The 136,364-nt window shown below is 38.6% G+C and overlaps 4 protein-coding genes across 5 annotated transcripts; 2 read left to right on the top strand and 2 right to left on the bottom strand.

The window, feature by feature from the left end:
- The first annotated feature begins 16,480 nt into the window (after nt 1–16,480).
- pex7 (peroxisomal biogenesis factor 7) lies at nt 16,481–66,276 on the top strand. 2 transcript variants are annotated; one of them, XM_062436658.1, is made up of 11 exons: nt 16,481–16,610; nt 17,096–17,240; nt 17,354–17,411; nt 17,637–17,787; nt 17,993–18,070; nt 18,476–18,584; nt 37,087–37,193; nt 37,861–37,974; nt 40,465–40,520; nt 52,514–52,613; nt 64,513–66,276. In XM_062436658.1, exons 2-11 carry the CDS (start codon nt 17,129–17,131, stop codon nt 64,579–64,581), a joined length of 954 nt encoding a protein of 317 aa, XP_062292642.1. In that variant the 5' UTR covers nt 16,481–16,610; nt 17,096–17,128; the 3' UTR covers nt 64,582–66,276. The 2 variants fall into 2 exon arrangements, with proteins under 2 accessions (XP_062292642.1, XP_062292643.1); XM_062436659.1 differs by having other exon boundaries at nt 16,507–16,610; nt 17,099–17,240.
- Nucleotides 66,277–81,151: 14,875 nt separating this feature from the next.
- On the bottom strand, nt 81,152–83,827 carry LOC133997958 (uncharacterized). The gene is made up of 5 exons (XM_062437697.1): nt 83,818–83,827; nt 82,663–82,777; nt 82,309–82,568; nt 82,097–82,186; nt 81,152–81,366 (listed from the first exon to the last, which is right to left on the bottom strand). Exons 1-5 carry the CDS (start codon nt 83,825–83,827, stop codon nt 81,152–81,154), a joined length of 690 nt encoding a protein of 229 aa, XP_062293681.1.
- A 5,188-nt stretch (nt 83,828–89,015) lies between these two features.
- Nucleotides 89,016–100,302, top strand: slc35d3 (solute carrier family 35 member D3). Its single transcript, XM_062437639.1, has 4 exons — nt 89,016–89,240; nt 93,797–94,007; nt 99,058–99,215; nt 99,556–100,302. The coding sequence occupies exons 1-4, from the start codon at nt 89,016–89,018 to the stop codon at nt 100,300–100,302; spliced, it is 1,341 nt and encodes a 446-aa protein (XP_062293623.1).
- A 23,512-nt stretch (nt 100,303–123,814) lies between these two features.
- txlnba (taxilin beta a) lies at nt 123,815–131,387 on the bottom strand. Its single transcript, XM_062436653.1, has 10 exons — nt 131,197–131,387; nt 130,989–131,061; nt 130,098–130,183; nt 129,729–129,899; nt 129,003–129,197; nt 128,142–128,261; nt 126,849–126,923; nt 125,835–125,927; nt 125,475–125,570; nt 123,815–125,194 (listed from the first exon to the last, which is right to left on the bottom strand). Exons 1-10 carry the CDS (start codon nt 131,377–131,379, stop codon nt 124,199–124,201), a joined length of 2,088 nt encoding a protein of 695 aa, XP_062292637.1. The 5' UTR covers nt 131,380–131,387; the 3' UTR covers nt 123,815–124,198.
- Nucleotides 131,388–136,364: the final 4,977 nt, after the last annotated feature.

Genomic DNA, 136,364 nt, shown 5'->3' with positions numbered 1-136,364 from the left:
GTTAAAAACAGAGATAAACTTCTTTTTCTAAATATGACTTTTGATATTACACAGAGACGTTGACATAAACTATTGAAGAGAGTGTTTAAAGGTTAGGGTTAGGTTGTCATTATCAGTCGTGACTGTTGAGAGACATTTCAATGCTCACTTGACCTCTGACCTTTCTTCCACCTCTGCCCTAAATAAAGTTAAACTGCAGCCGTCAGATACTGAAGGAGAGCAGCTGGAGACAGAAACACTGTTTGGAAAAATGATTTAAGAAAGGATCAGGAAAACGCTTTGTTAAGAAATGGTGAATTTGGGATGTAGAGCACAACAAGCTAGTGAAGAACTAACATTCCTGCACATGCTCAGTGTCGTCTGTCTTATACAGAACTACTGACGACTAATGACTGAAAACATGAAACACACACAATCAGAGTTGGTAAGGTTACTTTGGAAATGTAATAGGTTACAGTTTACTAGTTACCCTATTTAAAATGTAATAAGTAATGTAACTATATGTAACTACAAACTAATGTATCTTATTACATTTGATTACTTTTTGAATACTTTTCTAATTTTCAGGATACTGACATGATTTATAAGGGAGATCATTTCTTATAAAGCAAGATTTATTTCTCATTTGAAAATGTATTCATTAGTTCATGTAGGTTTTGGAATATAAAATAAAGATATTTGATGAAAAAAAGTCAAAAGTCTGGCATGGGCTTAATTGGTACTGTGACACCATTAAGCCCATGTCATGATTTATTTATAAAATATAAAAAAAATATTGATTTCAAAGAATTAAAAACAGCAATATGTGTATTCAATAGCATGTTAAATATTAAAAAATGAGGAAAAAACCCTCCTGAGTAAAATCTTAAAGGTCTGACTTCAGATGTAACCCCCTTTGTAATCATCAACATTTTCATAAGTAACTGTAATTTAATGATATATTTATTTTGTGATTAAATGACATAAAGCCGTTTCATGTAACTAGTTACTCCCCAACACTGCTCACAATATGTGTTAGTAGATAATTTAATTGTTGGTTTGGTTTTGCACATGAGAGTCTTGGTTTTTATCCTATTTGAGTAGTTTGGGTACTACACAGAACCACTCACCTTTATTTTATCAGAGGAGAAAGAGAACAGAGAGCAGAAGAAGATGAAGAAGAAGGAGAAGAAGAGGAGTTCCCATCAATGAAGAAGTGTTTGAGCCTGTAATCTCCGAACACGTCAACACACACTTTACAACGTATGGGAACCCTTGTGTGTGTGTGAGACGGGAAAGTCCAGATCTGTGAACATACCTGTCATCAACAACACTGCGTCCCATCACACCTTGAATCTAGAGTCTGTTCATTAACACACACACACACACACACACACAGACACACACACACACACACACACACACACACACACACACACACACACACACACACACACACACACACACACACACACACACATAGACATAGAGGTAGATCTGACTGTTTACATTAATTCATATATTTCGGTAAAGTTGTTGCTGTTTGTTGTTTGTTTGATGCATTTCAGAGAGAGTGAGAGGTGTTGCAGATTACTTCCAGTCGTTTCTTATCTCGTCCTCCTGCGCTGATACGTTCAGTCTGGTTTGAACTTATCAGCGGCAACACCCAGTCTGGAAATTCACACAGAAGTCTTTATTTATCTGCTGGAGAGGTGCTGAGCGTGCAGCAGGTTTCACACCACTTAGACTGCAAGTGTCTACGAGAATTAAAGCTTTTTAAAGAAAATTAGAATCAGTGAGTCTTTGCATCAGATTTTAGGAGCTGTAACAAGATTAAAAAGGTGTGCTAAGTGTACTGTCTACAGTCTTCTTTTTCAATATGTCAACTGTATGTTGAATTTGTTAGAAAACAGTTGCTTATTTCCACATCTAGCAGTTACAGAGCAACAATATTCACTCTCTTTTAGCTCTGTTTTTGCTCTTTACCAACTCCCGAGATAAATATCTGGCTCTTTAGCTGCTAAATGCTCCACTATATTCACCAGCTAGGCTACAGCTAACTGTGTCTGTTTGCTGTTTGGTGAGCAGGTAGTGTACGGTGGCTTTTTGCAGCTTTTTATCTGGAAACTACGCTATGAGAGTGCCAAGAGTAAAATTACAGGCAGACAGCTAAACAATGAGCTGAAACTCACTATAAAGCCCCATAGAGCCGAGCGGAGCTGCAGAGTCGCTGATAATTCTCTATAGCTTCATCGCTACGAGCCATGACCGACACATTTCACACTGAGAGATCAGACTGTGGAGTTATACAAAGCATAAATTATAACAGCTTTAAAAAAAAAATGAAGCACAGGCCGGTTCCTCAAAGTCACTGTTTATTTAAAGAATGTGTTTTTCTTTTTCTACATTTTCTTTTTTATGTCTCTTGATCTCCACTCTTATGAGAGCTTGTATGAAATACAGAGCTAAACAAATTAATTTATGCGTTGACCACAGCTGCATGCAGCACTAAAGCCGAGTCAGTACGATATCCATGCGTGAAAAAAGACTTCTGCTGCTGCTTTTTAACGGTTATTTATTGCGTGTCTTTCTTGTTTGTATCTGATCTCTATCTTATACCCAAGGGATAAAAAAAAAATATGGATTATAACAGAAGAAAAAAATGATCTCATCATGTTCTTCATCATCTTCACCACCTGTCATTGTAAAAAAAAAAACGTCCACCTATCTTCATGTCAGTATGTGTGACAGTCTGTGTTGGTAGTGAGAGCTGCTCTGTTCTGTCAGACGTCTTGTTCAGCATTAGTCTCACCTCAGGAGGCTTCAACAGTCGTATCATACATCACACACACATTCCTGGTATCGCTTATATGAAAACACACACGCGCACACACACACACACACACACACAGACATTACATCCCTTGAATGATTGTGTCCAAACTTTAGACTGGTGCAGGAGTTTCAATTTGTAAGATAACCCTGCATTTTCCCCCCCGCTGCCATCACTGTGATCTCAATGTAATGAGAATAAATGAGGATGAAGCTTTCTTTTTTTTTTTTTTTTAAATTGCAGTTGTCAGTTTGAATGTGATCTTTAATTTGCTCACAGCATCACGTTCAACGGCAGAGAAAACACTGAAACTTTGATTCAGCATCGCTCAGGTCAGCTCTGCTGCCTGCAGACATTCTCCTCTTCAGGAACGTGACCCGGCTCATTGTGGCCTCCCGACCCCACACGTTCCACTGATGGGGGGCCGCAGTCCGAGTGTGTGTGTGTTTGTGTGTGTGTGTGTGTGTGTGTGTTTGTGTGTGTTTTGACATTCGTGGCACATTCTAAAGAGAGAAAGTGGGTGTGGGAAAGACCTGCTCGCCCATCTCAGACTCTCCTTTACACATACTCTCACACACAGTCAGCTGATATCCAACTCCCCCAACTCTCCCAGCACTTTATCTTTATGTATGTGTTTGTGTGTGTGTGTGTGTTTGTGTGTGTGTGTGTGTGTGTGTGTGTGTGTGTGTGTGTGGCTTCAGACCACAGAGCTGCTGGGAAAGTCCCTTCAGCTTGAATAATATTTCAATGTGACGTCAGATTCTTAGGAACATCGTGACTGGCACAAGTTTATTTTGTGATATTTGCTGTAACTTAAATTAATATTGTTTATATAATTTTTAAAAGATTCTTTCACAGGTGGAGTCAATGAACTCGTGTTGACTTGCTGTCCTCTACACTTCCTGTACATGCTGAACTTTTTTTGCCTGTATGCCGAAGAACACTGCTGAGACCGCTCGGAGGCTGCCGGTCTCATGGGAATCATTACTAGAGTCAGGCAGCAGACTCGGTGGCCTGTGGATACTGAGACTCCCTGCTGCAGTTTGATTTAACTTTAGTGCCTGTAAATGTTAGTTATTGCTTTGATTTTGATTTCAATTTTAAACACTTACATTATCTCCAGTCTTTGCTTTAATTATTTCTGCTCCTGTCGTGATACGGACAGAAATAATCCTGCCATGATACAAACAAGTTGGTGGATTTTTCTTTATTGAAAGTAAAAATAAAACACATGTAGCATCAACATCATTATCACAGTAAATAAAGGATTAAGTCTTATTGATTTCACATCAGCTTCATGTAGCATACAGCCTCATATTTTGGGAGGTTAATGTAGTATAATTGCTTTGCTACCAATCCAATACCTGCACATCCTAGCAGCGTGTCCTGCACAATACTCAATACATTTGGAAGTCCAGATCAAGATATACTGAGACACTGGGACATCACAGTGTTGATTTCAATGGCAATGATGCTTTTACTGTTTTCTATTCCAGTTAATTATGTTTGGTTGGGTTCTCAGACTCACAGTTACATTTAAGATGTTTTATTAGTAAAAATCTGTGAATGAGTCTTTGGTTGTGGGAACACAGACGGGTGCAGTTCAACATAGAAATGTCTTCACTTTGCCACTTTTGAAGAGTTCAACTAATTAATGATTAATAAACCTTTCTGAATCTTCAACAACTTACAAACAGAAGAGTCTAATTTGTTCCTGTCGATCTGAAAAACGCGAGAACACTCATCATCTTTTCAGGTGTTTATGTTGCCAGTTGGGTCTGTTGGTTAAGATATCTGAAACATGTATTTTTTAGTTTGAATATTTCAAAAAGTTTTTCTGAAATTTGGTGGATATTTATGTTTTGTGCTGAGAAACAAGTGATTTGTATTTGATCTGGAAACAGGCGACTCTTCATGCCTTCCATCAAACGTGCCTTTGAAGAAGCAGCAGAAAGACACACAAACAGGAAAACTGACTTTTACACACGGACTCACTCATTTTCCCATCAATATCTATAAATACAGAGCACGAGAAGCGCTGTGATGCTGTTTGACACTCGCAGGAAGAATGAAGGGGATTTCTTTGTGTGTAAATTCGTTCTTTAAGTGAATTAACATCTTGACCGATGAAGGAAAAGGATAGAGGAAAGAGGGAGGGCAATGCACGGAGAGAGAAAAGGATAATTGTGTGTTTCTGCAGTGAAAGAGTGTTATTCTTTGGTGCTGCTGAGAGGCGGTCATTGTTGAGTGGAGTTTACCAGTGGGACCGGTCATCTGAGATCACACATCCTGATAGTCGCCCTCGGACCTGAACTCCACGAGCTGCCGGAGGAGGCTTACTCAAGATTATCTCATTGATTCAACACAAAACTGACACATCATCAGCCATATCTGACTTTGAAGAAATTGATGCATGAGTGACACATCTCACCACTGTCTGCTTTTGAGCACTGAATGTCCATCAAGGAGACACTAAAAGTACACGTCAATAAGCAGAGAATCCCAAAAATAAAAATAAGATGTTATAAAGTGGTCACAAGTCTTTCTGTGGATTTCTAATGAAATACTGAAACACAGAGTGACAGAAAGAGCTCTTAGTGGCAAAGATGGAGGCAAAAAAAGCAACAAAACCCAACGATTATGTCTTTAAAAAGCAATATCAGCATATTATCTATAATTATGACATGACAATTATTTACCTGGGACCAGATTTCACTGTTGAACCCTCTGAAGGTGTCATGGGCCCATTAACGAATCACCCCTGAAGGAGGGTGCCCACCTGATGACCCGATGAAGTGATTAACCTTATCCCCACTCAAGACATCAAGAGAGTGCCGATTAAACTCGGGATTGTAATATTAAGTCCTACGAGCTCAACCGAAGTTTATCCAACTGATTGATTTTTTAATGAAATCCTGTCAGCAGCAGCAGCCTGAGCAGCATGGAGGCACACAGACAGGTGAGCTGCAGCCTCTCAGGAGCTGAATGGAAAATAATACAAGCAGATGTTTTTGAGAGTATTTAAGGGACCAGTCTGCAGGATTTAATAGCATCTAGCCTCCTGCCTGTCTAAGCATATAAGACAGGAATGCCTAAACTACTCCATTAAGGGCCCTAATGTGGCTGCAGGTTTTCATTCCAACCAAGCAGCAGCACACCAGGCTGGACTCATTTAATCAGCTGATCTCAGTCTTCAGACAGTTGATTGTTTGAATCATCTGTGCTCTTGATTGGCTGGAGCAAAAATCTGCAGGCACATGGTCCATCTCAGTCAGTGTTTGGTTTGTCTGTTCTGGGCTACTGTAGAAACATGGCGGTGCAACATGGCGCGCTTTGTGGAAGAGGACCAGCTCCCTTGAAATGAAAACATACTTATCAATATTATATTCCTTTTCCACCAAGTGTTGTTCTGCACTCCTTCTGTAGACAAGAGGGGCTCATTCTAAGCTAACAAAAACAAGTTTCTGGTGATAATACACCGAAACTTATCAGTATTGTATTCTATTTTTGCTAAATCTGACACACTGGTCCTTTAGAGATACATTTAAGCATTGTTGTGGCTGTGAGATGATTTTTGAAAGTGTTTTACATCTAATTGTTGGTTTAAACAACTCAAACTCAACTCATACTCAATAAAGTAGCAGGACTAGTAGGCCTATAAAGAAGGTTATGTGTGAAAGATTTAAATTAATATCTCCATACTTTTGGAGATATCGCTGATGACCATGTGTTGCCACAAGTTTGTCATGCCTTTCTCTTCAAAAAAAGTGTCACACAAAAGGTATTTAGCGTCATCCAGGAGACGATGAACCTTCCTGACAGGCAGCCGTTAGCTTCACAGAGAATAGAAACCTGTCCATGTCTTGCTAGTTTGAGATGTGGCAGGCCTCCTCTCCTCCTCTTCATCACCCCTTCCCTTTCTGTTCCCATGGATTTCCCAGGCCTTCTCTCCCAGGGTGTTTGACCTGACTTCATGCCCCTCTCTGCCCTCTTTCTGCCCCTTTTGGTGCTTCCTGCCCCCTGCTGCAGCTACACAGGCTCTTATTGTGGCAGAGCCTACGCCTGTCACCAGCCATCACATACACACACACACACATACACACACACACGCACAAATATGCACATTAAAACATGAAAACACACACACACACACACACAATACCCCTGTGAATGCACATATACAGACAAACGCATTAAGCACCAGAGTCTAGAGCAGGGACAGAAAGCAGAGCAGTTGAGGAGGGTCATAAATGATGGGAAGAGGGGTGTAAAGGGTGTAAAGATGCATGAGGCCTATGAGGTATGTGTGGGGCAGATTATGGAGGGCTTTGAAGGTGAGCTGTAGAGTCTTGTAATGAACCCGCTAATGAGTAGAGAGCCAGTTAAGCTGGATGAGGAAAGGTGGGTCTGAGTAAGAACTGGAGTACTGTGTTGAGAGACACAAGGGTGGGGTACTAAAGTATACTGTTGAATATGACACCAAGACTTTGAAATAACGACTAACGTAAGTACTGACTACCTAAATCACTGACTTTCTAAGTAACTAATTGAATAACTTACTAACAAACTAGAATCTGAAACTCTGATGAAAATGGATAGAAACAGGATGAGAAGACTAAAAAGAAGAGATTTGATTGAGGAGCGTGAGGATGGATCAGAGACGCTGATGTCTTATCACACACACACACACACACACACACACACACACACACACACACACACACGCACATACACACAGCAGCAGAGGGCAGAGATATGCTTCAGCCCCTCCACCCTTGTTAAGCCTTATCAAGATCAGGAAGCACTGCAGTGTTTCCCACCACAGCACATTCACACACACACACACACACACACACACACACACACACACACACACACACACACACACACACACACACACACACACACACACACACACACACACACTCGACAGGCGGCAGGCACTGTTACACCCTCCGGTACACACACACGCAGTCTATAAGATGCACACAAACACACTTCCTTTCGTGCCTCCACGTTGACTGAGGAGGAAAACGAGCCGAATGGAGTCACACACACACACACACACACACACACACACACACACACACACACACACACACACACACACACACACACACACACACACACACACACACACACACACACTGAACTGACTCAACACACCCATGTTAATACACTTCAACATATTTGCTGTGTTAAGTAACCTGGTGTATCTGGAACCGTGTTTACATGTATTATATTTCCTTTGTTCCCACCCTATTTTCTCCCTGTTTAAAATGTCCACTACTGTCCTGTAGTCACTACTGCACATGAATCAAACCACTATATTTAAAGTCAAAAGTGTTTCTTCCTGTTCAGGATGTGCACACTCGAAGGTGAAGTGAAATTGCCCAACGTTATGGTCTGCTCCCAAATGCATCCTGCTGCCTCTCTGGTCTCTCTCCAGCGACTTCTGTGCATCTTTGTAGCTTTATTGGCCAAATATGTTTGAACACACAAGGAATTTGACTCCAGTTTCCAGTGGCTCTCTGTGTACTCACATACACAGAGACATACAACTAAACAAGTACAACAGCCTAACCTAGATAGTTAGATAAGCAGACATAAACATATAGTTATTATGTGAATAAATAAAATAAAAAGTATATACAGACAGGAAAAAAACCTACATGCATTGTCTGTATACAAGTTAAACTATTACTGTATACTATACAGTTTTGCAAATAGTATAAAATAAAGGGTTAATTTTAAGGTAATAAGATTAATTAAATTAAAACATACTTATGAATATTATAGTCATTTCCTGCAAAGTCCGTTCCACTAGATGCCACTAAACTCTACACACTGTACCTGTAACTAGTTGTGTGAAGAATTTAAAAAGAGAGTTAGAGATAAAGGTATAAAATCCTACCTACCTTTACTAACTACCTCCACACATCTGGTCTATCGCTGGGTATTAAGAGTATGATTTTCCTTTTTCTTCTCCAAAAAATACAAAAATGATCAGGTATTGGTGAGAAAAACAGTTACTGTAACCTTTTGAAACCAACAATCCAACATTTATGCCAACTTCATGCAGTGATTGGTTAGGTGTGAAAGATGGCAAGATTTCCCCCCCATTCTTTACACAACTGTATCTGGCAAACACTGAGAACAAGACTATCACTGCCTTTCAAATAAAGATTGTGTGAAAGTGTTTATAAGTTGGCAGGTTTTTCACACCACGAACATTGTCAGATGTCAGATGTCCAAAATAACTATTAATGCAGATATTTAAAGCTATTTGAAATAAGATGTGTATTAAATGTAAAATTGTGTGTGTGTGTGTGTGTGTGTGTGTGTGTGTGTTTGTCCTAACTTATCTTTGATGTTCATTTTAAAGTCATTCTGAAGCCTACATTACATAACAATTGTATTCCATTACCTTTATTTAATATAAAAAGTTAGAACGTAAGATCATAAACTAGTTGATATGGTGTTTTATTGAGAATTTAACATTTTTAAGAAAGTTTAATGATTTGGTACAAAGTTTTTATTTTTACACCACTTAGGCATTTTTGCCATAATCCTCTAATATATTCTCTCAAAATGGATTAAAAGCAGTAATTTGATGCTGGGTCCACAAAAAAAGAATATGTGCAAGTTATTCATACGTTTATTTTCCAATTTTAACCCTTTTAAATCTGACTAAATCACATGGACACAAACATATGTCATTGAGAGGTAGGGTCATCATAACTATGGCTGCTAGATAGCATCTGTCTCTCAAATGTAACTACATGTAGCTTTTTTTGGCAACTGACATTAGGACTTATTGAGACATTTTTTTATTGGAAGACATTTGACCTGCGACAGAGACGTGGTGGAGGCACATCCAAGAAAATAATTTCAGACTTTGTGTTGCAGTTTTGCAATAACTGGACAAATAAACAGCACAGGGAAACAACACAGCCTGCAGCCTAAAAATATAAATAAAAAAACCAACAGTTGTATATTTGTTGTTTAAAGTAGTTATTATTCTAAGTTTCTTATTTACATTGTTGAGTGTTCAGGGTTCAAGCTGCCAAACTCTAAATATGTTACGTTTATTATTCTATATTTGTTCATGTTTTAACAGTAGATGGAACATTTTCTTTGAGTTTTAGTTGTACATTTAGTACTTTAGTTGTCATGTCTTGGTTTTAGTTGATCAAAATGGAGACTGTTTGTCCTGGAACGCTCCCAGGTGTGAATGTGTGAAACAGTATGAATGTGAAGAGAGGCGTTTCTGCCCTGGATAAATAAAAAATGGAGAAAAACAAGTTCAGCGCCAGTAAATGAGCAATCCTCCAGTTTATTCAAGAACAATGAGTGAGGAGGAGAACCATCTGAAATACCACAGAAGAAGGAGGGAAGTCAGAGAAAAGGAGGAAGAGAGTGAAGGACTTGAAGAAAGGAAAGCTGCCTGTCGTGTCGTGACTGCGGGTGATTTAGTGGTAATTAATCAAAGACAAAGAGAGAGGGAGAAAGAAGAAGAAAGAGAGCTGCAAGTGAGAGCAGCGCTAGGATGTTGGAGAGGCAGAAAGCAAGGAAGTAGTGCACAGTGGTTGGAGTGTGTGTGTGTTGCTGTTGGTGTGTTTGTTGACTCAGGCGGCGAGCTGCACGACAGTAATTGTTTGGTTTTAGTCCCAGAAGTCGAATTCTCAGGCCCAGAGTCCCGAACTGCTTTAAATATACTCTGACCGACTGAATCTTGACTGAAAAGGTCAGTAACTTGTTTGCTGTCTACATTAAAGGCTGATTCTCTGTCTAAGTAAATGTAGTCCTTATTTCCATACAATAAATCAAGTCTTACATGAAGCCATGACATTACGTTGTGTCATCGACAGACTAGATGGTCACACTGAGCCTGACAGCATCCTGCTACACAACACAAGCACCACATACTCTTTACTGCTAAAGTCTCCTTCTTATCTAACTTACAAACATGAACACAGTCTGGTCCTGCATCTTAATTTGTTAAACAAGCCACCAAACAAACATTCACTGAAGGATAAATGGCTAGATAGCTTATTATCTGCTCAGCTGCAGCACATTAAACAGCATGTTAACAGACCTGGAGATGTCACTTCAGACCTGTTATGGCGCTTTTCCACTATACAGTTCTAGCACTACTTGGCTCGCCTCGGTACGGTTCCAGAACAGACCTTTTCCATTACAAAAAAGTACCTACTCAACGTGGGCGGGGTCGTCATAGCACGGCTCCGCGAAACTGCTGTGACTTCGTTTTATACGCGACACAAAACACATAAACAATGGAGGACATTGAGGCAGTGGTGTACTTGCTGCTGTATGAGGCAAGAAAATTGAGCCGTATGGCTGTAACTATGGTAACGCTGCTGCCGGTATTTAAAAATGCCGGGTTTGATTCTTGTGTGGGACGGCTCATGACTCTTCCAGCGAAAACTCTTCTGACCAATCAGTGGCCGGCAGTGTGTTGACGTCACATTTAGTATCAGCTCGGCTCGCTTGGAACCTCACCAGAGCAGGTACTCAAAAAGGACCAGGTACCAGGTACTATCCCTAGTGGAAACGCAAAAAAAAACCGAGTCGAGTCAAGCTGGAACTGTGTAGTGGAAAAGCGCCATTAGATGCTGGTTTGGTTGTTGCTCTTTAAAATCCCTGTTTGTAACACTATGTATGTCCATGATGTGTCTCTTTTGGGTACACTGTAACACAGGTAGCCCACCAGCTGCTGTCAATCAAACACAGACACCGACACAACCAGCCAGCTGCTGTCAATCAAACACAGACACCGACACGCCCTTACAGTTGATGTAAATCAAACACAGACACCGACACACCCGCACCCGCCAGCTGGGACAAAAAGGAGCATTTTCTGATATTTTCTATAATTCTTTTTGACGATAAAAAATCTATTAATAATATATATAAAAACACACTGACTTCTTTTTTGACTGCAAAAAGTAAATGTGACTTCAGTTGGACTTTAACACATGTATAACAAAGCAGCACTATAGCACAGTCTTTTCTCAAAGACATTCATGGTGTCAATTTATACTTTTGTGAAGAATGAATAAAAGTGAGCTTTAAAGAAAAGTTAAAATCCTGCTTTTAAACCTCCACAATCCTATCACTGTGTAAAGTAATTGTAAATTCCGAAAATTGAGGAAATATATTAATTGAATTACTTTAAGAATATAATTATTTAAAATAATATCTCTTCCAATGTCTCAGTGTTTATCTCTGTATTGTGTAGGTTGACACGGCAACTGTAAACTGTCACCTGCCACATTCCCAGTGTTCCTGTGTCAAGCGTGTCCTATGTATCATGGGTGTATCATGTGCTTCTGTGTGCATGAATGTGGATTACTGTGTGTGTGTGTGTGTGTGTGTGTGTGTGTGTGTGTGTGTGTGTGTGTGTGTGTGTGTTTAAGTATGCGTGCAAGTGTAAAACTGTGTGTGTGTGTTTGTTCTAACTTGTCTTTGATGTTCATTTTAAAGTCTTTAAGTCATTCTGAAGCCTACATTACATAACAAGATCTAAACACACACACGCATGTAACACACACACACACACGCACACACACACAAACACACACACACACACACACACACACACACACACACACACACACACACACACACACACACACACACACACACACACACACACACACACACACACACACAGTACATCCACCCACTGCTTGTCCAGCTGCTACGAAGTCAACTTTAGTTTTAGCCTGAAGCTAATTTAGTAGAAAATCAAAGGGAGTCCTGTCCACTCTGCCCTTCTGATCTTTATCTTAAAAAAGTTTCCTGCACTTTCTTCCAACTGCAGCAAACGTGGCTACTTCTTGGCATTGTGTCAGTCTTCACACAGTTCAAAGCTCAATGCTGCATTCAAGTTGTGACCTCAAAAATAATATACAAGCCACAGTTTCAATTCACATTTTGGATGTTTTGTGTAAGGTTCTATGCATTGTATTGTAAAGTGATCGTGATAAGAATCTCAGACTGAAAGATGAAAGGTACATTATTTAATTTGTAGTCATTTTCTGGTTGTTTTGTGTCTCTTTCTGTGACATTTTTGCAGGTGAATCAGAAATCCCAGGTGCTGCTGTTGGTTCTGGAGTTGTCTGACTCTTCCATAAACCTTTAAAGATGCTCCAACTAACTCATTTTTTCTGTCAAGTCATTATGGTATCAATCTCTACATTCAAGTCCTCTAAAAGGTGTGGTGGTGGTTTTTTGCGAAACTAATACACTGTTAATAAGATTTGAGTAGTTGTAGTAGCTTTGATGTCTGCCTTGTCGGTATTCATTGACAGCTGTGATTGACAGTTGGCTCCCTTGCTGCTCTCCCTGGCTCCAGGACTATTCAAAGTTTAACATTACTTGATTATCATACCTGCCTTGTAAGGACAATTTTCAAGACTTTAAAAGGCAACATCGCCAACCACAAGCTTCAAACCGGCTCCAATGAAACCTGATCGTTTTTATCCTGGATGCAAATGCTTAGAGGGATTAGAGAAGCATTTCAAAGGGATGTAAAAAAAGAAATAATGATGAGGAGTTTGTGTGTTCAAAAAGCAGAGACGGGCGTTAGTAATAATATCTCTCCTGCCCAGCAGTGACCCATTTCTCAGCCTCGTCTGGGACTCTGCATGTGTGTGTGTGTGTGTGTGTGTGTGTGTGTGTGTGTGTGTGTGCATACGTATGTCTGATCCCACGTCCAGATCGCCCCATTCCCAAGACACTGCCAACACCCCGGGGCGCTCCCACACACAAACACACACACACACACACACACACACACACACACACACACACACACACACACACACACACACACACACACACACACACACACACACACACACACCACACACACACACACACACACACACACACACACACACACACACACACACACACACACACACACACACACACACACACACACACACATAGATGGAGCTGCCTCTGCCACACTGTTGCATAACAAGAGAAAGGAGAAAGAGAGACAGAGACAGACAGAAGAGGAGGGATGGAGGGATAAAGAGAAAGAAAGTTGAACCTGAGAAACAAGGTGGGATACAAAGAGGAACCAGAAAATGAAAGAAACAAAGAGCATTTTCTGTTGATATCATCTCTCTGATCTCAAACTCTGATCTTGAAGCTGAATTTATGTGCAAATGTAATGCAAAAATTAACCACATTTCCACAATATCAGCAAAATAAATGTTCTGAATGCTTGTTTCCATCCACTGATTTGTATTAAAATATTTTTTTTATATCAATTTGGGGCAACGAAACAAATCTAGCAGCTACAGATCAACATTATCATTCATTTGGAATCATGTTTCTGTCCACCTGCTGAATTTTACCTCTGTCTTTTGCTCTCTATCAGCTCCTGAGGGAAATATCTGACTCTTTAGCTGCTAAATGCTCCACAATGTTCACCAGCTAGTCTGCAGCTAACTGTGTCTGTTTAATATTTGGTGCTGAGCAGGTAGTGTACAGTGGCTTTTTAAGGAATTTTCTCTGAAAACGATGCTGTGACAGCACTGAGAGTGAACCAAAACAGTAAATTTGCAGCCAGACAGCTAAACACTGAGGTGAAATTCGTTATAAAGGTGAAATTCGTTATAAAGCTCCTTAAAACCGAGTGGAGCTGCAGGTGCTTCTCTGAATCCCTTCTGTGACGCCATAAACACTTCGTCCATGTTTCCCTCCAGCCGATGGTTTGTATGTTTTAGGGATTTCCTGCTGCTGCCCACTTCACCTCTCTGACCTCTTGTGGTTCTATTTTAAGACATAATGAACTCTGACCCCTGCTGCTTTATTTAGAGCAGTAAACAGTCTGGGAAACAAGCAGGGGTTTCCCCAACTTGCTGCGTGTATTTTGCACTGCTTTGTGCCTGAAATAAGATGTACATTGTGCTTTTTTCTGTCAGTATAAAGTGTGAGATTCTCATGAGATACACACACACACACACACACACACACACACACACACACACACACACACACACACACACACACACACACACACACACACACACACACACACACACACACACACACACACACACACACACAAAGGAACAATAAATCAGTTTCTGATTGCTGTAATATGTGTATTGCAATATTTTCAAAGCTACGCCAACATTTTGCTGGTAAACATTAAAAACAGTCGGCTGGAATTTTGTTTTTTCTGTTAAATCACCGTAGCAACTTATTTGACAACTATTCAATAATCATTTGGAAGTATTTGCAATAAAAGTAATGACAAGCAATACATTTTTTTTAAAAGAAGAAGAAGTGACTATAAAGCAATACAACCAATCACTCATCACTTGTTAGTTACTTTGTATTTTAATCCTTAAAGTTTGCTGTTAAATTAGTAAATATGGATGTAGATTAGGGAAACCATAAATCAAACTGTCATGGGATAGATTTTGACCTTTTATAGGATGTGAAGGGTCTCTAAGGGTCTTTCCAAATGTGTTTTCATTTAATATAGAGCTGCTAATGATTAATTTGATAAGAAATTCTCTAATTCCAGCTTCTGAAATGTGACTTGTGAAGGAGCAGATGTGAATATTTTTGAACGTGAATATTTGGATACTTCATTTTCAGTTAAAAAAAACAAAACAAAAAACACTGATTACGATTTTTCACCATTTTTTAAAAACTAAACAGCTTATCAATTATTCCAGAAAATAATTCACAGATGAGGAAAATAATCGTTAGTTGCAGCTCCAATCCATTAAAGACCACCAGCAGTTCAACATTATGATGGTATTTCATATATGATCATTTATGAGTTATAGTTTCAAGGAAATTATATTTACTATATTTAGAGATACATTTTCTTTAGCAAAGTATATTAAAAGTATGATTGATTGTATGGAAATCTAAATTTTACAAGTGCACATTTTCTGAGTATTGAGTTCAGGACTTTGTGTTGGTGTGATGTCGCCTCCTACAGGCAGCTTGTGACACTCACAGCAATCTGCCATTAACCTGCATGAAAGGTGCTATATAAACAAAGTTTGATTGAATGATTGATTGATTGATTGATTTATTGATTGATTGATGAAAGTACCAATACAGCAACATAAAATACTTCATTAGTCCTGCATGAAAAATCTTAGTACAGTAAAAGTACTGCAGTATTATGAGTGATGTAGTATGCAGTATTACAGTTAAAGTACTGCAGTATTATGAGCGATGTAGTATGCAGTATTACAGTAAAAGTACTGCAGTATTATGAGTGATGTAGTATGTAGTATTGCAGTAAAAGTACTGCAGTATTATGAGCGATGTAGTATGCAGTATTACAGTAAAAGTACTGCAGTATTCTGAGTGATGTAGTATGCAGTATTACAGTAAAAGTACTGCAGTATTATGAGCGATGTAGTATGCAGTATTACAGTAAAAGTACTGCAGTATTATGAGTGATGTAGTATGCAGTATTACAGTAAAAGTAGTGTTTTGGTCCCTCTGACTGATATATTATTAAATATCTCATCATTAGTTTATTAATATTGAAGCATCAGTGTCAGAGCAGAGTCTTTATTTAGGAGAAACAGCTCCCCCTACTGACAGAGTCTACATCCTGGTTATTAGGTCAGCTGATACAAACACGGAAGTAGCTGCAGTAGTGAAGCTGTCACTGAGCAATGTGAGGAGGAAAAGACTCATTATTGATTTCTGAACTGTTTTTCGGGTGTTTTAACGTTTCGACGTGACATTAAACTCTGAAACTGGTTCAACTTTATCTGTAAGTAACGCGATAAGTCATTAACGAGCAGTAAACTAACAATATGCTGTGTTTTTTACTCTTAAGATACTATAAATATACTTTAAAGACGCTGTTAAAACACAGAGTTCATTGTTAAAGTGACATGTGATGACATGTGTCCTATATGCACGTGAAGGTGTTTAATTTAATGTGTATTAGTGACACATAATATATAATATAACTTCAAATGTATTCATCATGGTGTGACTAACCTGTGAAAAAGATCCAGTGTGAAATCTACTGGTAAATTAAATGTTTCTACATTTACAAAAGGGCAAAACAAAAACTGTTGCAAAACACCCCTAAAGTGTGTGATAAGAAGTAAAGATGTTTCTTCTAGAGCTGCAACAATTAGTTGATAAATCAATTAGTTGTCAACCTTAATTAATCAATATTGAACATAGTCACAGCCTTTCTTTCTTCTACACTACTCTCATTTCCAGCAGTGTTTGTTTTTTTCCCAGCAGGGGGCCCAGTGAGGCTGCAGGTAGCCGCTGATGATGGTGAAGGTGTTTCGCAGTCCGGCTCGCCATGGTTACGCTGTGGAGGCGTCTCCGTTCATCCCCAACAGAGTGGCCTGCACTGCCTCTCAGTACTATGGAATAGCAGGTCGGTATATATATATATATATATATATATATATAGTACAGTGATTATACAGTACTTCATACTTACACTGTAGTCATATTGGTGATATAATACATTTGATATAATATTTGCAGGTTGTGGCACACTTCTGATCCTGGATGAGACGGAAACAGGGATTTCTCTCGTGAGGAGGTAGAGTTTCTGTCCTTTATTCTGTCTTTTATTTCTTTTTGTCTTCAGTTTTTCGGTTTCTTTGTCTCTTTCCGACCCTTCAAGTTGTTATTTTAAGGTTAACTCTATTATGATAAACTGCAGTATACCTGATTTAGATTTAAAATTTAGTTTACATATTTGTGAGTAGATATAATAAGATTAAGTGTGTGTGTGTGTGTGTGTTTGTGTGTGTGTTTGTGTCAGTTGGGAGTGGGGTGACGGTTTGTTCGACGTGACGTGGAGCGAAGCCAACGAGCATGTCTTGGTCGCCGGGGGCGGAGATGGCAGCCTGCAGCTGTGGGACACAGCCAATCACAGCGCTCCGCTGAGGGTGGCCAAGGAACACACACAAGAGGTAGGACACGCACACACACACACACACACACACACACACACACACACACAAACGAACACACACACCAAACACTTATACCTAAAGGAGGATAAAACTTTGTTATCCTTTATAAAGATGCTGTGTTTTGGCAGATTTATGAACATTTGTGTGTGTGTGTGTGTGTGTGTGTGTGCGTGTGTGTGTGTGTGTGTGTGTGTGTGTGTAGGTGTACGCTGTAGACTGGAGTCAAACCAGAGGAGAGAACCTCATCGTCTCTGGATCGTGGGATCAGACGGCTAAAGTGGTCAGTCTTGTATTTTTTTTCTTTTTTCTTTTCTCTCTATAAAAGAACCAACTTAACTTCTGCATTTAAAGTAAAAGTTGAAATTGTGCCAACAAATCAAAAAGACCTGATAACTTTGAATCTAAATCTGTGATTCAATACAAAGTGAGAAGTTTCAGTGAACTTGTGTTTTTAATTTGAGGAATGTTTCAACTTTATCTTTTGCACTGTAAAATTACATTATGAGTTATATTTAAAAATAAATGAATTCAGACAGAATCCTCTAAAGTAGAATAAGTTGATAGAAGTCAAGTCAAGTCATAACTTGTGTAAACTTTAAAAATGAAACTAAATCACCTAAATTAAAGATTAACTGAAGTTTGTTGTTGAGATTTGTAATTTTGAGCTGTGTTTGTTTTTCTGTAGTGGGATCCTGCTCTCAGCCAATCATTGATCACGCTCCGAGGTCATGAAGGGGTCATCTACAGCACCATTTGGTCGCCTCACATCCCAGGATGCTTTGCTTCAGCCTCAGGTGAGCCCTCACACACATACACACACACACACACACACACACACACACACACACACACACACACACACACACACACACACACACACACACACACACACACACACACACACACACACACACACACACACACAGTCTGTAGGGATCAGAGGTACAGAGAACATACACAGTAAACATTTTGCAGCTTCATGGATTTTAAAGTGTGGAAAATTACACAAATCTGTTCTGCTCAGTTCGGCCAAATCATGTAATTAACCTGTGATATTATTCTGGTAATTTTATAGTTTGTATTTACATCATTATCTTCTGTAGCTGTATGAAGAGTCATGTCAAAGCTTTGATGTCATCTATGAGAGGGAAAACCCTAGCTTTCATTTCGGGGGCCAATTTCGGTGGAGTTGTTTTCCACTGCTTTAAACCATGAGGCCTGATGAGCAGGATTCATTATTGAAGAGGAATATTTGTTTCAGAGTATTCTTGAAGACACTAAACCTTCAAAGTGCTCCTGATGTGTTTGATGATTGGTGATTTTAGTTGTACTTACTGGGCCAGTTTGATGAATCTGAGCCGTAAAAGTGGAATGCGTAATCTCACCACAAGGTGGCGGTGTTGCAGTGTTATTATAGCAGTGCTTATCTGCATCTATGTGTGTAAGTGTTGGTTTCATTCATAATAAGATCAAGGTTGTAGGCAATGTAATTTAAGATAAACAAAAGCAGCAAATTATCACATTTCAGAAGCTGTTACCATCAAAAGTTCGCAATTTTGCTTTAACTTGACTTTTCAGTAACTCATTATCCAACATTCATGCTCACTAAAGGCAGTGATTGGCCAGATGTGCACAAGTTTGAACGAAAGCAGGGTTTGAACTTTTCTCTAGCTCTCTTTTTTCATTCTTCACAGAACTAATTTTATTACTTTTTATGCACAACACAATGAATTTCTTTGAAGATAGACTGTCTGAAAGTGTGCGCTGTCTGTCTCATTTGTACGATTCATGGTATCTCGCCCCTCTTTATGATGGCCACGAACCTGAATTTATCATTATAGTCATTATATATTAATCTTTGGATTATTTCCTCGCTTAATGGATTAGTCTTTTGGTTCAGAAAATGGTGAAAAATGTAAATCACTGTTTCTCAAAGCCCAAGATGACATCTTCAAATATCTCTTCTCGCTGCAACTCTTCTGATGTGCACTTCATTTGTCTTTCTAGACACCGAACAGAAACCGAAATCCACACAAACTTGTCACAAGATGAAATTAATCGGATCTGCTTCTTTAGATAAAAGCAGCAGCAGAGTGAGAAGAAGCCTGCTGGTGGCTGTGATGCAACTCCTCCTCTCGCGCTTGCTCTCGCTCTGTTGAGGAAGTGAGTTCTTTTAGAAAGCAGCTTCATCATTCAGAAGACAATTAAGTCAGTCAGTTTGTGCCTAGAGGGAGAGCTCGGATTATCTTATCCGTTTGTGCGGGAGCGCTCACGCTAACTTTATCAGAGGGGTGGAGCCGAGCTGGTGATGGACGTACGTTTTTGTCAGCTCTGTGATCAGATTGTGAAGCAGCTGGAGTCAAATCTGCAGCAGCTGTCTTCAGTGTACGATCAGTTTGTGAAGCGCTCTCAAACAAGTTGGTTAATGAGTTTTCGGTTAATTGGTTTGCGAGAGCGAGCGGAAATCTTATTTCATAACTACAGAGATGTTTAAGCTCTTGTTGGTCAGAGAGGGGGAGGGGGGTTTAATTTTGGTTCAGCAACGTGACCTATAGGTTTGATTCATATTCACACAGAAACATACACATACACATACACACACACATACACACACACACACACACACACACACACACACAAAAAGTGTAACTCTAGTGGTTATGTAGCATTAAAAAGCAATGTAAATCTGACGTTTGAATATTAGAGGTGATTCCTCCAACCTAATACACATCCAGTCAGTTTGAAAGTAAAGATTAAGGTTCTTCTTGCCACAACATTTTTATATGATTTGTTATCTATATTCAAGTATCAAATTTTGATGTTTAAATTCATCATAGGTAAAAATATCACAGTGACCAAAGAGTCAAAAGAAGCTTCATCTTAATACCATGTCAAAACCTAAGAAACAATTTACTATGAGCCCTCTGGGATCATGATAAAGCTCAACTAATTGCTCCATTTCGGTTCTCAATGAAGAGTTTTAGTCTCTCAAATTGTAAATTATGGAGCAGAGACTTTTAATACACCATGGAGATAAAGGTATGTGTAGAGCTTCAGCGATAAGTAAATCAGTTAATCATTTATAGTCATTTTTTTAAAGAAAAAAAGTCCAAAATGTTTTTCCAGCTTCTAAAATGTGATTTTTTTCTTGGTCTCTTTAGTCCTGTGTGACTGTAAGCTGAAAATATTTGGGTTGTTGACTGGAAATTGGGAAAAAATGAGACATTTGAGGATGTCATCTTGGGTTTAGGGAAACAGTAGTTAACATTTTTCACCATTTGTGGACCAAACAACTAACTGATTAATCGAGAAAGTAATCAACAGATTAATCAACAATGAAAATAATACTTCTTCAGTTGTTTTGAAAATGTAAAAATTTTAAAACACTGAATATTGGTCTTGAGAACTACAAGTCTAAACCAAATATACAATAAAGTACAAAACCAACGCAACAAAAAGCCAGTATACCACGACTCTAAAGATGCAAATAAACACTCACTTGAAATAAAAGACTCATTTAACTGCAGAGGTCAGAGGTTAAGTTTCATTAGGTGAGTTTTAGACCGGTGCCACAGAGCTCATTAGATCTGTGAGCACATTGAGTCCAGATCAGATCAGATAAATCCTCCAGTGCAGAGCTAAATGATTTACTGAGAACTGACCTCCATAAAAAACCATTACGGTGAACTGATTGTCCACGTGAAGCAGTTACAGCCACTTACCTCCATGTTCATATCTGATCTGATACGTCAACCTGCTAACAGCTCGTCCAGACGCAGCAGTACATCCCAAAAAAAAAGCCCCAATCCTGTCACCCCGCGCTAGATTTAACGAAAGCTCAGATTTTATTAGTTATAATGTGAATAAAAGAGAAAAAACGCCCAAACTCTGTCCTGCTTACTGCTGGTTTCCTATTTATATGGTTATTTATTCAGTTTTGGTTTAAAAGGACTTTATTATACATACATTACATTTTGTCTAATTTAAAAAAAAACAACCCAAAAAATGTTTGGACTTTTTCAGTTTTTATTTAACTTGTAAAAAGATACGTCCAAAAGAAGAGACGTTAAATTGATATTTAACACAAAAACGCACAAAAAATCCATCTTGATTTGTATCAAGATGGATCAACATTAGAGAAACATGTGGTGTCGGTTAAAGTTACAACTTCATTTAAAGTTAAGCCACATCTGTCGTCATGGCTACAATAATAACCATGGGGTTAAAGGTTAGACCTGAATTTTGTTGTATGTTTTGTACAATGACAATAAAGAATCTAATCTATTCTAGACGACAATCTTAATGACTGTTTTTAGAAAAATCTGTTGCAAAAGTTAGATTAATAACTCCATAATTAAATAAGATATACCCCAAAAAAAGATGGATTGACTAACATTAAAAAAAAGTTTCAAAGGTTCTAATCAGATTAATTTTAATATAAATAACAACAAATGATAAAGCCCAAGACTTATTTCTGTCATTGTGTCTGGTGTTTTAAGTGTCCACACTTAGAGAGACAGAAACTTAATGTCTGATATAAAGAAATGTTAGAGAATGGGTGTCAGTCCATGGTTCAGTAATTTGAAGTAATGACTACGCCTCCAAGGAAGCAGACCTGAATTATTTGGTCCAAGTCTGAAAATAATTAGAAAGTGCGAGGAGAGGCTGTTTTGTTAAAGCTTTATTTAAGCGGCCCAAGCTCACGGATGGTTTACTGCTGCAGCCTGAGGTGAAGGTCTGGATCTGTACTCTACTATCTGACCTGCAGCAGCTCTGATACAAGACAAGAACAAATCACCCTCTGTGTTTATCGCTCTCTTCGTCTCTCTGCCGCCTGCTTCGACTCACTGCAGTTAAAGGACCAGTGTCTAAAGTTTAGTGGCATCTAGTGGTGAAGTGGCAGATTGCAACCAACTAAACACCCCTCCCCTCGACCCCGTCCTTCCAATAAGAAAACCTATGGTGGCCTCGAAATTGAGGTTAAGCGATTAGCCGATCGACAGAAAATGAATCCAACCCATTTGCCTCAAGCCTCGAGTTACTACCTGGAGTTGATGTTTGAAGTTAATGAAGTACTGAAGTCGAGAAGCTTTCTGTTGTGTTTTAAAATGAGTAAAAAATATAAGTTGTGCTTTCTGTATTTGCACTACTTTCTGTTTTTGATATATATGAATCAATACTTTTGATTTCCAAATAGTTCTTAAATCATCAATGTTTCAATCGTTTATCTGCAGCAGAATTACTGTATCTAATAAGATCGTGACATGTATGCCAGTGAGATTTAATAAATGTTAATGAGTTATTGCTCAGCTTTAGATGTGACTAAGCTAAAACTCCATCTGTCCACCCCCAAGCAAAAATGTATGCGTTTGTATTTTGTGTTTTGCCAGAGACGAAAGTGCTCATCAGCCAAATGATGTTTTTGCAGGACGCTGACACACACACACACACACACACACACACACACACACACACACACACACACACACACACACACACACACACACACACACACACACACACACACACACACACACACACACACGCATTTATATGTGTGTTTGTGTTTGTTCCATGATGCCAGGTAGTGTCTGGTTAAATAATTGATAGCAGGTATCCATCAGAAACAAAGGTTTACTACCACACACACACACACACACACACACACACACCCACACACACACACACACACACACACACACACACACACACACACACACAGTGTCAGATGTGTGTTGTTGTTCGATTCATTGAGCTCCAGTGGTGTGTGTGTGCATGTGTGTGTTATGTTTTGGCCTCGGGAAAACTTTGGCACGACGTGAATTGTGACTCCGCTCTCTCTCTCTCTGCTTTCAAGAATTGACCGTCAAACTCCAGGATTCAGCTTGTTGAGGGTTTTTTGGCCTCAGGGTTGAAAACTCCAAACAATAATTAACCAAAAGAATAATTAGTCACCTAAACTTGTGACTAACACAGCTAGAAATAATAAATAATAATCTGGGCTGCTGATCGATTTTTAACAAATATTCGACTGTGCATATAAAGAACAGTAATTGCTACCAGGTGCATTATTTTTTAAAGTAGGTTACTGTACCATTTTTATAGTAAATTATAGATTGAAGAAGTGGAATGACAGTACAGTGCTGTAGAATTAAAATACTGAACTGTGATTTTATAGTAAAATATACATTAAATTACGGTAATGTTTCAATATTCTGTTGTAGAGTTACTGTACCAAAAATGTGTTTTTACATAAAACATGTACATCGGATTACTGTGAAATAGCAGTATGTCGTTGTTTAATTACATTATATACTGTAAAAGTGATGCAACTCTGCCACAAATTACTGCAAATTTATAGATAGATAGATAGTTACTCTCTGCAGAATGAAAATCAGCCACAAACTGAGCACATCAGGTCACCTTATGTGGACATTTTATTTGTCTCGATGATGCTAATGATTAAATCTCAGGAGTGTTCTCCTCCTCATGAACAGAAGACATTCATCGGGCTGAAACCAAAAGTTACCACAACTACAAGTTAAGTTTTTTGAATCCTAAGAGGAGAAAAAAAAGTTTTAGTTTTTGGGTAAAACTCTGAAAACATTCTTGCAGACTGAAAAATTATGTGAAATAAAACAGCAATTAAGGCTCGAGCTGAGTAATGTAATTTGTTGTGTCGGTGTCATTTTGAAAGATAGACAGACGTGTTTCTGACAGCTAAATTATTGGTTGTACCGCTGCAGCGCTCCGTCCCACATGGCAGGGGACCAAAGAGGGTCCTGGTGGTGTTGCTTAGTGACCAGCGACTGCGTGATCCGGAAAGAAAAATCGACCTTTCAGTACTCCGTGTTGAAATTGCTTGTTCTCTGTAATGTGTGCTATCTCAGAGGAGCAGCCCTGTAAACCCACAGAGGAGAGCAGTTTCACCCAAATGATAAAAGTGAAGCCAGGCGGAGCTGAAGTGAATTTGGTGCTCAGTCAGAACATTCCCAGATAAAGGTCGGAAATTAAAAATGTTTGTTGGTTTGACTTCTCGACCTCTCTAGTTCATGAACTTAAGTTCCTGCGGTTTCATTTTAGACGTGTTTGACCAGAAATGTTGAAGGTCCACGGAGTTTTGTATTGATACATACGAACATGTATTACTCAAAAACAAACACTGATAGATAGATAGATAAACGTTAAGGGGAATATTTTGTCAGTTTCAAATTACCGTCAAGAGCTCCGTAGTTCATTCATTTAGTAGGTTTTACTAGTCAAAGCCAGGCAAGGCAAGGTACATTTAATTGTATAGCACATTTCAGCAACAAGAAAATTCAAAGTGCTTTAAATAAAACGTAAAATGCATCAAGACAGCAACATATAGCAAAATAAAGACATTTAAATACATTTAAAAGTGTTAAATTGGAAATAGAATTAAGCTAAAATAGAGTAAGACAGATACAAACAGTCTAGTGAAATGTATTTAGAGCACATTTAAAAGCAACAGGAGTTAACCCGTGTTAAATAATTAAAATAAAACAAAAGCAATACATACTTAACTATTACAAAGTTAAAACATTTGTATTATGATATTAAAAATGAAGGAGAATCAAAGAAGAATTTTATAATTGAATTGAATTGACTTTATTATCCACTTTAGAGGAAATTTATCTTTGGCTTCCTCCAATACATTAAAAATACAAACATTACACACCTTATCATGAAGACATTAAAAACAAACACCAACACTACCTCACATAAAAAAAACTGACAATTGTGCAAAGAGGCAGGAAAACATCAGCAACAGTTGTGATAAGTTAGAAGGTTTTTACTGTAGCTGTGATGTTAAAGTGATGATAGATGGGAGGGTTTGACAGTGAAGGGAAACTGCTCCACAATCTTGAGTACAGCAGCGGAGAAAGTTTGATCGGAACAGATACTACAAATATATATTATCTGAAGTTTCTACAAGCGTTCTGCATGTCTGGAGCACAAATAAAAGACTTTTCTGCTGTTGAACTTTAAATATTAGTTGAGATAAAGAGATTTTTGGGCCGGTGAGTGTTCACTCTTCCTGTAAGAGGAACATTATATGTGAGAAAACCGGAGATCAGTGATTTCAATGAGATGTAAAACATCAGCAGGAGATTTTTGGCAAAACTTTCACAAGATTACTTTTGTAAACACATAATGTAACAGTCTGCTGAATAGCTATAACTGGCTGTTTCAATCATATCACAACGGACTGGAGCTGCTGAGCTTTTAAAAGGCAGGAAAAATATGCAGGAGAGATGAGAGGAAGAGAAGAATAACAGACTGTTGCATTCCTGCTTTTATCTCGTGTTGTGTTGCTGAGCAGAGAGCTCTGCCAATTTCACTTTGTAATGCTTCTTTTAAACTGAGTTTCTCTCTGCTATAGTGTGTGTGTGTGTGTGTGTGTGTGTGTGTGTGTGTGCGTGTGTGTGTGCATCTAATAAAACAGAACTGCAGATATTAAACCTGTTTTTCTCAGATGTTAAATTTCAGACTCCGTTTCCTCCTGCAGTGGTCGGGCTTCCGCTCTGTATCAGGTGCAGCAGATGTTGGTATGAATTTCCGTTTTTTCCTCCCATATTTTGCGCTTTTAAACAGACAGACAGATAAAACACACAATTTACAGCGGGGTCTTTTGGCTTTTCCTCAATTTGAATGCTTCAGTAAAAAAGGGGAAATGCAATTTAGCTTTTAAGTACCTCAAAAGTGGTGCCAAAAACTTCCAATTCTTTATTCTGATCGGCTGGCAAGTTTTTTCAATCACCTGATGAGATTAGAAAAAAAAGAGTTGTATCAGTAAATTAATGATCAGAGTGAGCTACCCAGATTTCTGAGTAGCCAGAAAGCTGAGAAAAGAAGCCAGCTAAAGGGTTTTTAAGGTGGAAAGACAGAGATGGGTGAGGCAATTTATATCTAATTAATAAATGAAAGTCTGCTTTTCAATAAACAAACTGAGACTGCATTTCGAATCACATACTTCTACTTTTTACTTGTAGTATGTACTAAAGCAGCTTCCCTTACAAAGTACATACTGATGCATGCAGTATGCATATAATGGAGACATACTAATTTATCTGTCACTGCAGCTTCTGTTGAGTTGTCATTGGCCTGTGCTCTCTTGGCAGCTTAGTTGATGTGATGCATCATGTGCTGCACGGCGGATTGTGGGTCAGAATATGCAGAAAAGCATGCTGGTGTGCATACTGACAAAATGCAACTGGATGTAGTTGAACATCCTCGTACATTTGACACACTAAATATTATTTCTGGCCTACTAAATATGCCAGAAACATAACTGGAAAAGCTTACAGGTAGTATGGATAAACCAGGTGCAGTAAAGGCCACATCTGTTACAAGCATTAATGCATCTAATATTCATATTTATTAAAAAAAAACGTACTAATAATGTAATGTCCCAACGCCAGTAAGTGCTCAATTTATATTACATTAATTTGAAATGGAAAATATGAAAAATATCAATATCACCCTCCTGCTGCTTCAAAAACACTTTCTTGACAATCAATAAAATAAATTAGTTGTTTTATCCTGTTTTCATTAACATACTGCATGTTGCACGAGCATTTAAAACAACACAAATGAGATAATTTATTTATTCAATTATCAGCTTTCATTCCTCATCTCATCCCTGCAACTTTGATGATTTAATACATATAAACTCACTGAATCGTCCCTGCCTGCTGCTATAGTCTACATTTGGGTTTCCCCCCTGTTGCCTCATACACACCACCTGTGACATAAGAGGTAAATCTTACACAGAAAGATTATATCACATAAAAATCAGGTTAGAACATTTTTAAGGCTATAAAATATCACAACGTCTTAAAATACAACCTGTACTTGATTTATACTGCGATGTGTTATTTTATTGGTGGTATTACGGATGAATGGATGGATGATAATGAGATGTCAAACGCTGCTATCATATGGTGGAGAAATACTGCCTTATCCTCCACGGGGGTGAATTCCCCTCTGGTGGCATTTAGCAGTTAGCATGAGAGGCTAATGCTGCTGCTGCTGCTGGCTTTGAAGAGAGAGAGAAAGAGAGAGAGAGAAAAGATGGCGTCTCATTCAGATAAGCTTATCGGGGTTCCCCATGCACCCTGCTGCCTCACATCTTCTAATGTTCCTCCTCCTCTTGTTCTCCGCCTCTCTCCTCTCTCTCTCTCAAACCCCCCCAGTGTGTGTATAATTTAGTTTGTGAGTGTGTTAAGCTTTCATCTGCCCTCCACATCTCCTCCAGTGTAATTTGCGCTGCCACAGTCAGTGTCGCTCTCAGCTCTGGAACAAATCGAGCTTCAGTAAACAAAAACTCAACTGTAAATGACAAGAAAATATCATGACATCAGTTTAAATCTATTTAAATTCACATATTATCAAATTGATATTATGTGTTTGCACAAACTTCAGTAACTTTTATGTTTGGAAAAAATAAGTTGTAGTTTATTTCTGCATCACAATGTTACACTAAAGCAATTCAAAGTGCTTTATAGAGTGATAGAATATCAAAAAATACATTATTATACAAAAACAGACAGCATGCATACACACAAAAAACTAATTGAAAGTTACAATAAATAGAAAATGTCTTTGTACTGAAATTGTTTGAGCAATGCATAATGTAGCACAACCTGTGATATGTAGCATAATTAGCTAGTGAAGCTGTAGGCTTCCGTACAAGGAACCTCACTCCGGAGAGTTACTATCGTATCGCTATTTTTTAAATTTTTTGCTCTATATATATATATATTGCTCTTTCTGTTGGTTATTGAGTGACCATGCGGCTGGTTGAGAGTTCTCTCTTTATTAGGGCCTCTTCAGGTCAACTGGATTTGGGGCCATTTGGATCTATCTGTGCTCAGGTCTTCGGTTGGATTGGTTCTTTCTTTTTTAACAGCGTATTAATACACATCAGGTTTGGTTATGTTTTCCGTGGCTCCATTTCCAATCGGGTCAAGCATTTTGAACGTGAAAGGTTTCTACTTGGTCAACAGCATATATTCTCATGTCAAAGTTGAATTAAACATTGAATTTAAACATGGCAAAAGTCCTCTCCTGATTCATCATCACACTCCTATAACACTGTTGGACTCATGATCAACACCTTGATAAAAAAAGGATAAAAATTGATACAGCAGTCCAAAAGATATGAGGTGATACAAGTGAGTTTTTAAACATGCTGTAGTACTCCCCATCACCTGGAAACATACATTGATGTGTAAAATTGGTTGAATTTCCCTTTAAAATGATTCAGCTATTTATTGGAACCCAACCTTTCATGAGTAGTTCTGGATTTATATTACCTGGTTGTATTTTGGATCTGTTTCCAAACTCCAAAGAATTTGAATTTGTGAAGCTCACAGTCCGACAAACGTGCTCTTGTGTCTCTTTCGTTTCTCTCTGAATGTCTTCTTTCATTTCTTTGCCTGTTTTCTGTCATCGTGCACAAAATGTAATGCAATCAAGCTCAACTGCAATGAAAAGTAATCTCAGGATAAAAAGAAGCACAGTGTCTTAACTCTGCGTGTAATTCCTCTGGTTGTTTGCTGTGCCAGCTCGCCTCTGTAGAAGACCTGAAGAGTGTGTGTGTGTGTGTGTGTGTGTGTGTGTGTGTGTGTGTGTGTGTGTGTGTGTGTGTGTGTGTGTGTGTGTGTGTGTGTGTGTGTGTGTGTGTGTGTGTGTGTGTGTGTGTGTGTTTTCAGGCCTGTGCTACCACTGGTCATGCCGTTGTAGATAAGCTCTGGAGGTGGCAGATCGTGTGAATGCAGCTCTCTCTTGGCTTTCCCATTTGAACCCTTTTTGCTATGGTCACCCACACGCCTGCTGCGATCACTTTCAGCCTCCTCTCTGTAAATGAACGTTTTTAAATGCAAATATCTGAACATGAAGAGCGATACCCCCCCTCCCCACATCAGTGAGGGATTAGCTGGAAGAGCTGCATCAACAGTAGGATCGGATAGTTATACATTCAAATAGAAATGAAGTGGCTCTCTCCCTAATGTTTGCTACTTGTTATAAAAGGTGTAAATGCATCCATCTCTGCAGGGTTCACTTGTCATCATCAGCTATGTCAGTGTTTGAGCTGCTGTCATAATTAGCGATGTTGTTTTCCTCAAAGTACACGATTCAATTTGACTTTTACTTTTCGATGTAAACATTTTTATCCAGCGCTAACGGCTATGCTGTTGTTAGGCTTTTGAGTCTTGATTTGTACAGATCAACAGATGATTGATTTTATGCTCTGATAACTGTCATTTACATATTCATTTTCTTCTTTAATGAAAAGATAGGCTACATGGCATCAAATGTGTGATATAATTGCCCTTCTTTTGGGTATGTACCACACTAAGGCCTTGTGTGGTCATATTTAAATGTAATGACAATGACTTATGCAGTTTGTTCCTTAATTTACTGGTGAAATAACACAAGCAATTTGATTCTTGCCTGGTGGCTTTCTGCAGGTGAGGAAACTCAAGGTGTTGTCGTAAAGTACCCTTCTGCCATCTAGTGGCTCTTCTTTTAACAGTGTGCTTCTTGCAGTGTGCTCTCTTATTATTAAACAACAGCAGGTGCCATTCAAGCTCTTACTAGCAAGAGGCATAATGATCAAACAGCCTGATTGTAATATCCAAATGGACTTTAAGAGATGATGATGTATTTAAGAGTTAAAAACTGCTATATTTTTCACCTTCCTCGAGCCACTGTGGTTCAGAAATGTAGAGCAGGTTGTTCACTCATCCGAAGATTGGCGGTTCAATTCCCGACTCCTCCAGTCCACATGTTAGAGTGTCCTTGGGCAAGAAACCGAACCTTAAATTGGTCCTGTGGACTGTGTGTGTGAATAATTAGAAACTCCTCCTGATGAGCGGGGCGGCACCTGCCATCAGTGAATGGATGTGTGCATGAATGGGTGGATGTGACTTTGGCAAAGGCGCTTAACATGTACTACGCTATTAATCACTTCGATTATTTATGCCCTGTCATTAACAGCTTAGTCAACAACACGTTTATTGTGTTTATAACTCACAGGGAACAAAAAATGTTGCCATACTGGTGATTTGAGGGAAGCAGGAGGATTTTCCAGTTCTGTTTCTCATCTCCGATTCCTGGAAAAGTAACGCAGTCTATCAGTAAGCTTGTTAACTAGCAGCTACACTTGTCTTCTTTGAGATGTTGAAGTTCTTTTTCTTCTTTTCTTTGGAAGTGCACGAGTAGGCGGGGGTGGAGAGAGAAGAAAAATACTGCGAGAATTGTGAACCAGCTTGAGATTTCAAAGGATGAACTCAATTTAGGATAGAAATCGTGACACAGTGGTAGTCATAAGAGATGTAGTTTTTACAGTTTTGATTGGAGATGCAGCTCAGTGAGAGAAGTTGTAGACTCACCTTAGATTGTCAGATTTCAACAGCTTTTGAATCTGTATCGAATCTGATTTTGAGCAGGTTTAACTTTTAAAAACTGCACGTCACAAACAAGCAAAACTCAAATCTCTCAAATCACTTTTTGCTGCCAGAGGAGGCAGAAAATAATAAATGTTTGCAGCCCATAAATACAACCTGTAAATGTTAAATATGTATCTGACACATTGAAATAACAGTAGTAGTCAAACTGACTTTTAAGCCTTATTTTTCACAAGATGTTTTCTCTTAAATTAATCAGCTTAAAATATTAAAAAATATTAAAATATGAACTGGGAGATTTTCATGAAATTGAAGACTCGCTTTCCTGTCTTGTTAAACTGATCGCAGTCATAGTGCATAAATGATCTTTGGCAAGTACAGACAGCTGCCTGCAATTCTCTGGTTCCAACTTCTTAAATGTGAATATTTTCTGGTTTCTTTAATCCTATATGACAGAAAACTGAATATCTTTGGGTTGTGGACTGTTGATCAGTATAAAACGAAGACTTTTGAGGGCGTTATTTTGAGCTTTTAAAAACTATTTTCATCATTTTCAGCCTCTTCATAGACCAACAACTGATGGGTTCATTTAAAAAAATATTCTTTAGTTGCAGCCTTAATGAAAAAATTAAAGATTTTAACTTAAAGCCTGTCAAAGTAATTCAAAAATAGAGCAATTTATATTTTTTTAATCTGATTTCCAACATTTTTTCAATAAAATGAACAGATAAAAATAAAAATCTTCCTCTTTTTAAATAAAAAAAGGATCATAATGAGCCCTGTAATGTTTTCCTCTTCACATCTGTCAGTTCACTGGCATCGACTGTGTGTTTATGTTGTAAATTGGCAGAATTTAAAGTTGGCTTTGACACATATGAGGGGGAAGCTTAAAAGCTGTGTGTGGGGGGAAAAACTGTGTGTGTGTGTGTGTGTCTGTGTGTGTGTGCGTGCGTGTGTATATGTGTGTGTGTCTTTGCTGAATCTGCTGATACAGCAGAGATACCAGGTGTAATAGAGCGAGACCCTTTTACAGAAGTCAGCCTCTAATGCACTGCAGAGCAAGCACACACACCCACGCACACACCCACATATACACATGCACACACACACACGCACACACTCACACACACACACATCCTCATACATTTACATGCAGAGCCAGATCCTGCTGCTGTTGCAAAAGAAACACAATGTTAAACAGTTTTGCTGTTGTAAACGGTGACACACACACACACACACACACACACTCACACACCCACATATACCCATACAAACACACACACACACACACACACACGCACACACCCACATATACCCATACAAACACACACACACACACACACACACACACACAGAGTCTAGCTGGCATGTTTTCCACTCGGTAAAGCCAGACGAGTTTCCACGCATGGCTGAGAAGTCAAGTGTGTGAGTGATGGAAAGTAAAAGAGGAAAAGAAGGAAGAAGAGGATGAAATAAAAAAAAAAAGCAATGACACGAAGGGTTAAGATAGTTATGAAAGAATCGATAAGGAACCAGGAGGATGTGGTTTGAAAGAGACTGACGCTGTGGAAGGTGTGTTGAGAGTTTCATCCATCGTTGGGATTAAAGAGGAAGTGGAGGAAATGGCGAGCAGGAGGAACGGAAGCACACTGACAGGAGAAGGAGGAGGAGGAGGAGGAGGATTAATCTGCTGGTCAGTAAACATGAGGTGAAGCTTCCTCTTTAATCTGCAACAAACAGTTCGGATTTGTTCTGAGCTGTTTATTGTGGGCTCTCCTCTTTGAATCCAAAAACACTCCGGCCGGTTTACCCCAACGCTCATCCTCAAAAGGACTTTAGGTGGCATTGTTTCTGAAGAGCAACCCCACAGTCCCAGTCACATAATCCTATTAAGCAAATGTACTTAGTTTTCTTCTTGGAGACGGCGACACCAAGGAGGCCCTAACTTTCATCCCCTCCTTCTTGTTCTTTGGATCACACAAATAGTATTAAACATTTATGAAAAGCGCTTAAAATGCCAAAAACAAAATATTACAAGTATAAATTCTGTTCCCTGAAGACGAGGAACAATGTACGCCACAGTTGACACTTGATATGAATATAAATCTAGAGATAAAGTCAACATTTCTCCTGATCTTAAAGATTCAGTTAAGCTTAAGTAGAGCATGACAACAGCAGATATATTTAATCAAATGAATTATTCAACAATTGTACACAAGTCTTCAATCTTGTCAGTATAAATCCTAATAAAACCCCCTGCAGTGCGAAATGTTTACAGCCAGTGAGCTTCTATCATATAAGCACCATGACTTCTGCCATTAATAAAAGGAACAGCATGTGAAATGTGTCTTGGAACTGCAGAAAAAGCAGATATTAAAGGGAAACTCCTTCTGAATTTCCAAAATAAAGTTAGTTTACAAGTCTTGAGGAGCAACCTCGCCTCTTAGAATACGATACGATACGGTACAATACGGTACGATACGGTACGATACGGTATGATACGGTATGATACGGTACGATACGATATACCTCCAACTCAAAAAACAAAACAAAAACAACACATAGAACATCCACATAATTGCACACACCACACATTGCATGTACCACACAGTATATTGCACATATGACATATTGCACAGCCCACAGATTGCATATCCCCCATAGTGCACATATCTCAGTGGAAAGATAAACAGATAAAAACACCATTGCATGAACCTCCAGCCTCACTGAAGCGATTAAGTTTCCAATAGGATGCTTTATACCTTCTGCCCCGAAGGGAAGCAGCTCAAACTCTGCATGGAGAACATGAGTTGTGTGTCTGAAAGTCTGCCTGAAAAACACTCATTTATGGGCTGAAGTGACTGTGGTTCCTTCATCCCATTGACTTTCATTGCACACTGAACCAAGAGAGCAAGCCTGGATTTTGACCTGGCAGTAAGGTTTCCATACCAAACAGACATCCCGTAGCTGATGATGCTCTTTATTACAGCCTGGTAGAACAGAAACATCACCTTCCCATCGTTCCCCGTAACACCCTAAGCATGCGCAGAAAATATAATCTCTGCTGTATCCGTGAACACAGGCTGTCAACATGCGTGTTCCAACTTAACGAATCATCCAAGTGGATGCCCAAGAAATGACGTCTCTGCTAAATTGTAGCAACAAATATGTTTTAAAGGAAACCTAATGTTGTCTGAATTACTTTTTCTGTCAACATAATTAGGAAATATTGGTTTGATTCCACAAAGAGAGGATGAACAGTGATTGGTTATATGATTTTGGCTTTGGTCCCTCCATTACTGTGAAATGAAGATACTGTAATTTACTGTGAAATCTTACAGCAGCCTACTTCTAATTCTTGGTTTTGATTCCAAAAAGCATCAAAATGTCCAGTATTTTAACATATTGTAAGAATGATAACTTGAAACGGATAAAACGGATAATATCTCCACTTCTGCTGCATATATTTTCATCCAGTTTAAAAAAAAAATCAATCGTAAATCTTAAATTATCACAGGCCTGTAAAGATAAATCAGCGTTGGACTCTTTGCAGTGTGTTGCTGAGGAGTTTCAGCTCTTAAAGGTCTCAGCATCCTTCAAACAAAGTGCTTTTTGAATCGTTGAACAGTGTCTGATGACAGAAATTGGCTGAACTGCTGTTTCAAACACTTATTTCACTCTTCAGTTACTTCTGTCATTTTTTGTGTGAACAACCTGCATGCAACACCGTCTCATCTCAAACAAAGCTGATCCAAAATACCTTTACGAGCAGCAGGTAATGCAAATTTAACAACCAAATATGTGGTTTGACCGTGTGACTCCACAACGACACATAAGAGCGTTTTCTAATCCGACGCCTCTATCAGCACCAACATCATAAAACCATTACACACTACTGTTAAACTAATGATATTTTTATGATGTAATGACACTGTGGTTAAGGTGTGGTTTGGTTTAGACACGAAAACTACTCGGTTAAGTTTAGAGAAAGATGATTTGGGTTAAAATCATCACTTTAAGGTTAGAGAAATATTTGGTGTGGGTTAAAGTTAATCATTTCTTAAAGTTAGGTTCTCATCCACAGGGTTAAAGTTAGGGAACAATGCCCACTTCACTTAAGGTGGGCTAACTTAAGGTGGATCAAATATTCTCATTGTAGCACTAACCCACCCAACCCTCCCTACCCTGATTGTTGGACTGATGGTAGCTGTTGGGAACCTTTTTACATATCAATATCACTTTTGTGTATGTCACACAGCTGTTATAGTAAAATGCGTCGCCACATGTAAACACCAGACCGCATGTAATGCAAACAGTTGGGAATGATTTGCATGTAACCACCACAGCTGCTATGTATAACACTCATTCATTGGAAGCACACACTGACTCTGTGTTTGGCTTAACGGAGGAGAGAGACTGCAGAGTTGATTAAACCTCTGTGAACCTGCTGCCTGTAAAATGAAAGAAAGAGGAAGAGGAGGAGGAGGAGGAGAGAAGAAGAAGAGGACGACGAGGAGAGCAGAATGTAGAGGTTCTGCTTGATGATTGTCGCAGTGTTGGCAGACCCTCAACCTCCAACCAGGAACACACACACACACACACACACACACACACACACACACACACACACACACACACACACACACACACACACACACACACACACACACACACACACACACACACACACACACACACACACACACACACACACACACAGAGCTGGGTTGATGCCATAATGAAGTGGCCCCTGAAATGAGCCCCACGCCTCACAAGAGAATAACTTATGTCGGGACACACATAAAAACCTGACGTCTGAAGGAACTGAACACTCTGTCAGCCGCGTTCCCCTCAATTAACCTCTTTTTCATTCTGTCTCTCTCCATCTGTCTTAACTTATATTTCTCTCCTGTGCTGTTCCTGTCCTATAAAGATGCTGAAAAACTTATTCATTCACTTTTTAAATTTTCAAATAGATTAGATAATTATAAATCCCCTTTTTTTTCTTTTCTTATTCTGACTTTTAACCAGAACAAGGCAGAGGGAGCACATTACCTCGGCTTTAGCTGCCCTCCATTGGCTCCCAGTATCTTTTAAGGTTCCTTTTACTTGTTTTTAAAGCTCTTAATGGTTTTGGCACTGACTTACATTTGTAGACTCTCTGTTGTTTTATAATCCCTCACAAGCTCTCAGATCTTCTACTGCTGGATTTTTAAATACACACAATTATACGCACAAGAAAATAGGCAGTGCAGCTTTTTTATTTTTTTTTAATAACTATGCTTCACAATTATGGAGCATATACCAAGAGCTATAAGAGATACGGCTTCTGTGAACCTTTTTAAATGACAGCTGAAAACCTATTATTTTTTAATGGCTTTGAATTAATGTAATTTTTAATAATTTAGTACAAATTATCCCATTTTATTACTCATACGGGTCTCTGTTTTTACTTTCACTTATATACTTTATCATCTACTTTTTATTGGCTAATTTCTAATAACCTCTTATATAAGTACTCTATAAATAAAGTTTATTATTATTATTAGTATTCACACAACAACAGTAAGTCTCTCCGCTACATCTGACTCTATTTCTCCTCTTTCTGCCTCTTTACCTCCATTTCTTTTTTGTTTTGCAGTCAAAGTGCCCATGAGCAGGGCATTGCAGCAGCAGCTCAGAAGTCTCCAGTATAGAGCTGTGGTTGCACTGGGCATGCTGGGTAAATCTCTACTCACTCTCTCTCTCTCTCTCTCTCTCTCTCTCTCTCTCTCTCTCTCTCTCTCTCTCTCTCTCTCTCTCTCTCTCTCTCTCTCTCTCTCTCTCTCTCTCTCTCTCTCTCTCTCTCTCTCTCACACAGGTGACGGGACGCTCAGAGTTTGGGACGTAAAGAGCGCCATGTGTCGATTGGCCATCCCAGCACACAAGACTGAGATCCTCAGCTGTGATTGGTGCAAATATGACCAGGTAACCGCCCACCGTCTGCAGCCTCAGACAAGTTCACACTGTTAAAAACACAATGGAAGTAAATTTCACTGTGCTGGACTGGAGCTTTTTTATGCATATTGTAGTTTTAAATACAACTATTCAGCTTTTATTTTAGCTTAAAATATTTAATTATTTCCTGTAAAATCTTATCCTGCTGTATTCTATCTTAAGTGAATTTCAAATTGTTCTTTTTAGTTTAAAATACATAGTTTAAAAATGTATTTTAAATTGATTTATTCTTGTTTAAAAATGACATATTAAGCTGTAGTTAGTAATGAGGTAAAATGCAGTAAACATGCTTCATTTTAATGTATTATGTATTATTTTAGTATAGAATACAAATAACCAAGAGAATAATAATTTAAAATGCATTTATCAACTGTAGTTTGGTTTTATCCCTTTAGTTCTGTGTTAAAATGCAGTTAAGAGGTATTAAAATACAATAAATCCAGCATTCAATAAGCTTTAGTCTTTTGTCAAGCTATAGTTTAATTAAAGTGCAGTTTGGCAGCTTTATTACCTCATCTTAAATTCTGCTTTGAAACTCTTTGATTCATCTTTATTCTTTCTTAAAGTGCATTTAACCAACAGATGTTTCTCATAATTGTGAGTTTTTTAAACCAGTGATTTGATGTTTTTTGTGCAGAACATTGTGGCCACAGGCTCGGTAGACTGCAGTGTGTGTGTGTGGGACCTGAGGAACGTCCGACAGCCTGTCAATCAACTGCTAGGCCACACCTACGCCATCCGCAGAGTCAAGGTACACACACACACACACACACACAATTGTTTGTGTGTGTGTTCGCAGGTCTCCTATCACACACTCCGCTAAATGTCATGTAGCACTTTGTTCTCTGAATTTAGAGCAAAGTGTGTCTTGCAGTAGAGATGTAGTGCAGCGCCTGACAGCATCAAAACACCCACTTAAATGGACCTAATAAGACCACACACACACACACACACACACACACACACACACACACACACACACACACACACACACACTTTAGACGATGTGTGAGAAAACATACAGCTGCAGACAAGTAAACAAACACATCCCAGTTACTCAGATTAGGCACACGCCACTTCACCCTCGCATACTGTACGATATACACACACACACACACACACACACACACACACACACACACACACACACACACACACACACACACACACACACACACACACACACACACACACACTTATGACTGCAAACAGAAACTCTTGCACACAAAAACACAAACCTGAGTTCATCCAATCAAGGAGCTTTGTTGCTCAAGTTGTGTTTTTCAGGACAGGTGTCACCTATCGATCGAGGAAAAACTGCCTCTAAAACTCTGTGTGTGTGTGTGTGTGTGTTTGTGTGTGTGTGTTTTGTTAGTGTTTGCAATTCTGTCGGCTGGTATTAGTTTACTGGAGGGAGCAGAAAGGAGGTGAAGCGACTTCATGGTCAGCAGAAGATAAGAAAAGAGAGACAGACGGAGACACATTTTAAGACTGTTTTAAAGGAAAATTCAGATTTTTAAATCACTCAAACTTTACTGCTGAGATGTTGTGATGCAGAGTCAAACAGGGAAGGAACACAATCAGTCAATTGACTAAACAAGCAACTGCTTCAAATTGCTCAGCTCCAGTGCAAAATTCAGCAAATAGTGTACAATACTATTAAACACAACACAAAAAACTCCAAATAGCTTCAAATCTCACGCTGTACAGACCTGCAACAAAGGTAGTTTCATTGTAGTTTCCTACAAAAATGATATATTTACTTATGTATAACAATAAAATTAAATGTTTTGCCCAGAATCTTTAATATCTGATATAAAGCTGACAGAAATGATGAACCAAAATAGAAAAACTCCCAAGAATAAATTCACTATTCATCTATTAACAAGAAAGCTTATCAACAAATGAGTGTATTTGCCCTTTCTGTACAAATAAAACACGCCAGCCTGTAAAAAGCATTAAAATAATTTGGCAGAACAATTTTATTTTAACATTTAAATTGTTGAAATTAAATCAGAGATGCAATTAAAAAGACAAACTGTGTGTTTTACAGTAGAAATACTGACAATAAAAGCTGTGTTGGACTGTCTCAGTGTCAGACAGAGGACATTAACGGAGAATTGATTGTGTGCTTCATCATCACAGCTGCTCAGTGTGTCTTTATATTTGTTGTATTTGCCTCAGTAATTAACATTTTTCTGCTGATAACACACATTAAGTAGCTGTAAACTGATTTGAGAGTCAAATAGGGAAAGAGAAATGTGTTAAACAAGGCTGTTGAGTCCTCTCGATTAAAAAAAGGTGAAACTGTCAGAAGCGCGGAGGGGGAACAAATGAACGAATAAATTAATTTAAGAGTGCTTAGCTGACAGTCGGTGAAACGACTCTCTGCGGACTCTTTTCAGTCTCTCTGTGTCGGCACAATCCTGTAACTGCTGAGCAGAAAATAGGCTGCTCGACCTGCCTGAAGCTGTGTTTCACTTTGATGGAGTAAAAAAAAATGTCACGTTTTTTTTTTAGAATCTGCTAGTCCAACATAAAAAAAACCTCCAACTCAGAACAGATGAAATATATGCAACTCAGCTGTCCCTGAAGATGAAGATGCACATTTCATTTTTTCCACCACAACACTTTTATTTACATATTTATTCAGAAAAGGATGATTTCTTTTGCATAGACTGAAGAATGAGACCCCATCGAATAGAGTACTTTATTAATCCCAAAGATATATTGATAAATTATAGATGTAAAAAGCTAAATAATATGACTAAATACACTAAAAATGGAATAGAGACTAAAGATAAAACAATAACTAGACTTTACTCTATGCTGAATATGCACTGTACAATAATATTAATATACTATAATACACATTACATTAGTGCAAAGTCATTTCCACACATGAATGGAGTTGCCCTTTCACACATATAGCACACAGCAGGAGGTTGTCGGTGTTAGATGTGTTCTCCGCTACTGGAAATACTCTGTTTGGTTTAGGTGAAGGGGTGCAGGAGGCAGGAGGCAGGAGGCAGGAGGCTGCGGTTGTAATTCAGTGTTTTTTAAGCTTTTCACCAGAAATAAAAACGGCTTTTATCTTATGAGATATCAGAGGAAGTTCTCTCTCTCTCCCATTAACCCTCATATTGCTTTTAGAAATTCAGAAATATAGTTTAACAAACAGATAGATTACATCACATTTTAACATTTTCTTGATTTACATATTTTATTTTTCTTCCTGCAGTTTTCTCCGTTCAGTAACACGGTGTTGGCGTCCTGCTCGTACGACTTCACTGTCAGGTAAGATCCACTCAGCCTCTTTTATTACTCTCTTCTTTCTTCTTTTTATTTGCTTGTGTGATGTTGCCCTTTTTTAATATGTTTAGTCTTAGATCATGAAGTGCTGTTAGACTCTGTTAACCTTTTACCAGGCACCCAAATATAAAGGTGACTCTTCTTCAAAGGCAACTCTTTTTAAATTTGACAACCAAAAAGTCAGAATGAGTATAAAGGATCCTGAACCAATGTTACAGTGGCTCAAGTGTCCCATGAGTGTGACAGTGTCATTAAACAGGAAGTTGTCATGGATCACTGTAAAACACCAGAAACAGAAGTAAATCAAAAGTAAAGGTCCAAAATATCAATTCAAATATCAAATATCTTCTGTTAAGACTTTCAGGTATGTGTGTAAGTATGTGTGTATTTAAGTTTAACTTTAATGTGTTGGCCCAAACAAAAAAAAGTTAACAGAGTGAAAGTGAGCTGCGGAGATAGAAACCCCCGGTGGGGCTCATAAAGATAAAAGACAAAGACTAATCAAGATGACACATTTGAACAAATATTCCTGATATTAATTCAACTCTACAGCTCTTCACTGTTCTGGATAAGCTGATTATGTTAAGATTACCTTCAGAAAATGTTTAAAATGTTTAAAAGAAATCTTAAAAACTATGACATTAAAATCATGTATTAAACTGGGATTTAAGATGAGCACAGAGACACTTTCATCAAAGAAGAGAACAACATCCAACTAAAGAAACAAGAAGAAAAACATGTTATCTATAGCTTGCCTTTGAAAACTGGCATCAAAAATGTCAAATACACTATATGGCCAAAAGTCATACATTTTCATAATACAGAGTACGCCGGGTTCAGACGTGCATACTTGGTAATTTGAACTTGGCAAGTTCAACTCATACGCATTATGACAATTTGCAGTTGGAGCAGCTGCGATCTTGCTGACATCACCGATTCAGCTCAGCTCTGGTGATTAATCTTCATCACAGCTGCACCTGACTGTAAAATAATCTCTACTCAAAGCTCCACTTACAGTTTATGTAAGTTATGTTATCCAAACTGTGATGTAGTAATAATACAAATCCAGATTAAATAACAAATTAAATTGCTTCCCTCCTTCCCTCCTTTTCTTCCTTTTTCCTTCCTTCCTTCCATCCTTCCATCTTTCCTTCCTTCCTTCCTTCCATCCTTCCATCTTTCCTTCCCTCCTTCCATCCTTTCTCCCTTCCTTCTTTCCTTTCCTCCCTCCTTTTCTTCCTTCTTCCTTCCTTCCTTCCTTCCTTCCTTCCTTCCTTCCTTCCTTCCTTCCTTCCTTCCTTCCTTCTTTCCTCCCTTCCCTCCTTCCTTCCTTCCTTCCTTCCTTCCTTCCTTCCTTCCCTCCTTCCTTCCTTTCCTTTCTTCCTTCCTTCCATCTTTCATTCCTTCCTTCCATCCTTTCTCCCTTCCTTCTTTCCTTTCCTCCCTTCCTTCCCTCCTTTTCTTCCTTCTTCCTTCCTTCCTTCCTTCCTTCCTTCCATCTTTCCTTCCTTCCTTCCTTCCTTCCCTCCTTCCTTCCTTCCTTCCTTCCTTCCTTCCCTCCTTCCTTCCTTTCCTTCCTTTCTTCCTTCCTTCCTTCCTTCCATATTTCATTCCTTCCTTCCATCCTTTCTCCCTTCCTTCTTTCCTTTCCTCCCTTCCTTCCCTCCTTTTCTTCCTCCTTCCTTCCTTCCTCCCTTCCTTCCTTCCTTCTTTCCATCCTTCCATCTTTCCTTCCTTCCTTCCTTCTTTCCTTCCTTCCCTCATTCCTTCCTTCCTTTCTTCCTTCCTTCCTTTCTTCCTTCCTTCCTTCCTTCCTTCCTTCCTTCTTTCCTTCCTTCCCTCATTCCTTCCTTCCTTTCTTCCTTCCATCATCCCTTCCTTCCTTGACTAAAGGACAACAGGAGGGTTAAAGAAATGTCTTACCAGTTTGATGTGGAAGTGAAGTTTAGCAGTTAAAACTTGCAGAAACACTGATGTGGTTATTTCAGCTTGAATTAATTAATTTAATTGAACAGAGTATTGTAATGGCATTTATCTTTGACTATAATACACAACTTTGACTTTTTAAAAAAACAACTTTTCTCCGAGGTTGAAAGAAAGAAGCGGTGGATGTGATCGTATATCTGCTTACGTTCCTTTTCTTTCAATTACTGACCACAGTGGATGTATGGTGTCACCTTAGAGGTAGTAATGAGTAAGGACACGGTGTGATAATTTGTGATAAAATTAACTGGTGTGAGAGAGAGAGAGAGAGAGAGAGAGAGAGAGGGGAGACAAAAGGCATGATGAGCTGGTCCTTTATTGAGCTGCAGAGACCGACTTCATAAAATCTGTAATTTCAAGCAAGACCGCCTCTCTGTTCCTTATGAGAATATGCTGCTTCTTTAATCTTTCCCCTTTTTCTGTCTCTACATCTTAGAGATAGTTTTCATGAATTTCTGCCGTCCTACATTCAACACCGGGCCTCATTAAATCTGCTGACACATCTATTTTATCTTTATGCATGTCTACCGGATGGATAGATATGACAGAAAGAGGGACGGTAGTTTGGCCTACTGCCTTTAAACATGACATATGTCGACACATCACCCAATGAGTAACGGATTCCCCAACTTTCTGCCTCAGAAATCATCTTTTCCCATCATGTCGGTTTCGAAACCTCTGCTATTGTTGTTGTGTCCCTAAACAAGATGGAAGGATGATTGGTATCAAGCTGGAAGACGGATGATGCTGAAGTAAATACGAAAGAGAGAGAGTGAGAGAGAGAGCCTAAGGGAGAGAAAGAAGTCTGAAAGATAAATGTGTTGAGAGCTGGCTCTTTGCCAAAGCCTGTGTTTTATTGATCCGAGCTTTCATTGGTTCAAATACTCCATGCTGAGTACTGATTTCATTAACACACAAACACACACACACACAGGTTTTAGCAGCTATCCTTGTTAGGATATTGCATTGACTTCCATTCATTATGCACAGCCTGACCGAAACCTTAACCCTAACATTAACCAGGACTACCTCATTAGGACTGGGCTTTAGTCCGTACAAGGGCGTTGGTCCCATTAAGGTTGGTGTTTATATCGGTCCTGAAGAGGTAACAAACACGTGCATGTACACACACACACACACACACACACACACACACACACACACACACACACACACACACACACACACACACACACACACACACAGTCATGTTTCCATTGCTTCAGAGGAGATCCTTATGGTCCTAATGATGGACTGGGCTTTGGTCCCCATGACAACACTGGTCCCAGTAAGGTTGGTGTTTATACTGGTCCCCAAGAGTTTTGTTGAAGAGGTAACAAAAACAAACACACACACACACACACACACACACACACACACACACACACACACACACACACACACACACACACACACACACGAACGATCATTTCAGAGGACATTACATTGACTTACATTAATTTCCTGAAGACTTATCCCAACCTTAACCATAACCACCTAACATGCTTAACCCTAACAGAAACCTACCTTACTTAACTTTAAACCAAGTCTTCACCCTAACATTACTGATTTACTGGGGACTTGCTTTTTGTCCTGATAAGGGAGATTCCCCAAAACGTGACTGTAAACAGAGTTTTGACCCTGCAATGTGAAGAATACCTTGACCATTCACACACACACACACACACACACACACACACACACACACACACACACACACACACACACACACACACACACACACACACACACACACACACACAGACAGTGGGAAATCACCACCTGCCAGACTCTGGTAGAGTTTGGCCCAACAGCATCTGTTGTAATAATCCTCAGACACACAAAAAAAGTTTATTCTAGTTTTCCATGAAGACGCCTGAAGGCAGAAAAATGTTCTTTGTAGAAAATATTCATAACAATACATTTTTAAAATCCTTTTTTCATGCAGTGTAGTTTTGTTGAATACAAATTCTGTTTTTCGGTCTCACATTCACACTTTGTCCATTAACTTTATTTTGAATATTTAACCTCAAGCCTTAGGCCTTTGCATTAATTAGGCAACAACCTCACTAGTAATTTTAATTCTAAAAGTGTTATAACAGTTATCAAACTTAAAAAAAAGGTAATAAATGCTTTATCATAACAGGTTTTGCAGTGAACATAACGTTTGGCCTTTGCACCATGGTGAAAACACAAGTTAAAAACATCTAGGAAAAAACAAAAAAGAAGTACAGAGAAGAAGGTGAAGTAATATAGATAATTTAAGCTAGAGTCTTACTTGATCTTGGACATAACGATCTGCCCAACGTGTTCAAAGGACGTTATCATTTATTCAGCAAAAGGTCTGTTTAATAAAAGAGTTATCTAATACTTATGTACATATCATACTCAGGACCATTTTCTTTTCTTTCTCTTTGTTTTACATGATTTTCCATATTTCTGTTAACTTTTTTTTTAAAAGTTCATGTGACTCCATAAGAGCTGATCCTGACAGAAGATGATGTCTGAGAGTCACTGAGCAACCTTTCCCCCTGATGATAATCAATGCAGAGGAACTTTTATAAAGCATCTGTAACATCGCTGTATCTTTAATTTAATCTTTACTGTCCGTTCTCTGAGATAATCCTGAAGCCATTCATTACAGTGATGACACTGTTTCAATGAGTTCACTTCATCTGATGTTATCTTAATAGGATTGGACTGAGCCAGGGCCACAAATTACACGCTTGTCTTGTGTGTCTGTGTGTGTGTGTGTGTGTGTGTGTGTGTGTGTGTGTGTGTGTGTGTGTGTATTTGTGTACTTTCCGTGGCAACATCACGTACTGCAGATTTGTTTTTTGTTAAACAACCCAAATCACAGAGGGGTATCAAGCTAATTATCACCTATTCTCAATTTGTGTCCGGGCTGGAGAGTGTGTGTGTGTGTGTGTGTGTGTGTGTGTGTGTGTGTGTGTGTGTGTGTGTGTGTGTGTGTGTGTGTGTGTGTGTGTGTGTGTGTGTGTGTGTGTGTGTGTGTGTGTGTGTGTGTAAACTCTCTAACCATTGATCAGGACTGAGTGCAGGCTCTAATCACCTCATTAACTCATTAACAGGAGTATTGTCTCTTTACACAGAGTCACAGTAGGAATAAAAAGCCCTGGGGACTAAACTGTCCTCCAAGTAAAAAAAATAAAAAAAAAACTTCATCTCAAAGAGTGTAAGAGTGTAACTTAAAGTTACGGCTCCTTCCAGCCGCCGTAGTAATTATAATGGTAGCAAATTGAGGAAATTAAGTGACTTTATAGAGATGAAGTGAAACCAGAATTTCTGGATTCTGCTCCAGAAGTTAAAAAAACCTCATTAAAAATTCCATTAACATGTGAAACACTGCTAATAAGTAAAAGTCCAGCCTTGGAGCAGAACCTTTCTCCACAGTATGTCGTGTGGCTCGATCCATGTGTTCAGATACAGGACAGGAGTTTTCTGTAAAAACATGTATCAGTATCATTGTTATTGAATATCTATGTTCTTAACGTCCTTTAACTTTATCATTTCCAATATGTCGTAGAGGTTTGAACGCTAAATGTCACAGCTTAACCTACAACAACTAGAAAAATGAACAATGACTTTAGAAGAAAGCGTTAGGGAGTTTTATGGATACGCTCACAAACTTGTAATTTTTTTTTCAATGGGAGCTCTAGTTTTTATTATTAGGTTCATTATTATTATTATTTTTATTGATATCATTATATTATAAATGCTTTAAATATTAAATCTGAGTGTCCCCACATCCCACACCCTGTTGGTGTACTCAGCTTAGTGAACATTACACCTTCCTTTGTGTAAACTCACACACACACACCTGCCTCTACAGGCCTCCAGACACTGATCTAATCCACCTGCACACACAAAGATCAACACATTGAATGCACATACAGTACACTCATACGCAAATACATCTGAACACACACTCCTCTATGGTCACATATGCATGTACATATACACACACGGTTGGTTGCATGAATCATTTTTCATCCCTCGTTCCTGCTCTTCACCTCCCTTCTCTTTTTCTTTACTGTGTATTCGTTTAGTTGTAGTCAGTGGAGCACTCAGTGAGTTTTGACCATCTATAACCTCCGACTTCATCATATTCTGGGATTAAAGAAAATATTCAAACTTTTATTATCTTATTATTTTTTAATGAACCATTTGATTTATTAATGCTATTAAATCCCTTTTCCAGTGAAAGTAACATTTAACGAGCTGGTAAATATCACGACTCATGAAACACAAGACCATTAAATATCAACCAAACAAAAAAATACAAAACAACAAGAAAACACCTCCACTAAAACTCCATAATCTACTTTAAGTTATTGGTTGGTTCACCACTTTGTTTCAGACTCAAATATCTCAACAACTATTGGATGGATTGCCATCGGATTGAAGTTTAGGATGAATTATAATAACTTTGATGATTATTTAACTGTTGCTAAGCGCTATCATCTGATTATAATTTAATTTTGTCCAATACTTTTGTTTATGACCCGATTTCTGCAACAGTAATGACATTCCCATTAACCTCTGCTGTACTTTTTGTAAAGCACATGTTGGTCACACAAGACTAAGATGGTTTAACATTGGTATTTTAGCATTTGAGTATTTTTGGGCATACAGACATTTAAGGCAGCCCTCTGTGTCAATGCATCAGCTGATAACTCCCTGAGTGACCCATTGTGTATGACTTTAGTACATTTTGTACTGCTTTGTTTTTTTTTAGCACAACATAATACACAGAGTATCACATGGTGACGGCATAACAGGCTGTAAGCTTTCTCAGTCTTGTCTCTAAATGACCTTAATACATAACTGTGATGGAAACATGATGCTACATGCTGCATTAACAACGATAGCTGGTGAAAGCTAATGATTATAGTGTCAAAATAAATGGATTTTACAGTCTGCAGCGTGAGTCGGTTCACTTCTGAACTTGAACATGAACTTCAACGACAAATCCTTTTGAATTCATCGATGCTCCGAGTTGCATCCATTGCTTCTTCTCCAGTTTCAGAGTTGAACTTCGGCTCTTTATCACACTGTCTGGTGTATGTAGTAAACCAGCTTTTCTGCTCTGTGAAGGAGAACTACGCTCCATCATTGGTACCCTTTTTCCACATGTAAAAACGTATGAAATAGTGACTAAATATGTTTTTCTTAAGTTTATTATTTCAGTTTTATTCAATTTGTTCCTAATATTCGCTTTATTTCCTTAGTTTAAAGCTTTTTATATGCTGTCATTATCTGTGTGGATGTACCACTCTCTCAAAAAACAGTCAGAATTAGTGTGTTAGTATGAAATTGACTCTCTGAGGTCATTTATTTCCTTTTTCAACAGCAGGTTAAACGCCTCATGTTTGCTTTAGATAAAAGCCCCCCCCCCCCCCCCCTTCGTAGCAGCAGCTCTGTGCATTTGTGTGACCCTTAACATTAATTTCCTGTTAAAATTAAAAGCATCGATGACATCAGCTCATCACTCTCTTTACCTTTCTGTCTTTATTGTTTTGTCTTCTGTCACTTCTCTTATCTTACATGTTTTGTGTACACTTCCTCTTATTTTCTCCGCTTGGCTTTCATTTTTGTTCTCGTGTCTGTTTCCGCTATGACTTAGTGAGGGTGGTAGTAATAGTGAGACACACACACACGCACACACACACACACACACACACACACACACACACACACACACACACACACACACACACACACACACGCACACACACACACAAAGCTGACAGGTGAATGGACTGTTGCACAGACTGAAACACAATAGAAGCTAAATAATTACCTACCATGGAAACTGCAGACAAAAGACACCGCAAGCCTCATTTATACAAACAACATGGTGTATTTGTATAAATGGGACAGTCATCTGGTGTCACACACACACACACACACACACACACACACACACACACACACACACACACACACACGCACACACACACACACACACACACACACTTCACGTCATCCCAACTTATAATTAGAATCTCACATGGATCCGATGCCCGCTTTCTAACAGTTATAGAAATGCTGAAGCCTTTTTAATACAGAAGAATATAAAGATTGCTATTTTTTTTATTTTACAATGCGTAATTTCGTCTATAAAATGTCTGTTTCAATTTCACAAAGCATATTTATGGAAGCAGAAGATGTAATGATTGATTTAACCACCTGTAAGTCCTATAATCTTGCTTTAGTATTAAATTCCTTACTATTTTTAACTTAACGTCTTAGTTTTTATACTAATATTTACACTTATCTTCTTTATACATTTATTATAGGATGTCGCTGTTTAAGTTATGATGATAGTATTAAAGTCATATTGTCAACTTTTATGTAACTGTACTTGTGTATGCATGCGTAACATCATGAGTTTGGGAATGGAAACAAGCGTGACCGCAGCACAGTAATTATAAGCTCAAACATTTTCAACAATCATGACAGAGAAGAAAACACTAATTATACTTTCAGCAGTGTCTCCGCCTGTCCGCTGCACCTTTTTATACTAAAGTTTAAGGACTTGATTACACAACAAATGAGTCACATCTCCCATTAGTACAGAAATGCTGTTCATGTACAGAGTCGTGGAGTTTTTGTACTAAAATATCATCATATAATGCAGCCTGACTCAACCTTTAATGCAGTGGAAATGTATTAAGTGGACCATTAAGAGTTAAATATGAGTATTCCTGACTTTTAGACTAAATACAGGGGGAAAAATGACAAGGGTAGTTCAGTTTACTGGCTAGGTAACTGCCCAACTAATGGCAACTGAAAGGTTTCCACAAAAAAAAAAAAATCATTTTGGACATCCTCATAGGTTCATGAACTCAATTCTACTCTCAATGGAACCAAATATCATTGTTATAATTAATAGCTGCAATGTTTTGTGGCAGTTTATCTCAAATTAATGCAAACATGACCACGAATTTGGCAACTCTGCAAGATCCTGAAGGGAACCAAATAGTACGCATTTACAGCCAGTGTGATCTTTAGGATTTACTACAGCGGATGTTAACTTCATTGCTTCCAGTTATAATCAGATACAGTTCACTAAAATACTCTGTCTCATGTGTCATATTGAGCTTCTCACTTTGCTCATGAATAGATTTTTTTCCTTACAGCACTGAAATCTTAAAAAATCTGTCTCACTGCCACTGACAGTAAATCATTGCTGTTGCTCATTTTTATGAAGCCAATCAAGACTCCAGTGGCTCTTAGCTGCAGGATTATTACTCCGGCGTCTTAATGCACTGAATGGGAGAGCTGTGACAGAAATGCATTCATTTCAGTTAAGTTTTTTTTTTTATTGCCACTGCACTTCATTACGCTGCAGACATATTGCTCTGCGCTGTGGGTGATGAATGACTCAGACTTTTTTTTAAACTTATGCATACATTTGTGCATAATTGAGCTGGATACATGCATTTAAACATATAGTCATGTGCTCAAAAAATAATATAGATATAAATAAATGTGTATTTTAAAGGTCACATTCTGGTGTTTTTGACTTATTGCTTCAAGCAGCAACTTAGTCACATTTTCAATAGATAACCTCAGTTTTAAGACTAAAAACAGCCACACCAGCTGCCCTATGAGACTGTAATGCTCGGGTGTTGGAGGAGTGATGGAGAGACATTTTCACTCTTTTCAGATCCTTACCAGAAACGCATTAAGGTCATGTTGAACCTTAAAAGTTGTAGTGGCAATTTTTGTACATTATACTCATCTCATCAGACTCTGCATTAGACTCAACTTTCATCACTCTAAACGCCTCCGTCTGCTGCCAGTAAAAATGATCGTCGAACATTTTCTGACCCAGACAATCGGACAATCATGGATACTTTATACAGAATTTGTCAAGGTGTTTTTTTTTCACTCTTCAGAAGTCATTTCAATTTTCGTGTAACCAACAGAGTGCAACGCCATGAATATCTTCAAGGAGAGGCTGCCGGATAGGGAACGCTGATAGTTGCCATATTGTCAACATTAATGTAAATGTACATGTGTATGCATGTTCATAGTCATGAGTTAGGGAATAGATATAAGGTCAAATTATGCATTTAAAGACCTTGAGTTGACCGAAGTGCTATCATAATTATAATAAAATGGTACAATAGTGGAGATGAGGCACTAATAAAAGAGAGCAATGAAAGACACTGATGAGGTAATATCATTATAAAATCAATTAGTTAATTATTAGGATGGATAAATGAAATAAATAAGAGCATTTCCGTACACCTGTTTTTCATTTTGAGCAAACACAGTCTGAGTGTTTACACTTGACTGAGGGACAATTGTTGGAGTTTCAATAAAAAGCAAATGTTGACGGACTCAGTGAATGAATGATGACGTACATGAACGTCACCCAAGCTTCCACTGAAGAAACAAAATCATCAGATCTGTGTGAAGCAATGAGGAGACATTATTGTTATGAATGTAATGACGTCATCTTGTTATGTAATGGTTTAATGGCACCAAGTGTAGATTTATCTCCTGATATTCTCATAGCAACAGTAACTAAGTACTAAGTTTCATTTTCTTTTACTGATTTTCTGGAAGTTCGGTTTAAATTTGAGGCTACATGTGTGGATTAAAAATCTGGCACTGCATCACTTCTTCATGGTTTACAAGATATAAACAGGAAACAATCAAGAGAATGAGATGAGGACAAAGAAGTAAAAGGGAAAGGAAAGCAATAGAGTGAGGGAGATGAGAAGTGGAAAGAAAGAGAGGACCAATAAAATACTGCTCACCGACCTCGGCCAGCAGTGGCCAATCAGACTAATTGGAAGACTGTTTCTCTTCTTGGTCTTGACAGAATGTGTGTGTGTGTGTGTGTGTGTGTGTGTGTGTGTGTGTGTGTGTGTGTATGTGTGTGTGGGTGGGTGTGTGCGTGTGCACCAAAGCCCTGACGCAGCAAATACTCCCTCCAGACTCATCCACTTTGCAAATGTAATTAAATCATTTTCAGAGGGAACACTGCAGCTCCCATTGGGCTCCATTAGGCCTATATTAGTACTGGAGCAGTCACACACACACACACACACACACACACACACACACACACACACACACACACACACACACACACACACACTAACACACAAACACGCACGCATACACAATAAATGATGGGTGTCTGGGGAGAGTCCAGCATCGAGAGATATTATATATTGAGTGAGTTGTTAGTGTAAATCACTGCGTACACTCACTTTCCTGCTGTGTACGTGTGTGTGTGTGTGTGTGTGTGTGTGTGTGTGTGTGTGTGTGTGTGTGTGTGTGTGTGTGTGTGTGTGTGTGCGTGTGTGTGTGTGTGTTTATGTGTTTTACAATACTGCAGTACAGACTGATTAACATCTTTTCCTAATGTGCAGAGGCAGATTGTTTCTGGTCTTCAGCTCTAATTGATGACTTTGGAGACTTTGAAGAAAACAAACAAAAAAAATAGATACATTTGTGTTTCAATGCAGCAGCACTCAGATGTGACTGAAGTTGATCTATTATGTGAACAGAAAATTATGTTTATATACTACTATATTGCAACCGTTAATACATTTGGAAAATGAAGGAAACATAATGCTGCCAACATTGCGTTAAGTATGGTTGAATTTAGACAAAAAACAGATCATAAAACATCTCAAATACAATTTGATCAATATCGTTACCTTCCATTTTGCCTACAATTAAATGTAAAGCAATTTCAATGCATGGTTTGTTGTGTGGAACATTTTCACCAGTGACAACATCTTCTGCTGAGTGAGATGCTGCATTTTACTGGTGTGCAACATGGTTCTTTGGTTTTTCTCATGTTTGATATGAAAGAGCAGTTAGTTAAATATCTGTGTGTGTGTGTGTGTGTGTGTGTGTATGTGTGTGTGTGTGTGTATGTGTGTGTGTGTGTGTGTGTGTGTGTGTGTGTGTGTGTGTGTGTGTGTGTGTGTGTGTTTTAGGTTCTGGGATTACAGCAGGAACCAACCTCTTCTAGACACTGTGGAGCATCACTCAGAGTTCGTCTGTGGGTTAGACTTCAGCCTGCATATCCCCAACCAGGTAAGACATTCTCACACTTGTGCTTTTAGTGTTGAGCAAACACCCTGCTTGTATCTTATTTTACTCCACTAATTCATTTAGCAGTGTCCTTATAAATTAATAATCTTTAAATTTAGCCAAACACTTCCAATTTAACCATGTGATCCTTGGAGTTGTGTTGTTGGAAGCTCTCCAAAGGTAAAGTGGTCTAAAGTAAGAGGTCACGTTACATTTCCAATGTACAAATATTTGCTCCTTTTCCGATTCGCTTCCCTTAAAGCCTTTCTGAGGGAGAAATGCAACCGTGTGTTTCCTGTTTCGGTGCAATGCCCGGCTCGTTCGGCCAATAAAAAAACAGTTGCACCGAGTCTGGAAATGGAGAAGTTGCTATTCTAGTGTGTTTAATCCACATTTTTTGGGACGTTATCACAATCGTAGCCTCACTCACACTCACATACACTGGTTATAGATGGTGATCGCTCTTCTCACTATTTATTTATTACCTTCATCACAGATGTGGCATGATGTTCTTTTTTGGAGGGGCCGAGTACAGAAAAATGTACAGAAAGGAAACGTGATAAGACTTGTAACTGAAGAGGAATTCACAAAGATTTATGGATGGGTATCTTCTTGAATATGTGATGTTGACTGGAGTGAGGATACTGGGTCTTTGTTGTTCTGAGGTTTTGTGGAGAAGAGGAAGTTAAAAATAAAGGAGAAAGTGTTGATGTAAGCTGCGTTCGGATGGATTTTAGCATATTTATAGAAATAAAAATGGAATCTGCACTTTCAAGATTGGGAGAATAACCTCAAGACTTTATTTACATCAAAATACAGCAAGAAAAAGCAGAGAGAATTGTATTTCTTTGGATTTTCCCAATGTATTTTTCAGCATCGCTTCCTCCCTGCCTTCACCCCTATGTCTTTCTATCCAGCGTGTGACCAACTGTGTCCACATCCGGTTTCTGTCTGTCTTACTGAGTTCTTAAAATGGGGGCCATCCATCAGTCTGTCTGCACATGAGCAGGCCACAGTTAACCCACACACACACTAACGCAGGGCTGTCAGAGTTTTAATGTGTTCGGGGTAAAGAAGCAGTGAACTGAAAAGGCCACTCATGTCTAATTCAGTTTAACTGCTAATTTAAACAGGCGGTGTCTTTCTCTAACTCCCCCTCCAGATGTGTAAATCCAGCAAAGAGGTGAAAATGACAAGACAGCAGAGTTCAGCTTGAAGTCAGGAGAATATATGCGTGGGAAATAGTGACAAAAACCATCCTGGGGTTAACGTCTCGATTGGGAAATGAGAGCTGAAATCAGCTGCAGTTGTTTGCACACTCAGCTGTGACGCAAACAGAAACACAGAAGAGTGAAGTGAGGTTATCACGCCTACGTCATTGCTTCATTTGAAAGTCTTGCACTCAAATTGGTTAAAAGGAAAGTTTGCCTTTGTTGCTAAACTTTACAACAGCTCCTAAAATGCCTCGAGCTGCTTATTTTTTATCTGAGCATGAACCTTAAAAGAAGAAAAGCGACTTTTCAGGTTTTAGCCCATTAACTGCAAACGGTTCATACATCACTGCTGACCATTTTTCGAAGCATACCATTAGTTGTGAGATGAATTTCCTATCTTCCAGGCAGCTGTTGGCTGGCTGTTCACTTCATTACAGTCATCCTTTAAAAAAAACTAACTTGAAGAAATGTGGAAAAGGTTTGAGAACTCGTCTTTATTAGTGCAGAAACAAGTAGTGAAGACAATGTTGACATATTGTCAGATTTTAAATTGATATGTTGAACTTGTTAGCAAACAGTTGCTTATTACCACATCCAGCAGTTATGGAGCAGCAACCTGGAATGTGAGTCCAATATTTACTCTCTTTTAGCTCAGTTTTTGCTCTCTACCAGCTCCTGAGGGAAATATCTGGCTCTTTAGCTGCTAAATCCTCCACTATGTTCACCAGCTAGTCTACAGATAACTGTGTCTGTTTATTTGGTGCTGAGCAACTAATGTGCAACTAATGTTCTTAGAGGTTTTTGTCTGAAAACAGCTGCCTGCTGTGGCCGAAAATGATGCTATGAAAGTGCTGAGAGAGAACTAAAACAGTAAAGTTGCAGCTGGACAGCGATGTAGTGAAAGTTAATAGAAGTTCCTTTCACTGGATATTTTATTGTCATTTTTAATTGACTGGTTACAAAGGGTTTTTTCGACTTAATATGGGTCAACACCTAAAAGCAGTCATTAACTAAAGCAATAATAACACTACAATAAGCTACCATTTATAACTGAAAGAAATCGAGACACAACTAAACTTGTGTACATGTTGCTTGTAAAGGAATATGACTATTGATGTTTTGATTAAAGATCCACTCCAGACGTTTTACGACATTAAAAACTTTGAATAACAATTCAAAGTAACAGGTGGCTTTATTCTTCCAGTCAGTACCAACGAAGTGATGTCATGAAAAGAGCGCCATTAAAAGCTCAAATGATGCAAAACATTGTGGAAAACATGATGGAAATATGACATTTCTGCTTGTTTCATGTATTAATTTACAGTCTCCTCATTGCTTCACACAGATCTGCTGGTTTTATCTCTTCAGTGACATTTTAACTCACATGCTTCATGTACATCATCATTTATTCACTAAGTCTGTTTACCTTTCGCTTTTATCGATACTTTTTCCCCCTCAGCCGAGCGGTTTTTCTGAATTTTTATGTGCTTACTGAAAATGCAAACCACACTTTGAAAAGGGCTTACAGGCGAGAACAAGAACAGGCTGTAAAGATAATGTAGGAACTCTAGAGGTGAGAGACAAAAAAAAAAAAGAGACCGAAAATACTAGTGCAAGAAGAGGAGAGGAGTCTGATATAACACAGTGGGACAGATAACGTAGCGTCGGCGTGTTTCCAGCAGATTAATCTGATGTCAGGATTACTAGCCAAGCAGCCATGTTTATGGAAATGATATTCAAGTTCACTCTGAGTTCTTCCAACAAAATGCTAATGCAGCACAACATTTCCCCTCAAATCTCTTTCTTTGGGCAACTTGACGCTCAGCACACCTGCTTTACAATAACAACACCGATGTTATACAGCTAAATATTCAACTGTAAATCAGCCTGAAAAATATTATCTCAGGTAAAAGGTTTTCATGTCAGTGAGCGGGTGAAAAATGTCTCTTACAAATCTGTTTACAAGCTACACAAAGCATGCAGAAGCTTTTACAGTGACAATGTGTCTTCATGAGGATATAAACAGACGCTCCTGGTCAATGGTATCCACGGAGAACAAAGAGCTGACTCAGCCAATCACAGTGATGAGGAGCCAGTACATCCCAGCTGTCATTGTCACACACACAAACACGCACACACACACATAGTCACAACATGAGCTACACTGTGACTCTACGCTCATAAAAGGACCAGATGTGTTCATTAATATTTTAAACTTATATTCATGTGTTTGCTTTAATGTTGATTACTGATGACTGTCAAACAACAAGGTGTACAACAACAGCGACAGAAATCATTAAATAGGTACATAATTTCATTTTAATAAGAGATATGTTCCCTAAGTTCCCGCTTGTACTGCATAAACAGAATTGTACATTTGCACATGCATTATTTGCATTTGCATATTTATAATATTTTAAATGCAGCTGTATTTGTAATATTATATGTCAATGATATTATATTCTGTATGCAGTTCAACAATGGCAAACTACTTTTTCCCTTTAAATAAATAAATACATACATATAAATATATAGTTGTATTTTATTTATCTTAGTGGTAACATATAACAACCAGGCTAAAAAATAGAATAGATAAGGTGGATGTGAATCACCTGATACTGTAGATTTATTTGTTTTTTAAGTCTTACTCTCCACTCCAAAATACTCCCAAAAGACACATTTTATATGGAGAAATACACTCAATTTCGTTGTTGCATTTCTTTATACCCAAAATTCTCCAGACCCCAAATTTCATGCAAACTGTGTTGAATTTTAAAACACCAAGTGACTCATACTAATGATCAAATGGAACCACTAGCCACTGTTAAATTTAGATTAAAGAGCACAGTCTGAACCTGTTCTGTGTGAAAAGTGCCTTAAGATAACTTTAGTGGTGATTTGGTGCTACTGTACATAAATAAAATTGAATTGTTAAAACTAGCAACAAAACATGTAGTAATAGTTTGTGTGCAACCATTTCATGTTAAAAATCACATATTCCATGTGTGTAAGCATATTATATATTTTAATATTATATTTTATTATTCAAGTATCACTGTGAATTTCCTGTGAATTAATCATGTTATCAGAGTTTATTACATTAAATATAAATAGCTGTGGAAAAAATCAACCAGGAAGAAAGAGACAAACAGAAAAGATGGAAAGGCCGAGCGAGAGAAACAGTGAAATAGAGTGGAGATCTGGTCCGTGACGTCAGTGTAAGTGTCGTTAAAAACTGTCAGAGCTGAGTGTGTATTCCTGTAATGACATGTCTGATAACACAGCTAACAATACAGCTCATTACTGCTGCTGCCACACACACACACACACACACACACACACACACACACACACACACACACACACACACACATTCTCAAACAGCAGCAACACAGACAATACAGCTCATTACTGCATGCACAAAACACAAACACGCATGCAGCTCACACGGCCTGTCAAAAGATTTAAAAAGGGAAACTCAGAGTGGCCAGGACAAGCCTTTCCCCTGTGATTGGTTGCCGTGGGAAACTGACTGTTTACTGTGACGTTACGGGATCAACCTATCTCGTCATTGTGTGTGTCCTGGAAAAGTCCTTGCTCTGATTTTCCAGCGAGCTATTTCTGCTCACAAGGGAAAACGCTTGATGAAAGTTCACGTTCAGAAAATGATGTCATGCAGTCAAAATGTAAAAGTAGAGGCAGAGAGGTTGAAGGACAGGTTCACCATTTTTCAAGTCCGTCTTAAAGCAAAAGTCAGGGGCCCAAATTAATATTAAAACAGGTTTTTTTCTTGCTGTAATCATTCCTCCTGTTCATACTGGCCATTAGAAGATCCTTTCATGGTACACCTACAATGTAAGTGATGGAGGACAAAATCCACAGTTTTCAAAAATGTATTTAAAAGTTGATCTGAAGCTAATATGAAGCTTCAGACGTCCAAAATCAGAGGCAAATTAAGTAGATATGTTTCAACATTACAGCGTTTTTAGTGCCAAAGTCCCTCTTTTTGTTACTATACGTCCACCACAGCTCAACAGGGAACCACTAAGAGGGAAATTGAAGCTATAAAGAAGTAAAGTAAATGTGTCAGATATCCACTTCAGATGACTAACTCAGACTGCTGAAGCCTCATAAAAGCTTCAAATCTACTTTTAAATGGGGTTTTGTACACAATGATTGTGGATTTTGTCCCCAATCACTTCCATTGAAAGCACATTTGAAGGAGATCTTTTACTAATCAGTATGACCAGGAGGAATGATTACAGCGAGGAAAACCTCTGACTATTGTTTTAAGACATACTTAAAACATTATAGAACCTATACCTATGTGAAGTTAATTGTGCAGCAAAAGCAATCCCATTGGTTTTGTACTGCAGATGTAAATCGTTAAAAAAACACCTCACAAATATATAATATACCAGAACGGTTGTGTGTGGGATTGAGGCAAAATAAACTACAGTGTGTGTGTTAATTGTGATGAAATGTCACCCAGAGGAGCGGTGTAGCTCATTAATATGTTATTAATAGTGTTAAAATCAATCACAATACTTGTTAATAGATCAGTTAACTGTTGGTTTTGGTGTTTTTATGGCATTTTTTGATGATAAGAAAAATATAGAATGTCACCGGTTGTATCTGCTGCTAGAAGAGCAGCTTCAGCACCATAGACAGCTCCAGTTCTCCTGACATTGAGGAAATTACAGTATAATCAAATGTAATTTTCTCAACAGTTTTTGTCTGAGGTTAAACTGTCCTGAATAAGATATTCTGGCACTGCACAGAAGCTCTGGACTAAAATTTAAAGTGTTGTACCAGGTGGTTTTACAAGCTCATAGACTATAAAGTTAGATTTTAAATTGAACTACGATGTTCTGCTCTGCTCTGTTAAAGTAAAGCTTACACATGAACCAGTGTATCTCGTTGTTAAAGTCCCCACTCCCCTTCAAACATGTGTTTTTCTTCACTCCTTCCCCGGTGTGGTCTCCAGTCTTATCCAGGTTTAGCCACATGTGTCTGATGGATCACCCTCTTTAATGTTTTGCAGACCAAACCACACACACACACACACTTACACACAAGAAGGATATTTGCTTTGTGTGTGTATGTGTGTGTGTGAGGAAGAGATAGAATGAGGCGATAGATCATACAGAAATGTAGGATGACAGCCTTTCTCAGGTCTGTAGGTTGGTTATTTAAGATGAAATCCTTCTTGTAAATGCCACTGTTAAAATCATACTGCTACTGTGTTGGTGCAGTACTAGTGCAATGGTAGTACAGTATATTGTGGTATTTCTCTGTGCTAATACAGTACCATAAAGTATCAACACAAAAAAGTACAGTAACATTAACAGCTCCAATTACAAACCTGTCCAAACCATCGCTCCGACCCCCCACTTAACCCTTTGAGCTCCTAATCCTTAGTCAAAGAACTGTGCTGACGGTAATGACAATACTAGCAAAAACATACAACACTTAAAAAAAATAACAATAATGAATGAAGTGCCTGCTGTAAAAAAAGAAAAAAAAGGTAATTGCAGTGCATAAGAAGCTTTTGGGAGAAGAAACACTTTTCCCATATTGAACTATGGATGATTTTCAGTCTGATATGTGAAGTAATCAGTCATCTGCATACAGGGACACTTTATGACCCCTTCCCTCATGACAAGGGTTTGATATCTATGTGTAAGAGGAGGTGGGATAACAGACAACCTTGGTATGTCCCCCTGCATTAAAGAAGAGCATGGACCTGATAGTATTAGTACACATACATGCTCATGTTGTTTCTGCAGCTAACCTGAGCAGCTGATGTGTCCCGGAGCTGTCACTCAAAACACAGTTTCCATGACAACTCAACACTTTACTGTACTGTTTGACCGTTGTGTGCCTAAGCTACGAGCTTATTAGTGTTTTAATTGTTTCCTCATTAATCTTTCTCTTATTATTTGAAATTAAAAAAGCCTTTTAAAGGAGGCATTGAACATTCCTCAGACTTTGAACTGCCTGTCCTGCTTTTATATTCCTTTTAGTCTTTAGTGCTCCTCCTCCCCTCCTCGTTACACATCGCGTCATTTCTCTCGCTCTCTCTTGCTCTCTCTCTCTTTGTGCTTTGCTGCAGTCTTGGCTGGTGTGTGTGCCTTTTCCATTACAGATGGCTGTAAAAGTTAATTAAAGAAAGGCATTCTTCTTCTCAATGGCTGACTCACTGCTTCACTTACTTTGCTTACTCATACCCTGAAAGGCCTTTTTCGGCTTGTTGACTCCCATCAGGAGCACTAACGGAGCAGAAGGGAAGCCCAGAATCAGGAGAGAGGGGGGGTGATGATGCTGCAAAACAAACCCAATTCAAGAAATATTTTAACATCTAACTACATGGACTGGCGCATGACTTACTCAAAGCTTTGGGGCTTTCTACATGGTTGAGATGGCTTTTTGTATCGTTTACCGCTGGAGTGTCACCTTTTTCCTGAATTTATTTATCTGGAAACAAACTCCTGTTTCCTTAAGAACAAACAAATATGGTGATAAAGACATATTGGGTGCTAATTTGTAGTATACAAGCATAATATGCAGGAAAAAGCTTTGAGGAAGTTGCAGGTTGTTCAGCAGCTTCAGTCTTGTTCATTTTAGCTCACAGTAAGATTTTAGGATTTCTCCCAGTTTGGATTCAAACAATTGGATAATGTATTTATAATCCAACTTCCCCGACCAGCAGGCTGCAGCTGACCGTACTGTTTCACTGTGTGACAACATGAATCAAAAGGTGTCTTTATATTCCTGATGGAGAAAATGAAGTGGAACCATTGTTTAACTTTGAGAGCTGCGAGCAGAGTTCAGAGTCATCAGTCGGTTTGTGTTGTGCAGCCAGAGGAGACGACACAGACGACAGTGTGTCTTTCAGATGATAGCCACGTCCGCACAGAGGCATGTCATTCAGCTGATAGCCACCTCCAGCCAAATTACAAAGAGAGGGAGGAGGAGACACAGCTGCAGTGTCTCCTCCACTGCTTTGTCTGATATGTACCTGCCAATGAAACCTCTACTTAAAATGTACCTTTTATCAGTTAGCTCATCTTGGTTTTACTTGGTTTATTGTTAATTTTACTGGAATTTCTCCAACTGAAAGATATTTTTTTTAAACTTAGTTGTGAACATTTGTTTTGTTTTCTATTTACCTTCATAATGCCAGAATGAACTCAATCAGAGTCAGTCACAAATCTGAAAAGGAGAGTGTTTGATTTTATACTCATGCAAAAAAAAGGGAAAAGTGATAATTACATTAATTTGATATAGCATTCAGCCCTAAACAAACCTGCATCAGTTGCAAAAAACAAAATGACATGACTATTTATTTAATTAATGATACGTTTGTAGTATTGTTCTTTACCAATATTTGCAACTACTGCTGTTAAAAAACAACTTAATAAGTCATTAAATAGAAAATAAATGGCCAATAAGTTTGATAATCCACTCATCATTTAAGGCATTCTTAAATAAAATATAAAAGAAGTAAATATCATACATTCTTTTGACAGCAGCAGGTGAAGAACAGGTTTGCTTTTGGAAGGGAAAAAAATCAGACGGTTAAAAGACAGACTTTAGTTTCAAGAGTGGGCACCAGCTGCCAGTCAACTATCTCACTAAATGCCTCTCTCCTGTACTCGATAATGGAAGCAATTTAGCTGAAACACTCCGATGTACATGTGCGTCAGAAGGAGACAGAGAGCTGAACGTCTCGTCTCTCTGCTGTTTGTCCTTCCTGAGTGTCCACACTTCACCTGCAGCACAGAGATGGAGAATAGATGAGTTCAGGCTATTTCAGCTGAAAGCTTGAGTGTTACTGCACATAGAAAACAAGATGGCACTCTGGTCTTTGTGTGTGTTTTCACGCAGCTCTCTCCTCTACAGTCACATATTGTTCTAATGCAGTAGAGAACATTTTGTTGTTGTAAAACATCTGGATTCTGCTGTGGTTTTATGCCTGTGTGTGTCCACTAGGAAGCAAGTAATCACTTTTTTCAATGGATTAATACTTATTAATTGATGAAATAACTGATTAATTGATTAATTAAAATAATGAAAAACATTCCGTCCATATGTATAAATCTCAAAGAGCCTCAAATGATTATTACACATAGTTTTTGATTATATGTCAAATTAATCAAGTAATCATTAACACTATGAAATATTAAAAAATACTAGAAAAGTGTCCAGAGTTCAAGGTGACGTCTTCATGCTTGTTTTTTTCAATCAACTGTCAAAACCCAAATAGTCAATTTTTCTATCATAGAATATACTTTTAAGATATAACACATACCTGACCGTCCAACGACAAAGAGCAGAATCATCCCAAGACTGACACAAGTATAAAAGTAACAGAAGAAGAGTATCAACGAAATGATGAACCCAAAAAGTTAAGTTGAGGTAAGCTAAACATGTAATTTGGGTTTTCTTTGGGAGCATGACATTGACGTCAATCTTTCCCTAGGTTAAAATAGCATTCAGCAATTAATGCTAGTTGGTTTTAGCTAGCAAACTCTTTAGCCCTTAATCTTAATGTATTTAAACAGCAGGTATAGGAGTTTACCTGTAGTTTAAGTCTAGCTAGTTTACAAGGCAACCAGGTTAGTTGAAGTTTAACCAAAGTTACCTGCAGACATCACCTTAACGTCTGCCACCAGCTCAGTGAATAAAAAAGCAGCAGTAGCTTAAATTTTGGCTGTTACCTTTAAATCTGTCTGTTGTGCTCAACACTTTGGCAGCAGATTGCCAGCCTGTGCTCAATCTGTTTATTTATTAAGTTCTTTGGCTGATTAAGTCCTTTGGCACATCATTTCTTATTTAAGCCAGGTTCAATTTTTAAAAACAAGGATTACAGAAAGACTTTTGTATTTTAAAGGGAACTGTTTTTTAAATCATGAACTATAGTGTGAGCTTTATAAAAGTCATATATAAAAGGCCTATTTTATACTCTGTGATACAGTTATCTGCTTTCAAACACTCAGTACAATAACCACAGTACCTGCATTATAAAAGGCAGCTTTTTGGGGTTTTGATCTTTGTTGAGTTATACACTTCACCTCTGCTTGTCCACTTACTGCCACCAGCCCCCGCATCTCACACGCTCCAGAAAGCCTGCACAGGTGCCTCCTTCTTCTTCACCTTCAACACCTCCCTCCCCTTCAACTTCCTCATCTGATTTCATCTCCTCAGCATCCTCAGAAGAAGAGGAGAAGAAGGAAAAAAGCAGACCAAAAAGTCAAAGAAACTCACAGATACACACAGCTGTTCAAGAAGTGAGCAAAGGCATTGGTCCTCTTTAGAATCAGATGATTTCTTACCCTAAAGTTGCCCATAAACTGTTGTCTATGGTTCATATTTGTATGAAATGGGCTTAGGTAATAATAACCAGAGAGGGCCGAAGAGTTGCTACGCTATGTCCATGTTTCACACTGATTGTTATATGTTAGCGTTAACTCTAAAAAATCTGTGAATCAGATCTCTGCAGCCCTGCGTAATAGCCACCTCACTCTCCTCAGGTTATGTTAGATATATTTAGCCTCTGAAGCAAATAAGAGAAGAATCTATTTACCGTGCTGGTTCACTGTGCATGCTCCACCAGGCTGGTGTTTGTTAGATATAGCCTTTAAGGCAGGTAAGAAAGGACGGTACTTACTGTGCTGGTTCACTGTGCATCCTCATTCCAAGCTAGTAATGGCAGATATTCGTAGCCTCCAAGGCAGATAGAAAAGGAGCTAAATCTAATATAACCAGCCTGGAAGAAGGATGCACAGTGAACCAGCACCTTAAGTAAAATACTTTTGTGCCAAATCAACAATGCACTCCTGAAAATAGATACTTGCAAAGATTTTTTGGGTTGTTTTTTGTAAATGTTTTGTTCGGTGACCACAACAGATGGAGTCGTCCGCCACTAGGATGCCCTGAGGAGATTCATCAAGTTTGGATCCACGGAAAAAAGTCCTTTGCCAAGATAATCAGTGACTGCGACAGTTACAAGAACAGCTGTAACTGCTGAGCTTGCGATCACATTTCTGGTCACCTTCATGGAGCTGCTCCCCAGAGATGAAGATAACGAGATTTCCCGGTGTGCAGAGCACTGCAGGAGGGCTGAAACAAAGGAGATGGTTGAAACGATCATAGCGAAAAAGAAAAGTGGAAAAAAACTCCTCCTAATGATGTTCTGAGAATATGTCTGAACGTTTGTGGAAGTAGTCAACACGTTTTACCTTCTCCAGAAAAATGAAATTGTTTTGTATTGTGCAAATAAAAAAACATCTCTTGACTTGTCTATTGCTTTTGTTAAGGTTTATAACAGTATAATAACATTTAATGATATCTTAATGAAAAGTATAAATTGTACCACTGTGGTTGAGGTCAATGAAAATATTCATGACACAATTACAATGGTTTCATGACAGCCGATGTCAAAACCAACCACGTTATTTTCCATTACTATGAATGGCTTTTTTTTTTTACTATAATCTAGTAGGTAACTCACTTTCCAAAAACATATCAAACTGGCTCCATATTTCCTTTCCTTGAAAACCCATGCTGTCCTTTATCTATGCTGCTGTTGGTAAGGTGCTTTTGAACAAATCACTTACTCTCTTAACACCTCAGCACCTCCTCATCTCTAACAGTACTTGTTCTTTGTTTGTTGTCGTCCGCAGGTGGTCGACTGTTCCTGGGACGAGATGGTGAAGATCTACACACCTGCCTGTTTATCAGCTGGATCATAACACACAGACACACACACAGAGTAACTACCATAGTCTTTTGGACCTTGATTGATTTCCATTTATTGTCCTGGAGACTTATTTTACCCCAGTGAGTTTTTTCCTGTCCTGTCAGGCCTTTCTTTTGTGAATAAAGATATTTTAACTCCCCCAAGTTGTTACAGAGGTTTACAGATTTTAAAGCTAGGACAATAAGAGCGCACTCACACTAGGGCCAGTTGTTCCGTACCGTGCTGAAGCATGAATGTCCCCCGCTGGCCCGCACTCACATTACCTCCAACCCAAGTGTACTCAAGCACGGTTGCCTCCGACACATACGTTATGCAAAAACATTTAGACAGTTTACTCTCATAAAACATGCACAAGTGTGTGTTCGCGTGCTGTACGCAGGTAAAACACAACACAGCCAATCAATTAACACAACGCACTATGATTAAAAAGTGCAAGCTTGTTCTTCTGAGTCATGCCTGTGTAGTATGCAGAGGTGGCTAAAGTACTACAGATACTTGTGTAAAAAAGACTCAGACGTACTGATTCAACTCTTTACTCCAGTAAAAGTAAGAAAGTAGCCAAATAATCCGGACTTTAGGGGGCAAACATGCTTGGGCATGGTACGATTGCCTAGTGTGAGTGCACCCTAAGAGAGTTTGGTTATCAGAGTCAGTATAAAAAATGGTGGCTCGGTGCATCTAAACATAAAATAAAGTCCCAACAAAGTCCAAACGAAGTCCCCACAAAGTGAATATGTGAGCAGATATTCGTCCTCATAATCTAATAAAATACAAAAATGCAAGAACACACAGTGCCATCATTATAGGCAGCAATGTGAAACACATACGTTTTAAAAAAAAAAAATACCCTATATAAATACTGCTTGTTTGTGTTTTATTATGACCCTGATGAAGGCCAAAAGCAGAAACGCATTAGACTTTTTTCCGTCCTCCATGCACCTTGGAAGTAGATGAAGTTGTGCTAGAAACCTCCTCCTCTGTTTCTAAAACATTTCCTATTGTGACTTTTAATTCTGATGAATAACACAAGGGAATAAAAAATAGCTGAAATGTAAATACTGACAAGCAAGTGCCCTAATTAAGTAGTACATTTCAACGTTGTGCTGTGATTATGATACAGCAGTGTTGCAGCTGTACAGTGAATCAGTAAAGTCTCATCTCATCAGTTAGTTTTAATAAAGCAGAAAATGAGATTTGTAAACATCCATAATGTATTTAGCTATTATTGATTATGTTGAACTACTGTGAGTGTATCAGGTAAATCAGGATGTTTAACAATGAGTGTGTGATCCAAGATATCCATGTGCTTCTATTTCAGCTCAGTGATATTCAGCTAGAGTACAAATGTCAGCTGTGACCAATGTAATGGCTTAAATGTCACCAGTGTGGTTCATGGTGAAGATGATGATCTGTATGCAGTGCCTTCAACAAAGCAGCAAATGAAGTGATTTAAAAATAAATATTTTCAGTTAAGTATGTAATTTAATTTCCTTAATCAATAACTGTATATTGTATATTTCTTTTTCTCAACAAATTCCATTAAAATTTGCTTATTTTCTAAAGCCCCTACTCTGTGACTCTAAGCTCCGAGCCTACTGGTTCCTACTAAAGACATACATTTTAAAAATAGAAAACAAATAAACATTTTCATTTTTTAAAAAGGCTCAGTAATTTATTATTTAACAACCCAACCTCTGTAGTTCTTAATAAATGTTACTTGAACATTAATAAATGGTGTATTTGTTGTGGACTATTTTTCAGAAGTGGATGAATCCACGTTGGGTTCTCCAGTGAGTATTTCTTTTATCTCCACCAGCCGTAGCCTGAAGGGGATCATGTGTTTGGTCATGTGTCTGTATGTGTATCTATCTGCAGCTAATCTCATATACTACTGAAAAAATCACCCAAATCATTTTGTGCACATTGGATTTGGTGATTCACAATTTTCAAAAACCTTATTTTATAACATCACAATGATTGATCTTTTATTTTAATCCCATACATTTCTACATACACATAGGGACAACAGTAACCAATACAAATCTGGGATATAATTAAGTTGATTGCTAAATTTTGTCAGGATACTACTAAATATGCATCAGAAAAAGCTGTCTTACCTTCTGTATTGTTTAACACATAAATTTACTTAACTTCACGTTCAGTGTTCATGTTCAATGATGGATTTAAAAATATTTTGAAGAATAGGACTGAGATCTATTTTATTGTGGCACTATAGATATATAATGTGTCACTTGCCACGTTAATTACAACAATCATATAAGAAGTCAAAGAATGTGAAAACGTTTTTTTTAAGAGTCAGTACAGCTGTCTGTGTGTTTTGGGTCATTAGAGCTTCTCCAGTAATGTCGCCTGCTTCCAGCCACAACAGCCGCCACTGGATGCTGAGACACAAACAGCCAGAACGTAACAGCTGGCCATCAGTAGTCTATTAAGCATTTTATTTGCAGTTAAAAAAATAGCAATAAATACATTTTGAAAGTGGGTGGGGGGGCATGTCACCCTCGGCCCTTAGTGGAAATCAAGCATATTATCCATATGCAACTTAGAGGGGGGGTTGAGTGGAGGGCCAGCGATTGTAATAGGGTGGACGTGGTCCCCCCTGGCCGCCCCCTTGGTGGCGTCATTGACACAGACACTAATACGCCCCTTCAGATGCGATCAAACACAGACACTGAGCCCTCCCTCCCAGCTGCTGTCAATCCAATGCAGACACCAACGCCCCCCCCCCCCCCCCCCCCCCCCCCCCCAAGCTGGCTGAGACAAATCGGTAATTTTTTCTTATCTTTAATGATTTAAAAAACTATAAAAACATGTTCAAATAATTTTTTGACTGCATAGATTGATGATTAAATGTGATTTCAGTTGGACTTCAATATAATAATCTCTGCTTGTTTATTAGGTGTTCCTGTTATTTTGTCCAACCCGTTGGACTTTAATAATGATAAGTGAAGCTTAACCAGTGTCATCAGTAAACCAAACATTCTCTGCTGGGTTATAAGGTGTTTCTATTATTTTGTCCACCCCGTCAAACAGTGTCTACAGTGATAATCCTCTGGAATGCGGAAGGCCTTAAACATGATACCAAATGACGATGATGATAATGATGATGAATATGTGTCATATGGAGCTCCCCCACTCGTCCTCGCCGCAGCCAATCACAGCTGTCCTGCGATGATGCGTGAAGGCTTTCTCTGCCCTCCAGCCAATCTCTCTGCGGGGAAAACCTTGCCTCGCTTTCACTCTGGATAAAAAACCATGAAGACAGATTCTCTACGCCGCTCATCCTCCACTCGTTTCTTTCCTCACTTCTCCTTTTATCTCCTCATGCTCTCCTTTCTGTCATGATCTTCCTGCACTTGTTTTACTTCTTTTCTACACTCATTTTGGGGGTGGGGTTGTGTATTCCCTACCTTCCCAGCAGGGAGAAAAGGCCATCATCTGGGTTGTTGGGATCTTTAATGATTCTAAACATGTAAATAAATGTATAATGATGTAAATATCCTTTAGATAAACCATTCTTTGCAGGGCCTTGCAGTCCTGTTTGGTGCTGTTTCCGTACCAGTGGCAGTAATGTTCCCGGTCAGGATGCCCTAAATGGTGCAGGAGTAGAAATCCTTCAGTATTTGGAGGGATGCCCAGAATTTCCTCAAGCGTCTAGGTGACAAGGACACCAAAGTACCTGAAGCTGTCCAATCTCTTTACTAAGGACCTGTTGATATTAAGGGGGGTTGTAGTCCCTGCGTCTTTCAAAAGTTTCTTAGGGCGCACTCACACTAGGGCCAGTTGTTCCTTAAGCCGTGTTCACACCAAGCGCGATGAACGCGATAAAAAACGCGCGACAAATGATAATCTGTCGCGCCATCGCTCGAGTTTCGACGCGTGACCCTTTTGTGACCATAATGTAAAATTCGCGTCATCGCGCCGTCGCGTGTACGCCCACTTTCGAGCGGGAACGCCGTTGCTTCTTCTCTCATCAACAATGGCTGAGATCACAACTATCGCTGCGCTGTACCTCCTCTGGACGTCTGAGACACGCCTGAAGGCCAAACGCCGCCGTCGTTTCTGGGTCCATGATATCCTCCGGAGGCGCACAGAGCTCGGCGAGTTCCACCGTCTCCTACAGGAGCTCCGTCTGGACGATGGCCGTTTCCAGCGGTACTTCAGGCTGACTGTTGCACAGTTTGAGGACTTGCTAGCTAGGGTTGGCGCCAGGATCACCAGGCGGGACACCAACTACAGGCGCCCCATTCCAGCTGCGGAGCGCCTGTCCATCTGTCTCCGGTGAGTAGCAGTGTATTGTTGTGTCAAAATCAAGAGATATTCACTATGTCACTGACGGGGGAGATTTAGCTGCTGCTTTGCTGAGAAATGTTGCTTCACAGCCGGTGTTTCGGTTTAACTGGTGACCGTGTTAATAGGTGACTTTCTCATAAAAAAAGCATTGATTGTAGTTTAATCCTTTCACACAGCAAGCAGGGGTGGTCCTCCTTCTTTATTACTAGTTTTGTAGAGATGTGACACTCAATGAGCAGAGATCTGAGAGAGTAAATATAACTTTTATGCGTATATATGATACACACAGGCTCAGAAGAAAAAGCTTCTTCCCTGAGGCTGTGACGCTGCTGGACTCCACACCACCATGTTAATAGCGTCATTGCACTCATTACTGCACTGTTTACAGTACTTTAATGAACATTTAATTTGCATTTTTCACATTTTGCACAATGTGAATCCCTACACTATTCAAATAATGTCACTGTACATGAAACCATGTACATATATTGTTAATAGCCAAATTTACATATGCTGTTCATACTGTATACACAACCTATATTCTGCATGCATTCACTGCTTGAGCACTTTCACATCTGCAGCCATAACCATAACATAGTACAGCTATCATATGTGATTATTTGTTGTCTTTGTGGTTGTTTTGTATTTTGAGTCTTGAGTATGAATTTGATGCATAACGTAGGCCTATGTATTTGTGTATTTGTGTATTTCTGTATTGTTAAATGACTTATGTACAATAGCCAATGGGGATCTAAATAAACTATAAACTGCCACCTAAAGTATCACTGCATGCGCTACAACTCAGCTAAATTAAATGTTTTCTTTGATGCAGATACGTGGCCACTGGTGACTCCTACAGGACCATCGCCAACAGCTACCGTGTCGGGGTCTCCACTGTGTCCATGATCGTGGCTGACGTGGTCACTGCTATTTGGGACTGCCTTGTGGGGGAGTTTATGGCTGTGCCCACCACAGAGGAGTGGAGGACCATCGCAGAGGGGTTTGAGGAGCGGTGGAATTTTCCTCTCTGCTGTGGAGCTGTGGATGGGAAACATGTCGCCATTCAAGCCCCTGGCAAGTCAGGATCCCAATTTTTCAATTATAAAGGGCATTTCTCAATAGTCCTCTTGGCTGTTGTGGATGCCCAATATTGTTTTAGGGTGATTGATGTCGGGGGCTACGGAAGGACGAGCGATGGTGGCATCCTGGCCAACTCAGCCTTTGGTCGAGCACTCCGCTCTGGCACTCTCCATCTGCCTGCTGACTGGCCATTACCAGGAGCTGACCACAGAGGACCCCAGCCACATGTCTTCGTTGCTGATGAGGCCTTTCCACTGCGGAGAAACCTCATGAGGCCATTCCCCGGGCGCACCCTTCCCAGAGACCGTCGGATATTCAACTACCGTCTGTCCCGGGCACGGCTGGTGGTGGAGAATGCCTTTGGGATCCTGGCAGCCCAGTGGAGGATCTACCGGCGTTCCATTGAGGTCCGCACACATGTTGCAGAGAGTTGTGTGAAGGCAACATGTGTGCTACACAACTTCATAAGGAAGACGCCGCCGCCTGCGATGAGGGGCAGCAACCCAGGTGGTGACGTGGAGCCGCTGCCAGGTCTGGGAAGACTTGTAGCGAACAACTCTGCAAGAGAGGCCGTCAGGGTTCGGGAGACCTTCACCACCTTCTTCTCCGCAGAGGGAACGGTCCTGTGGCAAGCCAACGTTTAATGCACAAGCATTCCCCCAACGGCTCTTTTAAGAGCCACCCACACATTGCAATTGAGCAAACATCCTGCAGTAATACTATATTGACACAGAAATAAAAATGTATATAGGCACCAAAATGAAATATGCCTGTGTAACAGGGTAAAGCTGTATCGGCTAGTAATCTTTGTATTTTGTGTGACACTGTGGTGGATTTTGCTGTGGGTGTGGTTTTAACAGTCTCCCTCTGATCTTCTCTGTGACAGGAGGCTGGAGTCACTTTGGACGCTGGGTCAGGTTGGAACCTCAAGGGCTGAAAAGAAGCGCTTTACAGCCACAAAGTGGAGTGCAGCAGCCTGCAGCAGTCGTAACAAGTAACAAGTCGAACAATACAACAAAAACAAACAAAAAAATATATATATACAAAAATAAAAAGAAATGGAAGAGCCTCAGGGACACATGAACAAAATTCCTCCAAAGTCTGACACGTTCCCTGCAGTGATTATTGCCCCTATAGCTAATAAGCTACTCGACGGGTTCCAAATTTAGCACAACAGTGCCAGCTTCGTACACTAACTTGTACATTTGAAATTTTATGTCTGCCTTTCTTTGGGGGGGCGATATTCTCTCCAGGGCAGGAGCCAGGCTTTGGAGGAATAATAAATCCTCTGAGGGGGGAGGTGGCCGGTTTCGGAGGTTTTCCAGGAGGAGAGCCTCAATTTGAGTGCGGCTGCCGTCTTCCTCCACGGCTCTCTTCCTGGCCCTCTTCCTCCCTGTATGGCATGGAAAAAACATTTTATGAAACTACTACCATCCAAAAAGTGCAATAGTTGTAAGTAAATCAATAAAAATTGTACTCATACCATAAAAAAAGCACTCAATTTTGTTATCTTGTACATACCTTGTGCAGCAGCAGCAGGGACAGCAGAGGGAGAGACAGCTGGAGCATCATCAGGGGGAGCAGCAGCAGACTCTGGCTCACTGTCAGAATCTGCTTGTGCTGTAGTAATGACAAACATGTCTTAGTTTTTTTTTGGTACATACAGTATATTAATTGTCCAGGTTATTCTAACTTTAACTATCAATTATAGCACATAAAGCATTTTACAGATGCAGTCATTTAATACATGACACAGTTCTAGTCATAGCAATATATATCCTCCACTGGTTTCCATACTGTATATGTGTGCGTGGAAACTAGTCAACAAACCTCCGTTGGCAATCCCTGATGGGCCTGCTGTCTCTCCCTCATCTTCGACCGACTCCGCGGTCCCATCTCCCCCGACCCCATGTTCCCGCTCGTTTCCCTGGGGGTAACAAAGGGGTCGAGGAAAGAAAGGACCGCGAAGAAACGCCACTTCTTTCCTGTCCCTGCTGCTGCTCCACTCCTGCTCTCTCCCCCCTTTCTCTTTTCCCTCATGTAGGTGTCCCTGAGGCTCTTCCATTTCCTGCGACATACATCCACTGACAAAACACACGTAAATTAACTGTTGAATCTAGTAAACCACTAACTTTATCCCGGGAAAGCCAGCTACGTTAACTGGGGCTACGCTAATGCTAACGTTCATAGATGCTAACCAATAGCTGCAAACAAGCAACAAATACATATTTACAGAACTTACCAGGTAATCCAGCCACCTCGCTCACTTTAAGCCACGCCTGTTCCTTTTTATATTTGTCCCTGTAAAAGGGACAGGACGTGTCATAAAGCGCTGGGTGCGCAGTCACAGCGACGATCAGCGTTTCCTCCATTTTGTCTACAGTACTGTGCCCACCACAGAAGTCATCCAGGATGCGGACGTCATGACGTCAGTGACGTCGGGAGAATCTCAACGCTGATTGGCTATCGCGGCACGGCGTCACGCGATGTCGCCGCAAAAGTTCAAATTTTTCAACTCGAGCGTTGAAGCGATTTTTGTAAACTTTTGCGTCGCGTTTATTGCTTTATCGCGCCGCCCGGCGTGAATTCGCGTCTAATCGCGTGTTTGCATTGACTTAACATGTAAACTTGTGGCGCGTCATCGCGCTTGGTGTGAACACGGCTTTACCGTGCTGAGGCACGGATGTCCCCCCTCCCCTGTCCCCCGCTAGCCTGCACTCACATTATCCCAACCGTACCGAACTCAAGCACGGTTACCTCCCATACATTGCGCAAAAACATATAGACAGTTTACTCTCATAAAACATGCACAGGTGTGTGTTCGCGTGCTGTGCGCCGGTAAAACACAACACAGCCGATCAGTTAACACAATGCGCTATGATTAAAAAGTGCAAGCTTGTTCACATGCCTGTGTAGTATGCAGTACTAGATACTTGTGTAAAAAAGACTCTAGTAAAAGCAGACGTACTGATTCAACTCTTTACGCCAGTAAAAGTAAGACTTAGTTTAATGACTTAGAAGTCGCCAAATGACTTATTTTAACGAATTTCGTTAGTTTATATAATGCAGATTAGTAAAATATTACTTTTATGAAGGTCACAGTCACAGACAATAAACTTAGCATTTCATAATTGTGGTAGCAGCCGTTCAGCAGATGTAATGAAGTCCAAGCAGCACGCTGGATTCAAACTAATATTAAGCATATAGCTTATTCATTATAATGTCGATGGACATAAATTGAGTTTATAATGATAAAATAATACACAAAAAATGGTCGGATTGGGAACCCATTTATGCATAATGTCTCCTCGTTGCACTGAGCGTTGCTTGAAATGAACAGGGCTCAGCTAGTGTTGCCTTTTAAAAATCGTCGATTTCCCAGGATTCCCTGGAAAATTGGCTTCTTTTCCCGGGATTTAAAATGTTTTTATTTTCGGGAAAAATATTAACCGTTGGCACAACATTCAGGAGCAATCTGGGGTTAAATATCTTGCCCAAGAACATTGAACTACTGATCTTCTGATTGGTGGACGACTGCTCAACCTCCTGAGCCACAGCCGCCCCAATCACTGAAAGTATAGCAGGGGGCTCAAAACGTGCTCAAATGAGCTGTCTGTGTTCAATTAATATTAGTCCACATACTTCACTTTCTTGTCCAGGTAAGGCAGGGTGGTGTGGAGGAGGATACCCTTTTATTTTATCCTCCTCTTTTTGTTGGTTTGTGTTGTCTCTACATTGGTCTTTCATTTTATTCTCTCCACTTTTATTTTCAGTGTCCCTCCTTAACTGTTTTCACATATTTTCAGCTCCATTTATTTCTTTTAATTCACCACATTTTCCTTCTCTTACCTTGATTTCATTTCCCTTTTGTTCACTTCATTTTTTTCTTATTTCTTTTCTTTTTGATTAATTTACTTTCCTTTTCTTCCTCTTTACTTTAATTTTCTTCTCCTATTATCATCTTTATCCTTCCCATCCTCTCTCCCTTCTTCAGTCCTCATTTCCTCCTCCTCCATCTCCTCCTATTAACTCTCATCTCTATCCTCCTGCGTCACTCTCAGATTCCTCAGAGACTTTAAATGACTGCACCAAACAGGTTGCACCAGGAGATAAAAACTCTTTAACATCCTGTAGGGGACATGATTGAAGTTCATTTATATTGTATTAGTATCTAGATGACTTGGTTGGTATTTGTGGGATAGTGTATTATTTCCTGACATACACTGGAAAGAGCACAATTGGCACAGCACAGAGTCCTATCAAAGAACTAAGACTTGGAGCCAATGTTGTTTTCCAGCTCTGTAAGACTATCAGGAACCCATCATAGTGTGTTGTCTGATAACTTTTTTACATCTCTACCACTTATTATGCATCTGAGTGAGTCTCTTGGCTTGCAAAGTCTGGGAACCATCCACAAGAACAGGCTAACGTGATGCACCCTTGGCGGTGGTGAGAAGGCCATCTATGGATGATTACTGGGTAGAAGGCGCACGTTATCCTAAAATAGCATGTGATGCAGATAAAAAAAAAGGTTTACATACCTCACAAGATTCATCTAATTTGAAGATAATGAGACATCAGACCATGCCCACGATCGGCTCTGCAGAGTCACACCAGTGCTGGAGCACATGAGGAAGAAGTACAAGAAATTGATATCGAGAACCAGTTCTCAGAAGATGAGATAATGGTCCCTTTCAAGGGAACAACGGCTGGGTTTCTCCAGCAGTATCTTCCAAGCAAACCTCACACTTGGGTTGTCAAAATCTTTGTTCAAGCATTTATTGGATAGTGTTTGATTTCCTGACATACATTGGACAGAACACTTTTGGCACAGCACAAAGTCCTGTCAAAGAACTAAGACTTGGAGCCAATGTTGTTTTTTCAAATCTGCAAGACTATCAGGAACCCATCATAGTGTGTTGTCTACTTTGACAACTTTTTACATCTCTACCACTTATTGTGCATCTGAGTCCGTCCTTTGGCTTGCAACGTCTGGGAACCATCCACAAGAACAGGCTAAAAGGATGCTCTGTTTAGGATGACTGTGCTCTGCTAAGACAAAGAAAGGGCTGCTATGATTACAGGGTGGGTAGTGCTGTAAAAAGTTGGTGTTCACTGTCCAAACATTGTGTCACAAGAAAATCTCTACATGGGAGAAGGTGACCATGCTGAAATGATGGACTTGTACCACAGCCCTGCAAAATCCCACCGATGGTACATGTGCCTCTTTTGGCAAATGGATGATGTAGCAATCAACAATAGATGGCTGCTGTATTGCTGAGATGCCAAAAGCTTTGGTGTGCAAAATCACAAAAAGCACAAGACGTTCAGGCTGCATTTATCCACAGTGCCATCGTAAGCAGTTCTACTTACGAAATAAATGGATGCCATGCCACCTCAAAATGTTCACCATTTTGACCCTGTTTACAACCTTTAAAGGTGCAGTGTGTAATTTTTGTTGTTTTTAGCTGTATCTAGCTGTTCTGCTCTCAGAATAATTTTTATGAGTTAAGGTACTTGAAATGATTTAATAAATGTATTAGAAGATGGTAACGTGGCAACCAGCAGTAAGAAAGATGGCCGGTCACTCAATGAATCTTGTTTTCTCATGCTCACGAAAGCAATGGCTGTAAGTTTGATCATTTGATACGAATGAAGATGAATATGTAATGTTAAGTTTAGTACTGTAACGTGTGATGTTTATTGACTGGGAAGTCATACAAGAAGTTGTATGCATTACTGTTTAGTTATATTGTTTATAAGCGACACACCGTAAAAGAAACTAAGGTTTTGTATTGTCTTTTATTTGCAGTTTCACTTGTGGTATTTCACTTAAAAGAAAGGAATAAAGGGAGCAAGACGCTCTGATCCTGGCTCAAGTGTTATATCTGAGTTTGGCCGACCGTTTAACTGTGATAACGTACACGAAGTACATAACGCGCAGGGAGAACAGTACACTAGTGGTGAAATTCTAGATTTCAACACTCTGCCGCTCACCCCTCCCTTTCCCAAAATCTTTGACGCTACGGTGGCCTTCGGGGACAAGAAGCTAGTTGCTGAAGTCAGAAGCTCATGAACGAGCATGTAGAGACACTCGGGCTTCGAGCATCTCTAAGTGATGAGGTGAAGATGTATTTAGTTATGTAACGTATATTACTAAAAGTTATATCTCATGTATGATAGCAACTATGAGTGTTTGATTGTGCTAGTAAATACATGCTAACATTAGCGACATAATGCTAAACAAAGCTAACGGTTATTTTATTGTAAGGTTTTGTGTTGTTGATAGCGTTGGCAGGATACACGTTTTATTATCCGTCTACAGAGTGAAGTATCGGAGGTTAGAGGGAGAGGAAGAGGGACAGCTAGAGGTGCGGCTGCAGGCAGGGCCAAGCAGAGGCGGGACAGGGAGGAGAGCAAACACCCGCAGCGAGGGAAGAAGTGGAGGCATCACCTCTCTGAAGATGGAGGAACCTGTGGAGCAGCAACAGTACAAATGTAAGTAAATTGTGAAATTTTTCAGCAACTTTACAGCTTCTATGTGGTTGAGTAATATTCCCGAAGCTATATCAGTTCTTTATCAGTTGTTTTGAGAGTTACTGGAATGTCACGTTATGTTATCACTAAACTGGTTTGTTAGCTGTTAACGTTAGCCACGGTTAGCCGGTTTATTAACACGTGACGTCAGTAGTAGTAACTGCGTCGTATGGTGTTATCAGCTAATGTAACAATAGTTTGCTAAGAATGAGGACTTGTGTTCGATAAATACCTATTAACCTGGTTGACGCTATAAATGTTAGGTTGCATATCTCCGCGTTATTGGTTTGTTTGTTTCTTAAAAGGGACTGATGAAGATACCGGGCGCCTCATTAAATGGAGGCCCCTCTTCACATGGAGGAGAAATGCAGCTGTGAAAGGCTTTGAGTAAGAGATTTATTTTCTTTCAATATTGTATTTTACTCATTGTAATTTTGCATATGTTGTTTTAATACACAGGCTTATCCTCAGTTATTTATGTGTCACCAATATTATGCTTGTGTAGAAAGTTCCTCAAGGACCATGGCCTGGAGGAAGTGGTGGAGGCTGAGTGGGTGAAAAAATGGGAAAACCTAAAACAAAAATACAAAGTGAGTTGAATAATCAAAGTACTACAGTCTCAATGTTAACCATTAAAAGAAACGTGATGGTGATGAGTATTTGACTAGTGCTGAAAAGTTAAGCTTTTGTGCATGTTGTATGTGTTTTGTAGGAACTGAAGGCACCTCGCACAGGTGTGAGCACAGAGGGGGGAGAGACCACTGGATGAGGTTATTGGGCAAAGGCCCTCAATAACTCCCTCTGTCCTCATCACCTCAAGTGTGGCTCCAACGCCTGCAGCAGTGGCATCTCCTCCCTCCCCTCCCAACCAAGCCTCATCCAGTGGCTCCTGTGGGAAACGGGACGTGTGGGTCTCTTTCCTCCTCTGGATGAGCGAGAGATGCGGGCAGAAGAGAGGGCAGAAAGGAGAGAGAGACACACAGGAGAGAGAAGAAAGGATTGAGAGAGAAAGAAGAGAGGAGGAGAGACAGCACAATGAGAGGAGAAAAAGAGAGTGGAGAGAATGGATAGACAGCAGAATGAGGGAGGAGAAACTAATGTCCATTTTGGAAAAATTCTTAGGAAAAAAAAGTTTTGTTTGTTAAAATGTCCCTTTTTTATTTGATACACTACTAGGTACAAGATTTGAGTGATTGTTAAAAGAAAAGACCTAGTGCAGACAGAAATAGTAGGGTGGTCACCCCTCAAACCAAGCTTTGCTCTATGTACATTTTCCTTTGGATGAAATAAAATAGAGCAGAATAAAATAGATTTTTTCATTGCACAGGAAGCACAAAATCTTTTACAGTGCCGGTTACAGTATTACAGTCACACCTTCCAGAAACTTAAGCACAGTATGGGGATGAGGGAGTTAGGGCAGAGCAAGCAGTGACAGAATATCCAAAGCTGTTAAATCAACTGGACATAGAAAGTTTCTTGACAGTCTCAAGAAACTTTCTATGTTCAGTTGATTTAACAGCTTTGGATAACCATGGATAAATGAGAACCTTCACAGACATTGACAGATAATGGCAAAACATTAAATCAGGTGTCTCTGGTATTAAATAATAATTTGTTGTTCTTAGCGACTTTTTTTCTCAAAAGCGACTAGCAGCAAATCTAGTAACTTTCTGGTGTTATTGGAGAATTTTCGGATGTTTTGGAGACTCTGACATGAAAGCACGTATCACACTGCAGTAACTGTCCTCAACGAGCAGAGATTGCTGCCGTGAGCCCCTCCCCCATATCAAAGCACTCACAGGCGGTCAGGTTCACAGTAGCCTCGCACAGCAGTCCCAGCTGCAGTCAGAGCAGAGAGGAGACCCACACCACTCCGCGTCCAGACTGCATATGAATTGCGCATGTGCAAAGCTGCCACTGTCCGCCCTGGTTTAAAAACCCAAACAGTCTTTTTAAAGACAGGGTGGACCCCATGATATGCCTACTAGTACTCGACATCAATCTTTAGCAAATTGCCTGTAGTAAATATCTTATTTTTCCGTCCATGTGTTGTCTAACTGCCACAGAAAATAAACTGATCTTTGGTTTATTAGCACGACTTCACCTCTCTGTTGTCTTTTGTCAGACTTGCTAACGTTAACAATACTAGCAGCTCTGAGAGACTCAAACTGAGGCTACAGTGATAAAACTAACGTTATCCATAATGTAACGTTAGCGAGAATAAACATTGAACACTATCAGGTTTTGAAGCAGAGACAGAGAGGCGAGGGGGTTATTACAGTAGTAATCTTTAACGTTACTCTTACCTGTAACGTAAGAGTAAACAGACAACTTCACCGTCAGTCAGCAGCTCCGCTGTTTATCCTCTTTTCCGTGCCGACAGTGATCCAAGCTCCTGTGCTTTTTCTTGTTGATAGATTTGTGTTTCAAAAACTTTTCACAGTATATTAAAAGTTTGGTGTGCAACAGCAACACCTCCCTCTGCTTCTTCATCATCTTCTAACCTGTTTGCAGAAATGGCTCAAATACGACACACTAGTAATCTTGAATCTCTAATGTACTTGAAGCAAAGTATTCACTTAAAGAGATGGTTCGATACACTGGTGGTTCCGTTAGCGCCTGTACTAAGCCATTCGGCTGATGGCTCTAACTCCACTATTTTGCGACCAAATGGGGAAAAAAATGGCTGAGGCGGTGATTAGATAGACCTCATGGTGCATATGAAGCGTTGCAGGTCTGTGTGCATACTTCTCAGGAAACTAATCAGGAAATCCTGGCATCCACACATCCACTTCATTTGGCTTCATGGTCATCAGTTTGCTCATTGGGAGACTCATTTTCATACCATCCTTATCAGTCTGTATGAAAATGACTGAATGCAAGCACTTTTTAAGTGGCAGGCTGCACACTCGCGCCACAGATTCCTGAGCACTGACCTCCCTGTGCTTAGCATATGCACAATCCTCAATCACTGGTGCATCTTTAATCCAAACCAGCATATGAATATGTGGACTTCCTCTAGCTTGAAACTAGAGGTGCAGCATCTGGGCTGTGCCTGCATGATCTTCTTCATTTCGTCCCGTTCGTTGACGTAGGAACTGTGTCATGTCATGCTCCGGCTTAGACACATAGGACATCATGTACATAATGCAACTGTGGTCGTCAAGTACATACTGTATGTCCATATTAGCATTCCAAGCTCGCAGCAGATCAGGGTTGTATCCATTTACCCAGCTGTCCTTAGGGTCACGCTTCATCATGACGACCATTCCATAGGTGAGGGCATCGACATATCCCTGGTATTCTTGATGGGTCAAGTTACATTTCGCCAGCAACTCTGACAAATCCTTGAACGATTCTTTAGGGTCCATGAGAAAGTCTCTCAACGGTTTCAATTTTTCCATGGCCTCCTTTTGTTGCTTTCCAAACTAATTTCTTCTTGGACTTCCTTTTTGAATCCTTGCCTTTGGCTTTTTCCCCACATTTCTTTTTCTTTATCATCATCTTCATCCGTGGAGGCGTCCCAGGGAGGGGAGGTGATTCTTGTTTTCTCCATGGGGAGCTTCAGGAAACCAAATCTGCAGGCTACATTCCCTTTCCTGCACGTTTTTGAGTGGTTTCGGCTGTGAACTTGAACTTCTGACACAATTTTGTGGAGCTCAGGGTCTGCTTCCTCATCAGGCATCTGGCAGCTTATGTAACAGTCAATGAAGGTGACGAGTTTTTCCATTTGAACAGTGTCCTCTGGATCCTCAATCTCTGGTGCATCTTTAATCCAAACCAGTATATGAATATGTGGACTTCCTCTAGCTTGAAACTCCACCCAATAAAAGTAATCCTCCACCGGACCAATGGGCTGTGCAGGTGACAGAATCAGATCTGTCATGAGCGCATCCACTCTCTTATCGAACATGCGCATGACAGTGACGGGGTTGCTCTGGAGAATCTTGCATTTTTCGTTCCAGTCGAGATCTGAAAAGTCCACTTCCTCACCTTGCTGCGCTTTTATGACCTCAATTACTTGAGGCCATCTCATTACAGCAGCGGAAAAGGTGATTAAAAAGGTTGGCTTTCCCACCTGTCTGACCATAGCGTGAAGATCCCTTAGTGTTTTCTCCCAGTACACTGGAGTGACTCTAAGGGGTTGCATGAATCGTGTTGCTTCCTTGTTTTGGATGAGTTTTTCCAACTCTTCTTTATCCTGAAGCATTTGGTTCGAAATTTTCCTTCCATCCTTGGTATTTTTCTTTCCCTTCCGTGTTTGGATCGACATGCTGTTGGTAGCTATGTGATTTTCCGTTACAAATTTCGAAAAGAAGAGGTACGTTTGGTCTTTCGCCACACAGAATAGCCTCACGTTGAAATACTTACTTGGGGACAATTTGATTTCCCTGACCTCATCCAATGTGTTGTGTCCAGTTGGGAACTGCACAGGAAAGGCCATTGCTTCAAGTTTTGGTACGGCGAAGAATCTGACAGCTATGTCAGGAGGCTGCATGCAAGAGTCCAAGGTCCCCCCTTTTCTTGGTCCACGTTATTGGGATTTCCCCTCTTTGCTCCTCAGGCTGTGCAGCATCTGGGCTGTCCTTTTACTATGGGTTGTCCTGTTCTTGGTCAACAGGCTGATCACCTTAGAGACTTTCAAATGTACCGTCCTCATATATGGTTACATTGCTGTATTCCGGATGCGTCTCTTTCAATTTTGTTAGTCCCGCTAGCACATTCTTCATGTTCACCGTGTAGAAGTTCTGATGTCCCTTGTACTTGATATTTCTCTTCAACTTTACCTGCAACCGCTGGGCTTCAGCGCTAGGCCTTGGGAGAGAGTTTACTGTGGCTTCCATCTCTGATGGTACACACACAACTGCACCATGTACTGCCCGTTGCTGTCCTTTCGGCAGTGCTACAATTTTTCGCAAATGGCAAGATTTTCGCGATCAGCTGCCTTTCCAGCACATTTAACCCGTTAAGATTAACTACAGGCTGTGTAGTTTCCGGGTGGTGGCCTGTGATGTGTCTATATTTCCTCTTTATTCTCAGTGCACACTGCAACTTGTGACGAATACGAAGAACAACATTTCTGGCCAGTCTATCCTTTTTGCTCTGAGTGCAGCGTTGTATATGATGCAGCCTGAATTCTGGGTTGTGGTGATACTTTGTACTCATGTACATTTTCTGCCTGCTCTGAAAAGCAGGATCTGTGCTGTACGTAGTTAGCGTCTGCCATGTACTGAAGTCTTAATGGCAACAACAAAGAACTACAAATTAGACTTCTGTTCCACTCACAGATATTGTATTTACACCATCCTTGCTCCACAGCTCCAGATTGCTCGTGGGGATGTCCTCCGTAGCTTTGAAGAGAGGGGGAGGGAGAGAGAGAAAAACAAAGCATGAGTCATCATGATATACATACATGTATTATGACTTTATATGAATTGCTAAAACTGAATACATGCTTTAGCTGTATGAAACTTTATATATATATATATATATATATAGCGCATTTCATACACAATGGCAACTCAATGTGCTTTACATAAAACAAACATTTAACAGTTTAAATCTTTTCCACATACCCATACGAGCAGCTACACGGCAATATGCCTGCCGCAGGTGATACTGGTAGTTGGGGTCACAAGCCAGGCGGGGAGGGAAGTCGACAACAAAACCTGAACAAAACAAAACAAAACCTGATCATTGATAAAAAGACTACTCTTTCACTAAAAATCCCACACAGTCAATATCATTAAAACGCCCAATCGACAATAATAAGATATGAAAGAAAAGCTTACCTTAGGCCAGCGGTTGCAAACGGACTGGAGAAGGTTGGCAAAGTCCATGGCAGCCTCATCGACGGTCCTGCTGGCAGTCAGGTTGTTGCTGGCAGCCAGCACACAGACGGCCTCAGGAGTACGAGGAACTACGGCATGTAGAACCTCAATACAGATCTGAGACGCACAGGCCCCCGGAGTCGACATGATGCAAAAGGAGAGGTTGTCAGACTTTGGCATCCGGACGATCCTATCTACAATGGAGCGTAGATGGGATCTATCAGACAATCAGAACAAACTGCAAAAATAAATACCATTTACAAATACCATGAAGACATCATACGATCAATTATTTTCTTCCAACAATGGACAACAATAATACCTTCTTGTCAGGGGACTCAGGCGGGATGACCAGTTTGTGACTGCGCCCTGTGAAGGGTGAAACTGGCCACTTCAACACTCTGTGGCGCCGCCCGGTGCCACGGCCTGTTTAGAAAAAGCTGGAACATAAGATTAAGGAGGGATTTCCTACCTGTAAAAAATCCTCCAAAAATCACTCTTTATTAGCATTGAAAAAGTGAAGACATTTCTAGGCATATATGCGTTGTTGACTGGAGAGAGGGAGCAGGGGGGGGTGGTCTGGATCGTCGACCTTCCTCCAGCGCTGCTTCTGGCCTGGGAACACCTTCCCTTCCGCGGCATTCTGAAAAACAAGTTTAAAAAGAATCCCTCCAGACAAAAAGGCGTTAAGCCTAAACTAAAATCTAACCTAACCTAAACAATTTATCCTAAATATATTAAATCTAATCTAAAGTAGAAATGAATAAGTAAAATATATTCAATGTTATAATGATATATGTGTGAAGTAATCCAACAATTCAACAATCAAATGTGCAAGTGAGGCGAGGCAAGGCAAGGAAAAGTTCAGGAAGCAGCAAAACCGCTCAAAACTTTGATCAATCAACCAGAAGCTGAAGTTAGATAGCTACCAATAATATTAGCAGCAATATTATACATCTATAACATGTAATGCCTGTGTCCATAGGTAGTCAATCATTAAATTGATCTATTCTTCACCACAAGTATTAGCATTCAGCTAGCAATAATAAATAGCAACAAATAAATTAGCAGCGATATTATTTTTTGAACATATATTATTGTATAATATATTGAAAAGGGCTTTATTGCTTCATTACACAGTGGAGTATTTTAAATAATTTTTTGAACATATTTTGGTGTATAATATTTAGAAGTGAATAAGAAGAGTAAGAAAAAAGTCTGCATACCAAAGGGGCTCCCATGCAAATGTACTGACTTAGAAGTGGATCAGGATCAGAGTTGAAATGTGTCTTTTTTGCATTTTCACAAATAGAATAAAGGTTTCACAAATCAGAAACTGTGTTTTTATGATTCCTCAGGGTCTGTACAACAATCCAGTCTAGATTTGAGAAGTCTAGGTATAATGGTTTTTGATCTGGACCTGCTCTAATGTGGTCTGGGTACTTCATAAAAATGATGAATTTTACCCTTGAGCATTTTCTAATAAGATTAAAGGTTTCACAAATCTAGCAGCAGATGTCAGGCAAAGTCAATGTGATATCTAAAATGCCTTTACATCATTAAGAGGTACAAAAAAACTGTGAATTAATGAATGTCTGAAACTCGTGTTGTAAGAAACATGAGCCACACAGTGCAGTAACAGCACAGTGCATTAAAGTACAAATACAGAAATATCCATTTTGGAATTCCAGTGTATTAGAGTCAACAACTACCATGTGCTGATGTCAAGAGGTCTGCAGCATTGTGACAGCAAGTAATGCTATAAAATCCAGAGTGCAAATTTTAGAGGACAATGGCGTCTTTCAAAAGAACCTAAAAAAACTGTCAGCATCTATACAATAGGCATAGTATTGAAGAGGCATCAGATGACCATGAAACAAACTCTGCAAGGTACCATTAGAGAGAAAATGTCAATGCCAATAACGTCATAACTTGCAAATAACGTAATGAAACTTTTGAACTAATAATAATACATTTTGCCATCAAGTTAAACAAATAAATAAATAGAAAGACAGAGAGTGTGTGTGTGTGGTCAGGTCTGCAAAGTATGACACTTTATATCCAATACATTAAACTTACATAAAACAATATTAATATATGATTATGTTATCGGCTCCAGTTATTACATTTGTAAAGGATTTTTTTTTAACCTAGCCAATAACTTAATAAGTTATTACGTCAACCCAGCATTCTTTTCCCAAGAAGTCCTCCAAATTAAAACACTGTTTTTCCATTTCTCTTGTAATTTGTAACAGATTGCATCACCCTGTCTGTAAAATATCCTAGAAATTAACTGCTAAATAACACTTACAGGAGATTATTATTAAACTAAAGGACTAATAAAGTGTTACCGTTTTCTCCTTCAACCTTAAATTGTTTTTACAGTTTTCTAATATGGGCTGCATTCCACATGCCCCCTCATTCTTTGTCATGATTGCATGCTGCATATTAATTTGGAAACTCATATTAAAATGGATTCTGCTCCATTCAGACAGTGCTGTGTTTTAAGTTAAATTACTCAGCCTAATCTATATTACCTATAGTTAGTGGAATAATGTATGCATTCTCCCAGCAGAGAACAGTTCTGGTTTAAATCCTCCGCCTGGTCTTAATCTCCTCACATTTGAAATAGTCTCCGTCTTCTTCTGTCTCTGCGTGTTAATTGGAAGCTAATAGTCTGTGCTCGATAAGGGCGGATCTTCCTCCCTCATGGCCTGGAAACTGATTTTCTGATGAAATATTTCAATTAAACTGTTTTCCAAGCCATTTCCACGCCTGTTATGAGTGATGGTGATGTCTCTGTTTTTGATAAGGAGGCAGAGGGAGAAAGAGTCTCACACAGAAAGGTTTGGTTATGTGTATTGTTATTGGATTTGTTCCAGTCTTCTTCTACCTTTGTGTCAACAGTTTGTTTCTTTCCTGTTTCAACATGAGAAACATAGCAACGCAATAAAGAAATGCTTGTCTCAGCTTGTTGTGCAAGAACTTGACTTCAACCTCCATCCAACACTATCAAGGCCAGCTTGTCTTCTAGAAATTACATTTATATATGAAAAAACTGCAAAATGTTGATGAATGTGTCTGGGTAACTGCAGAAATACTAATACTGCATGTATGACAAAAATATTCACTGACAAAAGATCTCATTTTTTAAATCCTTGCCAAAATATCCAATCTTGCAGTACAATAGCTTCTGGTAAAAAGTTCCCAAAATCATTTCAAAGGACAGTCTTACATGCTGGGAACATGTTGATTAATTGTACACACCCACAGTTTAACTGTAAGCGCTTGTAAAACCGAATCATCAAGTGCATTAATGATACAGGATCTTCATAGTGATGTCTTGACCATATTGGCAGCCTGGGGGCGTTTCTCTATGTAAATGAGTCTGTACATGCACAAGCAGATGGATGTAAAGCAGGTGAGATTAATCATTGTTCTTTATGTGAAGTTGCATGTGTGCATGTTACATGACTGCATTAATATACACTTTTAGAATAAGCTTTGACTAATGAAAGCCCTGATATTTAAAAGGAGTCCTCTGCAGATTTAGTATCGCACTCAAATAACACTGTCAGATTTGTAGTGCAAAATTTCTTTTGAAAAAATAATGAAATTTATGCAGCAAAACCACATAAATTGTCTTTTTTAAACCACACATTCTTCCTCTTTGTCAAAAACCTTGCGCCTACATTACCCCTGATGTAACTCGACTGCTGACAGTTTGGTTGGACATGGTTTGTTATGCAAATGTTGCATGGAGCCTTTAGTATAACCTCACTTTTTCTAATTCCACAACCCCAGATTTAGTTTTTTTTTTAACTTTTCAAACTTGTAGTCTTCAGCCCCAACAGACGTGGACTCAAAACACATCACTTGAGGTAATTTAAAAGATTTCACACAGCTCCCTCTGGAGACACGAAAGCGTTCATACTACTTTTTATACAGAGCCTCAAATGTGAGGATTTTATGCTTTTCTCTCTCTCTCTTTTTATTATTATAAACTGCATATATTTGCACTGTTGATTGGATAAAGGAAGAAAAACTGAAGGCGTCAACTTGGACTTTGATAAACAAATGGACATTTTCAAAAGATTACTTGATAATAAAAAATCATTAACGGTTGATATTCACTGAATGTACTGACCTGCTTCTATGCTTTATATCGGCAGAAATCTGTAGATTATTTTAAATCTAGTATTTGTTAATTTTCTGATTTATTTCATGCTTGTAAAGGGTTTAGAAATGTATAAATCCTTTATCTGTTACGCCGATGAAGCTGATTTGAATTGACTCAAACTGAACTGTGAAAAGAGAAGGAGAGAGAGAGAGAGAGAATGAGGGGGTAATGGAGAGGTAAAGAAAATGACTTAATTTTCCTGACAGCTCAAATTCAGTTTTAAACAAACAAACATGTCAATTTCCTTCAGGCTGTAATCTGTATTTTCGTCTTTTTGCATTTGCACTCAGATGGAGATTGTACATTTTACTCTCAGATGCTGTTCTGACTCATGTCAAGATGGATTACCAACCAAACCCCCCCCCAAAAAAACGTCAGATATACTTCATATCATCTGGGTCCAATCTGAACTGTGACAGGTCCTCCATCTCTTGGTCCTGCTCTTGAAGAGGGACTCTGTCAAAATCTAGTTTGAAGACTTCACAAGTTTATATTGAGGCAAGTATTCCATCATACGTGTAATGTAAGGCTGCAAGCAGCTATTATTTTCTGCAATAACCCATCGATGTTTAGTATGTTCAATGTCAGAAAATAATGAAAAATATTGATCATTATTCCCTTAAGCCCAAGTGAATATATTTCAATGGCTTGTTTTTTGACCAACAGTCAAGAACAAATATGTTGAGTTTACTATTATGGAAAACTGGAAAACTAGAAAATATTCACATGGAAGAAGCTGCAACCAGAGAATTTGCATGAAAAAAAAAAAGATTTGCATGCTCAGAAGTTCAGGACCCATATCATTGTATACTTGCATTTTGCACTTTGTAACCGTGGTTTTGCAGAGAGGTATATGAATAAAGATTAGTCTTCTTCTTAGACAGTAATATACTGTATAGAGGGGGCCTAACAACAAACTTTTGTCCTGGAGCCCCATAGAAGGTTCATCTGGCCATTGACTGGTGTAATTGTTTTTATTAAAGTCCCTCTCCATTAAAATACATATTTTTTTATTCTTTTTCTTTCAATTGGATGCTTTTCTTTGTTTTATCTGTGCAAAATTAGGTTTATGAAACGTTTATTTTATTCTTCATGTTCACTGAAAATCTGACTTTTAGGGTGCAGGCTTATGAGCATGATTTGTAACATCACAACTAGTTTGGAGCCAATTATGGTCCAATATTCAACTTAAATGAGTGTGATGTGGAGACTTGAAGCCTCCAGTGGACATACACTGAGATCGGACTTTACAGTGAATTACGAGAAATCTTGTGTTCAGCTGTTAAACTTCTAAGATGAAAAACATTTACAAAATCATACATTTTGGGGATTTTCAATGCACGATAAGGAGTGAATGTCATCTTAAGGACTTAAAGTGACAGTTCTGCTTTGTCTGTCCAAAAACCGCATTATTGTTCCAGTAGTATTTTTATTACTTAGAACATGTCTGTAGGGGATTTTTAACAAGAAGTTGCTTTATTGTTGGTTATTTGACTTTATGTGGGTTCTTCTAATATGCTGATGGTTTTAATATGATTGCCTCTCTCCACGTGAGCAGATAAAGTTATAACAATATACATATTTTTCCACGTGCCCTTGTATGATGAATTTATTTAATGGCTTCCATTGATGCTAATGCTCCCCCTTCCTCTCTCTCTCTCCCCCCCTTCCTCTCTCTCTCTCTCTCTCTCTCTCTCTCTCTCTCTCTCTCTCTCTCTCTCTCTCTCCTGGGTACTCGGCCAAGTGGCGCTGCGGCAAAATGTCATATTTCACTAGCAGCGCTCTCAGAGGACGACCTCCCCTCTACTGTACACCTCCTGTACAGCTGCTGCGCTTCTACTCTAATCTGCTGCGGCTCCTTTTCTAGGGGGATTCCCTTCTTCTCTTCTCCTTTCCCCTTTCCGCGTCTTTTTTTTTTTTTTTGGTAGTTGCGTGAGAGATTTTATTCATTCTTTTTATTTATTTATTTATTTGTCCTTTTGGAGCAAAAGCGCAAAGAAAAAAAAAGTCACAGAAGAAGTAAATCTCGTAGTAATAACGACTGAGTGGAAACTAATGCAAAAATATCTGGTTTTGTTTTTTGGATAATTTTATTTATATACAACTGAGAAAAAAAGTCCTGAACTAACCTGCAGTTTCAACTGAGGAGAAAAGAGACGAAGTGCGAAGAGACGAGTCAGCAGAACCGAACCGTGGATCTCCTCCTTCTCCTCCCCCCTTTTTCTCTTAACACCTTCAGATCTCACCTCTATTTATTTTTTCTTAAACTAAAAGCTCCTGAATGCACCACTTCACAGACTATACTAACGTTTGCTTTCACGTCTTTTCTTCTCTGCCGGCTGTGCGTAAAAACCAAACCCTCCCCCCTCATCATCCCCGAGACTAAACCTCTCCACACTGGGCTGTGAGTGGAGTCACCAGTACCGAAATTAGCTCACTTTCTACCTCTTCCTTCACCTTTTTGTAAAGCCACCAGCAACCATCATGGATGTGTTTAAAAGCCGGTTGTTGGGGATTTCCGTGGCTGTGGCGCACGGCATTTTCTCCGGCTCTCTGAACATCTTGCTGAAGTTCCTCATCAGTAATTATAACTTCAACTTCTTGACGCTCATCCAGTTCTTGACCAGCAGCACCGCAGCGATCACTCTGGAGATCCTCAGGCGGCTGGGGAAGGTCGACATCCCACCGTTCAGCATGCAGCTCTCCAAGGTAAAAAACCGGACTCTCAAACTGGGATCCAGAGGTTTTCCGGGGGGGTCTTTGTAATGTGTGGTCGAAATGTAACCTTCAAGTGTTAAAGACGCTGATCTTTTTATTCTATACGATTCTCCAGCTGTTATTTATCCAAAAACCAGTCTGAAAATATTACATATTGAGAGTCCTCGAACTCATGTGGGTCATTATCCAAAAGTGTAGGAGGTATATTTATTAACATGATACAATTACTACAAGTTTCCATTGTCAAACAAAATGAAAATATTCAATTTTTTACTTTAAATTTGTTTAAAATGACCAAGCTAATACATTCCACAATGTTGTATTCATCACTTTAATACAGACATAAAATAATGATGATAGTAGGCTAGTAATAATAATAATACTTTTCAATCTTGAATCTTTTAGTTTTGAATCTTGTGCATCTTGGTTGAGATGCAGGATTCATAAACTAAAACATCTGCAAAAGGGAAAATGGTGATTTAAAAAAAAAAAAAAGGGGGTCGACACATCATCAGTAGGTATTTAATCTCTTAATGTCAATAATGAACATTAATGTGTTGAATATGAACGTCTGGAAATTGGTGTGAGTTGTAAATTGGTGACAACTAACTCCTCCCCCCTTCAGTAATGTTAAAACTGCCTGTATTGGCATTTTCTTCTGAATGATTGACTGACTGATACAATTCATTAACTTATTGGCGGGACTGTTTATCAGAATCAATACAGACCCACAGAGCACGAACAGCAAAAAAATATGGATCAGGAAGTTATGTCATATATTCTTTGAAGTAAAACTGATATTGACAACCACAATTAATTAGGAGAATGGTTTATTATGGGTAGGTCACAGAGGCCAATGTTTAACCATGTGACTCCAGAACTATAGATAGGAGGATAGGAGCGTTTTTTAATCTAGCGCCCCAACTGGCAGCAATCAGCAAGACAGCCTCATGTGTCTGTGCTTTCTGAAACAAAAGTTACAAATAACTGTTAAAAAATAATGATGTGACAACGCTGGGGTTAAGGTTAAGAGACAATAGTAGTTACATTTAAAACGAAAAAACCTGTTCTGACTCGCAGTTGGAAATGGGAAAAGAACAGCGGCCCCCTGTGGGAGAGTCCACTGTTGGATTAATGTTAATGTGCTACATAAAAAAATATAAAAAGATGCTCCCACAGGAACACCTCTGAGTGATGCCTGTGCACAGTCGCCTACATGCAGCCGTGACAACCATAATTCCACCTTTAGATGCAGTTTGACATGACAAAATGGTTTCATCGTCTTTTGGGAAATCGAAAAATGATGCGTATGTTTGGCTTTAACTTACATACAATATGTCTATGGCTGGTTATGAAGCTGCTGCGGCTCAGTTTCTGGGCTCCACGTATTCTAAAAAGGCAGAACAGACACTTAATTTAGCACATTTACCCCAAAATGGATAACACACTTTTAAAAAGGTCTTTCATCGTGTTTAGACAGCTCATTTTCAACTCGTACTGTACAGGCAATTAAACCTTTAAGTCATGTTTTGATACATTGGTTGGGTACTGATCCAGTACCGAACCATAATTTTACTTGGGGATTTATAAAAGTTGTTAAAATAATAGTAATAAATACAAAATTATTTAGGTGGAAGATCATTTTATTCACTTTGCTGGTGGGAAACATGGCATTATAAGTGGACAGAAACACAAATTACTCTTTCCAAGGAAAATCCCTTACAGTAGTGCTCAGTGCTGCCGCTGGTGGCTGGGAGAAGTACTGCAACACGTCTGACTACATGGCATGTTTTAGTCATTATTTTCTGCAATAAAATAATGGGCAATAATACAACAATATTATGGCAGGGCTGTGTGTGTGGCAGCTGCCCTTTTCTGCCCCAAAATATAGGCCTAATTAACTCTAATAAATAACAAAAACCTAATGAGTTGTCAACTTTTGCATCAGTTTAGGTTTAACACTCCACAGCTAAAATGAAGTGATGGCTACCTTCAGACTCCCTTCAAGGTGTGTTCATTAACAGTCAGACGTAAACAGATGATTTACTGTACAATCTGAACTTTGTTGCCTCTGGCTGTGCATTTAGAATTCAATACAGAAGATTTAAAAGGAGATTTTCTTCCCTCTGTGTGTGTATAAGTACTTGTATTAATCACCCTGTGGGGACACACCTCCACACTGATGTGGTGGGGACTCTTGTACCCACAAGACACGTCACTGACGTTTTATGGTTGATTTTCCTCCTCAGTGTGTTTCTAGGAATTCTATATTTTAAAAGTTTTATAAAGCCTTTTGTGTCTTTCGAGGAACCCGTGTGAAATCTGAGAAGTTGCATCTTGTGAAGTCATTTGAGTCAGCATCAGTTGATGTGGGGTATGGAGTTAAAAATATGTGACGTTATGATATCTCTGATTCTGTTGCATCAATGTTCCACAATGTTATAAGAGTGCAATGCTAAATCTGTGGATTATGATTTGGCTAAATCTCTCAAGATGTAAATAAATTAAAAACATATGCCTCATTAACTCAAATAAATAACACAACACATTTGAGGTGTAAACAAACATTGCATCAGTTTAGGTTTAGCAGCTTTACACTCCACAGCTAAAATGAAGTGATGGCTATCTGCAGACTTCCTAAAAAAGGTGTGTTCATTTACAGTCAGACGTAAACCAGATGATTTACTCTAAAATCTGATCTTTGTTGCCTCTAGTTGTGCCTTTGGAAGAACCATGAATCTATGAAAACATGCAGTAAAAAGTATCAGTATAGCAGCTTTTCTCTAAATTCAAGACAACAAAACCTCCAAAAAACAAATACATCACACCAACAACAAAAAAACAGTCTTAAACAACCGAAACCTGATGTAAGAATAAACCAACTGAACAAGAACAAGACTAATGTGTATGTGGTGAGAGCTTCATCTATAAGGACCCCAATCAGATTTTATGGATATGACTATACTAGCATTATGAGGCGTTATAAATTCAGTCATTTGTTGTAGAGCTACAGAATCTTGCCATGATCAGAAGCAATGGAAGAGCAGACATTTAAAAGGAATAGTCAGGTGATCTTGAAAGATATTAGGATTCATCTTTTGGGGATCATGAATGTCTGTATGAAATGTCAGAAGAATCACACTAACAGTAGTTGAAATATTTCACTGTAATCCAAAGAGTTGAAGGCAAAGACATATTTATCTTGCTAGCTGCTAGCATGAGTGAAAATTAAAACCTTTAATGTGTGACCATCAAGGGAGAAAAAGAAAAAAAGAAATAAAGTCAGCTAATGCTAGTAATCTAAACATGCATGAAAGATCTGCCATTTTTTAATCTGTTAAATCAACATGGATCTTTGAACTGTCTCCAGCAGCTTGTTAATTCAGGCTGTCCTGAAGGTAAAAGGGTTAGGGGTTAGTAGATAGATGAATGAAAGGGGTTTGCATAATTCATCATAAATTACTATATTTAAAGTTAAGTTAGAGAAGGGACAGATAAGTGTATAAGTAATGAAACTTTTTAAAATCTCAACTAATACTACTGAATGTTAGAATTAATGTTAGAGTTATTGCTGCTATGATTAGTTGATTGGCATTTATTAAATTAGTGGCCCAATATTTTGATAATGAAATAATTGTTTTGAGTAAAAAAATACAAATTATCTTATACCAGCCTCTTAAATGTGAATATTTTCTTGTTTCTTTAGTCTTCTATGACAGTAAACGGAATATCTTGTAGTTGACTGTTGGTCAGGACATTTGTGGACATCAGTTTGAGGTTTTTGGACAGTGATAACTTCTCCAAATTTTGTAACATTTTGCAGACCAAACAACTTCTCTGATTAATCAAGAAAATAACCAACAGATTAAATCGATAAAGATAAACTGTTAGTTGCAGCCCTAAAACTAATATATACCCCGATGTTATGTCTTCATGTGTTTAAAAGTTGTTTTGTGCTGCAATGATGGGTAAATAGTATATTTTAAAACTGATTGTATCCATCTTCCTAATAATAAAAGCCCATTATGTTTCCAGATGCTTTTATTCATTTATTTAAAATACACAAAATTCATGTGAAAATGAAGTGGTGCAATCATAAGATACACTGTAAGACCAGAAGATCAAAGAGAGATTTATTTCCCTCTGTGTGTGTATAAATACTTGTATTAATCACGTTGTGGGGACACACTTCCACACTGATGCTGTGGGGACTCTGGTACCCACAAGGCACGTAACTGAGGTTTTATGGTTGATTTTCCTCCTCAGTGTGTTTTTAGGAATTCTATATTTTAAAAGTTGTATAAAGCCTTTTGTGTCTTTCGAGGAAGCCGTGTGAAATCTGAGAAGTTGCATCTTGTGATGTCAGTGTGTAGTTAAAAAGATGTGACGTTATGATATCTCTGATTCTGCTGCATCAATGTTCCACAATGTTATAAGAGTGCTATGTTAAATCTGTGGATTATGATTTGGCTAAATCTCTAAAGATGTAAATCAATTAAAAAGTTTCAAAAACAGGTGTATTTCTCTCTCTCAACCTGTCTCTGCAGGAGTTTGGTCCGGTGTGTATCCTCTCCACGCTACAGTCCACTCTCACTCTGTGGTCTTTACGAGGACTCAGCCTTCCCATGTACGTGGTGTTCAAACGCTGCCTGCCGCTTTTCACGCTCAGCATCGGTGTGTGTGTACTGAGGAATGGCGTGCCCTCGGTGGGCGTAGTGACAGCTGTGATAATCACCACCGGTGGAGCCGCACTGGCTGGTAAGCACACCTCATCCACATACAGTACAGCTCACTAATATAGCTGTCTTTTTGTTGACTATCTCTGAGTTTTTCTTTGATTAGATTGCGGCACAAAATGCAGCAGTGTTTTAAAAAAATATGCACTAAAGTTTGTGACCCTTGTGTTTATTTCAAATTGTTGTAATTCCATTTAAAAATGCCAAATCAGCTTTTAAAAAGCTGTGCATGAAGCTGAAAATGCTGCCAAAATTCCCCTTCCTCACACCTCTGCCACTTTTTTCATTAACAAATGTGTTTAGGTTCAAATGGATTAAGAGTCATTTTGAGGGGGTTGTGAGACTCAGAAACATATTTTACAGCTGCTACTTCTCCAATAATTGCATATATTGCAACTATTAATATCATAATCAATTAATCTGTTGGTTATTTTCTCTATAAAATCGTTTAGTCAAAATGTCAGAAAACAGTGAAAAATGCCTGTTATACCTTCCAGCAGCCCAAGGTGCCATCATGAAATTGCTTGTGTTGTCGAATCAACAGTCAAAAACTCTTCAATCTTCAAATTTGAGAAGCTGGAACCAGAAAATGTACAACAAATATTAGATAATCAAATTAGTCTCAGATCAATAAACTGTCAGTCGGCTAATCAATGAATTTTTTCTAATTAATGCAGCTCTAATTGTGTATGAAAACAAACATTGGGCGAGCAAACAAGCATCACATGACTTATTATAATCACACAGTTTGGCCACTACGCCTAAATAGTTTCATATCAAGAAAACGGTGCTGTTCCTGAGGGCTTGGTGCTGCACTCGGTTGGGTGTAAGATTAAAAATGATTGAATTTTGGTACATTTAAAAGTACTGTGCTCCATTTCCCAAGACCATAAACACAAATCCTCATAAACTCGACTCTTTCACGTCAAAACCAAACTTTCTAGTCAACAAACTTGCCCTTTAGACACCACACAAAAGCCATCAAATACAGAAACACTTCAACATAGCTGTGGTTTTGGTTTATGGTTTTCCCCCCAGCACAACCTCTTTGTATGATGAACATAATGTAAAGACACAACACATGTATACATTTTAAATGTTTTTGAAATTCTGTGAAATTGAGTAAATGTAATGAACAAAGAATACAGTAAAATAATTTCCATATATTTACTAGAAGTTGGTACATATGAAAGAAATCACATTTTTTCTGCCTCAGGTCTTTGTGGATCCACTGGTCTACAACAAGTGAACTGACCCATGGCCCTTTGATCTATCTATCCTGAGGTTCTGATTGGTGTTGGTGTATATTGACCCTCACAGTTTCCACCTGGGGGAATTGTGTATTAATTGGGTTCCAGCTGTGAAGACTTGTGTTAATGATTTTGAAGGCCAGTGCTTCCTAAATAAGCACATGAGGGAAAATAGGGGAGTAGTGTTTAAGTTTTGGGAAACTGGCAGTCATTTCGTTGAGGGCATCATAGTTTGGGATTCAGGCCAAGTTAAGCGATTGAGAAAAACTGTAAAATTCAACTCCTCATGTTTGTCTTCTCATCAGCATCTCAAAGCATCTCTACTACTTGCCATTACAATTTGTCCCCATCATGTCTCCATGATGACCACGCTATCTCAAAATCTTCCACTTATCCCTCTAATGTTCCAGTTTTCTTATAAAAGAGCTCAGGTTTTCTATAAAAAAAAAAATATTTTCCCCTTCATCTTACATAAAACAAACCGTTCATTTCAGTGTTGCGTACACATATTTCATCATTTTTCTGAGCGGTAAATGTTCCTCTTCCATTACTGTTAATGATCCTGAAGTGATAACCAAAAAAAAAAAAGTAGAGATAATTAATTTCCTGAATCAATCTCCACTGCTGCTGGCAGAATATGAATCTAATGGGCAGATTCATCACTTTGGGTTTTAATGTTGGTGCTAATCGCCTTTTATCCTTAGAAATATTGAATATTTGTATCTTCCAGGCGTCTGTGGATTAATCAAGTGAGATAATGTCATTTCATCAACATTTTGATTGTATTTGATTTAAAGAGAATTATACAGCATTTTTAGGCAGTGGAGAAAAGAATCTAAATCCTATGTATACTTTAATGGCTTTAAATTGCTGCATGGTACCAGTTTATGTTCTTTACTGGTGTTTTTGGTGTGATGATCAGCCACAGTTAAGTAGGCCTAAAATGACCTATGTAGAGTGACATTAATAGTGCTGAAAAACCTCTAATAGGTTCCTCTTTCCTTCTATCAGTCAGTGTTGTTTTTTTTTTAACAATGACAATTATTCCTTCCTAACCATTAAGTACTTTCTTAAAAGTCAAATCTTTGTCTTTTCCCGACTTGAAGAAAATCAGGCCAATTTTATTTATAGAGTTGTGAAGTGGGAGAAGCTATTCTGGGCGTCCCTTGTTCTTAAAGTAATAATGCCATTAATGTTCCCCATAGACAGTGTTACATGACTTGCAGTTCCTTCTCTTCTGTGGCTTGGATCAAGATGAAATGCTCAAATTAAGTAAAAAAAGAAAGAAAAGAAAAGGTGAATAGCTGTGTTAGAAAATATGTGGTTCTTTGACTAAAAACTGTAAGTTAACTCCCATGGTGCATTTCTTTAAGAAACACCCAATCGTTAAAATTCAGTTCAATGATTGACCAACTGCAGGAGAAAGATAAAGTTTATGATGTTGAGAAAACAGATTTTACAATTTGCAACGTGAATCTGTTCACTTTACATTTCTGGGTCACTTTTCAGTGAGTTCAGCAACTATTACATCACATTTTGTTTACAACCACAGCGAAACAACTTTTATTAGACCCTCAATTCAGGTTGTGCAGTGTAATATGCATTATATGTAATTAGAGATTGCAATACATTGTGATGTAGCTAATTTTGTGAAAATGTAAAAGTGAACTTGTTTACAGATTAAAAAGTAGTACATCCTTATACAAAGATAATATATTAATAAATTAATCAATAAACATCAGACAAATCAAGGTGCTTCAACACTGATACAAAAATTCCAACATTAAATTAAAGCCTCCTAATTATTTGTCTGGTTCTTTATGGTTCATTTAATTTATAAAAAATAAAATGAATCACTAGTTCCATAGCAAAAAACCCACATCTCAGCAGTTGTCCTGCTGACAATAAATGAGTTCTAACATCCAATCTTTTTTTATGGGAATGATCTTGGTTGTAAATACTAACAGACAGATAAGCCAATCAATGTCGTTGTCCTCATATGGTGATATTTATGGTATGACTGATCTGGTCCACACTGCTCATTTGTTGAAAGTAATTAAAATGATTGATTCTATGGATTTCACATAAAACAGGAGCGAACAGTACAGAGATTTAGTGCCTCAAAAAATCAAATGTAGATTCAGAAGCACACAGAACTTTGTCTAATTGTTTTATTTTAATTATATTATTGCACATTAGCAGATTTTTTCAGACATAGATAATCAACTACTTGCTGTTTTAAACCAAATATACAAGTAATGATGTGTTCTAATATCCCACTAAAGATGAATGAAGATGATTTCTCAGCCTGTATGCGTGCAGTCTGTTGTGATTAATGTCCCATGTCTTCTTGTATGTTGGTGATTGTGTTTTTGCCCTCACTGCAAATCAAATTTTCCCTCGAGGGACAATCTTAACTAAACTGAACTGAGCTAAACACTTTACAGACTTCTTCTTCTCATTCCTCCTGCTTCATTCTTCATAGTATCTTCAATTCCTTTGATTCCTTCAAAGTCCCACCCTGTTATCATCCCTCCTTTCTTTTGATCTCTTACTTTTGTAATAAGATAAACACACCAAGTTACCTTTCAAAAGAACACATAAATGTAGAAAAGAGAACTCATATCCATTGCTTGTATTTAAATAAAGCCAATATTAGACATCAGACATGAGGAAGTACGGTAATCAGTTAATCAACAAATCAATGCAGCTCTATTTTAATCACTTTAAAAAGCAGACTTTGGCTGACATGAGGCGTCCCTATAACGTTCAGGCACTACTGTTTTATGAAAAGCAAAGTCGTATATATCGGAGGCTTCAAAAAAGTTTCCAAGTCAAAATTATGTCCTGAATGTAGACATGAACGCTACTAGCTTCTCGAAATCTCGTCATTCATTCATCCTGATCGCTTTGACATGACATGAAAGCAATATTTACTTTGCAACTGTTCTTTAGCCTTTCCAAAATCCAAAACAGCAAAAGTGTAAGGAATAGATTACGTGTCATTTTCTTATGTTATGTGCACTGTTAACGTTAGCATGCCTAGTTAACAAGCTAACTACTTACGGAAGTAACCTACCCGGACACTTCCAAAGGCAACAGACATGCCGTTAGCTAACTACGTTATTTAAGGCCTTTACAGGCCAGGGGCTTTTTTTTTGTGTGTGTGTGTGTGTGTGTGTGTGTGTGTGCAATTAATTCACACGTTAATATACTTTTTTGAAACATCACTTTCATAGAATGCTAATAATACAAGGTGAAAAAACAACATTTTTTCTGGATTGAGGCACATTTTTCTGAGATTTTTGCACAGCTAACAAAGGCATCAACCACAAAGCATAAACTGCACAGACAGCTGTTAATCACGAAAGCACATGTTGGCTGTTTATGCAAATGTTTTGAACTTATTAACTGTATCTACATTGATTGATCACGGCTCACAGGTCGGGCCTGTAGAAACTGAATTGCCCCTCAGGGATAAATAAAGCTGAATCTGTCTGTTAGCTTGCCTGTTTCACTGCAGGCAGACAAGCATGCTCACTCGCTAAGGTAGGCAGGGACATAAAATCAATGAATCAATATATTTATTAATGTAGCTTGTACCAGCATATGCATTTATAAATACAAATGGTAAATTTCTTGCCATAGAACCAACAATAAAAATGTTTGACCTCCGAACTGCCTTCACCAGACTGACTGACACCTGAATGAGCAATTTTAGTTTCTGTTGCAAAATTTGTAATTCATTGAAAATGAGGGAAAATATTGAACAATGCTCAGGAAACCATTTTTGCATTCTTGTAATTTTAACTTTCTTTCCAGGTGCTGGAGATCTCACTGGCGATCCCTTCGGTTACATCACCGGTGTTTTAGCAGTGATCATCCATGCCTCCTACCTGGTCCTGATCCAGAAAACCAGTCTGGACAGCGAGTATGGACCACTCACAGCACAGTACGCCATCGCTATCATGGCCACACCGGTAAGGAATGTCAAGCTAGGCATTGACACTGCACAGTAGGCATGTAGCTAATAACAGGCCTGAGCCCATCATTAAGTTTGATAAAATGTTTCTTACAATTTCTGTGTTCAGTATTTTGTTGGCATGCCTGAAATGGTGGCTCAATGACGTAAAGGGGTTACTAGGTTGACCCCTACCTTGACCCCTCATGTACATGTACACCTGTAAAATATTGAGTGGGATTGGCACATCATGTGACATCTTTGCTCTCACATCTCTTACTTTCTATACTTTCTTCTTAGCGTCTCACCGTTTTGATTTCTTCCTGACGTTATCTCTTTGTGTTTCTGCCCCCTCTCAGGTGCTGCTGGTGTGCTCCTTCATTTCCATGGATGCCATCCAAATGTGGTCATACGAGGGCTGGAATAACCCCTACATCACGTCCATCTTCACCTTGTGCATCTTCATCGGCTGTGCCATGAACTTCACCACGCTGCACTGTACCTACATCAACTCTGCCGTCACAACCAGCTTTGTGGGTGTAGTCAAAAGCATCGCCACCATCACCGTTGGCATGCTGGCATTCACTGATGTTGCGCCAACAAATCTGTTCATTGGTGGTGTGGTGGTGAACACTGTTGGCTCCATCACCTACTGTGTGGTCAAATACTTTGAGACGAAGAGGAAGAGCTCATATGAGGATTTGGAGGAGTCTGGGAAGGATAGCTCGCTCCCTGGCGAGCCTTACCAAGAGAAACCCCCACTGAACGACTTTGGGCCCGCCGATGGCACCGGATCTGACCCAGGACAACCAGAGAAAGTGGTATCACTGAGCAACGAATGTAATGAGGAGGCACCAGCTGGCTTGGCTAATGGAGAGTTGAGGAAGGGAGATGGTGGACAAGGATACGACGAAGGAAGCATGAATTCCAGCGTCATGACGGAAAACGAGTTGCTGGAGATGCAGAGAGAGCATCTCAACAAGGAGAACACCTCATCCAATCAGTCAGCCAGTGACAGTTATGTCGGGGTGTGGAGGTCCATCAGAAATCTGCAGTTCATGAAGAAAGACCCTTTGATTGAAAACATGGAGCAGCAGAGTCCATAAGGTCAGGACAGAGACCTGGGCAGACACTAAAAACATGAAAACAGGATAAAACATGCTGAAGAAACCAGAGAAAGAGAAAAGGAGACAGGCAGAATAAAAATGACAGACTGGAGCTCTGCATCCACTGGGAACCTCTTTTATTAGCATTAGCACTGCTGAACAAATGCTTGTTGAATAAACAGGTCATATTTGCTGCTGTTTTTTTCTTAATGAAAGCCCATGCTTTTGTGCTAACTGTTCGATTTCATCACACGGGGCGTTGAGTACAAAGAACAGACTCAGTGAAGTTGAAAGCAGGAAATAAAAATTAATTTTCTTTTTTTTTTAATGAAATTGAAAAGAGGTTCCTGGTGGACAAAAGTAGATGAAGAGTGTTTGGAGAAGCTGCTTGTCAGTGATAAATTCTGCCTAGTCTCCTTTAGCTCTGTGGCATCCAGTGGGGACCAGATTAATCACGGTGTAGCATGATTTGGTTTGCTCTGCATCCCCGCTGATTAGCCAGCTAGCCAAACAAAAGCAGGTCTTGAAGTAAAAGAGTGCATCTTGTGCAAACTGAAATAACACATCCAATCAGGGAACAGCTAAACAAACAGCAGAGAACTGAAAGTTTACGTTTTGTTGTATGAGAACCTGGGTTAATTCTTGTTTCTGATAACACCTTTAGCGCAAATGTGGTTCACATCAAGTTTATTCACTTGTAGGCATGCACTGGCCACAAAGATGCTAACTAATCTATGGCTACTTTAACACTGGGTTTGTTTTGTTTGAGTCTGAAAATTAGTTAATTGTCTGTCACACTTTTTGTTGGTTGAATCACCATTCTTGTGTCTTCTTACCATCACAGACACAAAACAATGTCATAGCCTGTTTTCATGTACACAAGAAACATTGTTAGTAAAAGTGGAGTTTCTGCTCTTAGGTCAGTGTGATGTATTTTATCATTCCCATCACTGATAAAGTTATCATGACATATAAACAGTTGGGGTCCGTCCTAATACCCACACTTGCAATCTTGAGCACTAATGTACACGTTAACATATTTTGAGGTAGAAGGCAGGCGTGTCCAATGTCAAAAAAATGTCAACACACAGACACGTAACCTACACTTGATGCACACTTTACTGTGGTATTCAGCGCCAAGGGTATCGCACAATTCATCACAGTCCGCCTGTTGGCGGTAACACACCAATAAGTGGCCTTTGTAACCAACTAATCAAGATGTCTGACATGTTGGATTCAGTGTGAATATTATTATTGATGTCCAAACACTAAACAGTTATAGCAATACTTTCACAGATGGTTATCACTTAGTATTAGAATTGTGCTCTTCTTCATGAGATTGATAGTAAATACTACTAATAATAATAGTAATGTATTTATTTAGCACTTCCAAATCAGTGATTACAAAGTGCTGCACAAACACACATACATATAACATACACATAACATATTTAAATAATAATAATATATATCTTACACATGAATATTAAAGATTTTGTGATATCTTCCTTCAATTTCTTTTCCGCAGAAAACTTTCAAAAAATATCATCTCTATGTAGAAAAAACTTGATTTTACGGCTTTATTAATTGTATGTATTTTAACCATCACCAGAATGTAACTGTACTTTCTGGTTGATCCTGCTTATTTGTTAAGTATGTTGAAATTAAATTAAACTAACAAAGATTTGAGATTGACTCAGCCATGAACAGAAGCTACAAGATGATCTCAATAATCAAGAGTGTTTCAGCGAGCTTTGATAAACCTCCAAACTCTTGGAGTCTCGCTCATGGTAGTAGTTTTTGGAAATTCCTTGATTATTCGCAAATTCTGTAAGTGTAGGTGTTGGGACGGACCCCTTAAATTAATCCACAAAGCATCGTAAAAAAGGCAGTGCTGGAAGCCTGGGGATGTAGTGACACCTCATGGTCAGATGGTGAACTACCACAGCTTACGAGCTCACTGCTAGCTTTGACCACCATTAAACTCTCTGATATACTTAGCCTTCTCACTGTCACGAAATAATGATAGCTAGCTACCTTGGCAACTGACAGTGAGCAAGCTAGTTAGCCTGATTACAATAAGTTCACACACTTAAATCAAGGGACATTTTGTACAATCGACTCCTGGTTGTCTGATGCTGTCTGCAAACCATGTTTCTTTTGTGGAGCAGTTTATACTCGAGCAGAGTTAAATAAAAGTGGATGTTGCAAAATAGCTAACAAGCTAGCTTCTTCAGTTTTAAGGTCTCTGTTCTTTCAGAGGTCAGAAATGTCAAAACAACTTGATATTTGTCAATAGTGCAATGTTCATATGTAAAGTTCACCAAAGTTGAACTCAGCATGACAGATTTATGTCAGACTTATACTTGAGTAATTCCACTGGTCAATGTGATTCCCTTTAAATAAATGGATTTTGCCACATTATTTTACCTTTTGACAGTGAATTTAGTAAAAATTATATTCTGGCTGAATATATGTTTACCCCAGTTTGAACCTCTGACCATGTTCTTAAGGTGGATTCTATAATGTTTTTTCTCAAAGTTTGGAAAAAACGTTATTTTATCCAATTTGTACGTGGAGTTTCAGTTTAACCTTCCAGAGTTTTGAGATCTCCACAACACAAAACAAACATGAAAAAGCAACATGTCTTTCAAGAAACACTGTCCTCATTACTCTCAATAAGACACAAATATGAGTGAACAATTATTAATGTTTTGGGTTTTTTTTACCTGGCAGCATCCTTTGTGTGTCTAAATCCTTTAATTCATACCTTGTTGTGGATTATCCCTTTTTTACTCCATTCCCAATTCACTATTTTAAAAAGATTTGCAATTAATTCCTCTGGCTGTTGTCAAGCTCACAGATGGCTTTAGAATAGCTATCGACCAGTGGCGAGAGGAAAGGTGGCTGTGATCCACTATTGTTCAACCAAGTTAACAGTCTTGGTTACATTGGGAGACAAGTCTGTCCATGTGAGCTTTGACAACCATAAAATGATTAATTCATGTTGATCTGGAGCTGAAGAAATGTTACCTTTATTTCTTGTAGTGTGATGCATTGCTGCTGAAGCTGGGATAGGACATATGACACGTGAAGTGTAAACTAATGGGATGTCAGTTAAAAAGAAAAATAGACTTATTCACTTGTTTGGTCAAGAGTTGCATGAAACATTTGATACCAATTTCAGGTTGTGGTTAGCTGAGCTTAGCATAAAGACTTCAAGTGAGGTCTTTGAGTGAAACAACTACCCTGGTCAGCTGTACAGAAATACACTTACCAAAACTTCTAAACCTCACTAATAAACGCACATATTGTTTGTTTAATCTATACACAAATGGAAAGACAAAAACAAGAAGTTATAGTTTAATTGGGAGTTAGGTGCAAAAACAGTTTCTTGGCAAAGGTTGTCTGGCAACCTGACAATGAAAACAAGATATTGTGGTCAAATCTTCTCTTAGTAGGCCACAAATGCAGACTCTGTTCCTGTATAAACTCAGCCAGAGATGCTTTCTGGAACCACAGAGTTTGAGCTGAACGCTGCGGTCTACCCACCCTGAGGCAGAGTCAGTTTCTAATAAAATTAGTCAAAATCAGCCTCTCTAAGAGACGTGTGGGCTGGTGTGGAGAACAAATGTCTGAAAGAATTATCCACATCAGCCAGTTGGAGTTGAGTCTTCTCCATATGTGGGCTGTAACATCATGGACAGACTGTTTAAATTAGGGCATGATGCCCATGATGACGTGTATATGTCATAGGTCACCATATATGTATGCATCATATGTATATGACCTCTTTCTGAGTCAGATGTCAGATAAGAGCTAGGAGCTTTTGCTTAACTAGCTTTGTGTTGACCAAAATTAAAAGTACACCAGCCAACACCTCTAATGCTCACTAATATTAATCGTGGTCTCAGTGGGAGTAATGTGCCAACTATCCCTCAGTGAGTCTTTTCATCACAATAAGGTTGCCAGAAAACCTTCGATGAGAAGTAGTTCCAGCCTGTGACTCCCTATAAAACTACAACTTCTCATTTGTAAATTTCTGTTTTAAAATGAAATACACCATGTTTGGAAGTTCCAAATTTGAGGCTGGAAACCCATTCAGAATAGGAAACATACAGTAGGAAACAAAAATTCAACTAAGTAATTCAAAACTGAAAATGTTCAAAACTGTCAAGAAAAAACAACCAAAAAATTAATAGATTCCAATGGCCAAACCTTCCACCAATTGTTAAAGTTTTACTATTCCCTGCCAACAGGCAAACAATGAGGAGAGACATCATTACTAAAAATCCCAGAATAAGGTAACTTAAAATTGTATACAATCTATGGCACACTTACACCATGTTACCAAGGTTATGAAATGATCACGTATAGCCTGCATGTCAGGAGAAATCTGTCGTAACAGTCAAGACATTTTGTTTTTAAATTCAAGCTAAAATCTGGTATAACCTCTCAAAAAAATTGTGTAGTCTGTCTGCCTTGGTTTTATATCTCAAATGAAAAATACAACAGTCTTTGTTGAACTGTACCAAGACCCTCCTTTCGTTTGGGTAGATCTGAACATAGCTATCCAACTTCGGTGTAGAACAAAACAACCACACAGAGACCCTTTAGAGGAAGGGGTCCAACCAGGACTAAAAACAAAGTACATTGTCTTCTTCATATTTGGGCAGATAGGAGCTTCGTTTACATTCTCTGGTGGTTTAGTCTGCACCAGAGTTTGCCCTAATTAACTAAACCAAACTAGAATAAAATAGTTAAAATCAGGAAATATCAAGGGAAACTGACCAAACATTCTTTGGGAATTGACCGTTTTTGGCAAAATACATCAGTTTGATTGAACAATTTGGTCTGTACAATAAAGTATTGAGGTTTTATACCCAGACCTGATTGCCTGCCTTCATTTATCTCCCAGTCACAGGTATGAATATATGGTTTGTTAAATTGGCAGCATGTTGTGACCAATCCTGAACAGCATGCATCTGAAAATCTCTACAACCTCAACTCTGTAATATCTGAGCCTTAATACTGTGTCTTCAACCTGTTGTTTTCTGTATGTAACTCCAAACAGGAAAGATTTATCTCCTCTCCTTCAAGTATCATCTCCTTTCCACAAAGAAAACGCTTCAGGCGTCTTGAATTGTGTGGAGAGAAGAAGCTGTCAACCAGTGATATTGATTGATATTGATTTTTTTCCTCCACTGTCCCCAAACGTAATTTAACGGTACAAGAGATCTGATGCCAAGCAGAGCTGCAACGAACATGGTGTGGGCTGTTTGACGCACCCCGATTTGGACGTTATTTTGACACTTAACGCTTTAAAGAAAATAAATATAGTTGTTAAAGCATGACATGTGACCTGTTAGGTGTTTTCAGATGTGTTTTTGGGTGATAATGAGCCAATGGGCACCACCATGATGAAGTGTTGATATGTGATGTTTCGCTGTAATCCAGAAGTTCTTGACAAGCCTCCTTGAAGGCCAAACATGAATAATTACAATCTTGCACACTGACTTTGTTAAATTTTAGACCTATTTTGTTTGAGACAAGATGACAAAAGTTGTATGAGAATGTTTTTGGTTGCTTTTTCCTTCTTACATCCACATCTAAAGGTTGAGAATCACTGTTAAAACCTGTTGAATGTTGAACAAAAATCTGGTAAATAAACTAAGATTAATTTGTTGTAGCTCAGATCTTGTAGAGCTATCTTTTATATTCTACAATGAATGCCTGAAGAACGAATGTCAGTTTTGCTTTATTTTTCAACAACTTCCTCCGAGGTTTTTTTGGGAAAGAACCATGTAATTTGTAAGTAATAACAGGGAAAAAAGAGTATTTAGATGGTACACTTTAAATTGATTTATTCCAATTAATAGCTGCTATAACCTTGAGGGTCTTTCAGTGAGTGCCTAGCAGGTCAGCTGTAAATGCAAATATCTTAAATCTGGAAAGCAGAATTTAAAATAAATAGAGGATGAAATCTCAAGTGATCAATTCTTAATGAATGGACATTTCTTTGGGTTTAAACAGAGCTTTTCTGTCAAGGAAAGTCCTTTTTCTCTACAGTTATTAAGTTCTTTCCAGGAAATGTCCTACTCTGTGTCTAGCAGATGTTCAGTGCAGTAAAATGCCGAACTCAGAACTATATGTTTGTCTTTTTGTGCTTACGGAAGAGGAGTTTTCAAACTGGTGATGCTTGCATGATACAAAGACCAAGAAAGAAGGATTACACTACAGAGCTGCTCAAAAATAAACTTAACCTGATTGTTTGTTCGTTTGCTCTCTGACGTGATTGGAGCTTAGGTACAGCTCATCAGAAACGTTGGTCTGTTTGGAGTAACTGTGAAACCTGCAGGGGTGCTTATGTGCTAATGTGACCGTCTTTAAAAAACAGAAGGTTAAATGTCTTCTATTGAGGTGTTAGTCATATTGACAGCTTGTTATTGACGTGAGGTCAATGGGAGCAGTTATCTGTAAATGCATGCTGTCAAAGACCACACACACATTTGTACTGTACTTGTGAGGGCCCTCTCTAACCATCAAAACTACATGCCAACCCCCAATCCTTATTCTACCTCAACCCTGGCTAAATACATTTGCCACACTTACTTTATGAATGTAACTGAAACCAATAGACATCTTTAGGCATTTTTGCTTAAAAGAAAACAACTTACATGATTAATCGATTACCAAAGTATGCCATATATTGTATTGTCAATCAAACTAATCAATTTAGACTTTTTGTTGCAGCCATAACTCACATGTTTCCAAAATAACTCAATGTTGTAAATTTAAGTTAGGTGATTTTTTTTTTCTTTTCCTAAAGCTACATATTATTTCTACACATTTACAAGCTTGCATTTTTCCAGCAGCATTTTGACAGGTTTAAAGAATTTACGAGTATCAACTTTAAGATCATAAATGACTTAATTGGAGACAAACTACTTGTACCCAGACTGTAAACTCTGACTTATCAATATCACTGTTAATAACAAGAAAATAACTACAACATCTGTCAGTCTGGAGGTTTAAATTGATGTCCTCTCACAGTGTCAGTGATTAAAACCGGGACTACAAATCACATGAAAACTGGATTTTCAGACTGTTATACTTATAGCACAGCTACACTCAGAGATAACCAAGCCTCATACCTGCCTGTCAAACAGCAAACAAACCATAAACCTTCTTTAAACAGTCCAGATTTGAGTGGAGTCCTGTGGGGATCAACAGATGTGTAGTGTGGCAGCTCCTCACTCTGCCTGCATGCTGCTCCTGCTGCTGCGGTTTAGCAGCTAACAAGCGTAGCTAATTGCTAAATAGCCATGTGCAACCAACAAACCCCACAAACCCATTCAACAGCTCCACCATCCACCTTCACACCCACACAGACCCACTTATCTACTGCAGGATTACAGCTGAAAACTAACTCGCAGCAGACACTGCTCTGACTGTTTATGCAGGCTAGTGAAACATCCTGATGCTGGCTTATTACTGGGATTTAGCAACCCCCACCACAGCCCCACTCTCAAAAAATATACATATTTTTATGGATCTGCATGATTCACATGGTCAGAAAATCTGTGCTTTAAGATTTATCCAGAAAATTCACATCCCTGCTCAATGCAATGTACAGAGGTAATCGAGGAGCTTTTTTGCACCTGAAAATGTTTTAAGTAATTGTGGGTAGTGATGAAACAGCTATAGGAAAACACAAACATTTTCTTTCTCTTTGTGAAGTGTAATTGGCAGTCTCAGTCTTAAGTTATGGTCGTATTACATTTATGTTCCACAAAATTTCCCCGCACTCCGCTCTGAAAAAGGACGGTGGGTAATAAATAAATAAATAAATACACAAACAGAAAAGAAAAATGTATAAGAGCGACGCTACAGTTTGTAGTCTGATATTGTGATAATATACTATAAAATGGTGACGAAAAAAGCTAGAATACTCACTTTGTGAAGCAAGGTTTTCTATTGGCCGGATGGTCAAAGTTGAGGAAAGGTAATCTCTTACCTGTGAATCCATCGGAGGCGATAAGAGTTCGTACCAAAACAGGAAACACACTTGAATTTGTCTGCCAGTAGTGTAACGTGACCATGCCTTGAAATCCTATTAGAAGTATTTTAATGTTATTGTATACTAACTGCAAAAACAGTGTGCTACTGTATAGAGATTAATACATACTGGGTACAGCTAGAAGGTAGGATGGAAATTGGACGAAGTATTACAAATGAGCATTTACACATTCCTTATTACCTTAGCATGTACCTTATATTTTCCTTTTTCTAGGTAGAACACACTACTGTACGTCCTCAAAACATGCTTAGATTTAGTTTAGAGACACTTCCCAATCCCAATCCTGTTCATTTGCTTCCAAAAGAGATAATTTCCATAAAGATGGAAGGATCCAGAATTAATTTCCTTCCAGATCGTCATATTTAATTACCAGATTTTGGAGACATAAACCTCTAAACATAATTCTAACCTTTATTTAAAATTCTCATAATCTAGGTTCTGAACACACACATACAGTTGGAGACATTTTGAAAGAACACAAACCAAGCAACAATAATCCTTAGGATGGTTTTTATTCTTTGTTGTTTTGTGAACTCAATGCCTGTATTGTTCCTGAGAAGAAAAAACAAAACAAAAACAAACATCGACACATTTGTCTGGTGAAGTGAAAGGAACATCTGCTCTTCGATTTGCATGTTCAATGCAAAGTAAATTGAAAAGTAAATTGAAAATCTTCTTTTGTAATAAAAGAAATCACTCCCGTGGGATGTGGTTATTGTTGTGTTGTTTTGGAGATGGGGAAAGCCCTGTTGACGGAGGTGTTTCCACGGCGATGATGGTGTTTCCATCAGCAGTGAGTAGGGACGGACAAGGGTCATCGCACAGAATACAGATATAAAGAATCACTCTGCAGGACATCATTAGATTATATGGGTCATTATGATTGTGTGTGTGTGTGTATATAAGTACATATGTGTGAATGTACATGTATTTTTGTGTGAATGGTCTCGCTTTATGAAGCTGTTTCATCATCATTTTGTAAATCGATTGTCTTCCAAGAGGAAACAAAAAACCAATACATGTTTTTATGATTATTGTTTGGATTTCAGTTTGTTATTTGTAGATACTCTGATGTTAGCCATAACTCTTTTTGTCATCTGTACAAAGATGATTCCAATCTTGTTGGCTGATTATTTCAAAATAGCTTCATTTTTAGTGAGTCATCTTAATTTCCGTCATCTTACTATTGGAAAAAGACACTTTAACTACGAGCCTAAAGTCTCTAAAATGTAAATATGTATTCTGTTGATTGTGTTAAGTCTATAATTGCTCTCCTTTGCAGCAGCCTACAGTGTAGGATTTCACTGGTATATGGGTCAATGACGTATAAGGATTTATTTAAAAATAATAAATATGGGAATATCTATTGCAGTAATTCAAACATTAAGAAAGGTTGAGTACACATAAATACATATGAAAATAGTAAATTAGGTGTTTTATGTGTTTTCCCATCTCGATGAATTAGAACTGACCTTAAAAAAGTCATGTGGTGCGACCAGGATCTATCTTAAAATAAATTAATTTAAGTGTTTCGAAACAAATTATTTGCATGTCTTTTAAGTTTTTGTAAATAATAATCTCATATTTATGTTCTATAATGTCACAGTTGCCTTCTGAAATGTATGTAAGACTTATTTTTCCTGTAAATTGCTTAAAAATGATTGAAAAAATTTAAAAATACAATTCAGTTAAGCATACTTTATCAGTGATTAATATTAAAAGTGATATTTTACTCTGAATTTAATACAGTTATTGGTATTATTGGTCACACCACATGATATTTTGTCACTTTAAATAACAGAAAAATTACTAATAACTTGTGTTTTTTGAAAAGTTAAAGTGATTACATATAAAGGAAAGGTACTACATATATATGGTAATTTTTTAAAATCAATTTAAACCTTTTTCTAACTGAAAAAAATGCAGTTAGACTGAAAATGTCATAGTCACGTCATTGACCCATATATCAGTGTGTTTAGAAAGTTTAGAGTGTGTGAATGTGAAAGTGATTTGGGTTCAGTGTGAGTGAGTGAATTTTAAGTGGCACCCATAATGAGCCATTGAGAAGATGGCTTATTTGTGCTTTTTGTAATGGAATTCACTCTTGGATTTAATAAGGTTTCTAAGATATATAGATATACTTCAGCATGTTTTGGAGATACACTCTGAAATCTCTTAAAAGTACTCTGCCTGCTCTTCATTCTCCACAAATCAGCTCATCAAGAAGTAACTGACATTACAGAGGAAAATGTCTTCTTCATCGCTTTCTTCACACCTCCTGCTGACTGAATGCGTTTGGATCCCTTTACAAGAGGGGAACGGGCAAAATAGATAAATTAAAAGCCTTAGTTAAGAAATCTGTGCACGAATCATTAAATCGAGCAAATGTAGTTTTGTGTCTTTCCATGGCCTCTCCTGCGCTCTGTAGAACTCTGAAGGCTAAACTCTGTCATTCAGATAGCAGCTTTTTATGTTTAGCAGGTGCTGACCATCACTTTTGTTTGTTAAAATGACAAATATCTAACATGTCTTCTCTCTAAAGGATTTGCATCATGTGTTACATTTTCAAACTTTCCTATCAGATCAATCATTCAAGCTCAGTTTGTCAGTTTGAACCATGACTTTCAGTGTTTGGATGAAGCAGGTTGTAAAATATGTGTGCCAAAGTTAGAAGGCTACAGATATTATAACAATGGGACAAACATATTGAATGAACATTGCATATCTTCTGTTGCCTTGTTAATATGGATTGGTCAGTATTAGAGGGATTTGTTAACCTAATGCACCACCAGATTCAGATTCATTCTTTATTGTCCCAAGGGGGAAATTGGTTGTCATATCCATACTCATAACATTCAAAACATACAGTATGGAGTACTGTCCAATGTGTTTGTTACACATAAGCATCTGAGGAGTCTCCCATAGAAAATGAAAAAGGGCAGGCGGCTTCAAAAAGTACTCGACAGGTGATTGGATGAACCATCTGTCCATCGCTGTCTATCTATCACTGTCTTACGTTGCGAGGCAGCTGGATTCACAGACACTGATTGGTAACCCTAACCCCTAACCCCTAACCCATTGGTGTGTGGATTCTGGCATGATCTTATGATGTTGTGATCTTGTGAATCCAGCTGCTTTGCGGGCTAAGGCATTTGTTAACAATAAGGAAAATACAATCTAATTTTTCCTTTAATACTTTACACTTACTTTACTCTGAATAGTGGAAACAGTCCATTGCAAACTACATTGCTTGTACAAGTTTTCTCAACATGAAATGTATCACTACTGCAGCATCTTAACTGGGTCAGTGCTGGGTTAATGCCTTGCTCAGGGGAACAACTGCATCTCTGCTCTCTCATGTGACAGTGTATAGGAAGTCTGGTGCTGCTGGCGGAGGAGGAGGAAGAGGTGGAGGAAGACGAGTGAGGAATAAGGAGAAAATTGTCAGAGTAAGAGGCCCACTCAGCACTTTACAGTTGGAAAATCCATCCAAAAACTGTCATTCAAACAATTCAGCCAGACTGCAGCACGCCCACGGACACACACACACACACACACACACAAGCCTGCACATAATGGTACAATTTGCAGGTTGTCTGGCTGTAAAAGGTGACTCATTTTTTGGGTTGATGGGTACAAAGAGTTTGAATGAGACAATGACAAGAAGACAAAAAATGTAAGAAAAAGAGGAGAGACACCAGGTGTAGGGGAAGTAAAACATAGAGGAATAGGAGGAGAACACATTTGACACACTGCTTTTATCTTTTCAGTGAAAGTGAATTGAATTTGGCTCAGATTCAGAAAGACACAGCCTCTATTTTGGACATCAGGAGAGCAGACAGTGATTTCATTTCTGTAGAGGCACTCAGACTCATTTTGGGATTAGCTTTTTGGCAAAGTGCAACCCTGTTTATAAAAATTGAAGGTGTGCTTACACTCAGTGAACTTCAAACAAAATATCATATATAATAATACGGAGAATGGTTTTGCATATATATTTCTATACCCCCAGAATATTCTGTGTTCCTTACTTTGGTTGTTTCTTGTTATTTTCAAAGGAAGCAGTGTGCACCAGAGAGGCTGTGTATTATTTGCTGAGGTTATTTTATTAGGAGCACAAAACACTGGAAGCTAAGAATCTCTCAATACACAAAAAAAGGAAATGTCTCACTTCAAACATGATTTCAGTGTTCGCACTGCAACAGGAAAAAGACCCAGAGCACTGTTTGTTTTGGTTTGCTTAGAGAACACGAATAATGGTGAAATTAATAGAAAGCGGCTTGTAAAGGTTCAGGTTTAGTTGAATATCCACTGAAAAGAGAAAAGTTGAATAATCATAGAAAGAAAAGAGAGCAGAAAAGCACAAAGTGTAAAACAGGAGAAACACGTCAACAGTAGATTAAAACAGCATCTTGTCGAGTTTTAAAGATGACAAAAATTGGGGTAGCAAAAGATATGAATTGTCAACATGGTATCCATAAGGGTCTATTTTCTCTTGTTTTATTAAGTTGAGGGTTTAGTTAAGAGTTTTTCTAATTTTGCTTATAGAGTAGGTAATTTAAGGCTTCATTAATTTAGTTCTGTTTTGTGTGTTAGTCTGCGGAGAACCAACCCTGAAGCAGAAATGTCCCCAAATGGTTGTGTGCAATAAATACTTGATAGTGGTGGTTAAGAGGGGAGCCTTTTTTTCAGGTTGCTCCAGGATTTCCCCTTTAGGACGGGTTGTAACAAAATCAAAAAGTCATAATTTTACTCAATAAATCGCTTCTTTGGGAGCATCTATTCATTGTGTGGGTGATTTTCATATTTTTTTACTTACTAGATTTTTGCATAGACTACAGTGAGACATTGTCAAGGAAGCAAAAAGAGGGGTTTTGAAGTAACAATTAAAAAAAAACTCAAAAATACAAAGTTTAATAATAAGTAAGTAATAATAAATAAGTAATATGTTTAATAACACGTTTTTAAAGATCTTCATTGAATAATTTTTGACATATCGTAACAAGTAATGAGACATGATTAGAATTTGGAAAATGTTGTTTTCATTCCATTGTGTCTTTATGCAAAAAAGTTTCCAAAACTCTTCCATAATGCAACACCATCAGCTGTAAGGTCTGCAACAGATGGGGCGGCCCCCACAGAGCCCTGATCTCAACATCATGGAGTCAGTCTGTAATTACATGAAGAGACAGAAGCAGATGAGACGCCGAAATCCACTTTAAAATGTGGCAATTTCTCCTAAACAACTGTGCAGGTGTACCGAGGAGAACTGCTGCTGTTTTAAAGGAAAAAACAATTTATAGCAATATTTTTGTAGGTGTTCTTAAATTACTTTTAGTGCCTAAAACTTTTTCACAGTATTGTATAAAATGCAAGGTAAAATGTCTCTCCATATGAGAAAGAAGAAACTTGATATGTCAGCAAATGAAAACTTTGTACAAATGGATGAAAAAGAGAAAAACACAGGATACAAAGTTAGTGAAGGGAAGAGAATGAAACAAAAGGCCCCCTGTGTAATAATGAATGTATGGACCCATCGAGAACGTGTTAGTGAGAGGATAATATCTGTGTGTGTGTGTGTGTGTGTGTGTGTGTGTGTGTGTGTGTGTGTGTGTGTGTGTGTGTGTGTGTGTGTGTGTGTGTGTGTGTGTGTGTGTGTGTGTGTGTGTATAAAAGAGTGGCAGAGCGTGTTCTCTCAAACGTCCAGCACCTGCAGTGAAGTAAAGTATTGATTATATGAATAAAGAGTTCAAAGTCAAAGGAAAGGTGCATCAGCGGTAATGTCTCCCAGCCAGTGAGCTGCAGCAGCACTATTCACGCTGTGATTTCACACAGTTAGCAACTCCCACATCAAGATGTATTCATTTAGCTGACTCGACTTTCACCCACAGTTTGTTCCAAAGAGAGAGAGAGTCAAAGTGAATGAATTTATGCGGGTTAAATATTCAGGAGATATTTCTCAAAACTTTCAATGATCCTGTATCAAAATGTGGATATAAATCCAAAAGTAAAAGTAGTAAAAAGCAATTGGTATACAGTATGTGCTTAGCTTAGCAGACTGGACACAGGGAAACAGCCAGCCTCAGGCATCAATATCCACCTGCCAGCATCTATAAAGCTAATTAATTAACAATTCTTTTGTTTAAACACAAAGTGCCAAGATGTCAATTCACCACTTTACAGGGGGGCTTATGTGCTGAACTAGACAATTTCTTGGCCACACGATTCAAAGTGATTATTAATGAGCTCTAGAGATGGCAGGTGGATTTTGTTTGTTGGACCTTTGGACAGTCAGGCTAGCTGTTTTCCCCAGTGTCCATATATATTAATATGAAGCTAGCTGTAGCTTCATATTTAGCATACAGGTATGAAAGTTGTATTGATCTTTTTGTCTATCTCTCAGCAGGAATATGAATATCCATAGTTCCCAAACTGTTGAAATATTCCTTTAAAAAGGCAGGAGAGGAAGCTTAAAGCTCTGTCACACTTTACTTCTTTTGGACCTTTAAAAATAAGACAGGCTCATCATGACACATTCGGTGTTGAGATGTGGACGTTGAAATCGGAAAGCGTCTGGCGCCAAAGTGGAAAATTGTACCATGGTGAAGGTCTGAGAGGCAGAAATTACAACTGCAGTCAGCTGTCCGATCTAATCATGAACACCTCAAAGAATCATCTGATATCTTCAGAAAATGTGAGTTTTCTAGGCTACATGACCTTTATACTGCTCATATATGTGTGCTGTGTTCTGCCTAACCACACTGTATACTTATATATTATATGAATATGTGTGTGTATGTGTGTTTGTCCGCAGTTATGTTCTCTGTGTCATTACAGGCTGCAGGATCCAGCAGATAGAGTCTCTATCAGTCCTGACACACGTCATTGGCTGTGCACTGAGCTGTGAGGAGCTCGATAAAGCCAACACCATTACACACTGCATCAGTAATGATAGGAGCCCCGGATAGAGAGATACACACACTCACACACACACAGAACACAGACACAGAAACCAACCCAAGAACGGGATCCAAACTGGACACTCTTTCAGAGCTCTGAACCACAGCTGGAAACACTTCTGGTCACAAACACATTGGTTCAGTTGGTGGGTCAAGACAGAAATATAAAAAAAACAAAAAACTATCTGATGGATTTACATGAAATGCTGAACAGATATACTAAGGACTTTGGTGATCCTCTGAGATTCTGAAATATCTCAATAACTGTTTTAGCTACCATTTGGGCCAGAAGTTCATCCACGGGATGAATTGTAATCACTTTGGTGATGGCTTGACTTTTCCATCTAGCATCATCAAGTCAAAAATGTGTCTACATACCTGCAAAACTAATTACATTACCATCAGCCCCATAAAAAAACATCCAAACCACAGACAACCTCAAAATTAAACTGACAACTTACAGTCGTGAAAATGTTATAACAACCACATTGGGAAGGTTTTTATTTTTGTGTCATATATATATATAAAGGAAAACCCTGTTTCACAAAGGTGTGTGATGGGGAAGGAAGGCAAAGGGCAGTAAAGTCTTAACTTGATGCTGATCGACAGAGAAGCTTAATGCACAGTAAAAATCAATCATACAGTAAGGCAGTAAAACCCAGTGTTCTTGAAATGAATGAAAAATCTATACTACTTCTACTTATAGCTATAGTACAGTATTACTATTGATATTATCAATGTCTTTATAGCGGCTTTTAGTATTATTAATATATTTTCTTTTATTGTATTTATTAGCTTTTTAAAAACAAATTCTAAATGAAATTTGGTATTTTTGTATGTAATATTAAAAAAAATATATAATAATAATAAATAAAAAAAATTAACTTAATTATATCCCCACTTTGTCTCTCTCAATCTCTGGTGTCTTGCACTGCCTTGTACATTCACCATCCACACCTCTGTAAACCCTGCATGCTGTACAGTCACTCTCTTTGCAAAAAAAAATATTAACTGAACATAATCTTTGCAGTTTCCTTAAAGACATAACTGACAAAATGAAAAAGCAGTGTGTGATTCTAGTCATTTTTAGGACACAGGGTTGTTCATGCTGTGAGTCTAAGGCTCAATCTGGTCCTCACAAAGATAGACGTTCAAACACACTCACACACAGCTCTCCTGGTGTGATATGGATTTCGTCTGACGTGCAGCAACTGTCAGACAGAAACATGAATCTGACAGAGGTGAGTGTGTGTGTTACAGGAGATTATCTTCCTGTTCGACACTCATATCCACATCAAATACAACTGAGCTGTCATCCATGCTGTACAGAATCACGCAGGATGGAAGACAGTTTCATGTAAAGCACATAAACGTGTGTCAATACCACAAAAAGACAAAACACAATGAAACAAAATAGGAAATAAATGAATTCAAACTACAATAATTGGTTCTTGTTTGATGTTTTTTTTTTTTTTTTTAAATCCAATCTAAATTTTTGACCTTTTATATGGAGGACAGTTTTATAAAGTGAGGATATTTTGAGAAGTTTCTTCCTCATTCCAAAGGCAGCTTGGCGTCCAGCATGGATTTTATCACACAATATTTCTCACAAAGTGATCTTATAAAACAAGAAAAGCCCTCAAGTAGAGAAATCCCCCTGAAGTCTGTTCAGCCTGATCTAATCTGATGTCTGGTTCAGCTTGCGTCATGAGTTTGAGACAAACGTGTGATTCAGACAGATGTTTAATATAATAATCGGAGATATTTCTTACCTAAATTCTGTTTCGTCTGAGTGCTTTTGGAGCTCAGATGAGTTCAGTTTATTTCCAGCAGGGAATCAATGAGTTTTTATTTATTGATAAAAGCTTGACTCTTGATTTTGAACACAACTTTTCATCTTACTTATGTATGAAAATATATGAAAATGCAATAAAATGATACTTTAATGGGCACAAAGGTTTTGATTGTCCCGTTCTTTTTTTACTGTTCATGAAGCGTGACTGGGAAACACTAATGTTAAGACTGTGGTGAATAAAAGCCTCTAGGACAATGTACTCAGTAGTACATTGTATCAAAGAGAAAGGTCAATAAACACCCCTCAGAGAAAGTGCTAAATAACATCTTTGATTCATTTTGCCCTCTTCACTCTCTTCAAGCCAAACTGCTGACAAGTCATAATCCCTAAAGCAAAACATTTTAACTTTGTTCTTAAAATCTACATACATCCAAAGTTCAAAAAGGTGCATTTTGGGAGCTTGAGGAATCTATGTTGATCAGATGCTGGGGAGCTCGCCCTTTTCTGTCTCCATTCACAAGATTTCTTGCGTCACGGCAGCTGATAGACTCAAGCACCTGATTCACATTATATGAGCGACTTTAAAGTACGTGCAATATTTGTATTGAGATGTACTTGAGTTTTGTACTTGGGCTCAGGGTTAAAGTGGGATTAACCCTCCTGTTGTCCTCGAGTCAAGGAAGGAAGGGAGGAAGAAAGAAGGAAAGGAGGAAGAAGGAAGGAAGGGAGGGAGAAGGAAGGAAGGAAGGAAGGGAGGGAGGGAGGAAGGATGGAAGGGAGGAAGGGAGGAAGAAGGAAGGAAAGGAAGGAGGGAAGGAAGGAAGGAAAGGAGGGAGGAAAGGAAAGAAGGAAGGGAGGAAGGAAAGGAGGGAGGAAGGAAGGGAGGGAAGGGTGGAAGGAAGGAAGGGAGGAAAGAAAGAGAGAAAGAGGGAGGGAGGAAGGAAGGAAAGGAAGGAAGGAATGAGGGAAGGAAAGAAGGAGGGAGGGAGGAAGGAAGGACAGAAGGAAGAAAGGAGGGAGGGAGGAAGGACAGACGGAAGGAAGGAAGGAAGGAAGGGAGGAAAGAAGGAACAGTCAAAACAGACGGGGTCAGTTTGACCCGGGAGGACGACACAAAGGTTAAAGATGAGGATTTGGTTGTTTAGTATTCAGAGATACACTAAATTTTATTCCAAATATTCTGCTGAGTGTCTGCATGCTTTTAGTGACTAAAAGCATGCAGACACTCAGCAGAATATTTGGTAACTGTGGTCAGTCTAAGTGTTATTAACTGTGGTATTTCTGGCTATTGGTCATCATAACCTCACCTCCATTGTAGAGCTTCATCCATTTGTCCATATTATTTATGTCCAAGTTACTGCACTGTTTAGCTGCAGGCATGAGCAAAGAAGAAAAACCATGTGACATTGTTGACTTGTTGTCTTTTTTAAACCATGACCACAACGGTGTCCTTTATTTCTCAGGTCCAGATGAGTTAAGAAGCTTTTTTTTGTGCCCAGAGGTGATGGTCATAAGCAACTTGTAAAGGGAAGTCATGAGTAGACGCTGTCTTCCTAGAGAGTCAGATTCCAGAAATACTGGGAATCAATGTTTGAGACAATAATGTTCTTCGAATTTTGTCTCTTTTCCTGTTTCATGACACAAAGCAGCTCCATATATAAATTTATACATATACCATATAACATATATCATTTTTCCTGTGTAGTGTGGAAGAACAGTTGAGTTTGTGTATGTGTAATGAAGACTTTGAGTGGATTATAGAAAGGTTAGCGGGTGCAACATGAATGTGTCTCTTCTCTCTCTCTCTCTGTCAGAGTCATTTCTAACATCCATGTGTGCCACGGCTTAGTTTAATCACTCACTCTTGAGAACCTTGCCCCCTGCATGCAGGCGACAGGCCTCTTGCATGTTTCTCGCTGATAGGCAGGAGTTCGCATAAGAATCAGGACTGCTTTACATTTTCCACCTGCAGCTCTGCTTACACTGTCAGGATTTACAAATGAAACCCTTTAAAGGTTGTGCAAAATTCTGCTTCGGCTCTGAATGCTGTTGAACTGACCTTCAGCTTACATTAAATTATAAGGCTTGGGATTTTCAATGCTTATTAACTGTAAACAAATGAGCTGATCTACAAACAATTATTGTGTGTGTATTCAAAGCCTGATATGTCTTATTCCTCTGTGCCGTAGACCTCAGTCGTTATCCAAAAATGATTAAAAACATGTCAATGAGCCACACAGGTGCACTGGGTGAAAATGCTCCAGACACTGATAATAGTGATCATGTTTTCAGTTTCCAAAGAGTAGTTCTGTGTAAGGCAGATGCCACTGAGCATGTGCGGAAATGCTGTTGTGTTAACAGCCTTGCGAACTGTAACCAGAGACCCTGTCTCCTAGAAATTACATTTATATACTACTTAATTGTTCTCCCAATTGCGTCACGTCCACAAATGTAATGCTGCCTGGATATATTCACATGTAAAGTTATGTTCAATTAATCAAGCCTGTGTGTGTGTATGTGTGTGTGTGTGTGTGTGTGTGTGTGTGTGTGTGTGTGTGTGTGTGTGTGTGTGTGTGTGTGTGTGTGTGTGTGTGTGTGTGTGTGTGTGTGTGTGTGTTCATGGTTTAAACAACAAAATCACTTTGGTTCAGGTAAGTGAAAGATCATGATGGTGCTTATATGTTAATAAATGATCAAAGAAAAAACAAACAAAAACTAATTTGACATGACATGATAGGCGCAAACAATTGTGGAGCTGAAGAGACTCCATCTCTAGAAAAATGAAAGACTTCAGGGAAGACTTCCAAGCTAACACAGAATGGGGACATTAAGAAAAGATTGAACACCAGAGTATCAGAGCTGGAGACCAGAGTCAGTGAAGTGGAAAACACAATCACCTTCACAGTCACATCATTGAGGTAGGAGACCAGATTGATATAATAATGAATGCATTTACAAGACTGCTGAACAGTGTGAAGGGAAGGACATGACTGCATTCATCCAAAAAATTGTTTGAAGATGTTCTGCTGATGTATGATGAAAATTGATCCCCAAATTACCCAAACACTCACATTCTGAATCAAGTAAGTTAGAGAAAAAAGAACTAATAACAGCCTGGTCGAAGAAAGAGATTCTCCTTAATGGTGCATGTGTGAACCTGAACCATGACTTTACAAAAAAAGTGAAACAACAGCTGCATACAGACCCGTGCGAGAACTATGAACGCAATGGCACTGAAACCATCTTCATCGGAGCAGAACTAGCAGGAAACACTGCATTAAAAGTGGGATTCCTGTCCCCTTACACACCAGGAAATTGCTGCAGAACAACCCAATTTTCGACAGTGAACGACAATTGACACGTCGCTTTAAAGTATTGGGAGTGGGAAGCTTTGTACAAGTTGGATGGAGAAAAAGAGACATAACAGGAAAAGGCCAATCAGGCACAACAGTGGGAAACAAATGTGGGTAATAAAAAAACAAGATCTAACGGACACACTGTTGAACTCTAAGTGCTGAAATAATCTGCCTTATGGACCATTTTCATCTTTATTTTTTCTATTTACAACAATATAGGCCTAATTTACGGACACTAGAATCATTTTATCTAAGGACTAATGGACTAGCTACTGTGATTGTGTCTCTTTTCCCACTCTCTCTTACCCTGTGTTTTATTGTGTGTGTGAGCGTGACTGCATGCCTGTGTGTGGGGGGTAGAGTGGGATGGGAACAGGGTGTTGAGGGGTGGGGGTGGTTGGGTTGTGTAAGGAGGTAAACAAGAGAATCTTTTGTCTAAAAGGAGGAAGATGTGTATTTTGAGTTCACAATCCAGTGTATGGTCATGTGAACCTACGTCTATGTGGGTTCTGACATACAGTATGTGGGTGGATATTTATGCCTCTGTGTGTATAATGCATACATGTATACCTTCTTACAGAACACCCAGAGTTAACATAGAAGTAGTGGCATTAAAATACCACTGCTAAAGTTTTATATACTGTGAAAAAAATTATATTGGGAGAAGAGTGTTTGAGTTCAATCTAAAGTACCTTTACAAAATACATAAATGTTGAAAAGGGCTATTAAGAAGAATAAAAACTAAGATGTATTTTCTTTGTTTTTGTCTTTACCCCTTCTTATAAAGAAATAGTTTAGGCAAGAGGAACAGTAGTATCACTGCCACTGATAAATGCAAGAAATTTTGTTCATACATACTTTTGAGGTGACTAGTTGTACGCCTATACAACCATACAGTAAGAGTAGATAGCTGACTTTTTTCTCCTTTCATTCTCTTCCATTTTTATTGTTTTAGCTTCATTTCACTCTTTACGCTTTTATTCCCTCACTGTATCATCCCTCAGCAGAGTTGCCAAACTCCATTTGGTCCACAGAGTCCCACTCCATCTTTAAAAATTATATTAAAAACTTCCTTTCTTCCTCTCTCAAAGCAGAAGAAGAAGTAATTTGCTATGCTGTTATATGTTACTTAATGCACCTGCAGTCTTGTGTCTCTTGTGGAACTGAGTGTTGAGGTTCCCTTTTGATCTACTGTAGCTTGGATTGAACCTCATATGTACATCACTTTGGACTTATATTTATTTGCTGCCCTGGTTGGACAAATTTCAACATGTTGAACTTTATTTAAGGAAAGGATTATTGCTCAGTTAAGGTCCAATCAGAGTGTCTCTCCTCATATCGCTCATTCATCCACACAGACTCATTAAGTCAAGTCTTATCTTCTGTTGCAAGGTCGAAACGCTTCAAATCAAATCCCTTTCTCCCATATCTCTGTCCCCTTCTCCCCCCACTCACCATTAGGCTCTTATCTTGAATTTTAAAAACCCTTTGTACTTTTCTTCTTCCCTTTTTTAAATTTTTACCAAGCACTGTAATACTCATCTTTTTCTTTTTCGTGGAGGAGAAGTGGGGCTGAAAAACATTTTAGAAGTCTCTTGGAGGGTATAAGTCCTCTTTTCTCTCATCTCCTTCGCTGATTTACCTTTCATATTAGTTACAGTCATTCTGGCCTCATATACTTTTTGTTACAGTCATCTCTGACCCCTGCTCTCACTTTATATTAAGAAATTTAAAATTGTTCTACTATTGAACTTGTTTTAAGTGGATCAGATCAGCAGCTTTAGTGTCAAACATAATAATGCTCCTGAACTAGAACCCATTCATCATTAGATATGGCCACATTATTGTTATACCTCGGGTTTCCCATGTGATTTTATTTTCATAACAGTAGAAAACGTCATTATTCAAAACTCGCCATCAACCTGTCAGAATAATCTAAGAGTTAAACATTCAAACATACTTACTTGGAGTCTGAAGAAAATGTCTCATTAAATGTGAGAAAATTAGATTTGATGTCCAGTTTTTTAATAAAACATTTAAGAAATATCACCATATTTTAGTCACCTCAAGACAAGTTTTCATATGAACTAGCAGATGTTCAAATTTCCACTTTAAGGAGTTCTCGTCCACAGTGGCTTAAAAATTTGAGTTTCAAGTTAATTTATGACTTTGCAAACAGCAGCTGACTAAACAGTCTCACCTCAGGGTACAATTAATAAATGTTCTGGAGCGTTTTTATTATCTCACAAGATCACAAGATCAGTAAACTGAGTCATCCTGAGAAGTTGTTGAAGTGCCCAGACAAAAGTGAAAAATGTGAACATTTACATGGCAACTTGATGACGTGATGTAATGAAAAGGTCCAGAAATAAATTGAGAAGTGTTCAGATAAATGGAAATTTTAATTTCTATTATTCTGTGAGACAAAACATATTTATCTAAACCAAAACTAAAATGGAGTTAAGATTTCAAACAAATGAAGCAACAACAGCCTATGAATGCTGCAGGTATATTTAAGTTTCTCATATTTGGTGACACAGTAAAGTTTCCTGAAGCTCATTGAAAGAGAAAACAAACTCATGAAAGTAAATGTAAACGCAAAATATGTCCCAAAAAATTCATTTAACACAGATGTAATATGACGAGCATTGTCTCCATCTAGTGGTTAAAGGTGTGTATTGCAGTCTGAATATAATAAAGGCTGGTGTAAAGCTATTCATTTGTGGAGGAAAACACCTCCATCTAGTGGATGTTTGATGGTATTGCAACACCAGAAATACCTTTCGAAAGCTTGTAACAGTCCATGTCTTACAGCATTATATTATTCCACAGCATTTCTCTGAAGCTTTTGTCCAGGAGTGACTGGTTTGGAATTAAAATTGCCAACATTGAGATCATTTGGACCAGATTGGTAGGCCACCTTTTAATTTGTGTCCATGTGTGTTGCATTTTTATTTTTTTGCCAACCAATGTGAGTTTCAGACCTGACAAGTGTGATAGTAAGGATATTTTTTCTAACCCTTGCTTCCTCAAAGCCCGGCCTTAACTCTTAGTTTAAGGGTTAAAGCTGGTGGTTTGATTTGCTTTTCTGGCACCTCTTTTTGTCTTGTTTGTTAATATTTGTTTAATTATGTTGTATCTATTTCCATTTATTGTACTTGAAAGTGGTCATACAATAGTTAGTTCAGTGGTTCTAATTGATTACAGTATAAATATCGCTTCATCTTGAAGGTCCAAGTTTTAGTGAGTCAGTATCATGGCAAAAACTAAACCATGCTGACAAAGAAACAAGTAGCAAAATAAATACAAAATCCACAAAATATAAAACTGTCAAATAAAATAATTTTATTGGAGCTGCCAAAGGCATTGTGGTTTCTGGTTTACAAGAGACACTGCATGTTCACTGGCAAATAGTTCAAATGATGATTTTATCTTTTGCTAAACTTTAACTCTAGACATCCTTATAATTCAGTTAAAACTGTAATTTTTCTTCTGTTGTGTCAAACTAAATGTTTAAACTATAAAATACAGTTGGTTTATTTGGCCGTTCTCATCTGTTGATATTGATTCTTGAGAAAATGAATTACTTCAGCTGCACCGCTTCACACAAAGTCAAGATTTGAACCATTACAAAAGGTGCAGAGGCATATTATAAATAATACTACACACAGACACACACACACACACTGTCTGCACATCGTAACATTTAGCTTGCATTCTTGCCGTTCTTCTTCTTCTTCTTCTTTGGCGCCTGCTTCTTGGAGGAGTTGGCGTTAGAGGCAGCGGCAGCGGTCTGAGGCTTGTTTTCAGAGACTGGATCTGACTCTGACTTGGTTGGTGCTTCTGTTACCTGCATAGGTTCAGCCGGCTGCTGCTGGGCTGTCTTGTCTTCCTCTGGGGCCACTGGTTCGACCTCACCAGTCTCCACTGTGTTCTTTACTGTTTCTGGTTTCTCATCTGTTGGTAGATCGAATTGCACTTTCTTATTTTCTGGTGTCGCTTCAGAGTGCTGCTGCTGGATCTCCTCAACTTGTGATTGATCTTTTACTGCCTCTGGTTTCGCAACTGTTGGTGGATCAATCTGCACTTTCTCAGGCTCTGGTGTTGCTTCAGAGTGCTGCTGCGGGATCTTCTCAACTTGTGATTGATCTTTTACTGCATCTGGTTTTGGGTCTGTTGGTGCTGTTTCAGAGGTCTTCTCCTCAGCTGTTGGAGCATCTGGCTTTGGAGCCTCCTCAGCTTTACCTGGCTGTGGGAGAACTGATTCTGCTGAACCTGATATGACATGCTCTTTGATCTGAGTTTTCTTTTGGAAATGGACAAATGCAGAAGCCACAACATCTTCTTCAAGGTCTAAATCCTCCTTCTCCTCTTCATTTTTGTCAAAAGGTGTTGCCAGCAGGGAGGCAGCAAACTCTTGCAACTTGGCCTGCTCATCTTTCAGCCGGGACATATCCTCCGTCAAGTCTGGGATTTCCTCCTGGAGCTGCTGAAGCTCCTGCAGCTCCACAGGGGTCAAGACAACGTTGTCAGCATCCACAGTCTGGGGTAAGATCTTTGATGGGAGGGTGGAGTTGGCTTGGCGGACCTCCTTGATCTTGTCATAGAGGCCTTTCCTCTCCTCCTGCAGTGCACGACACAACTTCTCCAGTTTCTGAATCTTCAGGACAAACAGCTCGTACTCTTTGTTTTTCTCACCTCTCTAGAACAGGAGAAGGGGGGGTGGGGTGAGAGGCAAATAAGTGAGATCTGAGTGAATGAAACTAGAAACATATACTCTAATTGAGTCGAGTAGAGTCGAAAACCTGACTGGATCTGAAGGGTACATCATATGTTACAGTAGAGGAAATTGCTAGACATGGCTTGTCATTGTTACTAAAAGGTGGACACTACCCATCATAGATATTTGGATTTATTGACTCAAGGAAATGCTCAAAACTCAACAGGAAGTTCAAATTTATGAGGAGATATCATCAACATACCTCTTCAACCATATCAGTCAGAGCCTTGTTGCAGTTCTCAAACCTTGTCTTCCACACATTTGACTCTTTTTCCATTTTCTTCATCTTCTCTGACATCTAAAAAAACAGGAAAAAAGTTTAAAATGAGAAGAGAACTTGCCAAGAAAAATAATACTATGAGGAGAAGGAATTTATTATGAAACATGTCACTTTCATTAAATCAATGAACCTATTCCAGTCAGTAATCCCATTCACTTTTATCCAGGTGTCTCACATGTGAAGATACAAAGACAAACTTAGCCCTATTTAGCACTTTGTAAAGGCACTGGAACAACTATTTCACACCCACACAACTTCACATCATCAGTAGTCACCACTTACATTATCCATCTCTGCCTTGAAACGGACATAGATTTCGTTGCTCTTGCCCAGCGTCTTCTGAAACTCGTCAAACCTCTGAGAGTAGAGTGTCAACTGTGCACAGAAATAAAAGACAAAACAGACTGAGACACAGATTTACAGACATACATGAGCATGGACATTTCAGAAAAGTGAATAATTGGCTGAAATGTCATGATTGCTATTATTATTGTTAGACGGTTAGTGGTATAGAAGCTGACAGGAAACAAGAGGAGGGAGAGAGATGGGTATGAAATGCAACAAAAGTCCACTGCCGGACTTGAATCAGGGATGTTGCAGGTATTTGGCATTTGCTGTAACCACTTGGCTACAGAGCACTCTTTGTAACTCAATACCCTCCCTCCAATACTTAGAAGTGGAGGAAATCTTGATCTTGAAAAAATGATCTATTTTTGATAAGGAGCTGCATCCCATGCTTTCTCAAAAAATGTGACCTGAAATGTGACTTCTCTTCCTAGAACAAAAATAAAATTAAAATGGCTTCTCTCTTTTCTGTCCCTCTCTGCCCCCTAATAATCTGTGTACGATCCCTAAATGGCTCGAGAATGAACTGTAAAGCTCAAGAATTGACTTTAAATGATCAAACATGGAGGCAGTTCCCTTTATGTGGGAAATAGGATTAGGTTTAGGGCAATTTACAAACAATATAACTGAACAGATGACTGAATACACATAACTTGTAATTTATTCAAAATGGAGTGGATGGATTTTAATGTTAATAGAGATTAATGACTTTCTAAAATCCTAGCTACAGCCATGTCTATTTGTAACGATGGTAATTTAAACCCTAACCTGCAGGTATGTGCTAGTCCTCGTGATCAGCATGTTAGTTTTGTCAGTGAATATTCACCTGTGCCTGCATCACAGCTTCCTGCTCTTTGAGTGACTTAGCCTGCAGTTTCCACTCAGCAGCATGAACCAGTAACTGGTTAGAAGAAAACAAACAGAGACAAGACATTAAAGACATTTCTTTACCTTCTTCTTCATGGCCAGCTCCTCCTCCTTCATCACGGTGAATTTCTGTGTTTTGTCAATAGTCTCTTTAAGCAACTATGGCGACAGAGACAATACACAGTCAAACTGGGTAATGTTGATATATTAAGAGTTACTTTAGTGTTAATACAGTAATACAAGTAAACCATTACAACTGAGCATCATATGTTGAAGGTTTAAGGTTCTTCACAATCGAAGTTCATGAAGTAACAACAGTAGAAAAAGTACACATTAATAGACTGATATCAGAATTTGAATGTTTGAATAGTGAATATATAAAATAAACAGAAGCCTAATAGATTATCAATAACAATTAACCAAGCAAAAGCTCTGAAAATCTATTTAAAAGTAATTTCAAAATGAATTTCTCACTGTTAAAAAATTTGAATGTAAAAAAATATTCGGAGTGATAGATCATTTGGTCACATTTGTTAGTTTCAAGTAATTTGAATGTTTTTTTTAATAGTTTTTTTGTTTTCTCCATATTTGTAATTAAACATGTGTTGGGTTTTTATGTATACATGAAGTTACAGTACATACTCTTTTAAAAACACATTGTTTAACATACATATAGATTCTTTACATTTACTTTATATACGTATGTTTTTAAAAACTTTTTTTAACTAACAGATGCTTTGTTAAAGTATTTGTGGATTTTTGCATGATTCACAGTACCAAAAAAAAAAAAAAAAAATTAACATATTTAACATATACTTTATCCAACCCCTTCAGTTTTAGCTACTCTTTCTTTAGGCTGCAGATGATCAGCACACCTCCAACAGATAAATAACTTATTTACTTTGCCCTGCTGTGTACTGTGCTGCCCTCAACTCAGGTTGAAAGTAGAATAACAATATTTGAAACCAAGCATTCAGATCAGTGTGAACTTCTACATAAGTTTACATCATTATTTGACACTTTGGCCATGTTTAATATGTACATCTTACACTATAACATTACATAGATTACTGAAAATAAGGAAAAGCATAAAAAGTCCCCTTTGATATTTAAAAAAAATACATATATTTAACATTTTTTTAAAGATAATAAATAAGCTTGTTTAACTTATTTTTGGCACTTTTTTTGTTTGTTTTTACAGTTCTAATTTGTGAATGGTAATAAAAGTCACCAAAATTAAATACTAATAAATAAATAAATGTATATTTTAGGAGAACTCATTATATCATTGTTTTGCTTCAAGTAAACCAAAACCCAGTCCAGGCTACATGTCTACAGTCTTTAGTGTATCAAATATATCATTTTCTTTGCACTCACGTATTCCTTCTCCCTGATGTGTTTCTCCTGGGCTTCGGCCAGCACAGCGTTGGCCTGCTGAAGTTTGGCTTCGGTCAGCTGTTGCTGCAGATCACGATGTTTGTTGATCTTTTCCAAACTCTGCAAAGAAAGAGACAGAAAGACTCTGAAGTAATGGTGCACACAATTGACAGAGGTCAGGAGGGTTGAAATGAACAGTTATGTTTATTACATATTAACCTGCCGCTTTATAATTTGAATGATTTGGTCAAAAAATGTGATTTATTGATTCAGCATTCAGCTCTGCAATTTCAAGTTTAAAGATTTGTTGAAACTATATACAGTAATATGACTCGCTTCGACTTCTATGAAAAGCACAAACTGATATATAATAATAAATATTTAAAAAATATATTACTTATTAAATATGTAATGCATGTGTATTAAATTATACTTTAAGCATTAGTCATTGTGTGCAGACTTTTTTGTCTCACTATGTTCAGCATATACTACAAACATTTTTTAACACATATTTCATATTCAGTATAATTGCTGCATTTAATCACTGTTTTCATCATCAATTAAGCTGATGATTATTTTCTTGATCAATCATTTGTCATCATGTTTTTATCACAAAAAATAGAGAAAAGCAACAAATAATCACAAATAAGTAGATTTTTTAAAACTAATTAAACGATTAATCAATTATAAAACTGTTGCCCTTCTTTCAATCAACGAATAAATTACTAAGAATAACTAATAGCTGCAGCTGTAGTATTTACTTGATCAATACTTTGTTAGTATGTTGTTAAAAGTTGTTGTTTTCACTAGCTTATTGCAATCAACAAAACTTCAACATGTTTGACCCTTGACCTCCCTCACCTTCTCCCTCAACTCGCACTGGCTCATGAGACTCTCCAGTTTTTCAGTCAGGATGCTGTTTTCACGGCAGAGTTTGTTGTTTCGATTGCTGTGAGTCTCGATCTGAGCCTGGATCTCCACCAGTGTCTTCTGAAAGTGGGAGGTGATGTCACTCCTCTTCTTCTCATCCTCCCTGCAGCTCTTAAGGGTCTCTTCCTGAGGGTGGAGGTAGGCAACAATGGGTGGAGAGCATTATGTTAAAAGAAAAAAGGGGTTTAACTTTGTTTTCATTTAATCAGGTTGGCCTCCCAAGAAAAACAACACAATGGGCCATAATGTCAGTCACACAAATATGACATATAGTCACAGTAATTATGACCTGTTTTAGGAACTTAAGATAATTAGATTCTCCTCCATAATGCAATACCATCAGGGAGGCGTCTGATTAGTCCCAGATTGATTCTGCAGCATGACAACAAGCTCAAACATACAGCCAGAGTCATGGTGAACTATCTTCAGCAACAAGAACAAGGTGAAAGGCAGGTGTACCAAGGAGAACTGGTGCTACTTTAAAGGCAAAGCACGCACACCCAATGATTGAATAAATTAGTTCTCTAGAACAAATTTCCTTATTCAGAGGAAGAGGGGCTGGACCAAAACATTGGTCAATAGAGGCTGCTGTTTGTTTCCTGTTTCCACCTGCAAATCGGGAGAGTTTTTATACCCATGCAGTCCTCTAATATGTACCCTCAGCCTGGTGTAGTAGTCTTTCAGGTCTTTGCATAGAGTCTCCAGTTCGCTGCGAGCTACAACACCGTTGCGACACTCGGCCTGCAGCTGCTGCCGCTCGTCCAGCAGGACGGACATTTTCTGCTGCAGAGCACACAGCTTCTTCTCATCACAGCGCCGCAGGGCTGCCTGCAAACACACACAGATATATGCTGCGTTATATAGGTGTAATGATTAAACACAGCACCTGTATAATTAGTTTGTTTGTGGTGCTTTTACATCTAAATGAAAGTTGCAGGATTTGGGTTAGAGTTAGGTACTGTACTATTGTACCGGGCATGTCTCAGTTGTTAAAAGTCTCTGCATCAGTTTAAAACATTTTCTCACCATTTCAGCATACTTTCTGACCAGGTCTTCCAGTTTCTTCTCTGGAGAGGAGAGTTTGTTCAGACTCTGCATGATGTCAGAAACCTCTGTGGATGAGACAGAAACATAAGATGTAGGGTCTCAGGTCAATTTTCTTAAGGACTGCCTGAGATATAAACTTTAACATATAAGTGAAAGTGCTGTTGTAGAACATGCCTGAGAATATCGAGGTAGTTGATCTAAACATTTACTTTAAAAGACAGAGATTTTCCCTTTTTCTTTGTCTGAATAAATGAGTATTTTTCATTTTATAACTCATTGCTGATGGATTTTGGTGTGTGGGCTGATATGAGAGCCAGAGATCAGATCGAAGCGCATATAAAATGAGCAGCTGCAGAGGACTGAAGTTGCCAAATCTCATCATCACTACAAGCTTCTTCTTTTTTTTTGGTTAAGTTAAAAATGAGCTGCTAACAAAGAACAGCTTGAGACAGAGTGGGACGAGTTTGCCAAAAGAACCGAGCTATCAAGAAGAGATCCCGTCCTGTTGATGCCAAGTTGGAGTGCAGATGTTCATTTAACAGCCCAATAATCAAATCTAATTAGTTTCCCCTCAGGTTTGGATAGCAGCCCTTAGACTTCCCTTGACTCATCTGACAAATGCTTCAACTATTTTATAGCTGCAAGGATTAAATAATTTTTTCACATTTTAATCTTTTTTTTTCAAGCAAAAATTCCAAAAAGTTTCTAGTTCCAGCTTCTCAAAATCCAGATTAATTGATAATGAAAATGATCAATTAATTCAGCAATCAAGCTTCATTGAATTAAACTGATTGGATTGATTTTTTATTCTGACTCTGTTGAATTGGAATGTGTACATAATCAACCCATGTTAGCATCTTCCAGCCTCACCTTTCTCCATGGTAACGGTGATGTCATCTTTTGCCTCCTCCTTCATCTTTTCCACCTCTGCTTCCACCACATTCTATTACATCCAAAACAATATAAAACTCAGTTTACATGCGCTCGTTCACCTTCATGTGTTTCATCAGCAGCTTGAAACGAATGTTCAGTAAGTGTAAAGTTTATATGCAACTCAGGTAGACGTCACCTGACCCACCTGTTTGTTCAGGAGGCCGACTGCAGAGCCGTGGGTGCTGATGATCTTCTCCAGGCGTTTGCCGAACTCCTCCATCGGGTTGTGGAAGTTGAAGGCGTCTTTGCTGTCGGTGTCTGGGGAGGAAGATTCCATGTCTTTCTTTTGTGGCGCCAGCACCTCAGCTGTGTTCACCGACGTCTCCATCACCAGAGGTCTGAGAATAAGGGACAGGGAGAATAATATTTCAGTCTGGAAGCATCACTTTCATCTCTCTGAATTTTTTTGTTGATAGGGTCGAAACAACTTTATGTAGAAACAATAAAACTTAAAGGTGCTTTATATCCAGCAGGGGGAAAACAAGATTAGTTTTATACTAGTGCCTAATACTAGTGTTACACATGCCTAAAGGGGATCTTTAATAAACATGTCGTGTCTCGTGCTTCAAGTACCTGCAGACTTTTTTCTGTACTTTTTGGATCTCAAACTTAGTTCTCCCAGAGTCATAACATAACCGTAAAAAAGTTTACTACAAGCTGATATTGTATTGCAAGATTGGATATTTTGAGAGAAAAAAAGAAGATAAAATAGACTTAGGGAAATGTTTTCTTGGGCTCAGCATCACAAACATTTATCTCCCAGACATACTCAAGGAAGGACAAATACGATAGGACCAAGGAAATTGATAAACCACAACAGCTTATAAATACAGTAAAATAATATTGCACTAGTAGCACAATATTGCGAGGTTACTAAAGTATTACACTGTGGATATCTGTGCTGTGTGACAGTGATGGGTCAAATTAGTCTTAAGTTCATCAGTTCAGTTTGCATTTGGAGCTTTAAGCCATTGGCCAACACTCGCATTCAACATGTAGAGTGTGAGAAGGATCATTGATCATTTTCCATGCCTCTCTAGGCACAGCACATCTCATATAACATCTCATCTCGTATAACCTTAAGAGCATGTTGTTCTTCTCTGTAACCTTCAAAGCACTCTGCACAAGACAAGAAGCTATGATACCTTGTCAATAGGTTTCGACCATGTGAAATGTGTGCAAAATGATTTAAACATGTGGTGCGGGTTTAAGTTACAACATCCTTAAAATTAAGCCACCTTAATCTTCATGGCCACAATATTAAGCACAGGGTTAAAGGTTAGGTGGGGTGATCATAGTTACTATAAAAAACTCCTGACTCATGCTTGGAAATAGGAAACAAACAATGGCCTCATGTTGCAAAGTTCACTACTGGGTGAATACCTCCGTCCACCTCTTTCTCTAAATGAGGAATTTGTCCACATGTACAGTATATATGTGCATGTAAAGCTCCAGGTCGTAATTACTACAGTATTTAGTTTTTGGGTGACAGACATTAGCACCTGTTGTGTATTTTTTTAAAGAGATGTGTTGACCGGTAGAACATATTTAGTGGCTGTTTATCCTCACAGCTCTCGGATGCCAACATTATTGAATTTGTCAAGTTATAATTAGCTATCTGAAACAGCCAACCCCCCCCCCCCCCCCCCCCCCCCCACACACACACACACACACCCACAGACACACACACACACACACCCACACACACACACACACACACACTCTCTCTCTCTATCTCTACAGGCCACACCTGTTGTAATGTCATCTATTCTGAGAGCGTCCAAATATGGTAGAAGTGCTTGTTACAGCCACACACACACACACACACACACACACACACACACACACACTCACACACACACACACACACACACACACACACACTGTACACACACATACAATAAGCAACATGTGATGTGTATTACAATATCCGTCTACCTGTTTTATGTCATACTGCTGCAACAACCCCCCCAAAAAAAGAAAGTAAGGCTCCACCCAAAGTGTTACGCAGCAAATCACAGTTGCTCCTCCTCACTTTCAAGCTCAAAATAAACAACTCACTGATATATTTTTATCTGATGAGAACATACTCAAATGTGTTTCCAAATCCTGCACAATAATCTACCCCCACAGGGTGGACAAAATAATGGAAACACGACAAGAGAGTGGATGTTTTTTTAAAATGATGATTTTGGCTTATTATATATAATTGAAGAGTGGTATTTGCTTGTTTATTTGTGGTCTGCGGAGGGGGAAATGATGACATTTGTGGTATGCATTGCTTGTAGTATTTACAGTTTGATAAAAATGGTAAATAGATTTAAAAAAATAAAAGAAACACCACATAAAAAAAGACTTATAGTAACTAAATCTCAACCACAAAAACAGAAAACTGAGTCTAATTAGGCCAAATGTAAGTAGTTTATGTAGGAGTGATATTTGTTGTGCTCTAAGGTCAGATGGAACTTCCTGTTTGTATCATGGAAGTGTCAAAACAAGAGGAAAATTTGAGTTTTATTCAAATTAACCCTAACCCTAACCCTAATCCTCCTCTGTCACATGTTTTTTTATTTCTATTATTGGTTTTAATGTGGTTGTCTTTGTGTGGATGTAAAAATAAATAAACAATGAATAAAACACATAAATATGATATAATCCTTTAACTTAGGTTTTGTGTAAATACTTCTACATCTATTTTGCTGTTGACTTGATACCACGCTTTTTATTTCAAAGTGGGTTTGTTTTTCATGAACTGAATGAGTTGAAACAGCTGGGTGGAAGAAAACTTGAGAAATGAATTCATCACACAGGAAATCAAGAAAAAACAAACAAAACTAAAGACTAAAAAATTTGAAGATGAAGACTTTACAGCAAGATGATGCACAAAAGAGGCCAAATAGTCCCAAAATAATTGCATGACAAAGTGAAAAATCAAAGTGATAGATAATAGGACAGAGATCAAATTTAACTTTTACATTTTACTAAATATGCTGAAGATAAAATAAAAAACACATTATCATACAGTTTCCATGTCATTACATAATTCACATCACACACTTTGCTCTCAGCTTCCTGACACTTTCCTTTCCACAACACACTGTGCTGTCAGATCTGGCTAAATATAACCTTTAAATAAAGTTTATATCAGCCCACTGTTAGAAAATGATAGTGTGTCAGAAAGCTTTGAAACGCTGAAGTGAGGAAAGATTATTTTTATCGACTTGGGTGAATAATTACAGACTTCAAACACTGAAGATCATGACAAAGCAACTTATTGTGCAATGGCCGCCATTATGGAAACTCTCCATGTGTTTTAATATGATACATTATAGTAATATTATACTGTAAACTAATTTAGAAAAGCAGCGTTTAAGTATGTCTGTGCCAATTTAGTACCAGAAAAAAGAAGAAAGAAACTTTTCCTAAAAAGTCCACTCAGGAAAAGTTGAAAGAGCATAAAAGTAATAAAAAATGACACTTGACATTTCTGTATTTTGGCTACAACACTCTATGCAAACACAAACAGACACTTTATTAACACAAGTGATTATTAACAGTGTAGAGAATGAAAAATAGTCTTACCAGATCAGTGGAGTGAAGGAGAGAAGGTGAAGAAGAGAGAGAAAGAGCAAGAGGAGGGAGAGAGGAGGAGGAGGGTCAGGAGGAGGAGGAGGGTCCTGCTGACAGCTGACCCCCAAAATAACCTGAGTGGCTCAATTCACACTCTGAGCTTAGGGACACATGAGTATATGTGTGCCTGTGTGTGGTGTGGTTAGGCAAGGGTATGTGATAGTGAATAAAAGGAGGGTGGGCTTTTCTGGGGGGAAGACCCCTGCCTGATATTTGAGAGTTAAATGTTTTAAAAGGAAGATAATTTCATGCATTGATGCTGTGAAGCACAATATGACCTCATCATATCTGTACAGACTACAGAGGCCTGTACCATAAAGCATGATTAGCATGTTGTCATCTATATTTGGGATCAAGATTTTCCAATATCATGAGTAGTAAATCACTGGGGTAAATCACCATCGTAACCAATGCTGAATTTCAGAGGACTGAGTCATCATTCCTACAGGGTCCCGATGAGGACAAAAGTCCTGAGTTTACAATACTGTAACAAGTAAAATAGCGCAATACAATGAACTGCAAATCATGCAAAGATACATCCACTTTAATACTTTTGGAAGTGAACTTTTGTTGTATTTGTTCCTCTGAGCCCTTTTCTGCTGAGGCACACTCATATCCTGATTATGCTCAGGTTTTTTTTGAGTATCTTGGTTATGTGTTGCACATGTAAACATACTATCCTGTTTTAGAAACCTGGATATGCTGCATGGAGTACTCCACTGGAAACCTGGATACTGTTGCATGTTAAAAACCTATCCAGGTTGATCAGTGTTCACTTCTGGTAGAGAAATGAGTCTCTGAGATGTTGAGAAATAAGATATAACTGGACACTGGTGGATACTGTTTGAATCATGTAAACAGGGACATGAATAACAAGGTTTCTCATATTTCATAAAAGGATACACATACGCATGTAAACAAGCTTGTGTGGTATTTGTTTTTCTAAGTTTGTAAATCTGATATTCAGATGGCAGCAAAAGAGGTTGAGTTGCAGTCATCTCCATTTCTTCTTACACATATTTTCTGAAAGCGTGGCTTATTTTCTTTAAAGTCTAAACACAAATACAAACAAAACAAAAACAAAAATCTCTCGGAAAGCAAACACTGCATTAGAAACAATGTTTGTCTACTCAAAATGAAATTTTGTCTTCAAATGACAAACACACACACACACACACAATAGTCTGTTATGACTGTTATGTTTTCATACTTTTTTTTACAGTTAATATAAAATGTGTTTTGGTGACTGCTGACCAGCTGGGGGCAGCAGTGAGCTGTCGTCAAGCCTGCTTCACTACCAGCTTGATGAGATACAGCAAAGCACCATGTTCACCTGCAGGAGTGTGTGTGTGTGTCTGTGTGTGTCTGTGTGTGTGTGTGTGTGTGTGTGTGTGTGTGTGTGTGTGTGTGTGAATGAGTGACTCACAGCACAACTGAGTGACTGAAATAAATGTTTGACACTCTCTCTCTAACACACACACACACACACACACACACACTTGTCCTCTTTCACCTTTCACACCACTAACACTCACACAGTTACACAGAAACGCAATGTATTTCAATTTGTCTCACTCACACACATCTCAAGACAACAATCTCTCTCTCTCTCTCTCTCTCTCTCCTCTCTCTCTCTCTCTCTCTCTCTCTCTCTCTCTCTCTCTCTCTCTCTCTCTCTCTCTC

This window comes from Scomber scombrus, chromosome 17 (assembly GCF_963691925.1).
Source record: "Scomber scombrus chromosome 17, fScoSco1.1, whole genome shotgun sequence".
Taxonomy (NCBI): Eukaryota; Metazoa; Chordata; class Actinopteri; order Scombriformes; family Scombridae; genus Scomber; species Scomber scombrus.
This window is presented reverse-complemented; position numbering and strand designations above follow the sequence as displayed.

Coding starts and splice junctions, on each gene's coding strand:
- pex7 (XM_062436658.1), top strand. CDS start 17,129: ATGATGGTGAAGGTGTTTCGCAGTCCGGCTCGCCATGGTTACGCTGTG. Junction 17,241..17,353: donor TCAGTACTATGGAATAGCAG/GTCGGTATATAT, acceptor TAATATTTGCAG/GTTGTGGCACACTTCTGATC. Junction 18,585..37,086: donor ATGCTTTGCTTCAGCCTCAG/GTGAGCCCTCAC, acceptor TCTCTCACACAG/GTGACGGGACGCTCAGAGTT.
- LOC133997958 (XM_062437697.1), bottom strand. Junction 82,569..82,662: donor GACAAGAAGGTATTATTGTT/GTCCATTGTTGG, acceptor ATTGTCTGATAG/ATCCCATCTACGCTCCATTG. Junction 82,187..82,308: donor CAACCGCTGGCCTAAGGTAA/GCTTTTCTTTCA, acceptor TTTGTTCAGGTT/TTGTTGTCGACTTCCCTCCC.
- slc35d3 (XM_062437639.1), top strand. CDS start 89,016: ATGGATGTGTTTAAAAGCCGGTTGTTGGGGATTTCCGTGGCTGTGGCG. Junction 89,241..93,796: donor TCAGCATGCAGCTCTCCAAG/GTAAAAAACCGG, acceptor CTGTCTCTGCAG/GAGTTTGGTCCGGTGTGTAT. Junction 99,216..99,555: donor TCGCTATCATGGCCACACCG/GTAAGGAATGTC, acceptor GCCCCCTCTCAG/GTGCTGCTGGTGTGCTCCTT.
- txlnba (XM_062436653.1), bottom strand. CDS start 131,379: ATGGAGACGTCGGTGAACACAGCTGAGGTGCTGGCGCCACAAAAGAAA. Junction 130,184..130,988: donor CACCGTTACCATGGAGAAAG/GTGAGGCTGGAA, acceptor TCTCATCCACAG/AGGTTTCTGACATCATGCAG. Junction 125,928..126,848: donor AGCTGGCCATGAAGAAGAAG/GTAAAGAAATGT, acceptor TTCTGTGCACAG/TTGACACTCTACTCTCAGAG.